Below are 144,179 nucleotides of genomic sequence, written 5' to 3'. Positions count from 1 at the left end.
CGAAGAGTGTCCTTATAAGAGACAGAAAAGGACACGCAGAGACACAGGAGAGAAGGTCACGTGAAAACAGGCAGTGATTGGAGCCATACTTCAACAGCCAAGGAAGCCTAGGGCCACCAGGAGCTGGAAGGGGCAGGCAGAAATTCACCCTAGAGCCTTGTTTCTGTTGATACCTCAATTTCAGACTTCTGGCCTCCAGGATGATTAACATTTCTGTTGTTTGAACCCACTGAGTTTGTGGTAATTTGTGGCAACAGTCCTAGGAAACTAATACATCATCCTTACCTCCCTGTGTCACAACCTACTAGCTGAGTCATTTGGCACAAATTGATAGCTCTGATCATCATTTTCTTCATCTTCAAAGTGAGGGAAGAATACCCACTCTATATCTCTAGGGTATTTTTGGGTCTTGAAAGGAAAAATGGACACAAAGGTGTCATTTAACTAAAGAGTTCATGGATGTGAACCCAGCTTCTAGGGTTGGGACCTGAAGGAGAGACAGGACATGAAATCAGAGGACACTGATGGTCATTCCTTCAAATGTTCATGTGTTCATTCAGTATATACTGTTCCAGGCACTGTTGCTGGCACTAGGATCCAGAAGTGAATGAAACATAGTAAATCCCTGCCCTTGTAGAAATTACATAGTCATTGAGGAAGTTAGACAATGAACACACAAGTAATCCATTTACTATCAGAGAGTGACGGAAGGTGTCTGGGTTCTGATGCAGCCTATAGCCCTCAATTCCAGGTCACCACTGATTTGGCACGCCTGATAGTTTCCCCCACAAAGATGGCAAGGGACAACATGTTTGATAATAGCAATATAGTGGTGGAATCAGCACGTCCCACACATGCTTTCCACCTGGAGAAGATTCTAAAAATAAATAATTTAGTGACATTGGAGACATTTATCTTTGACAACAACATAAGCAGATATCAAAAGCCGGGGTGACCCAGTAACTCCACTGCTAGGAATATATCCAAGCAATATGAAAACACACACCCATGCAGAACTGAAAAGAGGTCTTCAAACAAAACACACACAAATGTTCACAGTAGCATTATTCACAGCAGCCATTAGGGAGAAACTACCCAAGTGTCCATTGGCTGATGAATGGATAAACAAAATATGGTTATCCATATAATGGAATGTTATTCAGCCATGAAAAGGAATTGGAGTATTAATACATTCTACAATTTGGATGAACCTTGAAAACATTATACTAAGTTCAGAATAGAGAACCCAGAAATGGACCCACAAACGTATGGCCAACCTATCCTTGACAAAGCAGGAAAGAATATCCAATGGAAAAAAGAAAGTCTTTTCAGCAAATGATGCTGGGAAAACTGGAAAGTTTGCAGAAAAATGAACCTGGGCCACTTTCTTACACCATACACAAAAATAAACTCAAAATGGTGAAAGACCTAAACATAAGACCGGAAGGCATCAAAATCCTAGAGGAGAAAACAGGCAACAACTTCTTTGACCTCGGCCACAGCTACTTCTTACTTGACATGTCTCCAGAGGCAAAGGAAACAAAAGCGAAAATGAACTATTGGGACCTCATCAAGAAAAAGCTTCTGCACAGTGAAGGAAACAATCAGAAAAACTAAAAGGCAACCGACAAAATGGGAGAAGGTATTTTCAGACAACATATCAGATAAAAGACTGATATCCAAAATCTATAAAGAACTTACCAAACTCAACACCCAAAAAACAAATAATCCAGTGAAGAAATGGGCAAAAGACATGAATAGACACTTCTCCAAAGAAGACATCCAGATGGCCAACTGACACATGAAAAGATGCTCCACATCACTCATCATCAGGGAAATACAAATCAAAACCACATTGAGATACCACCTCACACCTATCAGAATGACTAAAATTAACAACTCGTTTAACAACAGATGTTGGCAAGGATGCAGAGAAAGAGGAACCCTTCTACACTGCTGGTAGAAATGCAAACTGGTGCAGCCACTCTGGAAAACAATATGGAGGGTCCTCAAAAAATTACAAATAGAACTACCCTATGACCCAGCAATTTCACAGTAGTATTTATCCAAAGGATATAAAAATGCTGATTTGAAGGGGCACATGCACCCCAATGTTTATGGTGGAACTATCGACAATAGCCAAATTATGGGAAGAGCCCAAATGTCCATCAACTGATGAAAAGATAAAGATGTGGTGTATATACACAATGGAATATTACTCGGCCAGCAAAAAGAATGAAACCTTGCCATTTGCAACAACACGGATGGAAACAGAATGCATTATGTTAAGCGAAATCAGTCAGAAAAAGAGATATATGATTTCACTCATCTGTGGAATTTAAGAAACAAAATAGATTAACATAGGGGAAGGAAAGGAAAAATAAGATAAGAACAGAGAGAGGGAGACTCTTAAATTAAGAGACTCTTAAATATAGAGAACAAACTGAGGGTTGCTGGAGGGGAGGTGGTTGGGGGGTGGGCTAAATGGGTGATGGACATTGAGGAGGGCGCTTGTTGGGATGAACACCGGGTGTTATGTGCAAGTGATGAATCACTAAATCTATTCCTGAGATCATTATTACACTGTATGTTCACTAACTTGGATTTAAATTTTTTAAAAAAATTCTATAAATAAATAAATAAATAAATAAATAAATAAATAAATAAATAAATAAAATTTTTGTGGTTAAAATAAGAAAACATTATGCTACGTCAAAAAAGACAAACACAAAAGGCCATATATTATATTATTTAATGTATATGAAACCTCCAGAATAAGTAAATCCATAGAGACCGAAAACAAATGGTGGTTGCCAGGGCCTGGAAGAAAGGGCAAATGGGGACTGACTATTTCATGGAACAGGGTCTCCTACTGGGGTGAAGAAAATGTTTTGGAACTAGATAGAGGTGATGGTTGCACAACAAGGTTAATGTACTAAAGTGCCATTAAATGATATACTTCAAAATGGTTAATTTTATGTTGTATGAATTTCACCTAAAAAAAAAAAAAAAAAAAGCCAGTGCAGCCCTTTCACGTTGCTGTCTGGAAGGGGTGGGAGGGGAAGGAACATTCCAAAGCTTCCGTCCCAAGTGCGGAATCCTCTGCTGCTCAAGTTCAAAGCCAGAGCCCTGCCAATAGGGATCTAGGAGAGGAGCTCTTACTTAAAGGTCACCTATTGTAGGATCTGGCAGGCAAGGGCTGGGGCAGGGGCGGACCATGAGGTATCCACGACCCAAAACAAAGGTGGAAAGTCTGGTCAGGAGTCGAGGAGGATCCACGGAGGGTGGGGTCACCCCCACTGAGAGCCCGGGTCGTGAAGCAGCTTTCCCTGTGGGTGCAACGGTGAGCTCATGTTAGCTCCACTCGTCTTCTTTCACTGTGACTCCTCTCTCTGAGCTTCCCTCCTACTTCGGGAAAGAGCTTCACGGGCACATTGCAACACAGCGCGTTGGGGAGAGGGTGTGATTTAGCTTCTCGTTGCTGCTGTAACAAATTACCGCCAACTTCACGACCTGCAATATAAACTTACCATTTACAGCTCTGTAGGAGACGAGTCGGATGTGGGTCTCGCTGGGCTGGAACCAAGCATTGGCGGGACTGTGCTCCCTCTAAAGGCTCCAGGGCAGAGTCCGTTCCTTGCCTTTTCCAGCTGTGGAAGCTGCCTGCACCCCTTGGCTCGTGATCTTCTTTGTCTTCCAAGCCAGCAGTCATATCACTCCAACACCTGTCTGTCATCTCGTTCTCTGACTCGCTGTCTTCTCCCATCTTTAAGGACCATTGTGATTACACTGGGCCCGCTTTGGTAATCCATGATAATCTCCCCATCGCGAGGTCCTTAACCTAATCACAGCTGCAAAATTCTTTTTGCCATGTAAGGTAGCACATTGACAGTCTCCAGGGATTGGGACAGGGACGTCTTCAGGGGCCATTATTCTGCCTACCACAACGTGGTGGGGAAAGGGACATCTGCTATACAGAATCACTGATGACCATCAGCAGAGAGACCCACAACCTGAGGGACACGAGACAAGAACTAAGTAAATAAGCTGAAATGCCTCGATTGGTCCCTAAATTAGCAAAAGCTACCCTATCAGAACAGAAAAGGAGGAGCCCCAAAAATATGTGATTCTAAGACTAAGAATCTACATGTCTGAAGCATTTGCTAGGTGCCGGCATCTCCCCCACACACACAAATATTGTACCTGGTATGTAAATTAAGCCACATTCTATAAATGAGGAAAGAGAGGCTATTAGGCAGGGAGATTGCGAGAAATTACCTGAAATCTCCATCTCGCGGCTGGGAAGTCCACCACATGGCATTCGAATCTAGTTCTATTTGATGTGAGAGCTGAGCTCTCAACCTAACGGTCGTATTACGGCAGGCATCAGGAGGCACGTTCTTGTACCCGGAGCTCAAGCTGAGAGTGGAGTCCTTGTGAACGTAACAGTCCCATGCGGACATTTGGTGGGCAGCTTTTCCTGGGGTGATTCTGATGCCCAAGCTCCTTCCATGTGTGTCTCTGCCACCTGCTAGGCCTCCGGGTCTCCAGCCTCTGGAGGCAGATAAGAAACCAGGGGATGAAGACAGCTTTTAACCACCTCCTCCCCGAAGGGACACGTCTCCTGTGTCCACATACCATTGGCAGAAGCTGGTCTTATGGACCCACCTCGATGCGGGAGGCTGAGACATCTAGCCTCCGGGAGGATGACCACTTTCTAGGAATAAGTGTCCCCTTTGGATAGGAAGTATAAATGCGGTGAACGGCTGATCAGGACAGTACCGATACGAGTGAACGAATGAATGAGTGAATGAAGAAGTCTTGCTTCTCACACGCCTACTGACAAAAGTGAAGGAGACCATCTCTATAAAGTTGCTCTCTAAGGCAAGAAAAGAATGACCTACCTCATCTAGATCCAGGTTTGCTAAGGTCTCTGGAGTTATCTGAACAGCATCAAAGCACTCCATCTTTTCTGAGGACGCGGTGTAGAGAGACATCGACTTGTCCATATGTATACAAAACAGGACCCCCGATATGTCACTAGATGCCCGAGTTAAAGACAGTATTCTAACCACATGAGTTGACGAGTAGTCAGTGCGCTCTGGACAATGGCATGCAAACAGAATTGTGACACGAGACCTCTGAGCAAGTGTCCTTAAAATAAGGGGGGTCCTTTCTTCCCCTCTTCCACTTCCCCCAGACTGGAGGTTAGGGAGCCATCCTGGGTCGTGGAGTAGGTTCCTAGGTTTGGTGGGTCCCTAGGTTTGCTGAGCACACAGTTGCCAAACCAACCCTGGATTGCTCAGCTCCAGCGTGGGTTTACGTGACAGGGAGCGATGTCTACGACGTTTAAACCACTGTTGTCCTCAATTTTCCATCACGTGCAGACAGACCTAATCCTGACTATTCCACACGGGACTCTTTCTCTCTTTAATCAAAGAGAATCATCATGCAAAACACACCACTAATGACCAGACCAGCCTCCAGCACAACTATTTTCTGTGAATCAAAGGATCTGCCCAGAAACCTCAATTTCGTCACCGGCATTGCTGCCTTCCCCGCCCTCCGTCACCCCAGCCGGTGTCCGTGATGGCAGGGCCTGCCGGGCAAGCTTTGAAACGACTTGACAACCGGGAGGAAATGAAGGGTTTTCTCACAGGCCTTGCCCACAAGCTGCCTCGCTGACAAGCCTGTTTTATGCTGAGTGACTCTGCTGGGTTGGGCTAAAAGTACAATGGTACAAATCCTTCCAGACAGCTGTCATCTGCCTGGAAATTGTAGCTTCCTGTTACCACTGTAAACCTCCAGGGACAGAAGCTCAAAAGTGATTCTCTTCCTACTGACACTGTTACAGGGAGATGTGCCTCACCTAAGCTTTCCCTGGCTGGGCCTGCTAACCCAGACAACCTGCCATCCCGGGCAGAGGCTGACGGAGCCAGGCCTCTGCTGATCCACAGTGATGACACTTCTCTGGAAAGTTCTGCGTGTCAGTGGGGAACTCAAACTCTTGGTTTTGACTCTACAGAATCTCAAAGCTCCTCAGTAGGACACTTTTCCAGTTCCTGGCTCCAAGCAAAGCCCCATTGAGACTGTTGCTGGCTTTTCCCTTTCACAGTGGGGGCTTACAATATTTCTTTGATCATGAGTGCTTAGAGAAAGTAATGGATCTTATGAAGTACCTCCTCCTAGACAAGAAGCACAGGTGCTCATGCAACATACAACTTTGCCCCACAATTTCCCAAGGTTCTAGGATCCCTGATGCCCATCCATGAGTGCAGAATCCCCAAGTTAAGAAGTCTTGCCTTGAGGGGTGCCGCGGTGGCTCAGTTGGTTAAGCATTCAACTTTAGCTCAAGTCATGAGCTCGGGGTTCATGAGTTCGAGCCCCACATTGGGCTCTGTGCTGACAGCTCAGAGCCTGGAGTCTGCTTGGGATTCTGGGTCTCCCTCTTCTGCTGTTCCTCCCCCACTCACACTCTGTCTCTGTCTCTCTCTCTCTCAAAGTTAATAAAGATTAAAAGAAGAAGAAGAAGAAGAAGAAGAAGAAGAAGAAGTCGTCGTCTTGCCTTGAACTCCAGAGCAGATTTAGAAACCAAAGTCACCTAGTTTCCCTCTTTGAGATAGTGCCCTCACTACCACTCCAAAACAGAGTAGTCCAAATTGATTCTAGAGGCTTCAGTTGCTTACAGGCTTTATTTTCCTTATGACCAACAGCGAGGGAAATGGTGCACACTCCCTCCCCCCTTCCTGCTCCAAGGTCCTTTATCTGCAATTTAAGTCCCAACTAACTCTCTGTTCCTGACTTGTCTCATACAAATAACCCACACCCAGCCACACTGGACTCTGTGTGCAGTTCCCCAAACATGTGGAGGTGTCTTCTGTGCCGTGCCTTTGCTCAGTCAGTTTCCTACCCCCGGATACCTCTTTGCCCATCACGATCTGTCAAAACACCACTTCTTCTCCAGTACCCTGGAAAAATAGACTTCTCCATGAAGCTTTTCCTAAACCTTCCTTTGTGCCTTCAGCCTGAGCTTGAATATCTGTTACGGGACACATCGCCTTCCATAGTAGATTATTTGAATTCTTGAGGTCTGGGATCAGACTGATTGGGTTTCGATTCTGGTTCTGTCTCCTTCTTGCTGTGTGACCTGCATGCATTTCTTAACCTTCCACTTCTCTCCATTTCCAAAACCCTATCCTAGTCCAGACCACTGTCATCTCTCACCAGCCCCCTAACTGGTTTACCCTGCATGTATTCTATCAGGTGGAACCATAGGAAATGGCCCGCTTCTAGGACAAAAAGAATGGAAGTGAAAATTTCATCGGATTCAACCTGATATGTCTTCCCATCTGGTTTCCACACTACAGAGTGAGTTGCCGTTTTCTAGAGCCCCCTGCTTAAGTCTTCAATGGCTTTACCACTGCTCTTAAGATAAAACTAAAGCCCCAAAGCATGGCCTACGTGCTATCTGATCCTCCTCTCTTCTCTAGCTACGTATCCCCACCATTCCTTATCCCCTCTGCACCAGACCCACCGGTTTCTCCTAGTGCCTCACCCTCTCCACGTTTCCTGCCCCATAGTACTTTTACACATGCTCTTTCCACTACTTAGAATATTCTCCTCACCCCCCTCAGTCACACAACTCCTTATCCTTCAGATCTTGAGAGTCTTGTCTGACCTTTCCGCCTTCACCAAAGGCCCCATTACATCATGTTCTCTGGATGTGAAGGTCATCTCCCTCACAGCAGCTGTCCCGGTGACCATTTTACATTTATCTGTATGATTAGTTGACACGTATCTGCCTCCCCCCATTGGCACTGTAAGTTTCTTGAGAATAGGGCTTGAGTCTATTCTCACTGACCGCCGAATCCCCAACCCAATGCCAGGCATACAGTGGGTGCTAACATGTTTTGGGGGCTAAATAAAACATTTAAAACTATGGGATGGAAAAGTGAAAAGACTGGATGCAAGGTGACCATGGTGGAAGCAGATGGTAAAATGAAGACCTGAGGCCTATTCTACATGCATGACCTTGGCTGTTCTTTAGAATGTCCATCTTTTGCTGTAGGCATTTTATAACCAAGGAAACTCGAGATATCAAATGACTTGCCGGCGGTCACATAATGGTAGATCTAAGATGACCCTCTAGGTTATCCCAATCTCATCTTCTTTTATTTAAAAAAAAATGTTTTTTTGAGATAAGCAGAGGAGAGAGCAAGGAGCCCTGGAATGGGAGCCAGGAACTCTAACGCCCACAGGAGCCAGGCAGGTAACGCAAAGACTGAGGTGCACCAGAGCTCAGATGAGAGAGAGTGCTGGGAACCACATCCAGCTGGAAGGTGCACTCCCATCTAATTCCACCTCTGAATTATTATTGGTGGATGGGAACTTAGGCCCAGGATTTTTAGGCTATCCTAATTTTTAAAAATTTTTTTAATGTTTATTTATTTTTGAGAGAGAGAGAGAGAGAAAGAGAGAGTAAGTGGAGAAGGCGCAGAGAGAGAGGGAGACACAGAATCCGAAGCAGGCTCCAGGCTCCCAGCTGTCAGCACAGAGTCTGACGCAGGGCTCAATCCCATGAGACTGTGAGATCATGAGCTGAAGTCAGACGCTTAACCAACTGAGCCAACTTAACAACTTAACCAACTTAACCAACTGTGCCCCAGGCTAGTCTAATTTTTAAGAGAAATTTAAACCTGGACTTTTATAAACCTGATTTTAAAACACTATGCAGATCATAGGGCACCTGGGTGGCTCGGTCGGTTGAGCGTCCAACTTCGGCTCAAGTCGTGATCTCGCGGCTCGTGGGTTCGAGCCCCGCATCGGGCTCTGTGCTGACAGCTGGGAGCCTGGAGCCTGGAGCCTGCTTCGGATTCTGTGTCTCCCTCTCTCTCTGCCCCTCCCCCGCTCATATTCTCTCTCTCTCTCTCTCAAAAATAAATATTTGAAAAAATTAATAAAAATAAATAAATAAATAAATAAATAAAACACTATGCAGATCAAACGGAACATGTCTGTAGGAGGATTGTGGGCTTCTGGTGCCCATTTGCAATTCCCACTCTAGCTGAATGGGAGAGCAGTAAGAAAGATGCTGTATTGCCATACAGACTTCTGCTTGTACCTCGCATGGAAAACATTTGGGTAGGGCTCTCATAAATAACCTTAGCAATAGTTTTCCAACTTGAACTTTGATGGTTCCATGAAACTGAGACGTCAGGATCAGTTAATCTATAACTGGTTTTATTGTTCCAAGATCACTATGTTCTGTGAAAGCAAAGAAACAAAGCCTGCAGAGGATAAACATCTTCATTCTCCCCAAGGAAGCCAACGGACAAGGAACTCAAATGGCCATTGTCAGAGAATGTATAGATTACAGACTAGGGTGTTCCCTTTCCAAACAAAATACAGTCCAAAGATAAGCTTTGGCCCTTAACTTAATTCAAAGAATGGCCCTTAACTTAATTCAAATCCCCACTGAGACATTGCAATCACTTTCAGTATCCCAGAGATCATGGGAAAGTTTATCTTTAAAGTCATTCTGAAGGAATAAATGAACGTCACACACTGCTCTTCCAAGAAAGAAGCTGTGATCGAATCAGTATCCGCTTTACTTTCAATTCCTCAAATTCTGGAGGGGCCGGGCACGTAGAAGAGCTTCACGGATTTTTCCACCTGACCTCCCCCACCTGACCACCCACTAAGTACATGCCTCAGAAATCACTGGGATCTTTTTTTTTCCTATGGTGTTTATTTACTCAATGCAATCAGTAGCTACTCAGCCACCATCATGTAAGTTATTTTGTGCCACATGCTGCTGATTTGAGATCCTAGGATGTCTCTCATCATACTCGCCTGTAACTTTTAAAAGGCATCAGAAGCCAGTAAGAGAACTCAGGAACAACCTTCCCACATTCCTGGGTCCTTTGAAGAGGAGTCATTTGATTGCTGTCTAGGATAGTTAGCATGTTTACACTGCTCTTACATTAGTGAGGCTAGGCAACTACTGGAACAGGCAACCCAGGAGTTTTGACCCATGAACAGAATAAAAATTTGTTTCTTGAGTCAATTCAGGCTGGTGGGGTGGGGGTGGGGGCTGAACAGTTCCGCTCCACATAGTCAAGCGGATTGGTCCACAGGGATTTAGGATCCTCCGATCATGTGGGACTATCACCCTCTTAGTCCAAGGGATGACCATGTTTTTCTGCAAAGGGCCATAGAGCAAATATTTTAGGTTTTGTTGGCCACATGGTCTCTGTCACAACTGTTCAACTCCACCGTTATAGCACCAAAGCAGCCATGGACAATATGTAAATGAATGGGCATGGTTCTGTGGCAATGAAACTCCATGTACAAAATCAGGCAGTGGGCTGTGGTTGGCTCATTTTACTCTACGACCTTCTCTCTCCCTCTTCTCTCTCTCTCTCTCCATTCAGATAGTGGATAGAGAAAGAGCAAGTTCCAGGAGAGAGGCACATGTAAAATTAATGTCGATCCCCATACAACTGTCATGAGGATTACATTAAACAATGTTTGCAAAATGCTTAGCGCAAAGGTCACTATCTAGGAATTGCTTGATAAATGGCACTGTCATCTTTTTTTAAACACAGGAATAAAGTACCTTTGATAGTTACAGGAGTAGGTGGTCATATTCAATTGAGGGGAATCAGGAAAGGTTACGGTTGATTCTCAACGGTAGGATAGGATTTTAACAAACAGCGCGGGAGCAGCTTGAGCAAATATATAGCAGTCAGAAAGCAATGCAGAGTAAGCGCATATGGCTCCAGTTGGCTTGTGAGATATCGGTATGGAAAGGTAAATGGGCTTTGAAGAGCAGGTTTAAAGATCAAATGTTCAGTGGCAATAGGGAGCTACCGAAAGTTGTCGAGAAGTATACACGTAACCATTGTGTTCCAAAAATCTGTTTGTAAATTTGTTTTTTGAAATAGACTGTTTCCTTCCTTCCTTCCTTTTCTTTCTTTCTCTTCTTTCTTTCTTTCTTTCCTTTCTTTCTTTCTTTCTTTCCTTCTTTCTTTCTTTCTTTCCTTTCTTTCTTTCTTTCTTGAGTATACACGAGCTGGGGAGAGAGGCAGAGGGAGAGAATCTTAAGCAGTCTCCATGCTGAGCATGGACACTGATGCGGGGCTCAACCTCATGACCCCGGGATCATGACCTGAGTGGGAATCAAGATCAGACACTCAACCGACTGAGCCACCTGGGCACCCCCAGACTGTTTTCTAACATAGTAAAGGCAATAGGAGTTAGAGTCCCAGATTGGTCTACAAAAGCTTACTTCTCAGGGTTTTATAACCTGAAAATATCTGCAAAGAAATGGTTTTACCCAACTAACATGCCCAGAAAACCAATTCAGCTATAGAGCTATATAAACGTTGCTCTGATTATCATGGTCTCAATCTAAAATAAACTTTCCTTGGAAAAGTTCCTCACTTAATGTGTACAAAGATTTATAGCTAACTATTGAAATTCCTGGAAGGGTATGTCATGATAAAATACAGACTTCATTTTGCCAACTCATTTGGATACTGAGAAATGATTTGCATAAAGGTAGAGCTGTGAAGTCAGAAGCCTTTAGCTGGGCCCTCATGTCCAGATCCCTACAAAGAACTACTTACACTCCTTGACTCAAACCTGTCGGTTTTGTCTGTTAGAAGCCATCTGAGTTGAAAGCATTGACTTCAGTCACCTTCGGAACAGGAATCCCTTCAGCCACCTGCTGCTGGAGAAATCTGTTCTGATATTCAAGGGAGGGTCTGCGCAAACTGCCATTGAGTGGAAGCCTCAAAACTGGGAGGACTCACGGCCACTGCCTCATTCTGACGTTTAATGTGAATAGTAATTTACGCATTCATTTATCCCATCTGCCGTGTGCCAGATGCTCTACTGGTGCCAGAGGTAGTAGAGACAGCCCGTAAGAGTCATCCCTGGAACAGGTGTTTACACTACAACACTGTAACTTATTTTCTGGGGGTATGTCCAGGTCAAAGCGGTACCTAGGAAAAGAGGCATCTAAGATGGTCTACGGGGTCATGGAACGCTTTTCCAAAGATGAGGGTATCTGAGGACAGATGTAAAGATAAACAGAAACTTTACAAAGAATGGAAGCCAATCTCAGAGGACACAAGCAAATACCAAAAGCATTTGATTACAGAGCACTGTGCATATTCAACGAATATTTGCTAAGGGGACGGAGGGATGGACATGAAGAGGTCTCCTGTGGCAGGCTTCTATGGTCCTCCACCCAGAGGTAAAGAAGCCCTTCTTCCTTCCAGATCTCCAGCGTGCCTGCAAGTTTCACTCCAACTCCCTTCAGCTCCACAGAAGACATCCTGGCTTTTCCCATTCTGTTAAGTTAAAAATTAAACATCTTGACAACGAGGGTGGCTCAGTCTGTCAAGTGTCCGATTCTGGCTCAGGTCATGATGTCATGGTTTGTGAGTTCGAGCCCTGCATTGGGTTGTCTGCTCTCAGCACAGAGCCTGCTGTGGATCCTCTGTCTCCCTCTCTGTCTGCCCTTCCCCCACTTGTTTTCTCTCTCTCTCTCTCTCTCAAAAATAAATAAACTTTTTTTTTTTTAATGTTGACAGGGGCACCTGGGGGGCTCAGTCGGTTGATCGTCTGACTTTGGCTCAGGTCACGATCTCATGGTTCTTGGGTTCAAGCCCCACATCGGGCTCTGTGCTGACGGCTCAGAGCCTGGAGCCTGCTTCGGATTCTGGGTCTTCCTGTCTCTCTGCACCCCCCCCACTCACACTCTCTCTCTGTCTCTCTGTCTCTCTGAAAATAAATAAACATTAAAAACAATTCTAAATGTTGACAATGAGGAGTTCTCATCCTAATGCACAGTTTAATGCTGCATTAGCCCCCCTCCCCACTGCGAGCCCAGGGCCGAGTTGTGTGCTGGGAAGAGACGCCAAAGCGTGTGCAGTCGGGGCCACCAGTCAGTTATAACGTCACCAGAGACTCAAAGATCTGAATTCAAGAAACACATCAGGACAGAGTCGGCACACTGTGTCCTACCAAACCGTCTGATTCGCACTCGACATGACACACGAGAACTGGGTTTGTTCACAACCATTAATACAGCTCACGCTCTGGATTCCATCTCTCACATGCAATTCTCTGAGGTGCTCCGTGGAAATAAGCCACTCTGGGCTGGTGGACAGGGTCTGGATAAGGCCGACCTAAAGAACTGTTGGAGTCTCCTCTTTTCCATCGTGGGGTGACGGGCCTGGCAGACACTTTCTTTGCTTATGTCTTTCATTCTTCTTTCCACACCCCATCATCTTCCCTCTCCCCATTGTCTGTTTCACACCCAGAACTACATCTGATAGGGTACCCTGAATGAGAGGATGGCGTTCAATGGCAGGGGGACTGGGCAAAATCCCAGAAGGACTCGTCAGAAGTTAGAGTTCCCAAGAGCTGACCGCATTCTCCGCTCTTCGCTTGGGACAGCAAGGCAAATGTCCCTCTGCCTTCTCTGGGTCTCCTGACCCTCAAACAGGATCCTCTTAAAAAAAGTCCTTTGATAATTAATTTAGATGATCCTGCATCTACCCAGTATTTAAAGACAGATTTAGGGGCAGATGGGTGGCTCAGTTGGTTAAGCATCTAAATTTAGCTCCGGTCATGATCTTGCAGTTTGTAAGTTCGAGCCCCGCGTTGGGTTCTGTGTTGACAGCTCAGAGCCTGGCACCTGCTTTGGATTCTGGGTCTCCCTCTCTCTCTGCCCCTCCCTCTCCCCCTCAAGAATAAATAAACTTTAAAAAAAAATTAAAAATAAATAGAAAAGCCCTGGGGTGACAACTGGGATATTGCCCATTAAGCCGCGCAGTCAGCAGACAGTCTGGTTCAGTTGCTGGTCAAACCTCGGAGCCTGTGCCCTCCTTCCTCCGAAATCATGCGTGTGCCAGGATGCACGGGGTCCAAGCATTCGTCGGTAGCAGTTGCCCCGCTCCCCGCCCCGCAATCTTTTATGAGACATCGAGTCCCATTCCAACACCTTCAAGTAACAATCGAGCGTCCAGTCCTCCAACTCTCATGAGACATTTTCAAGTCGCTGTTACCCAAGAGAGTGAAGCTCTTACTACCGCCTGCTTCCAGACCAAGCAAGCCTGTAACGCCAGCCCCACTCACCACTTACATTGTTTGTTCGTTTCTGAGACACAGGGATAGTCAGCTTGTGTTTTCAGTCCATTTCTATTTTACGATGAACCGTACAAAATTTCTAAAATTTGATGATTTTAATCTACAAGAACTGCAATCGCAGGAGCTTCCATTTAATGTTTTTAATTTCTTTTTTTTTTATTTTTTACATTTTATTTGTTGTGTCTGCATCTTGGAGCAGAGAAGGTAACAGAATATAAATTTACTTTTCCAAGCTGACCAGAAGTCTCTTCTCTCCTGTAAAAGGAAATTCCCATTCATGATTTCGAAGTTGACTACCAGAAAAAGAAACAATGGGGGTGGTGCCTGGGTGGCTCAGTTGGTTAAGCCTCCAACTCTTGATTTCGGTTCAGGTCGTGATCTCACGGTTTGTGAGTTCAAGCCCTCCATCAGGCTCTGCACTGACAGTGCAAAGTCTCCTTGGGAATCTCTCTCTTTCTCTCTGCCCCTACCCTGCTCACACACTCTCTGTCTCTCTCAAAATAAATAAACTTATTTTAAAAAAGAAAGAAACAAAGAATGAAGGTGCAGGGATCTTAAGGTCAGAGCAAGGGATCAAAAAAAAAGTGTCACCCAACTAAGGAGACTAAAATTGGGGGGATCAATGATGGAGAAGAAAATTACTAGGGTTGAAAAGGGAGATAAGATGGGATTAAAGGAATCAAGAGGACGCCATTAGAGAAAACACTTGTGAAACATGCTTCCGGAGACCAGTTCAGAAAGTGACAGTGAGGTCCAACAATAATACGCTTACATGTCAAGCGACCGCAAAGAAAGCAGATTTGACCTAAACTCTGGGTTGCCCTGGCAACTCTGTTAGGAAACTCCTTGTTTTTCCCAAGGAAAAGAAAATAGCTTAGCTGGGCTGGGTTCAAAGAGCTAGGCTCCGAGAAGACAAGACTATGTTATTCCAACTGAGACACTACAATATTGGCGTGTGCACCCCAGTCTGGGACCTGGTTGCAGAGTGGTTTGATCCCAAGCTTTTCCGCAGTAGAAACAAAGAGACGTGACTCCCAACAGCAGTATGAGGTACCAGTGAATGGCCACAGACGAGGAGCCCTGGGGAAGATTAAGGGATACGACTACTGCCAAAGGCAGAGAACTCTCTTGATCCGGTGCTTGACCACCGGAGTGATGAGCAGAAGTGGTGGGAGCTGATTGTTTGAGATGCAGTCTTGGGTTTTTCTCGTTCAGCTCAGAATCCCCTTTCCCCAGTCAGTATCTCAAACATACAAAGGCTTTTCTGCAAAATTATATACACTACTTAATTCCCAAGGGCATTATATTTAAAAAAAAAAAATTTTAATGTTTATTTATTTATTTTGAGAGAGAGAGAGAGAGAGAGAGAGAGAGAGAGAGAGAGAGAGAGAGAGAAAGCTGGGGAGGGGCAGAGAGAGAGGGAGAGAGAAATCCCAAGCAGGCTCCACACTGTCAGAGCTCACGAACTGTGAGATCATGACCTGAACTGAAATTGAGTCAGACGCTTAACCGACTGAGCCACCCAGAGACCCCACCAAGAGGATTATATTTATTATGCTTCACACACACAATAATAAAGACATCCCAGCAACGTTCCCCCATCAGAAGCTATACATAATCACATACTAAGTCTTCCCCTAGCCTTTCTGTCTGTGTTAGCATCATGATCTTAATTGTCTTCCAGTTTACACACTTCTCTTGAATGCATACGAATGATCAGCTCTTGGCTCTGGTCTGTCTGTCATATCAGAATCATTAAGCCAGACTCCTATTCATTCTATGTGTGGCAGTCTCTCCTTTCCAGCAACTTCACGTTCACCTGGATGAAGCAGAACATCTGGTTGCTGGACACGACTTCACAAGTGTGGCATTCCCATTACGTTGTGTGTTATCATGAGGACAGCAAGCCATTGCCTCCCTAGAAGTCCACCTTCCTCTCCCCTCAGAGGAACACAGATGAAGAGCCAAAGCCCCCGGCATATATGCAACCAGGGACATCCGTGTTCCCTGCAGGTATACCCTTTCATGCTAGTCCCAGCTTTCCTGAACCTTAGGATTGTAAATCGTTTTCAGACTTGATTACAAAATGGCTTCAAAGATTTTGTGCTTGAATAAATTATCTGAAAAGAAGTGAGTAAAAGCCTACTTGGGAGCTCAGTTTTTAGCTCCTTCTTCTGTGGGGTGCCAAAACATCTTACAAGAAACATGAAGTTTAAAAAAAAATTAGACAAGACTACTATTTTTTATCATATGGAAACTGTCCCATTGCATTGGAATTATATCTCATATATTTTATCTCATGCATGCTACTTGGTCGTATTTTGTCATTTTATTTGTTATGCAGCGACCCTGGGGAACATCAGAAAAGAGAAATTTAAGCACAGCATTACTGTATAGTGTAGCATGGGAGAAAGGGCACAGGATTAGTATCTTGGCCTCTCTGGACCTCAGTTCACACATCTCTTTAATCGAGAACACAGTATTTAACTCACAAGGGCTATTTAAAAAAAAGCGTATGGAATTTTTGCAAGCTGGACAATACTAGAGCATTTTTATCACTGTTTTAATGATATAAGAATCATAGAGTGATGGAGCAGGAAGGGACCTTGGAAGTTAACCAGTCTGGATTTAAGAAATTAAGAAACTGAGCACCAGAAGGATTAAATGACCTAAACTTGGTTATACACCATGGGGGGAAACTTCAACTCTAGATGCAGGTAACTGAGTCCCACTACAGATCCTCTCTCAACAACAGGGCCATGCGGATAAAGAGAGAGAGAGAGAGAGAGAGAGAGGAGCCAGATGCCATCTGAGGAACCAGTGGAGAGCACTGGGGACACCAATGAGCTCGAAACACATGTGCCCCATCCAGGGAGGAGAGCTATTATTTGTCTCCAGGTAATCTTCACCTATATCAGTGTATAGAGGCCCTGGATTGCCAGATCCTCTCATTTTTTTCAAGAGAGACCAGAAATCTAGATCTTTGGATACGTGAAGCCACCCAATTTTTAAATCCGCAAGCAGCAAAATCAAAAATAAAGTACGACTACATCAAACTAAAATGCTTCTGCACAGCAACAGAAACCGTCAACAAAGTGGAAATTTAAAAAAAATTTTAAAGCTATTTCAATTATTTTTTATTTTTATTTTTTAAATAAAAATTATTGTCAAGTTAGCTAACATACAGTGGATACAGTGTGCTTTGGCTTCAGGAGTAGATTCCCATGATTCATCGCTCACCGACAATGGTAAAATAATGTATCGGCCAAACAAAACACCTGAGGGTAAAAATTAGCCCATGGTTTACCAGTGTGTGACCTCTGATCTACAGGGAAATGTCCAAGTTCTTTCTCGTGGTATCAAAGGCCCTCCAAGATCCGTCCCCTGCTGCCTTCTCCAGCTCCGTCTCCCACCTGTCCTTGCCTTGGACTCAGGGTCCAGCCGCACTGAACAGCACGTGATTCAACAAACACACCTACTGATGGTCACTCTGCTGCCCCTGCCCCTTGCCCCCTGTCCCTTAAGCCTGCAATGAGCCTCTCTCCGCTAATTCGCATGTTTCTTTTATGATGGCTCGGCTCTTATTCCCACCAGGAAACTGTCCCTGAGCAGTCTCCCCTCAACACCACCATCAGCCAACATGCTCATCCATTATGTTCTTGCAATAACTTGCACATGTGATTGTATTGACCTCAGAGCACTAAATGCTCGTTTTATGTCCATTGTCCCAGCCAGAATCTCGATGTATGTGGAACTGAAATTAGACTCTTCTTTCTTACTCAGGTGTGACCACTGATCTCCCTTCTGGAACCTTACTCTGCTTCTACAGTGGTCTTTGACTCTAAGTACTACTGATCTATTGGAGGAGATGCTGAAATTTTCTTAGCAATGGGTTACTTCATGGAGGACACCTTTCTCAGGGACTCAGGTGACTCTACCTCTTTGGATGGGAGGTTGCTGAATGAAGTTAATCTTTTGAATCTCCTCAGCACCTGAGGCAAGCCCATCCAACATCTAGGTCCTTTTTTGTCTCCCTTTTGCATTGTTTTTCACTGTTTGTTTCTTTCCTATTCATGCTCCAAAGGAGCTGAGCTTTCCCTGACTGGTGCTTGTCACTAAAGCCAGCTCCTTAGAAAGTTCACATGACTCAGCCCCACCTGGAATCTTGTACAGACCTGCAATTTTTCACCGTAACAAAGTGGGCTAAATGGAGGTGGAGTGTGGAGGGTAAATTCGGCTCTACCTGAATTGTATGGACCGATACCAGATAACTGAGTGACCAAAAGAAAATCGCGGTGTTTAAGTGAAGAGTAGACGAACGTCAGAGAGACCAAAGCACAGATGAGCGTTGCACTACATCTCTTAATTCCCAGCCCAAGACATCTTCCACAGCTCTCAGCCACCCCAATCTGGGTGGCTACTTGAGTCTACGCCATCAGAATCTTGATGTTTAAACAGAATAAATTCTCATTGGGGGTGTTTATCACAATAAAGCCCTGAAGTACAGTTATAAAGATTTCACTTTAACTTGGCAGAACCGTGGACAGCGCCCAAGTTTGTGCCATAAATTCTTCCCCTATGAAGCGGGAAGAAATCTTGGCAACAACACATTAAAGCTCTCCAATTTTACAGATGAGAAAACAAGTACCCAAAAGGTTATATATATGACTTGTCTAATGTTACGCAGAGATGAAGGTCAAATTCAAGACTCAGAATCTATTCCAGGTCTCTTTGCCCTATACTCTGCTATTTCCCAACACATTATGACAACATGGGGGAAATGGCAAAAGAACAAATCCAGGGGAATTTAGGGGACACCTGTTATTTCTCATTTTTCAGCATGCATGTCTTCTCACTTCTGTCTTGGGGAACTAGAACTTCCCTACTGCAGGGAATGTATCCTGCTTTCCTCTGGTCAGTGGGTGTTATGTCAGACTGAGCCAATTTAGGTTCTCATTCCCATGATTTCAATATGAATAGGATTACTCAAAAAAAGAACATATAGTTGAAAGCTTGCTGGCATCCTGAGATGGGTCTTCCAGGTTTGAAGAAACTTCATCTCATATAACCTAGAATCATGCAAATATAAAGATATATATTTTAATTCTCCTAAATATTTGCTATAGCTCTTCCTTATTCTTATATCATTCATCTTTCTAAAACTATCAAGAATTAAGAAGCATTTAGTGTTTTCACAATTCATTAGGTAATTTATACTTTTTTCCAGACTGCAGGATAGTGCAAGGTAGAATTTAGCTCTAAGATAATAATCAGTATCTCATTCTAAAATAGAAATATAAAAAAAGTCTACTCATGGTGACCCTTAAACCTGCCTTTAGGACATAATCTAAAGTTATTATTCTTTCACATGGGTGAGTCCATAAATTGCTGAGTTTGGATTGATTTACATTTCATTCACAGCTTGTATGAGATTGCCTTCCATCTAACACTCTTTGGTTACCCTGAGTTCATTTAAAATGTGTCACCACACTCCCTGGAGACAACGAAGTAGCATGATCCACAATTTATTGATGGAGGGATAATAGAGTTTACACAGGTGTACATAACCTCAGAGAACAGGGTGGGGGTGAAAGGACAAAGGAAAAAGGAAAAATGAGGCATCTTGTGCAGTAAAAAGAGCCTGAGTTGAAAGTCAAACAGCCGTGTGATACTGGGGTTCTAGCTCTAGCTCTGTCACTAACCAAGTTATCTTGAATCGATCACAGCATTTCTCTAGATGGATGAAGTTGCCTCTAACATTTCTTCCGAAACAACATCATAGGATCTCTCCAGTCATTTATGCAAATAATTTTTTAAAACACTCGATTCTTAATATCACCATGAAGTGATCAATAATGGGACAGTCAACGATGATGTGTTGTTCTTTCTAGATCCTGAAAATATATGTTTACATAAGAAATTGATTGCACCCTCTGACAGGAGGAAAGCAGATATTTAGAAAGTTTAGCAGGACCTCATTCATCTTTGACACCTTCTGGGGCCTTGGTTCAAGTGGATTTGGGCACAAATATCTCTGGGCTGTGTAATTACATAAGGGCTTTAAACTGCAGAAACACCTAGTATGATGCTAGATTGAAAATCCAAGATCTGGGTTCCGGTCCTGCCCACAGCTCCTTCTGTGTATATGACTTTGGTGTACTCATTAGGACCCTGGCAGAACACAAGGCCACAAAGGTCCAGGGATGCCATGGGAGGACCAAGCAGCAGGTGATCCAAAATGCACCTGAACACATCAGAAACCATCAGGAAACTGAGCTCAACCAGTACTCACTCATCTTTCACCTGGTCTCTGCTCCCACCAGCATGCTGGCTTTGTTCTCTCTTATTTCACACTGGCTTTCTCTACTTGCTAAGAAACACAGTCTCCCACAGCTCTAGACTCAGGTTTGTTTATTCACTCAATCAGCTATTGCTTTAGAGACTGACTGTATGCCATGCACCATTCTGGCACTAGGAGCACAGTGGTGACAAGGAAAATGTCTGCCCTCAGGGATCTTCTATTCTAGTGGAACGGAGAAAGTTGCGCACTACACAAATGTACAAATAATATACCAGGTAGTGGTAACTGCTGTGGAAAAAAATAACCAGCAAAAGGGGCAGGGGAGTGCCAGGTGGTGGCGCATGTTATTTTATAAATGTGGCCAGGGAAAGTCTTCTCGTGTTGGGTATTGTTTGAACAAATAAAGGAGTTAGGAAGAAAGTAATAAGAATATTTGGTGGATGGGCAAACACGAAGGCTCTGAAGTGAGAACATGCTCTTGACATGTTTGAGGATAAACAAGAGGGCTAGCGTGGCAGCATAGACACAGGGGAAAGGAAAGAACTGAGAGACAAGATTGGAAAGGTAGCAATGGCCAGACCATATAGATCCAAGGTAACTGTAAGGATTTGGGCTGTTACTCTGGAAAGGAAAGTCATTGGAAAATACTGAGCTGAGAAAAATGACAGGATCTGATTCATGTTTTAGTAGAACCACTCTGGCTGTATGTAGAGATTAAGGGGTAGGAGGGCAAGATGGAGGAGGTGAAACTATTTCAACAACATAGTGAGAGAATGTGTGGCTGGGTAAGAAATCATGTGGTAGAGTTGGTGAGAAGTAGCCATACTGAATATATTTTGAAGGCAGTCAGCATTATGTGCTGAAATATTGGATTTGGAGGTAAAATTTAAAAAAAAAGGAGAGAATCAAAGATAGCCCAAGGCAGAGAATAAAAGAAATCTGAAGACTGAGCCCTGGAGCTCTCCAGCCTTTAAAGACCGGGAGCTGGGAACAAACCTGCATAGTAGACTGGGAAGGGATAGCCAGCAAGGTAGAAGGAGAAGCAAGAGAGTGGTGTCCAGAAGCCACCTGGAGATAATGGAGGAGGGAAAAGTGATCAGGATGCTACATGCTACTGAGCGATGGAGAAAAATGAGTCCTGAGAACTGGCCAAGGGATACAACCACAGAAGGTTCACAGATGACCTGGACAAGAGCTGTTTTTAGTAGAATGGTAGAGACAAATGCTCTAAAACCTTGTGCCACTGAAGAGGTGCTGAAGTCTCGGTTCTAGTTTTTAAAATCCCAGAGATAAGCCCTGCTTAACTTGTTTGGGTAAAGCACCTATCTTAAGGTGAATGAACTACGACCTTGGGGAAGGATAAATTCATGGATCAGTGGTGGACCAGTCAAAAGTGGATCTCAGCCTGCCGTGTGAGAACACGGGCACTCTGAGATATATGTGTGGATGGAGAAAGGAGAAAGGAGTCAGGAAGGGGGAGGAAAAGGAGGAGATCACCATGGATCTCCCAGACACTGGGTCTGTAACTTAATCTTCAATTATACAGTAGCATTGAAGTCCCAGTGTCACAGAACTGGTGTTAAAATCAGATCAAACAAGAGACTGTGGTGAGGGAACTCTGCACATATACTGCAACTTCTTTGCAAACTTGATGGATGACTGTTGCGTTGCCGAAGTGTGAGCACACACTCGTATGGCACTCCCTGGCCACACTAGCCCCGTGAAGAACCTGCAGCCATATATATTTAAAACAAGTGTATCTGGATGTTCTGACTAGAGCAACACCGTTCTTTTTCCCAGTTTTAAATACTGAGAGCTCTTAGGAACACATTCTCTTAATATCTCTCAGAACAGAAAGTAGGAGAAAACATACCAAGAGGAGCTTAAATTAGAAGTAGCATAAGAAAAATAAGAAATCATTAGCAAGGCAGGAAAGGAAAGAGGCAAATAAAGAAGGTTGCTTCCCCGCCCCCCCACATATCTGCATGCAGTGGGGATTTGTCCTTTTTCTTTCTTTCTAGTTCTGACAAGGCATTTCAGATCTGAAGTGTTTTAAAAATGAGAGATCTTGAAGAGCCTGAGCCCCAAATGAGCCTAATTACCCCGTGGTTCTATGTTAGGTCCTTAAGGAGGCTTGTTAATTCTTTGATATGAAATGAGCCCTATTTGACGAAAGATTTGAGGAAGTTTTGTTCCTATCCTCAGGGAATTAAGAATTTTTAAGAAGTGCTAAGACTTGTCAGACTTCCTCTCTGGGAATTGTAAATGTCCTAACTTCTTTTACCAAACCAGGAGTTTTCTCACAAGGCTCAGGACATGAATATGTGACCCTTTTTCTGCGTTATCCTCATCTTCTAAAATGAACCACAAAAATCAAGATAAAAGACACTGAAGTTCTGAGACCTCAGAAATTAGTTCAGCAAGCATCTTATTGCATTTCACCTTCTTTTGTGTTTCTTTATAATCATGTTGACTTATTAGTCCAAAGAAATGGATAAATTCCCATGTTTCTCTTTTTAACATAAAACATCTATAGTTCTTACATAGGGGATACATTTTCCACTTGTGACACTTAAAGAACTAATCTCGGGGCACCTGGGTGACTCAGTCGGCTAAATGTCTGACTTCGGCTCAGGTCATGATGTCGCAGTTCGTGAGTTCAAGTCCCACATGGGGCTCTCTGCTATCAGCACTGAGCCCACTTTGGGTCCCCTGTACCCCACTCCTCTGCCCCTCCTCTGCTCATGCACACACTCTCTGTCTCAAAAATAAATAACATTAAAAAAAGAACTAATCCCACAGAGACTTTAAGACAGAGTGGAAAGAAGAATTAAAATTGTTAAAATGTCCCATTCTACCCATAGTTATCTATACATTGAATGCAATTCCTATCAAGATTCCAATGGCATTTTTTTTACAGAAGTAGAAAAAAATGATCCTAAAATGCATGTGAAACCACAAGACTCGGAATAATCAAAGGAATCCTGAGGAGAACAAAGTTGGAGGCATCACTATATATTACATATTATATATTACATATTATATATTACATATTATATATTATATTACAAAACCATAGTAATCAAAACAGTATGGTACTGGCAGAACACACACACACACACACACACACACACACACAGATCAACAGAACAGAATTGAGAGCAGAGAAGTAAACCCACATGTATGCAGCCATCTAATACTTGACAAAATAGCCAAGAATATTAAATGTAGAAAAGACAGTTTCTTCAATAAATGGTAGTAGGAAAACCGAATATTCACATGCAAAAGAATGGAAGTGGAGCCCTATCTTATGCCACCACAGAAATTAACTTGAAGTATATTAAAGACTTAAATGTAAGACCTGAAACTGTAAAACCCTGTGAGAAAACGTAGGAGGAAAACTCCTTGACACTGGTTTTGGCAATGATTGTATGGATCTGACACCAAAAGCAGAGTTACAAAAGCAAAAATAAACAAGTGGGACTACAAAAAACCAAAAGAAACAACCAACAAAATGAAAAGGCAGCCTATAGAACAGGTGAAAATATTTACAAATCACATATCTGATAAGAGGTTGACACCCAAAATCATTTAAGTAGGTCTTCTCCAACCCATCTGATCTCTACAGGAGTTTTCCTGGGAGCTGTGGGTCCCCTCTTGCAGCTCACCATGTGGACCTTGTTGGCACCACATGTCCTTCCCTGTGTTCTCCTGTGGACCCCCGCCCTCCAACATGCCCTTGGCCAGAGTACATCCAAAGTGGTGCCACAGCCTAGCAATGTGCAGGCAGCCCCAATAGGGGCTGGCATCACTCCAAAGTGATTCCTGCCCCAGGGTGAGGAGAAGATCACCACACACATCACTCCAACTATAACCCCAGCAAGCAGGCTGACGGCATACACCTGGTCTGACTGAAGGCCCCACACACCAACGAAAGCTTCTTAGGGGACAAAACAGTAGAGCACACAGAACACACACATGCAATATTTCTGAAGTGTCAGGGTCTGGTGAACAGGGGACACTGCACTCCAGGACCTCTTCTTCCTAAAGCCACGACTTTCTTTTTTTCTTTTTTTTTTTTTTTTTTCATTTTTCCCCACCCCATCCCCAGTGGCCATGACTTTCAGAGCAGGAGACATACCTGACTTTCCTAACACATAGAAACAGAGTTAACAAAAGAAGGAGACAGAGGAATGTGTCCTAAAGGAAAGAACAAGACAAATCACAGCAAGAAACCTAAACTAAACAGAGATAAGTAACATGACTGATAGAGAATTTAAAGTAAAGGTCATAAATATAGTTACTGGACTTGAGAAAAGAGTAGAGGATATTAGTGAGACCCTCAACAAAGAGATAGAAAACATAGAACCAATCAGAGATGAAAAACGCAATGACCAAAATTAAAAATACAGTAGAGGGAATAAATAGTAGACTAGAGGAAGGAGGAGAACGGATCAGCAACCTGGAGGACAGAGAAATGGAAAGCAATCAGGCTGAACAGGAGAGAAAAAAAGAATAATAAAAAACGAAAATACATTAAGGGAACTCAGGGACACTATAAAACATAATAACATTCACATTACAGGGATCCCAGTAGGAGAAGAGAGTGAAAGGGGGCAGAAAATGTATTTGAATAAAGAATAGTTGAAAACTTGCCAAGTCTGGAGAAGGAAACAGATATCTGGATCCAGGAGGCACAGAGATCCCCCCAACAAAATCAACCCAAGGAGGTCCACACATAGTCATTAAAATTGCAAAAAGTAGTAATAAAGAGAGAATTTGTAAAGCAGCAAGAGAAAAGAAAACATTTATATAGAAGGGAAACCCCATAAGGCTATCAGTTGGTTTGTCAGCAGAAACTTTGCAGGCCAGAAGGGATTGCCATGATATATTAAAAGTGCTGAAAGAAAAAACACCCTGTACCCAAGAATACTCTATCCAGCAAGGCTATCATTTAGAATAGAAGAGAGATAAAGAGTTTTCTAGATAAACAAAAGTTAAAGGAATTCATAACCACTAGACCAGCCCTACCAGAAACATTAAAGAGGTCTCTATGAGTGGAAATGAAAGACCATAAACAGGAATAAAAAAAAAAATTAGGGAGTACAAAATCAATAAAATTAAATATATCTATTAAAATCAGCCACAGAATATGGGGCGCCTGGGTGGCGCAGTCGGTTAAGCGTCCGACTTCAGCCAGGTCACGATCTCGCGGTCCGTGAGTTCGAGCCCCGCGTCGGGCTCTGGGCTGATGGCTCAGAGCCTGGAGCCTGTTTCCGGTTCTGTGTCTCCCTCTCTCTCTGCCCCTCCCCCGTTCATGCTCTGTCTCTCTCTGTCCCAAAAATAAATAAATGTTGAAAAAAAAAAAAATTTAAAATCAGCCACAGAATAAATCCGTGACCCATGGGTCCACGAAATAAAGGGATGTAAAGTATGACACCATTTACCTAAAGTTTCAGGATAGGGTGGGGGGAGTAAAAATTTAGTGCTTTTAGAATGGGCTTAAACTTAAGTGACCATCAACTTAATAAAGACTGCTATATGCATAAATCTAATGGCACCCACAAATCACAAACTGGGAATAGATATGCAAAAAATAGAGAAAGGAATCCAAATATATCACCAAAGAATGCCAGCAAACCATAAGAGAAGAGGAGGAGGAACAGAGAAGAACTACAGAAACATCTCAACAAATTAAAAAAGATTGAAATTATATCATGCATCTTTTCCAGCCACAATGTTATGAAACTAGAAATCAACCACAAGAAAAAGTGTGGAAAGAGCACAAATACATAGAAATTAAATAACACGCCATTAAGCAATGAATGGGGTCAACTCAAAAAATACATGGAGGCAGGGCGGCGGTGGCGGCCGCCCAGAGCGCATGAGCGAGTGGCTCCTTCCGCTCTCCCGCGGGTCTCCGCCTTCTGTGGAGCCTCCGCCTCCTCCTCTGTTCCGCTTCCGGCTTCCTCCTCCTCAGGCTACTCTCAGCGCATGTGCCCATCGGCTCCGTTATGGCGACCCGCAGCCCCAGCGTCGTGGTTAGTGATGATGAACCAGGTTATGACCTAGATTTATTTTGTATACCTCATCATTACGCTGAGGATTTGGAAAAGGCGTTTATTCCTCATGGACTAATTATGGACAGGACCTAGCGTCTTGCCCGAGACGTGTTGAAGATGGGTGGCCATCACACGGTAGCCCTCTGTGTGCTCAAGGGGGGCTATAAATTCTTCGCGGACCTCCTGGATTACATCAAAGCACTAAACAGAAATAGTGATGGATCCATTCCTATGACTGTAGATTTCATCAGACTGAAGAGCTAATGTAATGACCAGTCAACAGGGGACATAAAAGAAATTGGTGGAGATGATCTCTCAACTTTAACTGGAAAGAATGTCTTGATTGTTGAGGATATAATTGACACTGGCAAAACAATGCAAACCTTGCTCTCCATGGTCAAGCAGCATAATCCAAAGACGGTCAAGGTTGCAAGGCTGCTGGTGAAGAGGACCCCTGGAAGTGTTGGCTATAAACCAGACTTCGTCGGGTTTGAAATCCCAGACAAGTTTGTCGTAGGATATGCCCTTGACTACAATGAATACTTCAGCGACTTGAATCATGTTTGTGTCATTAGTGAGACCGGAAACGTAAAATACAAAGCCTAAGATGAGATTTCAAGTTGAGTTTGGAAGCGCCTGGAGTCCCCTTGGAATCACCAGTCCCATGTTCTAGTTCTGTGGCCAGCTGCCTAGTAGAGCTTAGTGCCTGTATCTCCTAAGAATTTTATCTGTTTTGTATTTTAGAAATGTCAGTTGTTGAATTCCTGAAGTCTTTATTTGCACTATGAGCATACATACTATCAGTTCCCTTTGGGTGGATTGTTGTTTGACTTGTGAATGAAAAATCTCTTACACCACACCACTATTGAATGAAAATAATGAAATTGTATCTGTAAGAAACATTTGAAAAGAAGATATATTAGTTTTTAATTGGTATTTTAATTTTTATATATTCAGGAAAGAACAGAAGTGATTGAATATTGACAATTATACTACTGTGTATTTAGAAGAGGAAGAAACAGTTTTCATATCAGTGACAGCATCTAAGGTATTGTGTTGGATAAGCCATATGTCCTGGAATTATTTTACTGTTCCAGTAGTATCAACTGTATTTTCTCACTTGTTCAGATGATTTCCAGTGAATTTTTGTCAACAGTTCCTTTTAAATACAAATCAGCAAATTCCAGAAAACTTTACCACATTTTGAATTCTTCAGTGTAAAAATACTTACAATAAAGGCTGTCTCTTTAAAAAAAAAATACATGGAGACAAATGAAAGTGAAAACACAACAGTCCAAAAATCTTTGGGATGCAGCAAAAGCTGTATAGCAAAACAGGCCTACCTCAAGAAGAAAGAAAAATCTCAAATAAACAACCTGACTTTACATCTAAAGGAGCTAGAAAAAGAAGAACAAACAAAACCTAAAACCAGTAGAAGGAAATAATAAAGACTAGAGAAAAATAAATGAAAAAAAACCTCATACAACTCAACAGCAAAAAAAAACAAAACAAAACAAAATAAAACAAAAAAACACACACACAAAGAATCCAAATGATCCATTTACAATGGGCAAAGACCCTGAATAGACATTTTTCCAAAGAAGATACTCAAATGGCCAACAGGTGCATGAAAAACTCAATATCATGAATCATCAGGGAAATAAAAACCACCATGATATATAACCTCACACCTGTTTGAATGATTATTATCTAAAAGACAAGAGTTGACAAATGTTGGTGAGGATGTGGAGAAAAGAGAACCCTGTGCACTGTTAGTGAAAATGTAATTTGTGGGGCACTGGGGTGGCTCAGTCGGTTGAATGTCCAACTCTTGATTTCAGCTCAGGTCATAATCTCAGTTTGTGAGACTGAGCCTCCACGTTGGGCTCTGTGCTGATAGCAAGGAGCCTGCTTGGGATTCTCTCTCTCCCTCTCTCTCTCTCTGCCCCTCCCCAGCTTGTGTGTGCATGTGCTCTCTCTCTCTCTCTCAAAATAAATGGATAAACTTAAAAAGAAAGAAAGAAAATGTAATTTGGCACAGCCCTACTCTGGACAACAGTAGAGAGGTTCTTTTAAAAATTAAATCTAGAACCACCCTATAACCCAGCAATTCCTCTTCTGGGTAATACCTGAAGAAGAAGAAATCACTATCTGAAAGAGATAATGGAACCCCCATGTTCCTTGCAGCATTGTTCGCAATAGCCCAGACATGGAAAAAAATCTAAGTTTCTACTGACAGATGAACAAATAAAGAAAAAGTGAAGGAAATTCTGCCATTTGTAACAACATGGATGAACCTTGAGGGCATTATGCTAAGTAAAATAAGTCAGACAGAGAAAAGCAAATACTATATGACCTCATTTATATGTGGAATCTAAAAGAAAACAAAACTGAACTCATAGAAACAGCAGATGCATATAGGTGGTTGCTGGGAGGATGGGGGAAGTGGGTGAAGGTGGTCAAAGGGTACAGACTTCCAGTTTTAAGATAAACATGTTCTGGATGTAATGTACACCATGGGGACTGCAGTTAACAATATGATATCATGTATTTGAAAGTTGCCTGGAGAGTAGATCTTAAAAGCTCTCACCAGACACAAACAAATCAGAACTATGTAAGGTAATGGATGTGTTAACTAATCTTATTGTGGTAATCATTTTGCATTACATACATATGTGAAATCATCACGTTATACACCTTAAAGTTACACAGTGTGATATGTTAACTACATCTCAGTAAAGCCAGAGGGAAAAAGACAGTAAAATGTTTGCAAATTGGCATTGAAATTAGTACAAGTAATTTTATCTTTTCATTTATGGAATAGATTCCTTACACTTTGAAATGCCTCTCTCCTCTTCCCCCACCCCTTACTCAAATCTTAACAGAGAGTGTCTGTCGTAGGAGTTATTAGTGTTTGAATTCTTTGTCGCTCCTCCTTCCGGGCCCCTCCCTCTGGGAGGTTATCCATTCCTGACTCACTGATTCAGGTTTGGTCATATGACTTCACTTGGCCATTGAAATATCAGAGAAAGTAATGCGTCCACCTTTGGGTAGGGCTCTAAGAACCATCATGCAGCCTCCACCTTCTCCTCTCCTGACAAGATCAGATATGACACAATCGGAACTACTTTGTCAGCATGGGTCCTGAAGTTAATAAGTCGGAGCCAAGCTGAACCTGCCCATGACGGACACATAGCGTGAGCAAGAAATCAATGTTCATTGGTATAAAGCTCTGAGTTTCCGGAGATCATTTGTTATTGCAGCATAACTCAAACTGACAGAAAGTGCTAAATTATTTGATATATTATGTTTATATACTATAAATATTATGAGGTGCCTGGGTGGCTCAGTTGGTTAAGCGTCCAACTCTTGCTTTCAGCTCAGGTTGTAAGATAGACTCCCGAGATGGGCATGGAGCCTGCTTACGCTTCTCTCTCTCCCTCTCTTCTGCCTACGTGTGTGCGCGCGCTCTCTCTCTCACACATAAATAAATTAATTAAAATAAATTTTAAATATTAAAACATTATAATTATTTTTAAATTGCATAATAAGATCTCTAAATTTTCTAGGCTCTTAATTTTCTGGTAGAGTTCAAAAGAATGGAAATGACAACAGAGTATTCCAAGTGAGTCGGAAAATTCATGTCACAAACCAATAATTCCCAGATTACTTTTGTCTATGAACCACACCATCAGACTGCATTTATTGTAGATCAGTCAAAGGACTCTGCAGAGATAGAGGGGCTCTGTTATTTTATAAAAGGAACACTCAGAGAATACTTATTATTAGACTTGTCTACTCAAAGTGTGGGCTGTAAACTTTTTTTCATCGGTCTTCAGTGAGACAAGCCCAAAAATTTGGAGTAAGTGCTTAGAAGCTCTTACAGAAATTTGACATTGCCAGGACATCCAAGCTCGGGACTGGTCGAATTGTCTTGTTAAACAAGGTAACAGAAGAGTGTGTGTGCATGCTGCCAGATTAGTGTGGTGAGTCACATGTGGCATACTAGGATTGGTCCGCCACGTGTCAGAGATGAGTAATACATACACACACACACACACACACACACACATACATACACACATACATACATACATACACACATACATACATATAATCCTGGTCCTTCACCACAGATAGTTTGAAAAGCACAGCCCTAGAACCTGCTTGGAAATCATCACTTAAAGCAATGGGACCCCCTGGGGATACCTAGGTGGCTCAGTCGGTTAAGCATCTGACTCTTGATTTCGGCTCAAGTCATGATCTCATGATTCGTGGGATCGAGCCCCATGTTGGGCTCTGGGCAGACAGCATGGAGCCCCTCTCCTCTCTCTCTGCCCCTCCCCCGTTCATGTGTGCACACGTGTGCTCTCTCTCCTCTCTCTCTCTCTCTCTCTCTCTCTCTCTCAAAACTAAATAAATAAGCATTTAAAGTGATGGGACACCTAACACAGGACCTGAGAAGCACAGGAACATAATACGTAAAATTGAACGGTTTTCTTGGGAAAATGCACCTTCACACTAATAGTCTTCTTGACATTTTCAATCCCACTGCAGATTTACAAAGGTAGACGGAAGTAATGATATTTCTTAATTACCCACTGTCTGTGCAGCACTGTGTATACAGTTCTCAGGTTACCAAATGTGTGTCATCAAAAACACAAGAGAAGAGAAATCTTCCCTTAGGGGCAATTTTACTCATGGGCGGCCCGGGGGGGTGGGGGGGGAGAAGGGGAAATCTTTCTCGGCCTTTAGAGGTTGACTTGATCTAAGAAGTAGCTCAACTGTATAATATTCTATACAAATCTGACCTATGGGTCTCTAAAACAGAAATTAAGGTGACAGTAAGGAGGGGAAGGAGAGAAAAATGTTAACTATGCTCAACCTTCCTTTGAGATGCTCTGATCTTTCTTTACTTCCCTTCTACCTCTACATGCCTTCTTAGCCAACCTTCTTTCCTTCTATGCTCCCCTCGACTCCCAAAATAAACTACTCATCAAAATTACTTCATTCCCTCCCTTTCATTATAGGTAATCTCAGGTATGAAGGAAATAAACTGATCGGATTACTTTATACTCAAGTGTGGATGACTAATGACCTCTTAATCCTTCTGGAGACATCTGTTGTTTTTAGAGAATATACATATTTTAACTCATCAACTTCAGAGGGGGAAGCACAAGAAAATGAAAAGAAAATGTTTGGAAAAATAGGTGAAATTATACTAGATCAAGGAGGCAAGATGACTTCTGAGTCACCTTCTTCCAACCACTTCCTGATTTTCACCCCTTTTGCTATTTCTTACATAAAATTTTCAAGTTTTTTTCACAGTGACTCTCAACACTAAGAAGAATAGGGGTAGTCATTGGTAGGAATCCTTTGTACATGAGGTGTAGGTCAGGGAGAGTCTGCATGAATGAGAACTGAGGGAGATAATACACCAATGCTTAGAAGAGAAAACATTTGAAACACCATAGATATTGAAAGCTGAAGGACACCTTGCAGATGATCTAACTCAGTGTATCTCCAAGTGTGGGACACAAAATGCCTTCAGGTACTGCCTACTGGCTTGCAAATCATTAAATGAAATGGAATCACATAGTGAAGAAATCGGTCATTTTTCAATTACTTTTCAGGTTTTTATTTTATCAAAGATAACAACTCAGCTGAGGTAGCCCTTAACAGCCCTCTAACTATTGGTTATTTTAATCAAGAGAAGAGGCCTAGGGCTCAGAGTCTCCAATAGGCAATGGTCTCCTTGTAGCATTTAATAAAATTGTTTTGTTTTCACTATTTTTTCGTCTTTTACCAAGATCTTGGAAAGCAGTATTGATTTTCAATTTGTAATCGTAACATTAAGTTTCTTTTAAAATATATTCATTTAGAAAAAAGAAAATGAGTTCAAAGAACACCTTAGGTAAATAGTGTAAGTGGTACTTCGATGTGGAAAAGAATTATGAAAGTGGTATGCATAATCCTGAAGCTGGGAGAACACTAATCTAATTTGATGAACTTCACACTTGAATTTAAAACCAATGAGAAAGGAATGCCTCGGAGGCCCAGTCAGTTAAGCATCCAACTTCAGCTCAAGTCATGATCTCATGGTTTGTGAGTTCAAGCCCCACATCAAGCTCTGTGAGCCTTCCTGGGATTCTCTCTCTCCCTCTCTCTGCCCTTCTCCCATTTGGCGCTCTCAAAGCTCTCTCTCAAAATAAATAAACCTTAAAAAATAAACAAATAACAATTTTAAAAATGAAATAAAACGGATGAGAGAGATACGCATGCATGTGGGATGAACATACATGGTGTTAAGATAAAACATAAACCTGTCACTTGTAGGTAGTATAGGTAGTTAACTCCTCTGAACAGACAGACGCCTTTGCAGAAACTGTAAAAGGATGTGGCCATCAGGTTAGAGCTCATAAGCTTCAGTGACACATCTCTTAGGAACCTCTGTTTCTACCTGCATATTCAACCTACAGCGTTACCAGAATCAGGGCATTTTTCCACCACTTCCTCCTATAAGACAATCCTTGGGGATTTCCCACCATTTACAGATCTTTCATGCATTTTTTGGTTTGTGACCAGAAAGAGGATAATCCTATAAGACGAATATAGAAAATTTACATATAGCATTGTATACACTTATAGAATAAATAATGGTAATAAATGGCAATTTAGCATGATCTGGATTAATTCAGATGTTGCCAGGAACTACGGACATACAGTATGCATTTACTCTGAGTCAGCATGTGAGAACTGTAACCATAAATGCAAAATAGCTTTGGTTGAGCTCAACAAATGTTTATTAAACGCCAATAATGTTTAATAAACACCAGGAATTATGCTACGTGTTAAGGAATCATGATCAAAAAGATTCAGGCCCTGCCTTCAAGGCATCCACAGTTGTATAAATTAAGAATGAGCCACAGTATATTTATGAATTTTGTCATAATTTATACAAACAGTTTTACTTTGAATTACTTTATTTAATACTTATAGAAACATTTTGATGAAAGATTTTATTGTCATCTCCATTTTATAGACAAGGAAACTTATGCTTAATCAAGTTGAATTGCCCAAGATCATTATTTGCAGTATTAGTAAGCAACAGAGAAAAGCTTTCAACGCAGGAATCCTGCCTGCATATCAGTACTCTACTGGCAATATCAGCCACCCAAAATTATTCTTCTCAGATTTCTGCTTCTGGCTGTAATGAAGTAACATGTGCTCCTGCTGAGAACTTGAAAAGCCGGAAAAAATACAAAGACGAAATCTATTTGAAGGCATTAAATCTATTTGACATCATTAGAAAATTGCCTTAACAGCTAGGATTTGAGTACAAGATGACAGAGGTGAGGGAATCTGAAAAATGAGGCCTACCCAACAGAAAGACAATGCAGAAAATCAATGAACCCAAAAGCTTGTTCTATGGCGGGGCGGGAGGGGGGGATGTGATGCTAAAATTCACAAGTTCCTACCCAAAGTGATGAAGAAAAATATGAAGAGAAGATACAGGTCACCAATATCAGGACTGGAAGAGAAGACATCATTCTAGACCTGAAATACACTAAGGATAGAAGGATATATTGCTAACAACTTTATGCCAATAAATTTTGACTACTTAGATGAGATGGACACATTCATAGAAAGATACAGATTATCAAAAACTGCCACAACAAAAAATAGAAAACTTGAACAGCCTAGTATCAACTAAAGAAACTTAACTCACTGTTAACAACTTCCAAAAGAAACTCCAGGCCCAGAACACTTCACTGGTGAATTCCATCCAACATCTAAGGAAGAAATAATACCAAACCTACACATACTTTTTCAGAAAATAGACAAAGAAGAAACACCAAATCATTTTAGGAGGCCAGTTTTCTGATTCCAAAACCTGACAAATACATTAAAACCAAATAGAATTATAGAATATTCTCCCTCATAGCACAGATGTAAAGTTTAACAAAACATTAGCAAATTTAATCCAATAATGTATATCTAATATACTGGATAATATATACCCTATATTGACAATGGATCATGATCAATGATCTTGGGGATGCAGGTTGGTGTACCATTTAAGTCCCATTCAGAGTCCAGAGTGCTCAAGACCCAATCAGTAGAGAGAAATCACATAGTAACTAAAAGGGAGGAAGTTTGATAGAAAGAGCTACTGATTTCAACAAAGAAGTAACTACAGAGACACAAAGACAATGCTACAGAATGCACTAACCCTGAGGAAAAGTACCCAAGGAAAAACAAGCTTAGAAGAGAGCCTTCATCCCAAGGCTGGGATGCAGACCTAACTGGCAAAGATGTGGTTACAGACTGCGGGATGATGAAAAGGTTCTCTGGGTGGCCCAAGTAGTAACTGGTCCACAGGCATCAGACAAGCAAGGAACACGCTCCCAAGGTCCGGGTGGGCCAGAGCTGCTGTGTGGGCATGAAGTGTTTGCACTGGGCCACAGTAGGGGCTGAGACGAGAACAAATTAATTCTTTGAAAGTCTAAGTGAAACAAAGACATTTCCAGACCAAAAAAAAAAAAAAAAAAGGTAATTCATTGCCATAGACCAACCTTATAAGAACTATTAAAGGGAGTTCTTCAGGAAAAAGAAAAATGATCCTAAACAGACATACAGAATTTGGGAAGGGATTAAGAGCACCAGAAAAGGGAAACATGTAAGTAAACCTAAATGAATGTTGACTGTATGAAGAAAACACTAATATTATCACTACTAATTCTGTCTTGTATTTGCATCAAGTTAAAATGCGTAACAACATAAACATCAAAGGCAGAGGTTATATGTTCCAAGTTCCTGCCGTTATGTGAAAGCATCAATTTATATTAGGTACTAGCAATTCAAAAATAAATGTAGCAATAATTTCCAGAAATAAAGAAAGTATAAAGAACAAGTTGACTGGAATGATAAAAAAAAAAAATTTAAGCCAAAAAGTAACAAAGTAAGTAGTAAAATAAAAGCAAGTAATAAAAGAAGAAAAAGGAGCATAAAACAGGTATGACAAATATTAAGTTGATAGAATTCAAAATATATCAACAACTGAATTAAGCAGAAATAAATTACTCAATGTAAGAACCAAGATTTTCAAAGTGAAAATGAAATCAAAGCCAACTGTTTTCTACTTTCAAAAAGACACTTTAAACAATAAGGACACAGAAGTTTTAAACATATGGAAAATTATATATCATGAAGACACTAATTAAAACAAAGGTAGTATAACTACCCATATATTAGAAAAGAAGACTTTTATACAGAAAGCATTAGCAAAGATAAAGAGTGATATTTCATAAAATAAAAGTGTCCCCTTCACCTTTCTGTTAGAGTCTGTAAGTCTGAGTCTATTTAATGACTCTATAACCTGGTATCCTCTAATAATTTCTCAATCTCTGCAAACTCCTTTTACCAATGCTAAACTTGTCAACTCTCCAGAATGATTCCTAAATCTGTGCAGCCAGTTTTCTGTGAGCTGCTTTAAAATCATGTCTTACATAAAGTTGACTTCTAACAGATTGAACAAATCTGAATATAAGTAAGAAACTCACCAATATCAGATGACAGGCGGACACACCACTGTCTCTCACTGGAAGCTGTGGAAAGTAAATTGTAGACTCATGTCACTGAGAAGAAGTTCCACCAGCACCTCACCCAGCTTCCCAGGAATCAGCCTAAAGCCAAACTGTACACAGGCTCACAGTAGTCCCGCAACAGTGCTTATCTGCTCAGTGACCGTGGATCTATCAGATACCACAAAACCCAGGAAATACCTCAATATTCCACGTGGAGCTCAACTAGCAATGGGCAGTCTGGATTGGTCACTTATAGCAGTTATGGCAGGGGATGATTTGTAAATGAGATGTGCTTCTCTCAAAAAAAAAAAGTATTATAGTAAAGTATATATCATGAAAACATGAATTAAAATAAAGGTGGCATGACTCTACTAGTATTAGAAAAAAAGAAGACTTTTAGATAATAAGCATTACTATGGATTAAGAATGGTTTTTCATAAAAATAAAAGTGTCAGTACAACACAAAATTATCTATACTAAAATTGTATGCATCTAATAACACAGTTCAGAAATACATAGAGCAAAACCTGACAGCACTAAAAGAAGAAATAGACAAATCCACAGTTACAATAGATTTTAACTTCATCTCTTAGTAACTGAAAGAATAAACAAGACCTTTTGGGATGAGCACTGGGTGTTGTATGGAAACCAATTTGACAATAAACTTCATATATTGAAAAAAAAAAAGAATAAACAAGAAAAAAATCTGTAAGTATATAGAAGATCTAGATAACCTGATTAAGAAACTTCCTATAGTTAACATATACAAAACACAGAACCAAACAATGGCAGAATACTTATTATTTTCAAGGCATAGGGAACACTTATCAAAATTGACTATATGGTAAGCCATAAAATATGCATTAAAAATTTTCAAATATTAAAATAATTCAGAACGTTTTATGAATTCTGTGGAATTCAGCTAGAAAATAAATAAAAGGTTATCTAGTGAATTCTTCCAAACATTTAAAAGGAAAAAAGAACAAATATTATACAAATTCTTCCAGAGAAAGAAAACCAATGCAAATTTTTAACTAAGTCCTAAAGCCTGCAAAATCTTTATACCCTAATCTGACAAGGGCATTGTAGGACAATAAAGTAATATGCTAGTATATGGCTCATGAACCTAGAAGCAAAATTCATTTTTAAAGTTAACAAATTTAATCCAGAAAAAAAACATAAGAAGTATAATACATCATGACCAAGTTGGACTTATTCCAGGATTACAAGTGTTTAACATTCAATTATAATTACCATACTTCACCACATTGACAGAAAAAGAGGGAAAATCATATAATTATCACTATAGATGCAAAAAAAGCACAGTTGATATAATTCAGCACCCATTTATTTCTTATTTTTATTTTTTTAACATTTATTTATTTTTGAGACAGAGAGAGACAGAGTATGAATGGGGGAGGGTCCAAAAGAGAGGGAGACACAGAATCTGAAACAGGCTCCAGGCTCTGAGCTGTCAGCACAGAGCCCGATGCGGGGCTCAAACTCACGGACAGCAAGATCATGACCTGAGCCGAAGTCGGACGCCCAACCAACTGAGCCACCCAGGCGCCCCTCAGCACCCATTTATTAAGAAAACTCTTAGCTAACTAGAAGAAGCTCTCATAATCTGATAAGGAGGAGTTCACATCTTATTTAAGGTAAAATATTTAAAGCTTTCCTCCTAAGACTGGGAAGAAGACATGAATGTCTATGGTCACCACAACTACTCAATGTTTTAACCAGACAAGAAAAGAAATGGAACAGAAGGGATTTTAAAAAGGCCTAAAATTGTCATTATTTACAAATAACATATTTGTGTATCTAGAAAATCAAAAATAATATACACTTAGTAGAATGAATAAATGAATTTAGCAAGACTGCTGGAAAGAAGATTAATACAGCAAAAATCAATTGTGTTTTCTAGATATCATCAACAACCAATTAGAAAATTAAAAAAAATTAAAGACATCATTTACAATATGAAAAACCTAGTAAAAGATGTACAAGACTTCTACACAGAAAACTCCACTAACTTTTAAAAACTAAGGAAGACCCAAATAAATTAAGGAACATACCAAGGTCATGTAATTAAAGACTGAAAATCCATAAACTTGGTATATTTTAATGATGCCAAATCTCCCTAAAATTGATCTACAAAAAAAATCCCGGAAAGTTTTTCTGTGCATATTCACAAGCTATCTAAACTTTATATGAAAATCCAAAGGATCATTAATAGGTAGAATCATTCTCTTTCGTTTCTTAAAGAGAAATAGTAAGAAAGAGAAGTAGAGTATATCAAATATCCAAGCTGATGATAAAGCTACAATAATTTGGACAGAGTGGGGATTGGTGGAAAGATAAACAAATAGATACATGGAACAAAATAGAGATTCCAGGGGTGCCTGGGTGGCTCAGTCAGTTAAGTGTCCGACTTTGGCTCAGGTCATGATCTCACGGTTCATGAATTCAAGCCCCACATTGGGCTCTGTGCTGACAGCTCAGAGCCTGGAGCCTGCTTCAGATTCTGTGTCTCCCTTTCTCTCTGCCCCTCCCTGGCTCACCCTCTGTTGCTCTCTCTCTCTCCCAAAAATAAACATTAAAAAAAATAAAAAAATAAAAAAGAGAGAGAGTCCAGAAACAGATCCTCACATACACAGATACAAAAGTGACACTGACATGCCATGGACAAAGGATGATGTTTTCAATAAATGCTGCTGGATTAACTGGATATCCATATACAGAAAAATGGATCTTGACCTCTGCCCCACACCATTCAAAGTAATGAATTCCAGAAAGATTTTAGATCAAATGAGAGAAGACAACAAAGCTTTAAAAACAGAACATATAATATCTTCATGCTATTGGGGTGCACAAGGATTTCTTAAACAAAATGCATATTCACCAAATTTCACAATTTTGTTCAACTGGATTATGTTAACATTTTAAAATTCAGGAAAGCAGACGAAATCATTAAGAGAGTAAAAAGGCAAGCCATGGTCAGAAAAGAGGCTTGATGCACATCCATCCAGCAAACGGCTCATATCAACAAAAGAATACAATGGACCACCTGGAGGAAGAGTGAGTGAAGACTTGAACAGACACTTCAAGAAAGAGGAGATATCCAAATGCCCACTAATGATATGAAAAGGTGATGATTCTCATTAGCCATTGGAGAAATGGACAGCAAAGCCACAATTACATGCTCACCAGAGTGCCCAAAATTAACATTTTTAAAAATCTGACAATACTGTCATAGATTAGTTTCCCAGGGAAACATATTCTGGCACTTTCAAATTTGTATGCAAGGAGGTTTACTAGGGACTGCTCTTGAAAATATCTATAAATTGTGAGGGAAGTAGGATTGGGCAAAGGGGAGAATCGTGCAGTACAGCCCTTAGTTAATCTTGCAAGAAACTTTCAAGTTGGGATGGCCCTTGGAAATTGCCTCTACCCCAACACCATCACCACAGCACCATCACAAACACCACAGATCATTGTACGTGCTACTCCCGGCGGAAGGTGCGTGACCTTGGATGTGGAAACACTCTTTGCCTAAGGGAAATTCACAGATGCACCACCACCATCACCAACAGTTAAGCGAATGAGCACTTTGGTCCCAAAGAAAGGTCTAGGTGGAATACCACAGAATTCCCTATAAACATCAAGTATTGGTAAAGATAGAGAACAACTCATCTCTCACACAGTGCGGATGAGAGTATAGTTTGGTACAGACACATTGGAAACCACCTGGAAATATCTAAGAAAGCTGAACATGCATACTCTATGACCAAACACATACATATTGTACCAAAGACAGGTACCACAATGTGCCAAGCAGCATTATTTATAATGGTCAAAAATTGGAAACAACCCAAATGCCTGTCCACAATACAATGGGTAAATAATTGTGGCACAGTCATACAAAGAACACTATTGCTGTCCAAAACAGCACGGATGAATTTCACAAATGTAATGTGGATTGAAAGAAGCCAGACCCAATAAAGTGTGAGGTGTGATTTTATAATTGCAAAGTTCGAAGACAGAAAATATATGTTAATAGTAGGTAGGATAATAGGTATGTAAAGAGGCATTCTCGTGATATGCCCAGCACAGAGGAAGTCGGACCCAATACAAGTCGATGTCTCCAACTCCAGGTCCTGAAAGATACCAGTAATGTGTATGTGGCATTTCCCCCAGCCAGGATAAAATTTTTACATTCCATCTTCCCTAGGCTTCCCTTTATATTTAAAAACAAAAATTTTTTTAATGTTTTATTTATTTTTGAGACAGAGAGAGACAGAGCCATGAGCCGGGGAGGGGCAGAGAGAGAGGGAGACACAGAATCCGAAGCAGGCTCCAGGCTCTGAGCTGTCACCACAGAGCCCAACGCGGGGCTTGAACCCACAAACCACGATATCATGACCCGAGCCGAAGTTGGATGCTCAACCGACTGAGCCACCCAGGTGCCCTGGCTTCCCTTTATATTTAACCAGAGGAAGGAAGAAATAATAGAAAAGAGAAAAGAGGAAGACACTAGAGTTTTTAGTTTGTCATATGTATTGTTTCTTTACTTCCTCCAATAAAACTGTAAATATCACTGACGTCATTTTACACCTTACAAACTATTTTTAAGAGAAATAAAAAAGAAATGTAAATATAGACAATCCCTATATGAATTTATAATTGTATATAAGCATTAGTGGATTAGGAAGTGGGAGGCTGACGAACACGTAAAACACCAAAACGATAATATCAGAAAGCATGTGATATTGCACTCAAAATGATCCATAGGCGGAGGTGGAGACACGACATTGTAAGATGCAGTTTTTTGAAGGGGCTGAGCTTAAGAGATTTAGTTGGAGGGGGTGCAGACTGCTAGTTGCTCACCCAATAGTCATTTTTTATTTCTTATTTAGTAAAAGAGAAAAACCTGATTTTATTTGAGGCCACAATCTGCACAGTCGTCCCCATTTTCCAGCTTTTCTTACAGCTAGATATGACCAGGTAGCGAAGCACCGTATGGCACATCTAAGCAGAGCATGGGCTGGAGAGTCCGGGAATATCCTAAAAGGTAACTGAGTCAGGGCGCCTGGCGGGGCTCCATCAGTTAAGCGTCCGGCTTCGGCTCTGATCGTGATCTCATGGTTTGCGGGTTCGAGCCCCACGTCGGGCTCTGTGCTGCCAGCTCAGAGCCTGGAGTCTGCTTTGGATTCTGTGTCTGCCTCTCTTTCTGCCCTTCCCCCACTCACCTGCTGCCTCTCTCTTTCTCTTAAAAATAAACATTTAAAAAAAATTTTTTAAGTTAAATGACTCAATAGAGCAGTGTAACTACTCTGCTTTTCCTCACTTCCTCCTGCTGTCTGGCTTATGATAGCTGGCACTCCAGCAGTCACTTTGGACCATGAGGCTAAGAGAGCAGAACAGAGAGGAAGAAGGAGTGTGGGATCCCAATGACCATGGAGCTCCAACACAAGCACCAGGCTGCCTACCTTTGAACTCCTCCTGAGAGAAAAACAGATGATCTCTAGCTCAGGTGTATAGAACTTTCTATTCAGGTATTAAAATAAGGTGTGGACTTAATGGCATGATGGGTCATACTGGCTCCCAAGAGCCAATTGTTTAATTTTCAGAAACACCTGTGAGTCGGCTATTAAACACTTCCATTTTAAAAAACAAAGCTATATAGATGTAAAGATAAATAAATACCCTATTCAAAGGCAATAAATACTCAAAAGCTCACTATGTCCTAATTATTTTTATGGCCTTTTACCATTTTCCATGCCCTTGACGTTATTGACATGTGTCTATGTGTATGGTAGAAATACTTCATAAGGTGTCACTGTACATCTCTTCCTAACTCCAAATTCCACGATTTCATGTTGGTAGCTTAAAACTGGCCATGATGGAAGTCTTTGCTCATGGAACCCAGCAAGTGTTAAAAATCAGGGCTGCTTCTTTTTTTCTTTTTCTCTCCCTTTTGTTTTTTGTCTGGAGAACTTGTTGGGAGACACTTGCCAGCATACTACGAGTGAGGTCAATGCTATCCCTTGTGATATTGTTTGTAATAGTAAAATCCTGGGGGCGCCTGGGTGGCTCAGTCGGTTAAGCATCCGACTTCAACTCAGGTCACGATCTCGCGGTCCGTGAGTTCGAGCCCTGTGTCGGGCTCTGGGCTGATGGCTCAGAGCCTGGAGCCTGCTTCCGATTCTGTGTCTCCCTCTCTCTCTGCCCCTCCCCCATTCATGCTCTGTCTCTCTCTGACCCAAAAATAAATAAACGTTAAAAAAAAATAGTAAAATCCTGGAAACGAACCAAAGGTCTGTCAGCAGGAAGCCTGTTAAAAATCTATGGGTATATCCACACAGTATGGTATTCTGTAGCAGTTCAAAGGAATGAGGAAGACTTCTTTATACCAACAACTACACAAAGGACTATTGAACAGAAAAAGGAATGAACAAGATCTCTGTATCATAATATTGAGTGGGCAACAGAATAAATGGAGAGGAAGCGAGGCTTAGAAAATGTTACCTTTGTGTAACAAAGGGCAGGAGAATAGAAATATATATATTTGTGTATGTTTTCTAAAAAGAAGCAACTGAAGGATAAACCAAGTATCAGTAGATGTCTACAAAGTGTTCCATAGGTTGAGAGGGAGAGGGGACCGAGAGTAAAATGAGAATTCTCTGATTATGCTGATTTATAGTTTTGACTGAACTATGTAAATGTTTTACAGACTTTACAATGTATTAGATTTTTGGGGGTACCTGGGTGGCTCAGTCAGTTAAGTGTCCAGCTTCAGCTCAGGTCATGATCTCGTGGTTCATGGGTTCGAGCCTCATGTCGGGCTCTGTGCTGACAGCTCGGAGCCTGGAGCCTGCTTCAGATTCTGTGTCTCCCTCTCTCTGCCCCTTCCCTGCTCATGCTCTGTCTCTTTGTCTCTCTCAAAAATAAATAAAAATGTTAAACATTTTTAGGACAATTTTTTAAAAAATAAAATTTATTAGATTTTTAAAAAAACAACTCCTAAAATTTCAGAACAAATGGAAACCCATGGTCCTAACTGCATATCGAATTGATGTCATAACCACACAGGGAAGATAATTTCTTCAAGTGACTATTACACACAGTAATTTGGTTGCATATATCTCAAGGGATATGTTCTAGGGACAAAAAGAACCAGAAGAAATCTTAAGCTGCATTCAGTGGTCTTATTATTAGAAGTAATGTTTATACATATATATATTTTACTATTACATGCACATTATAGGATTGGGAAATCAACACTTGAATTAATGTCTTTAAGAACCAAGATTTTCAAAATAATGAAAAAAGTGATATGAGTAAATTGAAGAAGTTTAATCAAAACTCTGTAGTGTTAATTTTGAGTTGGCTCACACACATTAGGATGGCTACTATGAAAACAAACAGAGAGAAACTAACAAGTGTTGGTGAGGATGTGGAGAAACCGGAACCCTTGTACATTGCTGGCAGGAACGTAAAATGGTCCAGCCAATATCGGAAACACTATGGCAGTTCCTCAAAATATGAGACATAGAACTACCACATAGAATTCCACTTCTGATACGGACACAGAAGAATCAAAAATGGGGACTGGAATAGATATTGACACACCCATGTTCACACCAGCATTATTCACAACCCAAGTGTTTATCAGTGGATGAATGGATAAACAAATACAACGGAATATCATTCAGCTGTAAAAAGGAAAGAATTCGGACACATGCCAACACAGATGACCCTTGAGGATGTTATGCTAAGTGAAACCGGTCACAAGAGCACAAAGAGCCATAGATACAGAATGTAGAAAGGGGGTTGCCAGGAGCTGGAGGAAAAAGGAGTGGGGAGTTAGTATTTAATGGGTAGAGTTTCAGTTTAGGAAAGATGGACAGTGGTAATGGTTGCAGAACAGTGTGAATGCATTTGATGCCACAAAACTGCAAATTTAAGAACATACATTTAATTCATTATGAATAGTTTATGATAATAAAAAAATTGGATAGGGAATATCAGTATGAACTCATGATTTGTCTCTTTCTATGAACTATGTATTCCTGAGTGCTGCCCACTAGAAGGCCTAGAAACACTGAGAACCCGGTAGCAATGAGCGACCCCCATCACCAAGACTGTAATTTCTAAATTCTATTCTCCACAAAAAGGAGCCCGGAACCTTTGGAGAAATGGCTGATTCCAGTTCCAGGGCAGGAGATGTATGAGAGGGTCTTGGGACATTTTGCTGATCCGGAAAATAAGAACATAGGTTCTTGCTAAAGACACAGGAGCCAAAATGAAGGGCTCCCGTTAGCCAACGATGGGACAATGTCAGCAAGGACAAGAATCATGACTGTAACCGCCTGAAACCTATAAATCCACCCAAAAACACAAATTCATGTTTTCTTGGGGATGCCGGGGCGGCTCAAGGGGTTAAAGCGTCTGACTCTTGATCTCAGCTCAGGTCATTATCTCACAATTCATGACACTGAGCCCCGTGTCAGGCTCTGCCCTAACAGCACAGAGTCTGCTTGGGATTCTCTCTCTCTCTCTCTCTCTCTCTCTCTCTCTCTCCCTCCCTCCCTCTCTCTGCTTCTTCCCCGCTCGCACATGCGTGCACTCTCTCTCTCAAAAATAAACAAACATTACAAATAAATAAATAAATCTATCTATCTATCTATCTATCTGTGTGTTCATAATATCACTGATTAAAAAAACAAGGAAACAAAACATCACCAGTCGCCCTTGGAGGCTGCTAGCATACCAATGCATGATCGAGAAAAACCAATAAAGGGAAAAAATTAACCACAGATCCTGCTTTTTCTGTGCAAACTCTATTTCAGGGTAACCAAGTAGTCGATGAGGTAAAAATTCTTTTTATAGAAGAATTCCAGCAAATGTATTCAGAGGAATGATAGAATTAGAACAAATTAAATAAAATGGTAAGCAACCATCACTAACAGATGCCAAAGCTATATTCAAAAGGTTGATGGTGAATTTATCTCAGATGAATCAGGCTGACATCAGAACCCACTGTTCGTTCGATTTTAGCATTGCCAACTATCAACTCTCTACATCTAACCATTCTCCTAGAGGAAAACAGTGGACACAGAGAAACATGAATTTGCCACCATGAAGAAGCAAACAGCCAAATCCAGAATGTGGGGAATTTTGTAGGACAAATGCCCTAGTCCCTTTGACAAACAAATGAGATGGGAGGAGGGAATCTGTTGTAGAAAAGAGACTTTAAAACATTAACAACCCAATGTAATGTGTGGATGCATTTGGATCCTGGTGTCCAGAGTATTGTCCCTGGTTCCAATTTGCCCTGGGGGCCTTCATGGTTGAAATCTGCAGTTGGGAAGACGTATTCTGCCCTTTCTCTTGGCCTCATTAGAGCTGAGGGACGTGTACCACAGCCTCAGTCTCTCCTCAGCTGCTGCTAGAAATAAGGAAGCGAGTCTCTGCATCGGGCCGGTTCACATGGGACCTCCCTTCCTCCCTGCCCAAGACTCTGTGGGTCACCTTACACTGTGATGACCAGTCATGGCTCGCAGTTCAGCAGCCCAGCCACCAGGAACCCAGGGTGGCTGGGAACTGAAGCCTCAGATCCTCTCCCTGCCTGACTACACTTCCTCCCACATTTGTGTTGATGTGGCTGCACCCCAGACTGGTAAGGGATAGCCTGGGAGGCAGCCCCCTAATGGGCGGTAAGGGACAGAACTGCCACCCTGTATTCTCTAACATATACCCCCTTCTTGGACAAAGCCTGGAGAGAGAAAACAGCACCAGCACCTCTCTTACTCCCCTTTGCCCCCGCCCATTCCCTTGACCAAAAAGGGGTGAGAGCTTCTTCTAATGCTCCTATGTATTCACTTCCTGCTGCAACAGAGTGGCAGCTGCTGTAGGGAACAGGGTGTCTCTATTTCCCACACTATAGGAGAATTCTATGAAGTGGATCTTCCATGCTGGGGTTTTGGTATTCTTAACGTGGAGATGAAAGAATACGAAACATTCTTTCCCATGATAACAGTCTTTCCTGCTACGTAATCCCACACTTCCGGCAGAAATGGAATGTTAGCACACTTTTTTCTTTAAATTGCTATTGTAACAAATCCTAATCTCCCAAGCATAGCAACACCTTGGCCTAGCAGGGCAAAGAACCTGTGCTCGCACATTAATAACATTGATATTACTACTCTTACACACACACACACACACACACACACACACACACACACAGATTTAAGTGGAATTAAAATACGCATATTTTAAGTTTCATATTTTTAGGTACACAAATAATAAGTGACTATAGCTTTGTTATAAAAAAAACAACTCGCCCAGAGTTTTACAACTTACTTTTGCCATTTCAAAACCACTGCATGTTTACCATTTTCCCATGTAACTCAGTGTTTTCCTGAAATATGCTTTTCAATACCTGAATGGTGTTCCATTGCTAAGGTATCAAATTGATATTAAGTGTATCTGTGCATACTTAACCAATCTTTAGCCAATTCACTTTACTATCACGTAGTTTAATTGTTTCCCACCGAGCTGGAATGAACAGCCCTTTTTTGGGTGGGGGGAATTTGTAGAGGTAGAATGATTAAGCTAAAGAATATAAACACTCTTGATGGAAGATGTTAAAAACTGCCTAATTATCCTCAGAAAAGTCATAGCATTTTTTAGGTCTACCAGCACCATGGGACACTGTCCATTTCTGCAAACTTTCCCTAAGTTTCCAATTTATAATATTAAAATTACACATTTTAAGATATTTTCTGTTAAAACACCCTTGTTTAGCTGACAAACAAATACTGATTTAAATTTTCGTTTCCTCGAGTGCTAATGAGATTGAAAATTTGTTCATGTTTCAAATACGTATTGGCCATTTGTATTTGTTACTTCAAATGTTATCTTCAGATGAGGAAATCGAGGTTCGGGGAGGTTAAATGACTTGTTCAAGGACACACAGTTTCTATGTAGCAGATACATTTTTCATATGTAGATATAGAGACACAGAGACAGAGATAGATAGATACAGATAAATATAGATTCTAAAGTGAAATAGAATTGTTCTCCCGTTTGCCAGAGTAGGCAATAAAGCCCATGGGCAAAGTTCTGTTGAATTCGGATCTCAAGGACATCTAAATAATATATAAGTCCCTTCAGGCCAGATCATCTTTATAAAATATTTCTTAGAGAATTGCTGTGACCGTTTAATGAATTACAGTTGTTTTATCTTTTAATTTATAATTGCGAGATGAATTCAATAAGGAAGAGATTGCTAAAAAGGGCATCTGAATATGCTGACAGCATCCTTCTTACTATCCATCAGTCATGAATGGCCGCACAACCGTAGATGCTGAAAGAGACTCTGGTCCCCATGACCTCCTTCTCCCCATTAGCACAGCATGAGGACAAACCAGCCAACTGCATATGTTTTATGACGGTAGAATGCAACCAGCATACTATTTCTAGAGTCGATCAGATGCTGGTGCCTTACTTTTTGTCTCTGAATGCTTTTCATTTCCTTCCTGAGTAATATATAAGTCCGTGCTGTCACCTGATGATGTAACCTTGTATGGAAAAGTCAAAGTCTCTTTTCTGTAATAACTAACAAGAGAGTCCACGAGTCAACAAGGGGAGAAATAAAGAAAGGAACAATAACAATAAAGGAAATGCCCGCGTTACTTAAATGTTAAAAAAAAAAAAAAGAAAAGCACACTGGCAAAATGTCACGTATTAAGAAACGGCCAAAGGATTCTATCAGCAGGGTGTAGGGATCTGGGGGGAGGGGAGAGATGTTAATACCTATTGGAGGGGGAAAATCCGAACAATTCTTTCTACGTGGCTCTAAGGTCTTACCCCAGGAGAGTGAAGATTTTGTTCCAAGACCTGAGTGGGTCAAGTTCCCCTGGAGGGGAGGACTTACAAGAAAAATGTCTCCTAACTCTTGTCCAATTTGAGATTATTTGTGTCCATGACTATCACAGGCAACGCAAATAAAGAAATAAAACTTATGCCTTAGGGGTCTCCGATCTCCCCCCTCCCCAAAGTGATGCTTCCTATACCTACAAGTGATGATCTTATCTTTGCCTAAAAGAAGGCAAATAAATCACATTAGGAGCCACCAGCAGCAACGGAGAGTGACCTGAAGAGCTTGACCCCCGCCCCATAAAATGTAGGTAGCTTCCACGTGAGCACAACACTTCAGGACAGCCTGGTGGCTCCCGGACGTGGACGGATGGATTCCTGAAGATCTTGTAGAAAGTAACGCAAGCGATGTCGCTGTAACAATTCTGTATTTGTTCCTCATCTAAGAGATGATGGTTTCATGCACAGAGTTGGTGTATTCAGCTTGCGCCAGACCACCTCGTCCACCTTGATTGTCCTCTGACTAAAAGAGAGAACTGAAGGAAGTCACCGAACCTTCTTTCTGCCCCAGATTCCTCAGCTGTAAAACGAAGTCGATGACGACACACGGTATTTCATGTGGCTCTTCCTACAGTCCCATGAAGGAACATGTAGTAGTCCCTGCTACATCCAGGTGTTGGGAGGATCAAAGGAGTTAATCTGTGCAAAGTGGCTGGAAAGGTGCCTGGTACATGCTAAGTGCATTGTGTCTGCTTACTAATTATTTTTTATTGCCAGCTAAAGTGGAATTTCCATGGAACAATAGCATAAACACAGTTTATAATTCACCCGCTTTGAACTTTTGAGACTCTTGACTTTTATTCTTAATGTAGGAGATTTTTATTATTTCAAAATGAGTGTATATACTTTGGTTTTATTCATCTTTCAACATTTAACTACCTTATTCTAAAAAAATTTTTTTTCTAATGTTTATTCATTTTTGAGAGAGAGACAGAGCAGAGACAGAGCACGAGCAGGGAAGGGGCAGAGAGCGAGGGAGACGCAGAATCTGAAACAGGCTCCAGGCTCTGAGCGGTCAGCACAGAGCCTGACGCGGGGCTCGAACTCATGGACCGCGAGATCATGACCTGAGCCGAAGTCGGATGCTTAACCGACTGAGCCACCCAGGCACCCCAATATTGCACTACTTTAAAACTGCGTAACGTACATAAGCATATGTGGCACCTGGGTGGCTCAGTCGGTTAAGCATCTGAGTCTTGAGCTCAGGGCACGATTTCACAGTTGTGAGATCGAGCCCTGTGTGCACTGGGCTCCACACTGAGCACGGCACCTGCTTGGGCCTCTCCTCTCTCTCCCTCTCTCTCTCTCTCTCTGCCCCTCGCCTGCTCATGTTCTCTCTTTCTCTCAAAATAAATAAATACACATTAAAAAATAAGCATAAAGCAAGTATGCGCTGTATAGGCGTTAGGTGTGAAAATGTAGTAGATTGAGAGTCCCTTGCAACTTTAATGGGCGACGACTATTTATAAATACGCAAGGATTCTCGTGGGTCCGAAGCAGTTCAGGTGTGGTGCTGACAGGCAGGCCACAAAAGAGAGGGAGTGACAGATGCCTGCTCAGGTGGGCTCCAAGCAAAACTAGCGAAGGTACTTGTGCACCAGGCACTAAAGTCTTTCACACACATTGTCTTCAACTCTTACAAGACCCCCACGAGATACAGAGTATTAATGCCTCCATTTTGCAGATGTAGAAACTGAGACCAAAAAAACTCAAGCAACTTGCCCAGAGTTCCCCAGCTGGTAAGTGGTAGTGCTGGGATTTAAACCTAGCTGTTCTCCAATACACCTCAAAAAGTCGTGATGTCCAAGAACATCTTTGGTTCTTCCACTGTTTTCTCTCTTGAGGTTCTGTTTATCTCTTAAATACAGCCCTACCCACAACTGTAACGGGCGAGAGTGTGCTCATGGGAGACGCTTTGGGAAACGCAGAAAGAAAGCAAAAAGATTCGAACAAGGTATTATTCCCACCCGAAGATGACCAGCGTTAAAACTTTGGCATATTTCCTCCTAGACTCTTTTTCTAAGCATTTGATTTTATTTTATAGGTTTGTTATAGCTCTGACCAAATTGTATACACAATTTAATCTTCCTTTTGTCCCCCTCTTATTATTGTAACCTGGGCTATCTTGGGCAATTAGACATTGCATAAACTTCCTTTCTAGAGGCTGCATAAGGCACGAGAGCAGGACAGTCCTGTAATATATTTGCCGTTCCTTTCATGTTGGACATCTGAGTATTTCTAGCTTTTTTATTGTGGGATGAATATCGCTGTCCCCTCTTGCTTGACAGTTTCCCTCCTGACGTTTCCTCAGATCCTCCTCAGGCTCACAATGACCTTGATCTCCCTCTATCCTTCCTTGTCTCAAAATGTACTTTCTGGAAAGGAGCTGACAAAGTCATTCATACTAAAGTGTATGTGGCTCATAAAGCTGAATTAGTATCTCTTCAAGAATGCTTGCATCAATTTCAGCCAAAGGAATGAAGCTCTAATTGTGGGTTTTTAGTCATCAGATCACCTAGTCGAGGAGCTCCCCCCCCCCCCCCATTCAGCGAGTAGACTCCAGAATAACAAAAATGTGCAGGGCTTACTTTATGTTAGGAAAGCTGGCGAGAAGGCAGCCTGCAGCTGCGGAGGTGCTGATGTGGGAAAGGAGAGAAAAAAGAGTTTGTATGAGTGAGGGTGAAATAATGGGGTAGAAGAAGGAAAGAGAACTCGAAAATGCACTTAGCCTCGCAGAAGACATTTGGCACCACTTACCTGGCTTCTCCATCTCCCCTGTTGGCCTTTCCAGCGCATTTGGCCTTAGGGACGGGCCCGCCCACCGTCTCCCAGCAGGCCGGGCGCTCAGACCTAGTCACTCTGCCGAGGCTCACAGTTCGGGGGCCTTCGACGGCCACAGAGCCAGTCAAGTTGTAAGAGGGCCCACTCCGAGCCCTGTGTCCACAGACACTCCAATGGGTGCCTCACCGCCCGCTACTCAGAAAGGAGAGCTCATGACACCGGCGGGAGCTGGAGGGGGGGGGCGGGGGCGGGTAGAGGTGAGCGTTCCCCACGTCCTGTTCTGCACCCCCACTCCACCCCCAGCACCCCCCCTGCCCCTCCCGCTAGGGGCTTCAAGCTCTCCAGGCTGGGGGCAGATCCTTGGCTCCGGCGGGGAGCAGAGGGGCCCCACTGCGGGCCTCAGTTTCCCTCAACTCTCCCCACTGGTCAAGGGGGTCGCGGCGCCCAGGGGTCGGCGTGGAGGCATGGGGGGGCGGGGCTGGGCGGGCGGAGGGGCAAACCACAGTGGCTCCGCCCCTCTGGGCCAGGAGGGGAGGAACCCTTGAATCCGAAAAGCTGGTCTGGCGGGACCGAAAAAGAGAGACAGGGAGGGAGGGAGGGAGAGCGGGAGCGAGAGTCCAGGTGCAGCCTGGGCGGGCGTGGCGCTGCGGGCTCCCCGGGACCCCGGGCGCGCGGCGCACGCCCCCACGCGCCGCCGGCCCGCCGCCCCTCCCTCCTCCCTCCTCCCTCCTCCCTCGCTGGTTGGCCCGCGCGCCGCAGAGCGCGGCGGCGGCAGGAGGAGCCGGGCGCGCCCGACGCGCACGGCCGGCGCGGTGGCCGGGGCTGCGGGCGCGGCGCGCGAGCTCAGGTGGCGGCGACGGTGACAGCGACAGCAACAGCGGCGGCTGCAGCAGCCGGCGCGCACCCGCTCCCCGGCGCGCCCGCGTCCCGCCCCCGCCGCGCCTCCGCCGGTTCCCCGCGCACAATAGCGGCCGCCGCGGCGGCGGCTCCCGGCCCGGGCGCCCGCCATGGGGAAACCGGCGAGGAAGGGATGCGACTGCAGGCGCTTCCTGAGGAACAACTGGCTGCTGCTGTCCACCGTGGCCGCCGTGGTGCTAGGTGAGCGGCGGGGCGGGTGGGCGGCGCGCGCGCACCCTCCCGCGCCCCCGGCGTGCGGGGCCCCACCGGGGCGAGGGTGGCGGGCGAGGCGCCCCCCCGGGCCTCGGAGCCGCGCCGGGGCTCCCCCGCGTGCGAGCCGCAGAGCTCCTCGGGGACTCCCGTTTGGGGGCTCCCCGAGCCGCGGGTGCCCGCTTTACCCAAAACGGTCCGAGGGGCTTGGAAGGGGAAGGGGGGCAAGTCGCTCTCGGTTCTTCCCGTTTGGAAGCAAACGTGGTTTATTATGGTTTTAATCCTCTGTGCTTTCCGCGCCCCCCGCGCCCCCCCCCCATTTTTTCCTGAACCATGCTGCCGGGACGGGGTTGGAGGGTGGATTACGGTTCTCGGTGGGACTGGAGGAGGCACCTTAACCTCAGGGATGGCCAGGGCCCCGAGGGGAGGGAGGGAGGGCTCACCCTGGGCCACATTCTTGCCGGAACTCAGGGGGGTGCGGTTATGGCCCCCAGGAGGTCGTTGGGGGAAGAAAGACCCGAGAGCCCAGATTCCTTCGTTTCCCACCCTGATATAGCCAGAATAGCCTCCCGGAGCCTCCTTGCTCTCCACATTGCTTTTCTATTGAAAAGAATTTTCAAGTCCTATTTGCTTGTTTTTAAACAAGGGGGTATTAAAATGATTCACTCCTGACAGATTACTGGACTGAGTTGATGTCTGAGCCATTGCTCAGAGGTATGAGTTGTTCCTATTTAGATGATGAATTTGTGCCCATTTGTCTGTCTTACAACTTGGGCTCTGGGCTGCTCCCCATCGGGGATGGAGTCTCCTTTCCACTCTGAGCTCACACAGGTGCAGACACCCAGCAGGTGAGATTCCTTGGAAGTCCCCATCTTCCCTTTGGAAACAGCTGGGTTTGCTGAAGGGGGGGGGGGCGGGGAACGGCGGCTTCTTCCCCAGGGATGCTTCTGGATATTAGAATATTTGGCACTGTGTCCTCCCACTCTTGATGCCCCTCCCCCAGAAACCTGTGGAAGTTATAGAAACCTCAGAGTCAGATTTGCTCCTCCAGAGCCTTGTGCAAAATCAAGTCAGATTTCTAGTAAAGAAGTAACATCCTGGAATTGCCTTAGCAGAGGCCATTTGTGGGAGGAAAGAAGGAGAGAAGCAAGTCTTTCTTACCTGCTTAATTCTGTTTCCCCCAAGGGCCAAGTGGCTTAGGGGTTTTTAGGGAAGGTTTTTAGGGGCAGGATACTGCCCCCCCCCACATTTAAATAAGAAACTAAAGAGAGAGGGATTTGATTTCCATGCATCCAGATAGATGCAATATCCTTGTGTGTTTTCCTAGTAATAAGAGTCCAGAATTAATTGTTAAACCCTTTTTAAGGATGGTTACTGGATAACCCAAGGCTGGCATTTCCCTCCCAATTCCTTGGGAGAGTGGAATAATCCTGCCTCTTTAGCCGTAGGATTCTCATCTGGTGAAGAAGTGTTGCACATCGCTGTTCAGTGTACCAATTCACTAGAGGGTGGTTTGGAAAGGATTTTGAGCAGTTGTTCCCTGGCCTTCGGAACCCGTTGCATAAATACATCTTCAGTGTCAAGAGGGATCACGTGCCCATTTTGCAGTTGTGGCCTTTGGCGTCAGGGCACTTTCCAACAGTTTTTAATCTGGGTGAGCCCCGGGAGCTTGATTCAGACACTCTTCTGGAGAAAGGGAAACCACCATATAAAAATTTTAAGTGCTCCACTGAAGTCTTTCTGGACTTACTCCTCCAGGAGCAGCACAGGACGATCCAGAGGGTTTCTGCTCCTGGTCTGAGAAGTGCCAAGCCTAGGGCCACCCCCAGTGTGGCCATTCCTGGAACCCCACCCCCACCCCCCGTCCTGGGATCTTCCTTTTCTTTCTCCAGAGCACTGGGTCTGAGTGCGAATCATACCTCTGTTGGTGTAGTCTGCACTAGCTCAGTTTAACCAGAAAGAAATTCCAGCTAACTTACGACAGTGAGGCTGAGTCCACATATAAACTGAGAGTAAGTTTATTTTTAAAACAGTCTTAATTGATACAGAAAATCACAAGCATGGTCATGCAGCCTCCTTTCTGGACCTTTTTTAAGAAGAAGAAACTGTTAGGGGCGCCTGGGTGGCTCAGTCGGTTAAGTGCCCGACTTGGGCTCAGGTCGTGATCTCACGGTTCGTGGGTTTGAGCCCCGCGTCCGGCTCTGTGCTGAAAGCTCAGAGCCTAGAGCCTGCTTCGAAATCTGTGTGTGTGTGTATGTCTCTCTCTTTGCCCTCCCCCACTTGCACTCAGTCTCTCTCTCAAAAATAAACATTAAAAATTTTTTTTAAAAAAAAGAAGAAGAAACTGTTAAATGTATTAACTACCTTGACAGAATTTCCTCTTCTGATTATAGCCATCCAAATGTTTGGTCCCTGCTGTAATTCAGCAGACCTGACACGTTAAGATATTTTGACTATTGAAATGAGGGACGAAGGTTTTTATGAGCTAGCTTAAAGCCTCTGGTTTTTCAAGACCTAGGGTGTGAGGGGAAATGCAGTTAAAGAGCATTCATTTTTTAAAAAACGAGATGGAAAGGATAAACCATTTTGTTTTGTGCCCCATAGCCTGATTCTCAATTCACTTAAACAGACAGAGATTCTGAGGGTAGAATTTTTGTGCTCCAAGTGGGAATTCTGTCCAGGCAGAATCACTGTGTGTAAAAAACTCTGGGTCAGAGCATTCTGATTCAGGTGATCCAATAATGATCATATCGTGTACTGATCTTCCTCGACTTATGATAGGATTAGGTCCCAAATAAGCACATTGTAAGTTGAAGATATTAAGTATCATAATTCAAAAATGCATTTAATAGACCTAACCTACCAAGCGAGCACCGTGGATTAGGCTAGCCTAGCTTAAATGTGCTGACAACGTTTACCTTAGCCTGCAGTTGGGCAAAATCACCTCACACAAAGCCTATTTTATAATGTAATTTGTTGAACACGGTACTGAAAGTGAAAAACAGTGGTTGTTGGGTACAGAATGGTCGTGAGCGTATCAGTTGTTTATCTCCGTGAAGGCCTCGCCGTCAGAACTGCAGCTTGGCTCCCACTGCCCAGCCCCACGGGGGAGAGAGGATTGTACCACATCTCTCTAGCCCACGAAAAGATCACAGTTCAAAATTTGAAGTCCGATCTCTGCTGAAGAGGCATCACTTCCACACCCATGTAAAGTTGAAAAACCACAAGTGGAATCATCATGAGTCAGGGACCGTGTGTGTAATGTTTTAGATTAAAGCACTCGTGAATTGTTCACCCCACTCACAGCATAGAGCTTGATCTTTCTGTCCAGGATGTGCTTTATGTCAGTCATTTGAAACACCTGATTTCCACCTTATGGATTTTCAGGAAAGGAAGTAGATGTTATTTACATGAAAGAGCTGGCGAGCGGATTCATGCAGAATAATTTTCTTCAGCGTGCTCAGGAAGCAATCATTTATAGATTCAGATTCCATTGTCTGAAAGGGAGAACAATTCTTTCACGTTATTACTGATACCCTTGCTCCTTGTCTCCTGCACTAAGCCTCTGGTAGCATACATTTGGCAAATGCTAAGTTGAGTCCTGGTAAATGCTCTCTTCCTGCTTCTGTGTGTCTGTGACAGGGCTGCTGCTCAGGCTGTACCTCACCTGCACAGAGCCTTGTGTGTGGCGATATTCCAGAATGCATATTGTCGTTGATAAAGCTCTTTTGGTCTGGTAGCTACCATGCCTGACGCTGCTGGGCCTTTAATCAGCTCAGCCTGGAATATACCTGCAGCAGCGAACACTTAAACCATTTGTTCATTCAACAGGGACTGTTCTAGGGCCTGGGGCACACAGCACTGAGCAAAACAATAGAAACCCCTTTCCTGGTGGAACTTACATTCAAGTGGAGGGAGGTAAATCGAATAAATAGGTTAACTACAACATGGAGTATATTAGATGGTGAGAGCACTCTGCAGTAACATAGAGCTGGGAGGGGGTTGCAGTTTTAAATAGGGACACCCCTCCCCCCCACCCGTGAAGGTAACAACTGACTGCAGACTAAGAAGAGGTGAAGGAACGTGTGCTCCGGTGTCTGGGGAGCATCCTGGCTTGTTTGAAAAAGAGCAAGGGGTGGAGTGAGGGAGGGGAGATGGGGAGGCAGGAGGCTAGGAGGGGACAGAGCACTGGGAGACTGTAGGCTCCTCTAAGGACTTTGACTTTTACTGGGAGCTGGGAAGCCATCGCAAGGTTTTGAGCAGAGCTGTGACAGGGTCTGGTTGTATTTTAATCAGCTCGCCCTGGCTGCTGTTTTGACCACAGACTGCAGAGGCAAGGGTGGAAACAGAAGCTGGTCGAGAAGGCTAGTGTGCCTAACCTACTGTGTATTTGACTTATTATACCTCTCTAATCTCATTTCCATCATGGCTGATGAAATCTTAGGAAATACTTGTGAAAAAAGTCAATGACATGGGAATGCACGCTGGTGCAGCCACTCTGGAAGACAGTATGGAAGTTTCTCAAAAAACTAGAAATAGAATTACCCTATGACCTACCAATTGCACTACTAAGCATTTATCCACGGGATACAGGTGAGCTGTTTCAAAGGGGCACATGCACCCCCATGTTTATAGCATCAGTATCAACAATAGCCAAAGTAAGGAAAGAGCCCAAATGTCCTTCGATGAATGAGTGGATGAATGAGTGGATAAAGAAGATGTGGTGTGTATATATATATATGCATACATACACACACAATGGAGTATTACTCGGCAATCAAAAAGAATGAAATCTTGCCATTTGCAACTGTGTGGATAGAACCGGAGGGTATTATGCTAAGTGAAATTAGAGAAAGACAAATATCGTATGACTTCACTCATATGAGGACTTTAAGAGACAAAACAGATGAACATAAGGGAAGGGAAGCAAACATAATATAAAAACAGGGAGGGGGACAAAACATAAGAGACTCTTAAATATGGAGAACAAACAGAGGGTTAGTGGAGGGGTTGTGGGAGGGGGGGATGCGCTAAATGGGTAAGGGGCATTAAGGAATCTACTCCTGAAATCATTGTTGCACTATATGCTAACTAATTTGGATGTAGATTTTAAAAAATTAAAATTAAAAAAGTCAATGACTTTGCAAAAATTGCAACTGTAAAGTAGGTATTGCTTGTATATACAGGCTTACGTAGATATAGTTAGAGGTATAGGTAGAGCTAGAGATGAGGAAACTATAAAGATCCCTACATGCAGGTGAGGAAACTGAGACTCAACAGTGGAGGACTTAGTCCTGGTCACCTCTGGCTTGCTCCCCGTCTCCCTGTCATACCTGGTCCTTGCCGGCTCTCCTGGGAATCCGAAGTGTGGCTGAGTGACGTATCAGGTGGAAAATAACCTGCACCGTGCACTTGGGTCTGTATTGTCCTTCTCTCCCCCTGAGACTGGGAAGGGGCAGAAACATGCCTCCAGGACTCCGGGAAGGGCGGGTTGTGCCCTTGGAGGAACACGTGCTCCAGAGGATCTTGCCGGACTCATCAGCTGGGCTGGTGTCTGCTCTGGGCTCAGACCTACCCTCATGCCTCTGTTCACGAGGCTGCCCGGCTATTCCTCCCACTGCAAAGTCTGCCTCTCCTGCCTTTTAACAGAGAGGCCCGGCATGACTGTAGCAGAGGGTGTGACGGAGGAACACGTTCAACAAAAAGAGCAAGCCTGCTGAGGAGGCAGAGCCAGACCCTGGAGGACCTAGAATGCCACGCCAATGAGTTTGGACACGGTCTGAGGGTTAGGTCGGCAAAGACACGATCAGAGCCGTGCTTGAAGAAGATCATTGAGGCAGATGGATGTGCACAATGGATCCCGGGAAGGTAGCCTTGCAGGTGGGCACACTACCCAGGGGATTAATGTCCGTGTCCGGCAGGGAGAGAGGGGGGCCTGGGCTGCGCGGCAACAATGGGAGTGGAAAAGAAATGACGCTGAACTCTAGATGCTCAGCAGGTTATCCTGATGGAGTATGGCTGAATCTGGTCCTCTAGGGGAAGAAAGCGGCAATCTCTAGCAGGAGAGGGAGTCCTACGAGTGCCACAGGCTTGTTAAGGAACTATTGTGCTCTCCTCCTGTGCAGAAGGAATATCTGCTGGAGGTGCCTGGGCGGCTCAGTCGGTTGGGCGTCCAACTCTTGATTTTGGCTCGTCGTGATCCCAGGGTCATGGGATCGAGCGTGCATCGGGCTCTGTGCTCAGCATGGAACCTGCTTAGAATTCCCTCTGTCCCTCCCCTGCTTTCTCTCTCTCTCTCTCTCTAAAATAAAAAACTAAAAAAACAAAAAAAAAACAAAAAAGGAAGGAATATCTACTTGTATGTATTATTCTGCAGTTAGAATATATTCTCTCTCTCTCTCTCTCTCTCTCTCTCTCTTTTTTTTTTTTTTGCCTCCTCCACTAATCTGTGAACTTCCTGAACCCATAGCACCTGTGACAATGTCTGGTAGATGCAATACATTTGTTGATTTATTGAACCATTTATGGCCCAGAGAGTAAGACATTGTCCTTGTTTATGGAGTGAATAAATGAGTCCCAAACTTGGTTTGACCCCCATTTCCTCCATAAATTCTCTTAAGCCCACTTTAACATCCTCTGATCTGCATCAGTGACCCAGATTAACACTTAGTCTACGTATGTATCAAGCATGTTAATCTTTTCTTCCTCAAAACTAGGTTTATAGGGGCCCCTGGGTGGCTCAGTTGGTTGAGCATCCACATGTGGTTCAGGTCATGATCTCCAGTTGTGAGTTCAGGCCCCACATCAGGCCCGCTGCTGTCAGTGTGGGGGCCGTTTCAGATCCTCTGTCTCCCCCCCTTTCTGTCCCTCCCCACTCTCTCTCCCTCAAAAATAAACATTAAAAAAAACCAAACACTAGATTATAGACCCCTTGAGGGCAGAATCACTCCTACCACCCCTAACAGACACTGGAAAATGAAATGAGACAGTGAAGTAATGAAACTCACGTTTAAGAGCTATGTAAGAAAGTGTACCTAATACTTAAACTCTCTGGGCCTTTTTTTTTTTTTTTTTTTTAATTTTTTTTTAACGTTTACTTATTTTTGAGACAGAGAGAGACAGAGCATGAACGGGGGAGTGGCAGAGAGAGAGGGAGACACAGAATTGGAAGCAGGCTCCAGGCTCTGAGCTATCAGCCCAGAGCCCGACGCGGGGCTCGAACTCACAGACTGCAAGATCATGACCCAAGCTGAAGTCGGATGCCCAACCGACTGAGCCACCCAGGCGCCCCATGGGCCTTTGTTTCTTATCAGAAAGAAGAGGGGTTCAGATGAGGCAGAGGAGAAAGGATTTCATGCACATGCCAGCTCCCCTTTATAGATAGTAGACTGCCGTGTGTGATATGAGTGTTGAGAAAGAATTGGAAACAAGTTCTGCAGTTGATTGCTGATGTCTGCCAAGGGCTTAGGAGCAGAGAGTAGGGGCATGTGTGCCACATGCTTGTCGACCTTGGGTTAGAAAATCTCTGAGGTTCCTTCTAGCTCTGATCCTGTAGCTCAGATTATACCATCATTCCTCAGTGTATTGCTGGGAGCCATAGGACCTCTTCCATAGGGCACAGGGTGTGAAAAGTCATTAGGGGAGGAGGAAATGACCTTGATGTTGAGTCACATATAAACCTCTGTGAATTGGGTCTAATAACGTAAACTGGGGGTGCCCAGCTTGTTCAATCAGTAGAGGATGCAACTCTTAATCTCAGGGTCCTTGGTTCAAGCCCCACATTGGGCATTGGAGACTACTGTAAAAAAAAAATAATAATAATAATAACGTAAGTTGTATGTGGGACTATTACCTGGGCGGTGTTCCAGGTCAGCATTAGATTACTCAGGAATATGAGGTCTCATAAACTTGTGTTGTTGCTGTATATGCATACATGTCTTACATGCATCTGCTTAGTTAAGAACCTTAGGAGGCCCTTTAGCTGGCTAGAGTTCCACATATTAAAGAATTAAGAGAAGAATTTTGGGCTTTGAATGTCTATGCCTGATACTTTCATTTTTTAAACCAAATCAGAACCAAAACAAATTTGGGACTCCCTGAACAGATTCTGATTTTTGGTTGTTCTCTGCATGGTGTATACCTCAAGTCTATAAGACCAAAACCCCACCCGAAGTTATGCGAGCCCGGTATTACAAAATGAATCTTTAAAAAGTTATCACAAGCCTAAGACTCCGCACACCTTGTGTTGTAGACACATTCTATCTGTTGGGAGGACTTTGAAGGTACATTGCTAACGTCCAGCGAAGGGAAAGATGGTGTGTGTGCTTGTGTGTGTGTGTGTGTGTCTATTCAGTTTAATAGAAAAGATTGTCTGTATTCAGTATCTTGTTAGATACTGGTTAACGTGAGATATGTTGGGTTTTTTAGTACAAAAAAGTTCTGTAGAATCAAAGTTCCCCACCTGTCAAACATTTGAGCAGCAAGCAGAAGAAATAAAGGAAACTTTAGGGGCGCCTGGGTGGCTCGGTCGGTTGAGTGTCTGACTTCAGCTCAGGTCATGATCTCATGGTTTGCGAGCGCGAGCCCCACATCGGGCTCTCTGCTGTCAGCACAGAGCCCACTTCAGATCCTCTGTCTCCCTCTCTCTCTGCCCCTCCTCCTCTCTCTGTCTCAAAAATAAATAAACATAAAAAAATTTAAAAAAAAGAAAGGAAACTTCGCACGAAGACAAGCGATGGGGAAAACTACCATGTGCCAGATCAGAATACGGTAGCTCGGACGGCTAAAAGCCCTGGATGGGTCAGACAAGGTGTAAATAACTGGGATTAGGAATCAGCTATCGGAGAGCATATGCGTGCTCCCGTGAGCACTTGCTCGTGAAGAAAGGAAACTTTCCACATTAATTACTCGCGAGAACTTGTGATTACCTTTACCAGAGCCGAGCCTCAGTGTAACTGTCCCGTGGGGAGTCCGACCCACTGGCCTCGTGTTCGCCTGGGGACCTGCACATCTCCCCTGTGTGCGTGTCGCTGGAGACCCAGAGTCACGTATACTGTGGGGACTCCAGCACTCTCGAAGAAAACGAATTCATTTTCGATGACATCAGGTGGCCCATTTAAACACCCCGGCAGCGGTGTCTGTTGAAGTAGCAAGTGTTTTCAATGGTCTTCCCTATTGAGAATGTTAAACATACCTCTAATAGCAGAGAATATTGGAGACAGTTACCGTTAAGCCAATAGCTCACTTTGGAGCTATAGTTTAGCTCAGTGGATAGATTTAGAAGGAGCCAATTCATTATACTTGCTGAGGAAACAGCCCGAACTACAACAAAGAGTGCTCTGTTGCCATTAGTACACCCCACAGTAACACCTCTGTTGATGGAAAGGAAGTGTTTCGGTGACTCACTCGTTGCCAGAAATGTTACTACCCTACGTTTGAAAAACATCTGCCAACTGCCTGTTCCATTACCAGAGGTAGAATATATCCTTTCCAGCGAATGCTCCTGCACTTTCCGGGATGGATGGACCTTGTCCCAGCCCACAGACGCTTCATGCTGTGCGTCCTGTGTTGTTGCAGTCCCAGCCCCGGGCCCGGTTGTGTGAGTTCTGGGCATACGCTCAGCCGGAACAAGACCCGGGGCCACCTCCTCCACACCCAGGCTGAGGTCTCCGTTCCCCCAGCCCTTCTTGGTCTCGGGGTCCCTAACTGTGTCCACAGATAGGACGGCACATCTTCATGTGCCCAGGAAGGATCCTGACATGAGCATCATGTGACTCTGTGAGGTCCGCATGTTGATGCAAAGTGGTGGCCTCTGGGGCTGGAACTTCCATTCAGAAATGACATAAGCGAGCATCCACGCTATGTGCTTATTCTTATAACTGTTCTGAGACGATTACCCGGGTTCAGTGCTCTCGGGTTTTTAAAACTTCATCTATTTAACTAAGGAGGAAACCCTTCGAGAAGAGCGCTTAAGTGAGATTATACAATCAGATTATCTTTCAACCGCTGTTCGGTTGCTTGAGAGTTACCAGGTTACTTATAATTCAGTAAAGAATGAAGTCAACAACAAAAAAATGCATCGTCACCAGAAATATCTAACCATGGAAAGCCCAATCTCCAAACCTCTTCCCATTCCTAGAAGATAAACTGATTTTGCTCAATTTCTCTGGGTATTTCCTAGACTTAGTTGTTTTCTGATTCCCTTAACCACTTTACGGGTTTCATACAAGATTGCCCAAATTATGAGACAATGAGGGAGACACATTTTCTCCTTTGAAAAGTTACTTCTCTTGTGGTTAACCAAGCCTGCTATTTGCTAATATTTGTCAGAGGGTTACTATGAGTTTTATGCATATTTATTTCTCATTTGACCCTTGATACAACGAGGCAGGAAGTTTACCCTTTTACAGATGAGGAGAAGGAAACTTAAAAGCTTTAAGTCCCGTGGCTGAGGTCGTAGTCAAAGCTGGGATTTGCACCCAGGACTGTCCAACTCCCAGTCTAAGGTTCTTTCACCGTTAAGCAGGCTCCTTCCTTCCTAGCAAATCTTGATACACCTAACAGGTAGTTCAAATTATTCTTACAGATTTCACTCTTGTTCAGTATCTAAATAGAGCCTTTCCTCCCATTTCTTCCTCCATGCCTTGCCTGTTTCATGTCTCCTCTTTATCCTGGCCTTAACTTGGGGCAGTCTACAGTGGTTAGCCTTTCCCCCATTCTTCTCCACAAAGCCTTCTATTTGAACTTGTATGCTAGTTGAGCTTGTCTACTGATTGCTTTCCCTGGGTGTGTTGTACTTTGCTGCTCTGATGCCTTTTTCTTTTTGCTTTTCAAATTTTTATTTAAAGTATAGTTAACATGTAGTGTAATATTGATTTCACGACTAGAATTTAGTGATTCCTCACTACATACAACACCCACTGCTCATCCCAAAAAGTGCCCTCCTTAATGCCCATCCCCCATTTAGCCCATCCCCCACACCCACCTCCCTTCTAGCCACCCTCAGTTTGCTCTGTCTATTTAGGATTCTCTTATGGTTTGCCTCCCTCTCTGTTTTTATCTTATTTTTCCTTCCCTTCCCCTATGTTCATCTGTTTTGTTTCTTAAATAACACATATGCATGAAATCATATGGTGTTTGTCTTTCCCTGCCTGACTTGTTTCACTTGGCAGAATACTCTCTAGCTTCATCAATGTCAATGCAAATGGCAAGATTTCATTCTTTTTGATGGCTGAGTAATATTCCATTGTGTACATATACTACATCTTCTTTATTCAGTCATCAGTTGGTGGGCATTTGGGCTCTTTCCATCATTTGGCTATTGTTGAGAGTGCTGTAAGCACTGGTGTGCATGTGCCCCTTGGAAACTGTATTTTTGTATCCTTTGGGTAAATTCCTAGCTGTGCTCTTGCTGGGTCATAGGGTAGTTCCATTTTTAATTTTTTGAGGAACCTCCACACTGTCTTCCAGAGCGGCTGCACCAGTTTGCATTCCCACCAGCAGTGCAAGAGGGTTCCCCTTTCCCCACATCCTCACCGTCACTTGTTATTTCTAGTGTTGTTACTTTTAGCCGTTCTGACAGGTGTGAGGTGGTATCTCATCGTGGTTTTGATCTGTATTTTCCTGATGATGGCTGCTCTAATGCTTTTGCTCATGTGTTTCACCTACTGTTATCCTACCCATCCTTGAAGATGGATCATCTAATTCCCACTTTTCCTGTGTAGACCTCTCTAGCCACCCAGCTGGAGCTACTCTGCCTTCTCTGTGCTCTGGTAACCTTTAATTTATATCCCCACGTCACACTGCGTTTGCACCCCCTCCCCCCAAACTCTGCCCTGTGGCAGACATCACCAACTACTTACAGCACTCTTTACCACGAAGCTCAGTTATGGCCCCAGAAGCCCCAAAACTATCCTCTAGGCAACCACTGTCAATCTAAGGAATTTGGCATGTGAGATGAAAAGCGTTGTCTATGATTGGGAAGATCTGTTCGTTTAGCCATCAATTAGGAGCTCAATTTAAATGGAGCAAGTGTTGATGTTACTGGGGTTCAAGTCTGTGTTTTGTCCCAGAGTGTCAGGCAGTGTGCATGCAGATACAATAGCAGTAGCCCAAGTGGTAAATGCTGCAAGAAAGCTACGTCTCGCCTTGGGCCTTAATAGAAAAGAGGCAGAATTGAGAAGGAATTCTGGAGAAGGCTGGGAATGGCCTAGAGCAGGTGTAGTAGGATTCCTGGGCTGGAAGATTGGAAATATTACAAGCCCAGGTAGAGATAACCATGTGAGTACAAAGGCCCATCTCCAGTCTTACGTCCATTCTCAGTATCGTGTGCAACTACTATATGAGAAATGTATTGTTGTGTTTTTACAACTTCTCTTATCTCAGTTTCCTAAGAATAGAAAAAAGTGCTGTCTCATTTGGGTCTGTCACCCTGACAGCATCTAGCTTTGCACCTACTTCATAGAAGATGCCCCCACATCTTTTCTTCACTGAGTTTCTTTAAAGCAGAGGTAAATCCTTGGTGAGCCTATCTCATTGATCCCCTAGTTAACTGCTTCGTTTTATGGGTTCTTGAGTGAAGACCCTTGGGAACTCCTATCACACACGTGTCACCCCAAATATACTTTACTTCTAGTTTGGGGATCCCAGAATAAGAGGAAACCTGGCCACTGACAGTGTTGAAGCCATTTTTGTGTGAGCTCCGCATGGCCTCAAAGCTCCCAGACTGGAGGGCATCTCCTCACCTTGAAGAAGGTCTGACCTTTTCAGGAAACCAGCACCAGAACCAGCCTGATCTCCAGGGAGTTCTTTTTTTTTTTTTTTTTAAATCTTTTTTTTTTAAGGTTTATTTTTGAGAGAGAGACAGAATGTGAGCAAGGAAGGAGCAGAGAAAGAGAAGGAGACAGAATCTGAAGCAGGCTCCAGGCTCCAAGCTGTCAGCAGAGAGCCTGATGCAGGGCTAGAACTCCCGAACCGTGAGATCATGACCTGGTCCAAATTTGGCTGAGCCACCCAGGTGCCCCTCCAGGAAGTCCTTTGGACTGATTACAGAAGATCCATCAGATCTCACAGAGTTGGTCATGGCATAAAGCTGAATCAGCCTTGAATGATAGAGCTTTTTTGAAAGTGCTGTTTAGCGATTCCTGTCTTTTTGTGCATTTATTTCCAACACACACATCTTTTTACATCCTTGTCCAGATTCTGCCCGTTTCTCTCCCTGTCTGGAGATGATTTTCTTTGATAAGGAATTAACTAGCCTGTCTGTGCTGCCTGTTCCAGTAGACCTTGAGCTTGAGCTGCTTGGATAAACACTAGATTTGGTCATTAAAGAGTCTGAAGATGGGTTTTTACTTTTTTTATTGGCAAAAGTTAATTGTCAACCAGGAGACGTAAGAGGTTGGCTCCATTTCTGCTTCCTCTTCATTGATTCCTTTCTTACAACTGGAAAATTTCCTGAGCTTTCATCACATGGAGGACCTTCTGAGTTCCACGGAGGGATGAATGGCAATGTGACCAGTTCAGAAGTCACACACCCTGAGAAACATGCCCAGGTCTCCTCTGCAACTGGTTTGCCACCTGCGCTGAACATTTGTATTTTCCAGTAATTTCCAACCGGCTTGCTTATTTTGGGGGGAGAAAAAAGTTTGCATCTACTGTTGTGTAAGCAGAAACGATTAAATTGGTTGAATGCTTTTTTAACCTCAAGTAGAATAACCACAGAAGACAGGACTTAGTGACTCTAAGATCTAGAACGCTCAAGTTCCCTACTGTAGGGCTGGGCCCCGAGCTTTCTTAGACGTTTGCGAATGCTGCTCAGTGCTCTGGGCTCTGGAGAAAAGGGCTGGTGGATCACAGCAGGTGGGTTTGCAGCTGTGGCTATTTACTTAGCTTTCCTCTTTCTCCGCCTTGACGGGCTTCCCCCATCCCACAGGCACCGTCTGTTGTCCGTGAGAGCAATACGGAGAAAGGGGGCTAAAGAACTTCACAAACATAACATCTTCTGAGATCCCCAAAGTAAACAAAACCCTTAAAGTACTACTGTGAAAAGATGATACTCCCCATGTTTGATTTGGGGGGGGGGTCTCGGGTGGTCATATTAAATGCATTTATAGGTCTTTCTAGACTGTCAGTCTAACCCGTTGTTCTCAAATAAGCTAACACGTGATACTTTATAAACCTGTCAAATGCTTTATAAATGTTTGTTATTGTCTCTTACTGTCAAAGGGAGGGGTGCAAAAGGTGAAATTTGGATCCTGGGTGCAACATTATTTGTTGAAGACACAATATCATCTTTGTGTGTTTTCTGGGGCCCTGCTCTCATCCTGTGTGAAAAGGCATCTGGGCTCCTTTTAGTGGCTATCTCGCATGTTTAACATTCTAAACATGACTGTTCTTTCCTTTCACAAATAATAATCAAACAAGTTGGCTGTCTTTGCCTTCTTTCTTCCAGTGAAGATTGAGAGAAATATCCAAGGTATTTATAGACAGATTCCTGACCCAACCTTTTCACGCAGGGAACCACTTTCATTTTGAATTAAGAAATACCATAAAATTCTTCAAATGCGTCTTAACTCACTTGAAAATAAAAGTGAGTATTTCTGTGGTCCTTGTGGGGGTGGGGAAAGATGGTTCAGAATAACAGCTCCATGGAAGTTAGGGCAGATAGGTAAACAGCAGCGAGGCAGCATGGGGGGGGGGGAATCATTAGAGACCGAAGTTCAAGGTGACACATTGTCCAAGCAGAGGTGAGGAACCACTGAGGAACGTCGGGGAGTCCCAGTGACTTAGACTGAGCCTTCTGAGTGCAAGGTTCCTCAAACTGGAAAATCCAGGCTTGGGGCAAGTCTAGAAAATCCAGGCTGGCTGGCTGCCTTCCTTCTGCCAGAGGTCCTTCTCTTTCTCTACTCTCCAATTGCTCATAACTAAAACCAGCAGTGGGGAAGACGGTTGGATTTCATTTACTCATGGGGAGCAGGCTTTCTGAGATTGTGTAATGAGCCGAGAAGGTGTTTACAGGAGTTGTAAAACTGGTTATGATAGAGAGGTAGTGCCCAGACATCTAGTGTTAAACCTGAGGAAAAGGTGTGTCCCCCAACCAAAGGATCCCATGGCCTCTCCACACCATACGAGTCCGGGTGAGAGAACTTACGATTCCTTCAGTGACTTGGAGGCCAAGTATCTGCACAGGTACCAAAGAGGAGAGAGAATAGAGTGTAATCACAAGGTGGATGAAGGTCTTCCATAGACATGGCACAAAACCAGCCAAGAGGTGACATCTTCCATGAGATTATCAGATATGGTAGAAAATGGGAGATTTTAGAACCCATAAGTCAAGTCATGGATGTCTATCTCAGAAATACCCTGAGCTTACAACTGACACATCTTTGAGGGAGAGAGAGTCTGCTTGTTCCCAGATTGAAAGGTTCACCCACAACTGGCCTCTCAGCCAATCATGCTCACTATAGAGACTACATTCCTGGTGGGCTGGTCCTACAATGACCTCATCCTCATTTGAACCCAAGGGGCTCTTTGGACTCCTGGGACCCCAAAACCTCGGAGAAGTCCAGAGGCGTAGGAACCAGGCACCCCACTTTACATGGGTGCATTACCATAGCCATTGTCAAAGGAAGACAATCCTACAGGTCACGAGTTCCTAGAGATGCCATATTTATGATGCCCATCTGGGTTGGATGGCCCTGGACAATGTGGCAGAATTTGTATCCACATTCCTGTGGCCCAGTTGTCACGCCCAGCCAGTCGCGTCCCCTCTGCTATTTTCTCCTGCCTTTTGTAAGTAGGTTTGTTGGGTAAGGAGTACAAAATGCAATGGCCTCCTGGGCACGTGCAGTGGACATCAGTTACGCATCCCTGGTTCTGCTCAAGGCAGCAGGTTTGATCAAGTAGCTGTGGAGGGTCAGGCTCGGTGCTGGGGCAGTGGGAGCACAGAAGTGAGCCTGCAATGGTTATGCGTCAAGAGCTTCAGATGAGGGGATGGGCCGAGACTGAGGTCTGTTAGAGGGGATACTGGATGCAGAGGTAGCTCAGCAGGGCCAAAGAATAGACTCATTCCTCCTGGGGAGACAGCCCAGGAAAGGCTTTCTGGAGGAGTTAACATCTTAACTAGGTTTTGAGGGGTGAATAGGAGTTCACTAGGCAAAGATAGTAACAAAAGTTTTTTCTTAGAGGGGAATCTCTGCAAAAAAGGGCACAAAAAATGGGGCACCTGGGTGGCTCATGGTCATGAGATTGAGATAGGGAGAGAGTCCCAAGCAGGCTTAAACTCATGAACCACAAGATCATAACCTTGAACTGAAACCAAGAGTTGGATGCTTAACCAACTGAGCCACCCAGACACCCCTCAGTATTCAACTGAACAGAACTTAATCGGGGGACACTTACTGAGTTGAGTAGGGTAGGGCACCCAGGGCTAATTCCTGTGGAAAGCTCTTTGCTCCTCTGAGCCTGAACAGGCAAGAGGAGGGGACAGTATAACCACAGCCCAGTGAGGGTTGGGGCTGTGGCAGAGGGGCCACACGACAGGACCCATGTGGCCACAGGAACTCAGCCACTGCTAGAGCCATGGCAAGGCAGGCAGTAAATAACTCTGACCTCCCCCCTCTCTGAGATCTATAGCTAGTGCCTCTCCTTGGCTAAACTCAGCCAAAACCAGAGGACAAGGAACCCTGAGCACGCACTTGGTAGAGATCAGCCTCCTGGGACGTGAGGCAGAGCAAGGAAGCATAGAAGTTAAATCTGAGAGGCAAGTAGAGAATAAGCAGCACAGAGCCATATGGCATTGAGTGCTAAAAGGTTTTCTTCGGACACGCTTATCTAAAAAAAAGTGTTGAAAAGATACCAGGTCTGTGAATGATGGCCGAGAAGTAAGTTTGTTAGTATACAGCTGCGTGACCATTGTCCTGCCTTGCCCTGCCCCTCAGGCCCATCCTCTTCGCCTCCATGTCCAGAGAGCCTTGCCCCCACATCAACCAGCCTTTTTTTTTTGCATGCAGATGGGCAGCTGTGGTTGACGGTGGAGACACCCAGAATACCAGTGACACCTTCTCCCCCACCTGTAATTTAGGACTCATCTAACTGGAAGTGACAGAAAATCCAGGTCAAACATGCTTAAGCCAGGAGGGTGGGGAGGGAGTGGAGGGGAGGGTGAAGCATAGAATTTATGGCTCAGATAATTTAAGAGCTCAGAAATAGTAATTGGCTTCAGGTACAGCTGGATACAGGGGTTCAAACAGTACCATCCTGGCCTGTTCTGTCTTCACACACGGTTTCTGCACACCTGTATTCTCACCCTCCCGCAAGGCTCCCGTTGGTGGCAAGATAGTTGTGAGCACAGCTAAGGGTTTCTATTTCCCTCTTCTCTGCCCAGCAGAAGAGAGAAAGTTTCTGATCCTGTAGTTCAAACAAGACTCCCTTGCCCAGGCCTGAGCCTCAGGCGGCCCTAATTGGGTCACATACCCATTCCTCAATCAGTCTTGGGATGAAGGGAATGTGATTGGTTGGCAGGGGGCACGGTCACTCCTTATCCCACGCCGTTTCACCCACTCTGAACTGGTTACAGGTTCAGCTGCACCTAAGACAGACTGAGAGACACAAGGTGTGCTGTCAACAGCAGGGACAATGGATGTCAGGTGGCAGTTACCAGAAATGCCCTGCCTTTTATCTTTTGTGTTCCTAAGCTATTTCCTGAGTAAAGTTAGGACATAATCATAGGTCAAGTTTTATTGAATTCATAGTGCTACAGACACGTTTGAAGTTGTTTAGATATTCACCATACACCTTGAAATTGATGAATTTGGGACAGAAACCACTTTATTTTTTTGATGTTATTTAATTTTTAATTTTTCTTTGATGTTTATTTTTGAGAGAATGTGAGCAGGGGAGGGGCAGAGAGAGAGGAGACACAGAATCTGAAACGGGCTCCAGGCTCTGAGCTGTCAGCACAGAGCTTGACGCGGGACTCGAACTCACAAACTGTGAGATCATGACCTGAGCTAAAGTCAGACGCTTAACCGACTGAGCCAACCGGGTGACCGTCTTATTTGTTTTTTGAGAGAGAGAGAAAGGGCGAGCAGGGGAGGTTTTACAGAGGGAGAGACAGAATCCCAAGCTGTCTTCAGGCTCCAAGCTGTCAGCACAGAGCCCGATGTGGGGTTCAAACTCACGAACCATCATGAGATCATGACCTGAGCTGAAGTTGGATACGTAACTGAGTGAGCCACCCAGGCAACCCCCGAAACCCCTTTAGAATCTGAGAGAGGGGGAAAAAAATTAAGCAAGGATGACAGTTGAATTTTTGCTTTAAACTCTTAAAAATTCTATTTTATAAAAGCTTACAGTTAATATCATATTTAATGGTGAAAGTCTGAATACTTACCCCCTAAAATCAGGAATAAGGCAAGGATATTCACTCTTACAGCTCGTATTCAATAACTCACTGGGTGCAGAACCAGTGCTATAGGGCAAGAAAAAGAAATAAAAGGCACAGATTGAAAAGAAAGAAAACTGCCCCTGTTCACAGGTGACATGATTTTCTGCATAGGAAGTCCCAGGGAATCTATAAAATAACTCCTAAAACTAATAAATGATTTAGCACATTTGCAGAATACAGAGTTAATGCACAAAAATAATTTTTTTATTAAGAAAATTTTTTTAATGTTTATTTACTTTTGAGAGAGAGAGAGAGTGCAAGTGGGGAAGAGGCAGAGAGAGAGAAGGAGACAGAAGATCCAATGCGGGCTCTGTGCTGAGAGCAGAGAGCCTGACACGTTGCTCGAACTCATGAACTGGGAGATCAAGACCTGAGCCAACGTCGGACGCTTCACTGACTGAAGCACCCAGGCCCCCCAAAAGTCGTTTGTTTGATACACTAACAATGTAAAGTTGGAAATAGAAATTATTAAAATGCTATTTATAATAGCTCCAAAAATAAAAGATTATATATTTGACAAAGTATATGTGGAATCTGTAGGCTGAAAATTATAAAACACTAATGAAGGAATTAAAGACCTAAGTAAGTGCAGAGACACACCTGTTAGTGGAATAGAAGATTCACCACAATAATGATTGAACTCCCCCCACAGTAATGTGAATTATAGATTTAATGCAATTCTGATCAAAATCCCAGCAGTATTTTTTTTTTTTTTTTTTTTTGCTACATCAGACAAGAGGATTCTAAACTTTATGTGAAAAAGCAAAGTAGCGGGGCACCTGGGTGGCTCAGTCAGTTAAGCATCCGACTTCGGCTCAGGTCATGATCTCACAGTCTGTGGGTTCGAGCCCCGCATCGGGCTCTGTGCTGATGGCTCAGAGCCTGGAGCCTGCTTCCGATTCTGTGTCTCCCTCTCTCTCTGACCCTCCCCCCATTCATGCTCTGTCTCTCTCTCTCTAAAAAATAAATAAACGTTCAAAAATTAAAAAAAAAAAAAAAAGCAAAGTAGCTAGAACTACTAAAAACAGTTTTGGAAGTTTTTGTTTTTGTTTTTGTTTTTTGTGAGAGAGAGAGAGAAAGTACAAGTAGGGGACAGGGGCAGAGGGAGAGGGAAAGACTCTTAGGCAGGCTCCATGCCGAGTGCGGAGCCCGACATGAGGCTCGATCCCAGTACCCTGGGATTATGACCTGAGCCCAAATCAAGAGTTGGATGTTCAACTGACCGAGCCACCCAGGTGCCCCAGAACAATTTTGAAAATAAGAAGAAAGTTTAAAGAATTACACTTTACTATTCTAAGTCAGTGATCAAGACACTGTAGTATTGGTGAAGGGAGGAGAGATGCATAGATCAATGAAACAGAATAGAGATCCTGTAAATAGACCCATGCAAAAATGCCCGATTAGTTTTTGAAAGAAGTGCAAAAGCTATTCCAAGAAGAAATGATCGTCTTGTAAGCAGACGGTACTAGAACGACTGGACACCTGTCTGGCAAAAAAAAAAAAAAACCCTCCATATAAATGGCACATTTTATGCAAACATTGGCTCAGAGCGGATCACAGATCTAGAAGAAAAGGGTAGGGGTGCCTGGGTGGCTCAGTCGGTTGAGTGTCTGACTTCGGCTCGGGTCATCATCTCACGGTTCGTGGGTTTGAGCCCCACTTTGGGCTCTGTGCTGACAGCTCGGAGCCTGGAGCCTGCTTCTGATTCCGTGTGTCTGTCTCTCTGCCCCTCCCCCACTAGCACTGTGTGTGTGTCTCTCTCTCAAAAATAAACAAACATTAAAAAGAAAAGAAAAGGGTAAAATATAAAACTTTTAAGGAAAAAAAACAGAAAAATCTTCATGACCTAGAGTTAGATAAGAGTCCTCAGATATCCAGAGCACAAGTCATAAGAAAAAAAAAGTGGTAAGTTGGACTTTATAAAAATAAAAACTTGTTTTATGAACGATATTAAGAGAATGGACACATATGAAATCTTCAACTTATACATCTTAAATATATGCAATTTTTAATTTCAGTTATACTTCTACAAAGCTGGAAAATAAAAGATAACAATCAACAGACTAGGAGGAAATAATAGATCTGAACTTGTATCCAGAACATATAAAGAATTTTCAGGGGCACCTGAGTGGCTCAGTCGGTTCAACATCTGACTCTTGATTTTGGCTCAGGTGATGATCTCACAGTTTGTGGGATCGAGCCCTATATGGGACTCTGCACTGACAGTGCGGAGCCTGCTTGGGATTCTCTCTCTCCCTCTCTCTATGCCCCTCCCCTGCTTTTATGTTCTCTCTGTCTCTCAAAATAAATAAACTTTAAAAAGAGAGTTTTCAAAATTCAAAATGATAAGAAAACAGCCCAGCTTTAGAAATGGGCAAAAGATTTGAATGGACACTTCACCAGAGAGGATACACCGATGGCAAACACACAAAAAGATGTTCAGCGTTATTAGCCATTAGGGAAATGCAAATTAACTCCGTGTGAGATGGCACTCCATACATACTAAATAGCTAAAATAAAAACACAATAGCAAGTGAGGAGGAGAATGTGGAGTCACTGGTACTCTTACACATTGCTTCTGGGAATGTGAAATGATACAGCCTCTCAAAAAGACAATTTGGCAGTCTCTTATATAGAGTTCTACATACTCTTACCATATGACCCAGCAGTCCCACTTCTGGGTATATGCCTAGAAGACAAACTTGGATTCACACAAAAAGTAGTACCCACAATGTTTACAGCAACTCTAATCATAATCACTCAAAACAGGAGACAACTTAGATATCCTTCGATGAGTGAGTGGATACATACACTACAGTACTTTCATAAGATGTGATCTATTTGGCAAGAAAAAGGAACATCCTATTGACATGGACGAAACTTAGATGAATCTGAACGGTATTATGCTCAGTGAAGGAAGTCAGTGTCAGAAGGCTGCATAAAGTATATTCTATTCACATGGCATTCTCGCAACAAAACCATAAGTGATGTTGAACAGATAAGTGCTTGCCAGACATTAGGATGTGTGCGTGTGTGTGTGTGTCTGTCTATAAAGCTATATGGTATGAGGGAATTCTGTGGGGTGATGGAGCTATTCTACAATCATCCTAATTTTGGTGGTGGTGGTGGTAAGAATTGTGTTACATGTTAAAAGTCATAGGACTATATGCTAAAAAAAATGATAAACACTGACATACACAAGCCTCAGGGGTCAGGTTGGTGCACACAGGTGCATCGTTTGCAAAAGGAGGTCTGTGTTTAATGCTGAGGAATTTCTGCTTTCTGGTATGCCATTCCTGTGAAGAGCAAAGCCTCCTGGGGCCTGATGCTGCCCACATTCCCACCAAGGATGCTAATCTCTTGGTTCTGATCACTGTGGGGCGTGGACAGAAAGGGAACTTCTCAGCTCTGTATCTGCCAGGCAAGCCAGGACCTGCTGCTTATCTGGCCCCGGGGGCATACATGTCACAGGGCTGGTGGAGGAGGTTAGGCTTTGCAAACACCCTTGAGGTGTGTTTTGAAAAATGGCAATGTTTGCTAAAATGGCAAATGGGTAAGGAGGGAAAGCAGACGTGGCAGAGACCACGGCACAGGACGGAACTGAAACACGGCTGGGCTGGGGCTGGACCACGGAGCTTGGGAGCCACTCGTGGTGCGAAAGCATTGAAAAGGCTTTACCCAGGAGAGTGACCAGATTTGCTTCTTGCAAAGAGCACTCTGGCTTTGGTTCTGAGCATGAATTGGAGGAGAGAAGATGGGAGGCAGGAAGGTGTCAGGAAGCTGAGGAATTAGTCTTGGTGAGAACTGAGGCGGTCCTGAACCAAGGCGGGGTCAGTGAGGTTGGGAGGGAGGGAGAAGGATCACAGAGCATTTTAGCCAGTAGAATCAGAACCTGGAGGCTCCTGAGTGCTCTGGACCCATAATGGGACACCAGGTCATCTAGAATGTCCCCCAAGTAGGCCACTTTGGACCCACACTGCTTCAGGATCTCACATGTGTCACTTGTCCTGTGGGGTCTCAGGCATGGTATCTTACTTCCTGTGCCTCAGTTTTTCACCTGAAAATGTACCGCATGGAGTTGTAAAGATCCATCAGTAGTTAAACTCAGACCAGCCTTCAGTAAATGTTTGCAGTGACAACACAATTTAGGGAGGTAAGGAAGGAATTCTTCCAGGCACCTATGTCTATGTAACTAATCACTCCCAAACTTAGTAGCTTAAAAAACAATCATATTACCGTCTCTTGTGGTTGAGAGTCAGCAAGGCTCAGCAAAGCAATTTTCTCTTGGGGTCTCTCTTTGTGACAGCAGAGAGATGGTGGCTGGAGCTAGAGTCAAGTGAGGGTCCATCACTTGTCTGCTGCCTGGGGCTCTTCTGGTGTCTCTCCTCTCCTCTTCTTTCTCCTCAACCCAAGCTCCGAAATGAACCACCTTACCATCTTGCGAGACCTTCCCCCTCCGCCCCGCCACCCAAACCATGCATGTGGGATTCTCACTCTTGTCCTGCCTTTGCTGTCTCCCCCTTCTTGACGGAGCTCCTTTTCCAGCCTCCGGCCCAGGAAGAGCCTGCTGACTGCCTTATCTCCCTGCTCTAATCTGTCCTGCACACCTCAGGTTTATCTCCAGCCTGGGCCGCCTGGGCCGCCTGGGCCTGCCTGTGCTTTGTGCCTGCTCATTATCTCTCCTAATAGCTCGTAGTATCTTACTTTATAGGTTAACAGTGGTTCATCCCATATAATCCTGGCAATGAGCTTGTTGATAAGGAAGAGACTTAAGGGTCAGAGAAGTATGCTCTCCTCCCCAGCATTCTGGGCATTTCATGATATGCGATTTTAGTTTCTGTAGTTCTCTACACCACCCCACTGTGGACTGAATGCACTCTTCAGGAAGCACTGTGGGGTCAGACAGACCTGGGTCTCCAGGCTGGCCATGTGACCTTGAGCAGGTTTCCTGACCTTTCTTGTATTACTTTATCTGTAAATTATCTGTGTCTTTATCTGTAAATTAAAGGCTTGTTAGGGGGGCCAGGGTGGCTCAGTCAGTTGAGCGTCTGACTTCGGCTCAGGTCATGATCCCGCAGTTCATGGGTTCAAGCCCCACATTGGGCTCTGTACTGACAGCTCAGAGCCTGGAGCCTGCTTCAAATTCTGTGTCTCCCTCTTCTCTGCTCATCCCCTACTCTCACTCTGTCTCTCAAAAATAAACTTAAAAAAAAATTGTTTTTACTAAAAAAATAAAAAATTTAAAAAAAGTGTTGTTAGATTTGAAGATTACAGAAAATAATGGACTATAAAAGTGCTTAGGAAAGACTATACTTTCAGGGGTTATTTTTACAGTTTGTTAAAAGTGCTTAGGACAGAGGCATTTGAATGTTTCTTCCCCCTTTTCCTTGGTTTTGGGGTGTTTCCCCCACTCTCCTTCGTCCTCAGAAGCAATCCCTGCCTGTTGAATTGTATTCTCACCTCAAAGGCTCATCCGAACTTCAGCCTTTCTTAATCCCGGCTAATGGTTATCTCAGGGCGGCCTTGAATTCTTACAACTTTGGGGCAGCTCTCCTGCAGGCCAGCAAGGTCTCTTGTCTGTGATCTCTGTGCCCGCCCCCTCCTGCTTACCCGAATGTGTGGTCTCAGGGGCAGGAGCGCCACCTTCTCGCTAGCTTCACCCCGCCTCACTGCCCCTGGTGCTGCACAAAGATGACACTCACAGAACACGTGTAGGACTCAGGGCCACCAGACGCTTCTCGAGGTCATGGTGATGGTGATCGTTTCCCAGTCATGCAGTATTTGCTGTCCTCTGAGCAAGGTGGCTCTCCCTTGTCTGATTTGTCATGTTCCTATACCATCTTCAGTGAGAAAACAGGAATGAGAGACAGCTTGGGGGGGGGGGGGCGGTGCCTGGGTGGCCCAGTCAGTTAAGCGTTGGACTCCTGATTGCAGCTTAGGGCATGATCTCAACGGTTTGTGAGATCGAGCCCTGCACGGGCAGAGCCTGCTTTGGGATTCTCTCTTTCCCTCTCTGTCTACCCCTACACCCCTCACTCTTTCTTCCCCTCCCCTGCTTGCACTGACATGCTCATACTGTCTAAATAAATAAATAAATTTTTTTAAAGAGGAAATTGGCTTGTATTTGATGTGACCTCACGGAGTTTAACAATTGTTTTTAAGCTTATTTATTTGTTTATTTTGAGAGAGAGAGAGAGAGAGAGGATCCTAAGCAGGCTCCACCCCCAGCCCAGACCCCAACCCAGGGCTTCATCTCACGGCCCTGGGATTGGGACTTGAGTCGGACGCTCAACCTACCGAACCATCCAGGTGCCCCTAAGCTTCACATTTAAAAATTGAGTGGTTTCACACCAAGACTCAGATTCTTAGTTTCTCTCCCAAAAACTGAGGAGACGAGGCCACCAAAGACCCTCATTTCCACATGCCAGCGCTGGGCAAGAGCGGTCGGGCCCCCAAAGACCCTGAGTCATGCCTAGGTCACTGCTGTTCTGACCCCCTAACCTTGGATGTTGGCGATCTTGGATGTAAACTGAAAAATCATTAAAATGTATTTAAACTCTACACTTAACAACGGATCAGTTCCTCATATTGATTTTAGGGCAGGTGACTAAGAATCTACAGTGACGGAGGTCCCAAGCCCTGTGCCACCGCCGACCATTTGTCACTGCCGTGGCTGTGGTTTCTTCGACATCGAGGAGCCATCAGTCCCATTCTGTCCATTGGGGAAGAGGGACAAATGTCAGGTCACTCCTTCCACAGTCCTCTTTCAACAGTAGTCTCTCCCCTCCCCAACGAGAAAGGTAGAAGTGACTGGGAAGGCCCACCCTCCCTGAAGGGAGAAGGAAGAAGAGGAAAGGTGGGGGGAGAGGGGGGTTCTGGGTGGCTCATTTGGTTGTGTGACCCACTCTTGGTTTCGGTTTAGGTCATGATCTCAAAACTTGTGGGTTGGAGCCCCACGTCAGGCTCTGCATTGGTAGCTCAGGGCCTGCTTGGGATTCTCTGTCTCTCTGTCCCTCCCCTACTCAAGCTCTCTCTTTGTCTCCGTCTCTTTCTCTCTCAAAAATAAACATTAAAAAAAAAAAAAGAAGAGAATCTTGTTCACTTTATAGTTCGTCACATTTAACGCCTCCCCCCCACCCCCCAGCCCCCACCCCCCACCGAGACTCAGGTCAGGTATCCTTCCTTCTTGACTGATGACAACACTAAGACACCAAGAGGCTACTGTTTGCACTCTGTCCCAGAGCAAGGACTTAAGTAGTGAGCAGAGTTTGGGTCACTTGTATCTAACTTATGTCACGTTCCCCCTATTCTGTCTGCCCCTTCCTACCATATTTCTGAGACTGGTGTCGGTGGGTATTTACTGGTTTGAAGACAATTAAAAGCTAAACTTAAACTAAAACTTGAGTTTCTGCCGGCTCTAAAGAGAAGTTTCTGTTCAGCCCTGCCCTGGGATTGGGTCCTCCAGGCCTCAGAATTTTCCACCAAAATATCTCTAATTGGATAGTCTTCAAAGAAATAGGACCAAGTGAGAATACGATAAACACACTGCAAAATAAAAACTTCTTCCTCGAAGTTTTTAGATGAAGCAACCAAAAAGCTAAGTGATGGCAGCTACGTGTGTGGTAGAAATGGAAAGAGATTCCAGATTCCTGAGTCTTCTTTCCCTTATGCTTCTTTGCGTTTGGTTCTTACTTGCACCAGAGTAGAAGTTAATTTGGAAAGCTCTGTTCTGTCTACTTTTGCTCCTGTTTTAACCTGTTGCTCACTTCCTGAGCCTTCCAGCCGAGGGCCAGGCTAAATCCTCTGCATTCCTTACCCCACTTAACCCTCACCTGCAGTCTTGGGAAATCTTACTGTCAATCCCTCTCTGGCTGATAAGGATACTGTGTCTTAACAGGTTTAAGTAGCTTACGCAGGTCACACAGCTGGTAACTCTCAGAGCAGACTCAGCTCCAGATCTGGGTGACATACTCACATGTCCTTTTAATTTTTAATTTTTTTTAATGTTTATTTATTTTTGAGAGAGAGAGAAACAGAACATGAGCAGGGGAGGGGCAGAGAGGGAGACAGAGAATCCAAAGCAGGCTCCAGGCTCTGAGCTGTCAGCGCACAGCCCGACACGGGCTCGAACCCACAAGCGGTGAGATCATGACCTGAGCCGAAGTCAGACGCTTAGCCCATTTTTTTTTTTAAGTTTGTTTATTTATTTTGAGAGTGCATGTGAGTGAGCGGGGAGGGGCAGGCAGAGAAGAGAGAGAATCCCAAGCAGGTTCAGCACTGTCAGTACAGAGCCCAACATGGAGCTTGCAGTCAAGAACTGTGAGATCATGACCTGAGCCAAAACCGACAGTTGGATACTTACCCAACTGACCCACCCAGGTGCCCCAACATACTCACATATCTGAAATGACCTGTGTCTTCACCTAGACTCTAAACTGCATGAGGACCAGGACCATGATTGTATCGTCCAAAGAACTTAGGGAAGTATTTGGATGCAGCTGGTTGTGAGTCATTAATTAATGACCGCTGATTTTTTTCTTGGCCATTAGTTTGATTTTTCCTTTCCTGCAGGGATTTTCAGGTCACGCTGTTCTCAGAATGATCCCGGTTTTCTGTTGATTGTTTTGATTGATTTTTCTACCCTGTAATTGAAAATTAAGCTCCCATACATCTCCTTCGTGGGCTATGATCTGCAATCTGTAATCACAACTTTTCTTTAAATTGATCATCTTCTTTTGAGCTGTTAATAAACATGTCTGGTTTCATTGGAGGTTTCAAATAGTTATTTCCAGATGGCGAGGCCTTCAGATCTTAGAAGCTCATGCATAGCCTACTAAGTGGAGGTTTGAACAAAATACCACATTTTTGGCAATCTTTGTGCTATTAGTATGATTAAAAGAAAAAAACAAGTTTCCCTATATTTTTCTCTCTCTTCCACCCCATGAAAAGCCACCAAATTGTCAGCCAATCAAAATGGAAATGAATCACAGTTAATATTATTATCTGTCTTTCTCTTTTTCTGTTTCTTTTTAAAATCAGTTTAGCTTTTGCATGTGTATGTGGGGTTTTTTTTAGTGTTTATTTTTGAGAGAGAGAGAGAGAGAGTAGGGGAGGGGCAGAGAGTGAGGGAGACACAGAATCTGAAACAGGCTCCAGGTTCAGAGCTGTCAGCACAGAGCCTGACACGGGGATCAAACCCGTGAACTGCGAGATCGTGACCTGAGCTGAAGTCGGATGCTCAACCCAGGCACCTCTGTGTATGTGTTTTATTAATTGAGATATACTCCACATAATGTAAAATTTAAAAGCAATTCTATGGTTGTTAGTATATTCACTGTGTTGTACAGCCATCACCACTAAAGTAATTTCAGGGCATTTCCAGACACGCCCCCCAAAAAGAAACCCCGTACCTATCCCTCACCCCCATCCTATGGCAGCCACTAATCTGTTTTCTGTCTCTATGGATGTGCCTGTCCTGGATATTTCATATAAATGGGATCATATATAAGATGCAGACTTGCATGTCTGCCTTGCTTCACTGAGCATTAAGTTTTCCAGGTTCATCCAAGCCCTAGTGGGTGTGAGTACTTCAGTTCATAGCTGAGTAATGTCTCATTACCTAGAGATCCCACAGTTTCTCTAGTCATAAGTTGATTGACATTTATTATTTCTCACTTTGGGGCTCTTATGAATAAGGCTGCCATCAACATTTAGGTACAAGTTTTTGTGTAAAGGTATGTTTTAAATTTCCTTGAGTCTGTACTTAGTGAAATTGTTGGGTCATAGAGTAACGAGGTTTAACTTTTCAAGGAACTACAGTTTTCTGGGGGCGGGTGGGGGGGTGGTCAGTGCACTGTTCTACATACCTGCCAACAGTGTAGGAGCATTCCAATCTCTCCACATCTTCGTCAGCCCATCATTTTCTGTTGTGTTCATTTGCTTTTTGAAGAGCCCCCCCCCCATCTCGTTGTAATTTCCATTTGACATTTCTCTGACAACTAACGATATTGAACCTCTTTCTATGGGATTAGCAGCCATTTGTGTATCTTCTTTGGAAAAATGTCTATTCAAATCCTTTGCCCATTTTTCAGTTGTTGAGTTTTAAGAGTTGTATGTATACATTCTGGGTACTAGACCCTTATCAGATACATGATTTGTATATCTACGTTTCTTGAATCAATTGCAAAGCAAAATTTTCCAAGAAGATCTGCATTTTGCTGCCGTGTTGCGGTCTCTATGAAGCCCTACCTCATATTTGATTATTAGTATCTGGAGCATCACCAGAACTTACATTAAGGTTGGGGGAGATGCCTAGGTGGCTCAGTCTGTTGGGCGGCCAACTTCGGCTCAGGTCATGATCTCAGAGTCTTTGAGTTCGAGCCCCGCGTCAGGCTCTGTGCTGACAGCTCGGAGCCTGGAGCCTGCTTCAGATTCGGGGTCTCCCTCTCTCTCTCTCTCTGCCCCTCCCCTGCTCATGTTCTGTCTCTCTCTCTAAACTAAATAAACATTTTAAAAAATTAACAAATTAATTAAATAAATAAATAAAAATGCTTTTTCTTCTGGTGCCGAGATCCTGAGACTTTTATTGCAGGAATATCCAGAAGAATCAAGAGGAACATACTTTACTTACATTTCGTGCATCTCCTGGGGGCTTTGTATGTCATTGCTTTAACCCTGAAATTTTTTGATAGAATAAAAGGAAGTAATTTTCTACTGAAATAAATATCATAGTCTAAGGGAATAACTTTGTAAATTTATCACACTTCACATATTTTATGTGAATTTCTCCCCTCCACCCCTGACCCCAGTGCTTTCGAGCTCGGCGACCATGACTCCCCTGTGAGAGCCATAACTGTTTTCAGGATTTCACGAGAAAACCTACGACGCATATATGGCCTCTAGGAATAGCTCACATCGCCTGAGTACTTACTATGTACTGTTTATTCTAAGCACTTTACAGATAGTCTCATTTTTTAATCTGTCAGTGGCTTTATGGGGTTGGTATTTTATTACACCTGTTGTTACAGATGAGAAAATAGAGGCACCGGGGGCGAGATAAGTATTTGGCCCGAGAGCACACAGCTAATTGGTGAGGCCAGTGTTTGAACACAGATCATCTGACAACAGCCTGCCTCCTAGAGTTGGTGCTGAATTAGTTTCTTCCTTCAAGATGTCTCACATGATTTAACATGCCTCATTTCATCATGTAGATTAAAGGCCCTTTGATTATGCATTACTCTCATCTCTGTTTCCCTCTCGGCCAATGTGTTTCAGGAATTAGGTGGTCTGTAAATGATTGTTGGCTAATTGATCCCATGAGGTTTCACGGCAGTACTTGGAACAGCAGTGAATGTTTTAATATAGCAAGGCTTTCATATAGCAAGATCTTTCCTGTATTCTGTGGGACTCTCAGCTTTAATCTTCATGAGCTCTCTTATCCATCTTAAAGTGGACATATTGGAAAGAAAAGGAATAAATAATTGGAGATACTGTAACATCTAATAGTATGGTGGTTGAGCTAATATGAATTAATCCCTACCATCTCAGACCCAGAAATAGAACACCCTTCTCCATTTCAATATATAGCCAAACCTAAACTCAAAAGAAATAAAGGAAAATCCTCATGTAACAGCAATTAAAAGGAAACATTTCAAAGCCATAAGTGTAAAAAAACAAAACAAAACAGTGACGTAGTGATGTCAAGGCCTAGACCCAATTATAGGCCTTAATGATGGGAGACAGGGATTTTTATATCCATATGGGAAAAAGAGCTATGATCTTGGACCATATGAGTGAAGGAGCTAGAATCTTATCAGACCCGCGTGTAAAGCCTGGATTCTCAAAATTTGGCCCTATGCTTTAGCCTTGTGTCGGGCTCCGTATTGGCAGCTCAGCTCCTGGAGCCTGCTTCAGATTCTGTCTCCCTCTCTCTGCCCCTCTTGTGCTAGCATGCGTTCTCTCTCTCTCTCTCTCTCTCTCTCTCTCTCTCTCTCTCTCAAATATAAAGAAAAATTTTAATAAAAATAAAAATTAGTCCTATGCTTGAAAAGAATACCAGGAAAATTCTACCCAGTGGTTTAGGAAAACCTCAGGAAAGCTTGCCATCTGGCCGTGGCTGTGAGTAACCAGGAAAGAGGGGCACCTATGAAAAATTAAAATGCACACTTAACTGGGTGTGTGATCTGAATTTACACCACCACAGAATGCCGCTTCCTAAACTGAAAAGCTAATAGGAGAACTGTCCCAGTGGTCTTCAAACTCCAAATCCCCAAGAGAAGTAGGTATCCTACTCCAAGAAAGCCAACCCCCCTCCCCAAAAGAGAAATCTACAGTCAAAAATTATAAATTGCACAAGGAAATGACACAAGTTAATATACACACTACATGCAAGAGAATGTATATTCCAAATATTGGAGATAATACAGCAATCTGAAATAATACTAAGTGTGTTTAAAATGATTAATGAGAGTGGCTCCTGGGTGACTCAGTTAAGCATCCAACTTCGGCTCGGGTCATGATCTTGCGGTTCATAAGTTTGAGCCCCAGTTCGGGCTCTGTGCTGACGGCCTGGAACCTGCTTCAGATTCTATGTCTCCCTCTCTAGCCCTCTTCTGCGCTCGCTCTCTCTCTCGCTCGCTCAAAGAACAAACATTTTTTTAAAAGTTTTTAAATAATTAAAAAGAAACAGATGAAGACAAACCATAAAAGGCTCTTAAATACAGAGAACAAACGGAGAGTTGCTGGCAGGGTGTTGGGTAGGGGGATGGGCTAAATGGATGATGGGCATTAAGGAGGGTACTTGTTGGGATGAGCACTGGGTGTTATATGTAAGTGATGAATCACTAAATTCTACTCCTGAAGCCATTATTACACTATGTTAACTAACTTGGATTTAAATTAAACAAAGATAACAAAAAATCAAAACAAGCAAAAAGAAATAGCTGAGTAAAAACTTGGAAATAGAAGGATACTCTGAAGAGGATACAGTAAGTTCCAGAAATTAGAAACTTGGCAGATGAGTGAAATACCAAGTAAGTGCGACCCATGTCAAGATGGATAAGCTGGAAAGCAGGTACGAGAAAATCAGTCAGAATGAATGCATCACAGAGATAAGAAGGAATATTAAAAAGCCCCCAAATCCTCATATATTTGGATACTTGCGAGCATATTTTTAGATAATTTACAGTTCTAAGAAGAAATCACAATAGCGATTGGAAGACATTTAGAACTAACAAGTTATTACTATATAATAACTTAGAGAACACAAACAGAATTTAGAAGAAAATGTAAATTCTTACATGCATATATAGAAAACAGACATGCTAATGTGCTAAGCAGTCACCTCACCAACCTATTCTAAAACAAAAATTCTAAAAAAATTTCTAAAAAAAAATTCTAAAAAACATGGAACAAAATCATTGGGTGAGAGCAGAGTTTAATGGTACAGAAAACAAGCAAAATTGTGTGGTATGGGGTACTAAACAGCACGTAGTTAGGATAGATGTACCTGTGTTAATATGAATAGGTCTCAAACATAGAGTGAAAACATCTCAAAAGGAAAAGGCAGGCTTCAAAAGACTGTATCCAGACTCATACTGCAGAAGTCAAATTTTCAAACACGTAACAAATGATATTACATATTTTAATGGATAGAGACATACAGAGAAAGCTGTTATGGACCCTCAACAAAATCAGCTTTCTCCCTGAGCCAGACTGAATTCTTAATGGTAGGTGGTGGACAAATAGGGAGATATGATTCAGCGTAAACTATCATCATTATTGACAAAGCAGCACAGACCACATTTCCTGTTGACAGGGGACAGATCCATCCATGAAGGAAACTGTTTATCATTTGCATTAATAACAACGTTGTATTCTTTTCTTAACTCCTCCCCCTCAGGTCCTCTGCACTCAGTACTTGGCATATAATTAGATATTAATAACTGCATACTTGTTTTTGCTTTTTCTTGAACTTAGATAGTACAAAGAATGCAATTAATGTACTTTCCTCCCTTGAGCCTGAAAATGTGCAGTAACCCAAGCCTTTGTGTCACAATTTCTGCTTGTCCCCTTTGGTTGTCGGGAAAAGCCACTAACATTCAACAAAATTGTCTGCAATGGAAACGTGTAACAGTTGGGCAGTGGTCAAGAAGCGTGTGCCTCCAAAGTGGTATTATCCAGCGCTTAAGACAGATGGTGTGTAGCGTGAGAAATTGCCTATGATACAATGTTAAAGGAGAGATACCAAACACAAAACAAAACTGCTTGTGTGCTGTATAATACAGATGAACTTTGAAAACGTACTAAGTGAAAGAATGTAGGCACACATGCCATGGTATCAGTCAGGATTCTCCTGAGACACAGGATCTCCTGCATATACCTCCATGAGACTTCTTTTAAGGAATAGGCTCGCGTAACCGTGGGTTCCATTCAAGTCTGGAATCCAGAGGGCCGGCCAGCAGCTGGGGCAGGGCGTCGGACCTGCTGTCTTGAGGCAGAATTCCTTCTCCTTGTTTTTGCTCGGCAGCCTCAGTTGATGGGATGAGACCACCTAGATTATCAAGGGTGATCTTTAATTAAAGTGAACTAATTGTAGGTGTTCAGCCACATCTGCAAAGTACCTTCCCAGCCACACCTAGATCGGTGTTTTACTGAGTGACTAGTTCTACAGCCTGGCCAAGATAACACGTAAGACTAACCATCACAGCCTCATGTTACAGGATTCCATTGATAGGGAATGTCCAGAAACGGCAGATCACAGAAAGAGGTTAGTGGTTGCCAGGGGCTGGGAGAAGGGGGTGTTGGAGAGTGGCCGCTAGTGGGTAAGCCTCATGGAAATATTCTCGAATGAGATAGTGGTGATGGTTGCCCAACATTGTGAGTATACTAAAAACCCCTGAGTTGTACATTTTAAAGATGATAAATTTTATGTTATATGAATTTTCTCTCAATGAAAAATTGCCCCCAAGCCCTGTAATTATACAGCCATTAGGTCATGATCTCACAGTTCGTGAGTTCGAGCCCCACGTCAGGCTCTGTGCTGACAGCTCAGAGCCTGGAGCCTGCTTCAGTTTCTGTCTCCCTCTCTCTGCCCCTCTCCCACTCACGCGTGTTCTCTCTCTCTCAAAAATAAAGATTAAAAAAAATTTTTTTTTTAATTACAAGATATAGGGGCGCCTGAGTGGCTCAGTTGGCTAAGTGTCCAAATCTTGGTTTCGACTTAGGTCGGGGATTTGAACCCCACATCGCTCTCTGTGCTGGTAGCACAGGGCCTGCTTGGGACTTTGTCTCTCCCTCTCTCTCTGCCCCTCCCCGGCTCACTGACTTTCTCTCTCAAATAAATAAACTTAAAAAAATTACATGAGAATTCACTTGAAGGGCTTAGCACAGAGTCTGACATAAAGCATGAACTCGGAAATTGTTAACCATTATGTTGCGATTAACCTTAATTGTATACCAAGAAATGAAAACAGCTTCACTTTGCATATATTTGAGTTGGTGAGATTGGGAGTGAATTTCCGAACTCACTATTTCCAGTAGAACTGTGATAATATGGCTTGTGCAGTAAATATATTTTTCTAAGGGTTTAAAAATAAAGTCTTACAGAGGCATCTCTGTGGAGCCAAAGTTCACATAAAGAGCTCGCCACTGATGGAACGCCCCAGCTTCAAAGAAGATGAGAAAGAGGTACAGATACATTTCAGTGGAAGGACGGACAGAGAAACCATCCTTGCATCTATTCAGTGTGTGCACATAGTCATTTGCTAATAACTGTACTCATTCTGTACTTTTTCTTTTCTGGTTGTTAGCGTTCATCTTAGATTAGCTCCCAAAGGGCAAGAAGGCGTATTGCGAATTTCCCTAATAGGGTGCGTAGTGTGATGGCATGGCTGATAACTGTTTCAGTGATAATTAAAAATATTTTTTCCTCTGCCAGTATTTCTTATTTAATCAAGCCAAAATCAGTCTGTGTACCAGAGAACTATTCTGGGGCTTTGATTAAAAAGCCACAGAAGATTTTAATCTCTTCTCTCTGAAAATACCCTAAAAACAGGAACAATGCTGTTTTCATAAATCTGACTCAAATGCCATTCAGCTGCTATCCCTGAATTAATTTTCATACCTACAGAAAAACCCACATGTGCAGAAAAATGAAGGCTGGATAAAACCTGGAAAATGGGGGCCAGGGGCAGGATAGGTTGGTATAAGTTGTTATGCGTGACTTTTATTTTGATTTCTAGAATTATTTCTTTCTAAAAAAAATTTTTTTTTTTTTTTAAATTTTTTTTTCAACGTTTTTTTATTTATTTTGGGGACAGAGAGAGACAGAGCATGAACGGGGGAGGGGCAGAGAGAGAGGGAGACACAGAATTGGAAACAGGCTCCAGGCTCCGAGCCATCAGCCCAGAGCCCGACGCGGGGCTCGAACTCACGGACCGCGAGATCGTGACCTGGCTGAAGTCGGACGCTTAACCGACTGCGCCACCCAGGCGCCCCAAAAAAATTTTTTTTAATGTTTGTTTATTTTTGAGACAGAGAGAGACAGAGCATGAATGGGGGAGGGTCAGAGAGAGGGAGACACAGAATCCGAAACAGGCTCCAGGCTCCGAGCTGTCAGCACAGAGCCTGACGCGGGGCTCGAACTCACGGGCCGCGAGATCATGACCCGAGCCGAAGTCGGCCGCTTAACTGACTGAGCCACCCAGGCGCCCCTAAAAAAAATTTTTTAATGTTTATTTTTTGAGAGAGAGGGAGAGAGACAGAGTGTGAATGAGGGAGGGGCAGAGAGAGGGAGACCCAGAATCCGAAGCAGGCTCCAGGCTCCGAGCTGTCAGCACAGAGCCTGACGCGGGGCTCGAACCCACAAACCGTGAGAACATGACCCGAGCCGAAGTCGGCCGCTTAACTGACTGAGCCACCCAGGCGCCCCTAAAAAAAATTTTTTAATGTTTATTTTTTGAGAGAGAGGGAGAGAGACAGAGTGTGAATGAGGGAGGGGCAGAGAGAGGGAGACCCAGAATCCGAAGCAGGCTCCAGGCTCCGAGCTGTCAGCACAGAGCCTGACGCGGGGCTCGAACCCACAAACCGTGAGAACATGACCCGAGCCGAAGTCGGACGCTTAACTGACTGAGCCACCCAGGCGCCCCTCTAGAATTCTTTCGTGAACAATAATTTCGTATAAGCTTAGAGTGAAAAGAATCACCCCATTTCTTCCACGGTAGGCTACTGGACTGGCAGCTCTTTGAGACACCATGAACTTGAAAAAGAAACCAGTAGCCGAGGTCTTAATTGTCTTCCCCCCTAGTTTCTTCCATCCCTGTTTTACGGATGCACTTAGCATAAAAAGTGGGGAAGGCCCGGCCAGCTGTGGGAGCTAATGTAATGGTCGTATGAGCCCATTTTAAAGCTGAGGATACCAAGGCTCAGAGATTATCACAGCATCTTGAGCATTAGAAGGGACCTCGAAGGCATCTCATCCAAGCCTTTTGCCCTGAGGGGAGAGGTTAAAATTGTGGCCCAAGTTACACAGCTTGTAAGTTGGTGGAGCCAGAACTCGAACCTTTTGTTCTAACATGGTGTTCCTCCCCAGCTGCCTCACTACTTGCTTGGGATCTTCTCGCCTTTGTGAGGGGAAGCTGCCCAAGAATGAGTTCCGGGTAATTTCTGGGGCTGCAGAGGTCCTGATGACAGTTCTACCCTTGGGCTCCGTTGTCGGCCCTGCCGAAGGCCTTCATAGAGCTATACCTACCATTCAAGGACATTCTTGACCTTCCCCTTCCGTAGTTCGGGAGTTGCCCAGCCAGGTGGGTCTGACCTACCTCCAGGTGGGCTCTTATTCTCAGCAGACTTTGACCTCGGAGACCTCTCTGCGCTCTTGAATCCAGTCCAAGATTCTGGCTCTGGATAAGGGTAGAGAAGGATTGTGCCCTGTGATATCCTGACCTCATCTTGGATCCTGGAAATTGACAGTGATTTTTCTTACCAGGCATCCGGTTTTTCCAGATTGCTTTGAGACCAACATAAAACACACCCATTTACAAGGTGTAGCTCCTGGCTGAGGTTCTTCACCAGCTGCTTCTTACCCCTGAGGGTCCCGGGGTGACATCTCTGGCCCAGGGTTCATCTCTCAACTGCTTCTCCAGGTCTTGAGTGGTATTTATAATCCCCTCCTTTTTCAGGAAAGAAAGAAAAAGGAAGGAAGGAAAGGAGGGGGGAAGGAAGGAAGGAAGGATGGAAGGAAGGAAGGATGGAAGGAAGGAAGGAAGGAAGGAAGGAAGGAAGGAAGGAAGGAAGGAAGGAAGGAGAGGGGAAGGAGGAAAGAAGGAGAGAGGGAAGGAAGGAAGGGAAGGGAGAGAGGGAGGAAGGAAGAAATTAGAATTTGTGATACTCAACTTTAAGAACATACTTGACAGAAAGTTTTCGTTACTAAATATAGTAACCTTTTCGTGGTGATCATCACCTCTGATAGCTTTGAAATGGCTTTTTGTGGACTCTTATCTCTCCCATAAAAACCCACATCTGGATAAAGGCTGAAAAACAGCAAGCGTATTCCTTTCTAATTTCCCCGCATTTATTTGAGGTGGAGATGATTAGAGGCACAGTTAATCACTAGTAATATAAACCCTAAAATTGGAGCTCATGGGGTTCTTTTGCTATTCAACAGAGTGCTTCTGTGGCTGTTTTTTGAGCACAAGACACATCTCCTTTCTTTTTACATACAGAGCCTTCTTTGACATACAAGCCAAACATTTACTGGAGACAGCCTGAATAGTATGAGAGAGAATGTCTGTTTGTTTTTGGTTTTTTTGTTTTTTAAAACACTGGATCCTACAGGGTATCCTTACAGCGTAAAAGAGGTATGTTTCATATAGAACAGTGGAACATAGGCAATTTGTGAAGTAGGAAGTGAGCACAACAGGTTTTTTTCAATTTACTTAAAATATTTTGAATCCTTGGCATTCTTAACCATTCAGGAGTCTCTAGCCCTGGGTTTTGAAATATGAACCAAGGAGGGTTGATACTGGAGTTGTGTGTGTGTGTGTATGTGTGTGTGTCTGGGCAGTAATAATGAGAAATGTTTGTGTATGTTTGTTCCAAAAATATTTTAAAATGGCTGATCAGAAATACATTCAGAAATGCTTGCACAAAATAAAGAGATCAGGACAGAGGTGGAATTTGTAGGAAAATAAAATTAAACCAGCGATAAGGTTGCTATGCAGATATTCCGTGTGGGGTTATTTTATTTGGCCTGCTAACCGCTGCGGGAAGTACAGCAGAATTTAAATGAAGACTCTAGTATTGATTATAATTCACATCTCTTTTCATTGACCTAGAGTTCTTAACTGTGCCCACGCAACTATAAACTTTCACAGACTAATGATCTGAGTTTGTAAAGGAGCATATCCAGTGATCTCCTCCTTGACTCTTTCTGCCCTTTGTCATTTTATTTCCAATTAACATATCACCCTTGAAGGTGGATGGAGGAAAAGAGATGTACAAATCATCCCAGCCCATCTTATCTCTTGGTTTAAAAAAGAGAGGGGTGGAGGGGAATGGGGCTCCTAGCTGGTGACTCTTGATCTCAGGGTTGTGAGTTCGAGCCCCATGTTGGGCATAGAAATTGCTAAAAAATAATAATAATAAATGTAAAAAAAAAAAATGAGGGATTGGGAAAGGGCAAAGTGTGGGAGTGGGAAAGAGGCAGTTAGATGTTAGGACCGTTTGAAATTTGTGATTCACAGTTACCAAAGCTAGCACAAGAAAAGAATTCATATAGACACCTATGAAGGCAAGCTTTCAGAGAAGGTGCACTTAACCCTTGAACAACACAGGTTTGAACTGTGCAGGTACATTTACACACATTGTTTTGTGGGGTTTTTTGTTTTTTGTTTTTTTCAGTAAATACAGTCCAACACTGTAAATGTATTTTCTCTTCCTTACAACTTTTTTTTTTTTAATTTTTATATTTGAGAGAGAGAGATAGCCAGATCACATGCAAGCAGGGGAGGGGCAGAGAGAGAGGGAGACACAGAATCCGAAGCAGGCTCCAGGCTCCGAGCTGTCAGCACAGAGCCCGACGCGGGGCTTGAACTCACAAGCAGTGAGATCATGACCTGAACCGAAGTTGGACACTTAACCGACTGAACCACCCAGGCACCCCATGACTTTCTTAATAACGTATTTCTCTAACTCACTTTATGATAACAATACAGTATACAATACACATAACATACAAAATATGTGTTAATTGACTGTTTTTGTTTACCAGTAAGGCTTCCAGTCAACAGCAGGCTGTTAGTAGTTACATTTTTTTGTGGAGACAGAAGTTATACGTGCATTTTCAAATGTGTGGGGGTTGGCGCCCCAGACCCCAGCATTGTTCAGGTGTCCACTGAATAACGTTTCTTGATTTTGAACATTTTCCTACACTCACATAATTATAAGCCTCAGTGTCCACAATACTCAGATTCCGTAGCCTCTCGATCAGACCAATTTGGACACATCATTATCTAGAAATTACTAAAAAGGATTGGGGTGCCTAGGTGGCTCAGTTGGTTAAGCGTCCAACTTAGGCTCAGGTCGTGATCTCACGGTTTGTGGGTTCGAGCCCCGCGTTGGGCTCTGTGCTAACAGATCAGAGCCTGGAGCCTGCTTCAGATTCTGTGTCTCCCTCTCTCTGCCCTCCCCCACTCATGCTCTGTCTCTCTCTGTCTCTTAGAAATGAATAAATATTAAAAAAAAATGTAGGGGCGCCTGGGTGGCGCAGTCGGTTAAGCGTCCGACTTCAGCCAGGTCACGATCTCGCGGTCCGTGAGTTCGAGCCCCGCGTCGGGCTCTGGGCTGATGGCTCAGAGCCTGGAGCATGTTTCCGATTCTGTGTCTCCCTCTCTCTCTGCCCCTCCCCCGTTCATGCTCTGTCTCTCTCTGTCCCAAAAAATAAATAAACGTTGAAAAAAAAATTAAAAAAAAAAAATGTAGACATAACTAAAAGGGATTCAGAGAGCCTTAGACAACACATTTGTTCAACAATGTGTGAATATATCAAACCAAGAGAACATTATGCTATTACAGAAGATGCATAAACAAGGAGTATCATAAAAACTACCATGAGAAGAGTATATATGAGGAAATGAGAAAAATGAACACTGGTATGTAAACTATAAAACCTAGGACACCTAAGCTGCCTCGCTGGCTGAGTTAGTAGAGCATGTGTGTCTTGATCTCAGGGTCGTGAGTTTGAGCCCCTGGTTGGCAGAAGAGATTACTTTACAAAACAAATAAATAAAATGTAAAATACCTAAGGTGGACCAAGAATAAGGGGAGTGTGTAAAAACAAAATAATCATATTGGGTTGAGTAAAATGATGAATTTCGTTTCCTGCCCAGAAGGATTTGGGACGTTTTGTCATTATAATAAATATAATTGAAGGAGGAAAGAGAGAAAACCAAAAGCTTTCAAGTGAAGAATATATTTTACAGAATTGCGGAATAAATGTGTACTTTTTATTCATTAAAATGTTTGTTTTTTGAGACTCAAATTTCCAGACTCATGGAAGATCATCTAAACTATTTTTCATGCCATTAAAATGTGGGGGTCTTTGGTGGGTATTTTTCCATAGAAATGCATACAGGAGAACTCAATGCTATTCCTCTTTTCTTTTTCCTGATCTTGTTTCTCTTAGGGATTGCCATCGGCGTCTTGGTTCGAGAATACAGCAAGCTGTCTAGTCTGGAGAAGTTCTACTTTGCTTTTCCCGGGGAAATTCTAATGAGGATGCTGAAACTCATCATTTTGCCGTTAATTATATCCAGCATGATTACAGGTACCTTGAGACAACTGATGGTTCTCTGTGATTATTTAAGGAGCTGTCTCTTAAGTTGTGCTTTTCTAATTATGAAAAAAATTGAAATGCATTTGATGTATCTCACACATCACACACACACACTCTCTCTCTCTCTCTCTCTCTCTCTCCCTCTCTCTCTGCTTACTTGGAAAGTATATATTGGCTTGAGTGGGAATATTTCATTACTCACAAAGTGCCACTGCTCTACCTAGGGCACTGTCCACCATAGCTCACAGCTTCATTTGGGCAGCCATGTGATGTCTTGTGAGGAAGATGCCATTGTCTTTTTTCTTTTCTTTTTTTTTTTTTTTTATTATTATTATTTTTTTTTTTTAATTTTTTTTTTTCAACGTTTATTTATTTTTGGGACAGAGAGAGACAGAGCGTGAACGGGGGAGGGGCAGAGAGAGAGGGAGACGCAGAATCGGAAACAGGCTCCAGGCTCCGAGCCGTCAGCCCAGAGCCCGACGCGGGGCTCGAACTCACGGACCGCGAGATCGTGACCTGGCTGAAGTCGGACGCTTAACCGACTGCGCCACCCAGGCGCCCCTTCTTTTTTTTTTTAATGTTTATTCATTATTTTTGAGAGAGAGGGTGAGCAGGGGAGGGGCAGGGAGAGAGAGGGAGACAGAGGATACAAAACGGGCTCTGGCCCAACAGCAGAGAGCCCATTGTGGGGCTTGAACTCAACGAACTGTGAGATCATGATCTGAGCCGAAGTCAGACGCTCAACCGCCTAAGCCACCCAGGTGCCCCGCAAGATGCCATTTTCAAACATACTATAAATAACACTCTATCCAGGACACAGGAGTAAAACAAAAACAAAACAAAACAAAACAAAACACCATATTTGGCCACTGAAATGTCAACCATTGTCCCCAGGCGAAATGTGGTTGTCAGTTTTGAAATTGTTTTCGGTAGTTCACTCATCTGTTTCCCACCTGCAGCCGTCCTAGCCCCCCCACCCACCCTGGGCAGCTGCCCTTGGAGTCTCTCTGCCTTCCCTGCTGGGCTTCTACTCCTCCGCATACCTGCCCTTGAAAACTCACAGCCGCGTGCTGCGGAAAACGTTTCATTATGGGTTTGCACCGCATTTTAACAGCCTGGCATTTTCACATCTGAACTTGTGACACAGTTGGCTTTGGAAATGCTTTCTCCCTTAGTGGCCATTCTCTTGCAAGGTCCCTCTAAAGAGCAGGCTTCCTGCTGGAGGTGGAGAGTAATTTGGCTTACAGAAATGTCATTTGTGTGGGTGCGGTGAGCTTCTCAGTGCATTCCAGAGTCTCTCGTACTTACCTTCGTTCTGGCAATAGGTAAAATGTGGCCCGCCCCTCACTAGTATTGTCTGCTTGAAAAAAACTCAGGTTTTATGTAACCGCGCAGTTAGGAATCTTGACGTGTCCTTTTCCAGAACATTTTTCCCCACTGCTACTACGACGACCTGGGGCTTATCTGTGGGGAGCCCTGGATGTTAGCCTTGGGTGGGGGCAGGGGGCAGGATCTGCTGTGCCCAGCTATAGATCTGGCTGTTGAACTTTTCAAGTGCCAAACTCCAGTCACATTAGAATCTCCTGGTCTGGGTGTTCTTGGCTTATTACCAGCCTAAAAAGAGCGTTTAATTATTTGTATGTATGTGTTTAATTGTGTTTTGAAACGCCCGGCTTCTTTTAGGCCCTGCAGCCTGAGGGCCAAATCAGCAGGCCAGTGTGTTGTACCATGTATTGTTCATCTGTTCAACTTTAAGTCAGTGTGAGCATCTGAAACTTGCAAGATTTCATGTAGGCATCTGGATTTCTGGCTTCTTCTGAAAAGAATTAAGATCACAAAACACCGGACCCATGTACCCCCCCCCCCCCCCGCCCCAAGACCAACAGTGATCTGGAGCCAAGAGACAGCTACTCTATTTAGTTTGAAGCTAATACGTTCGAGGATACCGCAGCCCCCCTACCCTATCATCTGACACCTTGTCCATGGCGCTCATTTACCTGCTGGCCCAGTAGATGTTGCCTTTATCACCCCTTAGAATTTTCTCAGCATCAAAATTCTAAATCTCTTCTGAGGCTCCTTTGAAAAGATGATGAGAGCTTTGGACTCTCTCCCAAGAAAAACATTCACGGTTAAACATATAATACTATACTTGGCATGCACTTGCACAAGGTACATAAATCACTTGATGATCAATACCACTTAAAACTTGGGTCTGTGGAGGAATGTATGGGAAGTTGATCCAAATTCGGCAGTAAATCCAAAACTCGTGCGTTAAACCGGGTTTCAGAAGAAGAGGTAAAAATACATGTGTGAATATACTAGTATAATATGCGATGTTTGAAATATGTATCAGTTTTGGCAGTCAACATCTAGTGGTATTTTTGCAGTCGGGCTGTTTTGTGTGCTAGCTCAGCTTTGCAGATAATCTAGGAAAATAATTTGCAACCCTCAGCACTTTGCTCACCACGTAGCCCAGCTGCTTTTTCAAGCTGTATCACAGGTCTGGACATTAAAAAAAAAAAAAAATGTTTTTAAATGTTTGTCTATTTTTGAGAGAGCACAAGCAGGGAGGGACAGAGAGAGAGGGAGACATAGAATCTGAAGCAGGCTCCAGGCTCTGAGCTGTCAGCACAGAGCCCAAAGCAGGGCTTGAACTCAGGAACCTTGAGATCATGACCTGAGCCAAAGTCGGACATTTAACCAACTGAGCCACCCAGGCGCCCCCTTAACATTTCTACATTTTTCCTTTACCAAACGCTGGCAATTAAGAGCAAAAGAGCGCAGAACCACTACCCCATTCTGTTGTCCTGAGCAACAAAATAGTCAAAAGATTCAAGGGACATGAACAAAGCAGGATGGGAACAGTGATCTCATATTCATGTTTTAAATTGTCAGATTAAGGTAATATGACTAGCGCGGGCAAGGTTGTGGGAAAACAGGCTCATTCATACATTTTCAGTTTGGAACAAATTTGGTGGGGGGCAACTTGGAACATGTTCTGATCTCTCTACTTTGTAATTCTGCTTCTCAGAATTTCTTGTAAATAATCAGATATGTTCAAAGATTTAGGTACAAGGATGTTCATAAAAGCATTACTTTTATAATGGTGGTAAATTATAAGTAGTCTCACTGGAAGTTATACACCTAAGCTATGAGTCTACAACTATTAAAAACCTTGTCTTGGAAACATTTAATGACATGTGGATATGTTCTAACACGGTGTAAAATAGGAAAATAAAACAAATTACACAATAGGATGTTGTATACAATCCAAATTTTATTAAAATTTATGTGCATTTTTAAAAGTTGGGATGAAAACCAAATAGTTAATAGCAGTTAGATATGGATAGTAAGAAAACATGACTCATTGCCCTTCCTTTACATTTTCAAGGTGAATACGTGTTTGTTTTCTTAAAAACTTTTTTTTTGTTGTTTTATTTCTTATATTTGAGAGACAGAACATGAGCGGGGGAGGGTCAGAGAGAGAGAGGGAGACACAGAATGTGAAGCAGGCTCCAGGCTCCGAGCTGTCAGCACAGAGCCTGAGGCGGGGCTTGAACTCAAGAACTTGGAGATCGTGACCTGAGCCAAAGTCAGATGCTTAACCAGCTGAGCCACCCAGGCACCCTTTTGTTTGTTATTTTTGTTTGGTTGGTTTTGCATTTTCTTTCACTCTTCCTCCCTCTCTCTCTCCCTCTCCTTCTCTCCTTTTCTCCTTTTCTCCTTTTCCCCCTCTCCCACTGTCTCCCAGAGTGGAATGGGTTCTGCTCTGTGTCCCACAGCTCTGTTCCCAGCACCTGTAGCTCTGCACCACCTTTTCCGTGGTGCGTGGTCCTTCCTCCAAACCCTGCGGTGGTCCTCTGCCTCCCCAGTTCAGCAAAGAGCCAGGAGTGGAGGATGGCTGTGGAAATGCACAGGAAGAGCAGTTTTCACATTTCAGAAGCCTCTATAAATGCAGCAGACCAATAGCTTATTTTATGCACTTATCGGGACAAAGAAAGATGCTTGTTGGAAGCTGGGGAGAGTTAAATGGATGTCCTAAGGACACACACATTAGAGGGAGAAACAAAATTGAGACCTACGATTAGTAATCTGTGCTTCTGCATAAGGGAAACTCTCTTGATGGATTAACATGTAGGAAAATTAAAAAAAAAAAAAAAAACCCTCTGCCATGAAAGCCTCCGCTGACATAAAAATAGTTCATAGCTATTTCTTTTTAAACAGAAGCATCCTTTTTCATGTGATGAATGAGGGTAACATGTCACATTAATCGGGGAAATTTGAATATAGGCTTAGATGGTACCGAGAAATTATTGATAATTTTGTTAGTGGTGATAAAGGCATTTTAGTTATGTAAGAAAATGTCCTTTTTAATGCATATGGAATTATGCAGGGATAGAATGACAGAATGTCTAGAATTTAGTTAAAACAGGAAAAAAAGAGAAAAGGCACAGTAGATGTAATCTCAAGGCATTTTTAGAGACAGGCAGTGTAGGCACTAACAGAATCCTTTCTGTAATTGACATTCTGAGGATCATGCTCCTCCTGGTGTGCAGAATATCTGTTTGGGCCCCCTTAACGTTTAGGTTTCTAAGCTGTGCTTGTATCAAACCACTGGGGAATTAGCAAGAGAATTGTGGTTCTGGAAAGTCCTGGTCCAGGTCTCACCACCAGTGAGTTTAAATTCAGGGCACATTTTCTTGAATACACAGATGATGATGACCTAGGCCTCCCATGACCAGCACAGGAAAGGGAACGGCCCCTCAACCCGTCTCCCAGGGGTTCCCTGAGCATCATTCCAAGATGGCACCTTAGCTGTGCTCAGGATGAGACCCCCATCCTTTCCACTGCAGCCTCTTGGCCGCCACCACTGGGCCAGAAGTGCTCTGCCGGTCACAGCTGCCTCCTCTGGTGTCTCCAGTGACTGCGGCCACGCCTCTGACCCTGAGGAACTCTCCTTTTGCTCCTCTCTCCTAAGATAGGAGTGAGAATTCTTCACAGGCTGTTCCTTGGGACAAAGCTTTATGGAAGTTTGGGGAATGAAAGTAGGTGAAACACCAACAGTGCCATCCGGCCTCTCCCTTAAGAGGGAGGCCTGAAGAGGTCCCCCTTTGCTCAGCTGCCAGCCCGTCCCTCCACATGATGTTCCAGGCATTGCCATCCCCCGACACGAGGCTTTGAGAAGGAAAAATTTCACCATCACATAGGTCTTCCTGCCCCAGCCCGGAAGCAAACCAAGTGGAAACCCTCGTTGTGGGTGCAAAGCGGTGATTTGCCTTGTGGACCCCATCAGGACACTCCCTCCAGAATGGATAGCATCTGCACCTGCTGGGTTGGGGCTTACCCACCCAACCTGCAGGACGTGGGAGTCTGTCCGAGTTGGGCTGTGTTGAGTCCATGCCACTGCCGGTGCAGTCTGTCCTGAGAGCAAGATGCTTATTCCTCCCTGTTCCTGTGGCACCTTACTCTGGATTTCCTCCAAATGTTGGCTCCTCGGAAGCACCCACACTGTACTTTGTCCTGTGGGGTTGCAGTCCAGTACATTGCAAATTTATACCACGCCAAGAAAACTCCCTCCTTTCCCTCCATCCCAAACCACTGAGTCTCTGGGTCTTAGCACTGATTTCACCTCCTGGACAAATTATGTACCAAACGTGAGACTTTGGTAGAGAGCACCTGCATTCTCTATGTCGACGAACCTTCCCCTTTTGACAAGAGTGCTGGTTGAGGATTGGATTTACATCTGTGGGAAGCTTCTTCAAGGATAAATGGAAGACTCCACCCTTCAGTGATTAAAAAAAGAAAAAAGAAAAAAACCAAAACTTGTTTCAAACTTTAAATGGTTGTCACTCCAGCAGCCCCTATACGTCAGGACTTCAAATTTTTAGGGCTTGATCTCCGCTCTAAGGCCTAAAGTTTTCCACTACTTTTTAACCAAGAAAAAAAAAAAAACCTTATAGAAGTTTAGATATAAACAATATTTATTAAACAGCAGTCAGATGTAAAATACGCAGCAAGTAGGGATCTGCACACTTTTTTTGGTAAAAGGCCAGATAATGAATATTTTAAGCTTTTCGAGCCACATATTCTCTGTCCAGCTTCCCAAGTGGCTGCCACGGAAAATCACCCCTCAACAATATGTAAGTGATGGGCATGGCTGTGTGCCAAAAACGCATTTATTTGCAATAACAGGAGGCCAGCCAGCAGCTGGCCAAGATAAAGGATAAGGCGAGATTCTAACTCTCAAGGTACAGTGCAGTTGAGGTGGAATCCTGGTGGCAAAATAAACCAGCATGGCAAGCAAATACTACTATCAATCAGTGAGTGAAATTCCCTGAAGAGGCAGTGAGGCATGGAGCCAGGAGCAGGGCAAGTGAAGTCGGTCAAGGTTGTTGGAGATGACTGTTTAAAAAAATTATTTTAAATGTTTGTTCATTTTTGAGGGAGAGAGACGGAGCGCAAGTGAATTAGGGGCAGAGAGAGAGAGAGACCGTGAGACACAGAATCTGAAACAGACTCCAGGCTGTAAGCCGTCAGCACAGAGCCCGGTGGGGTCTCGAACTCAAAAGCTGTGAGATCCAGACCTGAGCCGAAGCCGAAGTCGGACGCTCAACCGACTGAGCCACCCAGGTTCCCCAGAGGTGCCTATTTTTGAAATTCAGGCTTTGCAGGAGAGAACACGTTGGATCGGGTGGGCTGGGGAAGGCATTTTTTTTTTTTTTTTAAGCGATGTATTCATTTACTCGTAAGCAGCTGTGAATCTGGGTACTATCCTATGTCCTCCGGTGGAAAGAACCAGGCCATGTCCCCCCCTCCCTGAAACGGGGTTTGATTAAATTCAACATTTGTTAACCCCGCCTGCGTGAAAACAGATAAACAGAAAACCACACCCGTGAGAGGGTGGGGTTTCTGCCACTCACCCTTTCATGCATCCTGGGACTTCTGGCCAGGTCTGTGAGTCCCCTTGTGGCCAAGAAGGTGGAGGAGTGGAAAATGCACATGTCACTTGGTTGTACAGCTTGCCGTTGGGGACCTAAGAGCATTTAATGTCAGCTTCTGCTGGTGGGAGTGCAGGGAGTATGGGTGCTCTTTTGGAACCATTGGTGGCTTCTTAGTTTCATCTCTAGAAAATTGCCATTTCAGGGTGCCCTTTAAACTTACAGTTCCATGCTGGGGAAGGCAAGGTCGTAGCCCCAAACCATACAGGCCACGAATGAACTTCTTGCCTCATTTGCAACATCTGTAACCACTGGATTCTGCCTGAATTTAAGTGCTTTTTTTTTTAACCTTCCCAAGCCTTGTTAGGGAACCGAGAAAATGAGATGAACTAAGCAGGTTTGCACACACGAATTAAGCATTTTCCTAAGATCATCAGGAAATTCATGTTGAGTTAGAGCACAGCTACTGAAGCCAGAGGACTTACTATATTAATTTGATGTCTCCATTGCCTTTTCTGCAAAGAAGAAAGGGGCACCTGATGTATAAGGAATGGAGTCCCCACAGTGAGCATGCCATTTGCCACAATAATGAAACGTGCAAGCTGTGTCAGTCTAATTCTGAGCTAGTGAAGCTGGAGAATCAACCCCAAATGAGCTTGACTTCTGCCTCTGCTGTTCCTACACTGGCTCACAGCTCCGCTCAACTCTAAGTTAACCTGTTGTGTTGGTTTTTTTTTTTTTTAATTTTTTTTACGTTTATTTATTATTGAGAGACAGAGCATGAGCATGGGAGGGGCAGAGAGAGGAGGAGACACAGAATTTGAAGCAAGCTCCAGGCTCTGAGCTGTCAGCACAGAGCCCGACGTGGGGCTCAAACCCACAAACTGTGAGATCATGACCTAAGCCAAAGTCGGACACTTAACCAACGGAGCCACCCAGGCGCCCCAACCTGATTTTGTTTCTTAAAAAAAGGAGTGAAAAACCATGCAGGGATTCTAAGAAGCCTCCTATATGTTGAATGCGTGGACCTGGGATTCCACCCCTTCCTTCCTTCCTTCCTTCCTTCCTTCCATCCATCCATCCATCCATCCGTCCTTCGTCAATGTCCAAGGCTCTGTGCTAGGCACACATGATACAGATAAGTCCTGTTCCAGCAAGGGAGAGTGAATACATTGTAATCTGGTATGCTAAGTGCTTTGGGAGAATGAGGACACTGGGGTGGAGTTTTGAAGAAAAGATAAGAATCCAATGAAGGGGGTAGGGGCTCCAGGCAGAAGAAAACAGCAGCTTACATGGCACGTTGCCAGGACAGTGAGGCTTTGAGCAGAATGCTGGGCACATGAGGAAGAGGAGTGGATTGGCAAGGTGAGCAGGTGCTTTGTCAGGGGTCTGTCTAGGCACGGGGAAGGAAGTGACAGCAGTGACAGCCAGAAGTGCTGTTCTCTGCAAAAGAACACCCTGATCAAGCATCAGGTGGGGTAGTATTAAAAAACAAAACAAAACAAAACACAGTGACACGTGTTAAAGGTAGTAAGGCAGACTTTATTCGGGACCATCATGATAGGTGGGGACCCTGCGTGGTCCGATTTCGCAGTGGGGGAGAGAGATGGGGCTCAACTCTAACAGCAAGTGAGAATTGATAGCCAAGTAGCAGGGTAGGGGGATCAGCGGATGGAAATTTATGAGGAGGAAACATCAGGAGTAAGGGGGATTCTAGCTAAACCAACCTGGTAGGATTCTTGCTGAAGGCAGGCCAGGGTGACCAGACAGGCCGGGGGGGCGGAGCCTGATCAGGTATGGAGAGTGATCAGATATGAGGATTCTGGTTAAACCGACTTAGCACAGTTCTTATGAAAACTAGATTTTGCAGGAAAATACACAGATGGGCGTAGAGGTTCAGGAGCCTGACAAAGTGTGGTCAAACAAAGAAGTCTGTGAGTACCGATCTTAGAGGGGCAGGAGAGTCTAGTGGTTAAGCATACCAGACTGCCTCGATGTGATCCTGGCTCTCCCATTTGCTAGCTGTGCAACCTGGACACTCAGCTGTAAAACAGGGAAATAGTAGTACTGTATCATGGCATGCCTGTTACCGTCAGAAGTTTCTAGAAGGTCCCGGCATTGGCATGACAAGCTATTAGAGTTGAGACGCACAGATGAAAGTACACGTGATGGATTTCATTCTGGAAAGGAAAACACATAAAAAGACTTACCCTTTGTAAGACACTAGGGTGTAACGTTCACCAGCATGCAAGTGGCTTCTACCCAGAATCCTGAGCTACCAATTTTATAAGGAGGAGAAGCAAAAAGCTCAATAATAGGGGCGCCTGGGCGGCTTAGTCGGTTAAGCGTCCGACTTCGGCTCAGGTCACGATCTCGCGGTCTGTGGGTTTGAGCCCCGCGTCGGGCTCTGGGCTGACAGCTCGGGGCCTGGAGCCTGTTTCCGATTCTGTGTCTCCCTCTCTCTCTGCCCCTCCCCCGTTCATGCTCTGTCTCTCTCTGTCTCAAAAAAAATAAATAAACGTTAAAAAAAAATTATTAAAAAAAAGCTCAATAATAATTAGGTTGTAGTTAAAAAAAAAAAAAAAAAAAACGAGACTTTTCACAGAGCTGTTAGCCGTCCCGATGTCAAAGCATTCGTATGGACTTTGAGGAGAATAGCTGAGTCCCTCAGATCCTCCGAAATGTGTTTAATGCCCTTCCTGAACCATAAGCCTCCTATAAACGCTCGTGAGGTCTTCTGGAAAACTGGTCCCACCTACAAACAGCACCAAGGTCTGTGGTATAAAAAATGTTGGAAACAGCCCCCTGGATGGCTGAAGACCAGGAGACCAGCATGCTGCTTCGTGACATATTTTAAACATCAAATGTGGACCTCCTGACGGAGGCTGCAAAAGAGACCTTTAGTTGGTTCTGACCGAGGGCCAGTTTACCTTGTTAACTTCACGGAGTAGTCTAGGGTGGTGATGTAACCTATCTTCAGGGAGTTCTTTGTATTGATGCCTCTTAGAAAAATAGATGTCATGGGCAAGGCGTGCACAGAAATATATTTTGTATGCCCCCTCTGCCTCTTCTCTGCCCCTGTCACAGCCCAGGAGGATTAATCCAGGCTGCAGAGATGGTCCTGTGTCCTGGAATAACAGAGCGAGATCATAGCCTGCCTTGTTTACCCTGGGGAATGAATTTGTTGATTCAATCCTCGTAGCAACCCAAAGAAATAGGAAGGGAGGTGGGACCTTATGTCCATTTTCAGAGATGAGAGCAGTTCCAAGGACTGTTCCAAGATCACACAGATCATAAGGGCAGCACCAGGGACTGGTACAGCGTTCCATTCTGGGACATTCTGCTGTCCAGGGACCAGGGAGAGGGGTCTGGGGCAGGCAACCATACCTAACTAGGTTACTCATTCAACCAACACGTTTATCGAGCTCCTCCTACGTGCTGGGCACTGGCTATGCTTTGGTGAACACGCAGCTCTCTGGGTCTCCTGCCCTCCATGGAGCTCACTCTAGTGCAAAAGACGGTGTGTAAATAAATAACGAGCCCAGTGACAAAAATTGTGAAAGGTGATGTGAGCAGGGTGTCAGATGAGGAAAACAGAGGAGGCTGGTTTAGCCTGATAACTCAGGGAAGGACCCCAAGGAAAAGACTTGAAAGTAGACAAGTGAGGAGTAGGGGACGGCAGTCAGGCAGAGGGAGGCGCCCACCAAGCGTGGCAGGGAGCTCAGTCTGCTCCCGGGGGATGGGGCTGGAGCGCTACTAAGCAGGAAGGTAGCCTCGGCTGGGCTGGGCAGGTGGGCTCCCTGGGGACAGGGTCTCTTCAGCCAGGGTGAAGATCTTCCAGTTGATCATCAGTGTCCTTGGAGGTTATACCAGAGTGTGAAATGGCCTGGTGGGTGCTCTTTTGCACCCGTGTGATGAAGGAATACAGAAGGATTCTGGAGAAAGTGAGGGAACGCGTGAGCTAACTCTTGCTAAGTGCCTTCCATTTGATTAGCCCCGCCCCTCAGATTGATCATTTTTCATTTAGCAACAGTGGAGGCTGTCTACTGAGTGCAGGTTAAGTTCTAGGCACTGTACCAGGTAGGTTATACGTACTGTTTCTAATCTTCACGGCAGCCGTGCAAGATGAGGTTGTCCACTTTGCTCTTCGCAATTACCCTGTAGGAGGTAGAGGCATTGAAAAGCTGCATTTTTATAGATGGAGAAACGGGAGTCTGGGAGGAAAAGGCTGGGCTGCGATTGGAGCCTGTGCTGTTGTTCTCCATGCTGGTGATAGAGGGGTAGGAGTCCTCGGCACAAGAGGGTTTTAACTCCCATGCAGCAGTGAGTTTCTTGGATGTTGTGTCCATTCCCAATTGTGAAGTGCCCACAAATGCCAGACCAAAAACACCTTCCAATAATGGAGTTAATTTTGACACCTTAATGACAAGGTGGGGAGAGATTGTCACGAAAACTTTGTTCTCCAGTGGGTGGTAGCTTAATTAGTGAGCCCTCGCAGGAGTCTTTTGCCTTTGGGTGTTTATTTTTAAAACATGCTATTGTTTAGCCCTCTGCGACTGCTTCCTTTATAGTGTTTTTATAAAAGGTTCTAAAAGATTATTACAGCTCTGGCCAGGAGCCAGTATCCCCAGCTCATCAGAGCCTCCTCCCAAGGTAAAAAAAAAAAAAAAAAAAAAAAAAAAAAAAAAAAAAGCAAGTGTGCTGTCTCAAAATAAAGAGCTAGCAGGTCCCCCTAACTTCCAAGGACAACTCGGGATAGTATCCCTGTTTCTAGGTCATAGTACAGCCTCAGAACGGTCGCTGGTTTGAAAGGACAGTGGTGGGCTCACTGGAAACCGGACTTGTTAAGGAAATAAAAATGCAGTGTTAAAAATGCAAAACGAAATTGATGTTTAACTTATTAAAGTTAAACCGCTTGTTAAAGGTGGTAGGGTGGACTTTATTCGGGACCACTGCAGTGGGATTTTGCATCGGTAGGAGAGATGGGGCTCAACTCTGAATATAGCATCGCGAGAGGGAATTGGTCGCCAAGGGGGTCAGTGGGTGGAAAGTCACTAAGAAGGAACATCAGGGGTACTGGGGCATTCTAGCCAACTGAGCTAACAGGATTCTTGCTGGGAGGCAGGCCAAGGGTGCCCAGGCGCCACCTGGGAGACGGTGGAGGATGGGGAAGCTACCAGAGGTGGAAGGTGGGGGTTCTGGCAAAACTAACTTAGCAAAGTTCTTGCTAAACCTGGCTTTTGCAAGAAGTACACAGATGGGCCCAGGAGAAGGTTCGGGAGCCCGACTAAAGTGCGGTCAAGCAAAGAATCTTTGTCCGAATCCTGCTCATCTTTTTCTGCCCAGTTCAGATGCTGTCTGCCATATCACCTCAGCCCGGGGACACCTCTGACTCCTCTAGAAGCCCGTGGTGCCCATCCCCTGTGCCAGCACTCTGCAAACATCCCGTGTCTTTTTTTCTTTTTTTCTTTTTGTAATCCAAGTTACTTAGCACGTAGTGTAATAATGATTTCAGGAGTGGAATTTAGTGATCCATCACTTACAGAATAACACCCAGTGCTCATCCCAACAAGGGCCCTCCTCAGTGCCCATCTCCCAGTTAGCCCAGCCCCCCACCCACCTCCCCTCCAGCAACCCTCAGTTTGTTCTCTGTATTTAAGAGTCTCTTAGGCTTTGCCTCCCCGTTTTTGTCTTATTTTTCCTTCCCTTCCCTTAAGTTCATCTGTTTTGTTTCTTAAGTTCCACATATGAGTGAAATCATATGATATCTGTCTTTCTGTAACTGACTAATTTCGCTTAGCATAATACCCTCTAGTTCCATCCACATTGTTGCAAATGGCAAGATTTCATTCTTTCTGGTCACCGAGTGATATTCCACTGTGTATATACACCACATCGTCTTTATCCATTCATCAGTCGATCGACGTTTGGACTCTTTCCATACTTTGGCTATTGTCAGTAGTTCTATAAACATTGGGGTGCATGTGCCCCTGGAATCAGCATTTTTGTATCCTTTGTATAAATACCTAGTAGTGCAATTGCTGGGTCAGAGGGTAGTTCTATTTTTAATTTTTCGAGGAACCTCCATACTGTGTTCCAGAGTGCCTGCACCAGTTTGCATTCCCACCAGCAGTGCAGAAGAGATCCTCTCTCTCTGCATCCTTGCCAACATCTGTTGTTGCCTGAGTTGTTAATGTTAGCCATTCTGACAGGGGTGAGGTAGTATCTCATTGTGGTTTTGATTTGTGTTTCCCTGATGATGAGTGATGTCGAGCATCTTTTCATGCAAAGCATCCAGTCTCTTAAATGGATGGGAGAGATCCAGTTTTTTAAAATTTCCAGTCTGTCACAGATCAGTAACCTTTGTAGACTATAATAAAAATGAATTATGAGGGAAAGATATAAAAACATAAAATGCTAGCCCTACTTTTGTGATTATATTTCACAAACTTGAAGTCCGTGTTCAATTACTGTTAACATCTTTAAACCCTTACCTCTGGCTTCTGTACAGACCCCATCACACCTGCCTTGTGATGTGTTAGTGTGCAGGCCCCTCTCACCTGTCAGTTCCCAGAGGTGGGTGGCCGCTCCCAGAAGAAACAAGATCTGGGAATGAACCACAAAGAGAGGCAACCAGGCTTTGCCAGGCATGAGGCATGGCCTGAAAGGGATCAAGGTGGCTATTGAGATTTGAGAGTAAAGCCCCGGGATAAAGTACGGTGATATCCCACCTGTTTGGGAGGAAAGTGGCCATGCCATTTGACCTTTTCCCCGGTAAGTGACGGGACTGTTTTCTTAACCGCTATGTCATGCTGCCTCTTATCCACATGCTACAAAATTCTAGACCAGTGCTGCCTCCCAGAATGTTCTCTGTGTGCGCCATCCATTGCAGTAGGCACGAGCTTCGTGTGGCCAGGGAGCACTTGAAATGTGGCAGGTGTGACCGAGGAGTGATGGAGAGGTGCTGTCTCGAGAGTCTAACATCTGGAGTAAGGTATCATTCTGTGACATCCGTTGAGCCAGACCACATGTTCTCAGCAGGAGCAAAATTGCTCCCAAGGCAGCAAAGGCCGAGTTTTTGGGATAAGGGGGAGCAATGTACTCTTTTTATGCAAAGAGCACATGTATACATTTAGTACCTAAACAGTGTCCTGTAGTATTAAAAAATCATGGGACAGGTGTCTAAAAGGCTGGGGGAGGGGCAGGGAGAGCACACAATGATGAGGGGACATGAGAGGCAGGGAAACACTAAGATACTAGGTGCGTTCTCATGTGGAGGTAGGTCACGCATGAAAAGTGTTTCTGTTGGTCTCCCTGGGAACTGAACCAAACTGCCCCGTACAAGTGGTTTCTTTTTTTTTTTTTTTTTTTAATTTTAACGTTTATTCATTTTTGAGAGAGAGAGAGAGACAGAGCATGAATGGGGGAAGGTCAGAGAGAGAAGGAGACACAGAATCTGAAACAGGCTCCAGGCTCTGAGCTGTCAGCACAGAGCCGGACGCGGGGCTCGAACTCACGGACCCCGAGATCATGAAGGTGGCTTCTAAGGAGACTACCTGCCGAGCTCCTAATCACTGCCACAGGGTGAATCTCTGAAGTGGGCTCACTCTGTAAGGAAGGAACTACCTGTACAAAGATGCAGTTCTTTCTGAGGGAAAGCATCAAATACAAAATTCTTTTTTTCTTTTTAGGTTTTATTGATTTGTTTTGAGAGAGAAAAGCATGAGCAGGGGAGGGACAGACAGAGGGACAAAGAGAATCCCAAGCAGGCTGCACAGTGTCCGTGCAGAGCCTGACGCGGGGCTCGAACTCACAAACCGTGAGATCGTGACCTAAGCCGCAATCATGCGTCGGACACTTAACGACCGAGCTACCCAGGTGCCCCCACACTAGCCAGATCCCAAGCACACCTGCCGCAGGTAGCTTGTGGTCACTACAACAGAAGCACGAAGAGGAAGCACTTCGCCATGACGGCTCCGTGAGGCAGCACTGGTCTAGAATTTCACAGCACGTGGATAGAGCCACTGTGAGAGAGTGGTTAAGAATATGGCCTGTGGGGTCGAGTCTGGATTGGGGTCCCAGCGTCCCCACCAAATGGCGAGGGATAAAGGAGGTGACGCATTCCACATGTACCCATTGTGCAGGACACAGTGTGTATGGTCACTGTCATTTTGACTAGAATTAAGCCTCAGCATCATTGCTATTATTAGCAGGTGGGGTGTATAGACTATCCAGACAAGCTTTCCATGTTCAAGTTAAGTTCAGGAATGTTCCGGTGACTTGTGGAGGTTTTCAAAACAGGCTGTTGCCCTGCGTATGTTCCCAGCCTCTGTGGTGGCCCATCACCTCTACCCCTGGCACCACATGATAAATAGTCCAAGGGCCTGGAATTGGGGGGCCAGCCCTGCCCCTCATCAGTGATGGCTGGAGAGGTAGAAGGGTAACTCTAGAGGTAAAATGTACAGAAGTACAGTTGTTGGTTCAAATACATTTCTGGTTTTTTTTTTTTTTAATGTGTGGTTTTTTGTTTTTTGTTTTGAGAGAGAGTATGAGTGGGGGAGGGACAGAGAGAGAGGGAGGCATAGAATCCAAAGCAGGCTCCAGGCTCCGAGCTGTCAGCACAGAGCCTGACTTGGGGCTCGAAACTGCAAACCGCAAGATCGTGACCTGAGCCCGAGTCGGACGCTTAGCCCACTGAGCCCCCCAGGCGCCCCTTGAGTTACATCTCTGATCTGTCCAGGAGAATTATAGGACTAAGGTAGATTTGAGGAACGGGAAGTAAAGCCCTTCCCAAAGTAACTACAATACAATCGCTGTCCTCCAGCAGAAGGGAGCTGGCAGACTGCTTTAGGGGATGTATTTGTTTAAGATACTTCCCACCAAGAATCTCATTATTATGAAGCCTTTTATTGCCAGCTGGGTCCTGGAATAGAAGCAGAGGCAGCAGCCCATGGCCAAATCATTAAGACAAATTAAGACATATTAGCATATGCTGGAAACAATTACCTACATAGATTTAATTTGTTTCACTGCTGGAAGAAAACCCCGAGAGGGCACAAAACACATACCCAAGAACAGTTCTGCAGCTACCCTCTGAGCCTGTCACTTGTCCGTACCTTCGGGGCTGGGAGCTGCTGAATTTAGACATCGACTCGAGGACGAGACATCTGAAAATACATCCTCGCTTGGACCAGGATTCCATGGGCTTGTACAGGTTATGTGGAGTTTTGTGGAACTGGTGATTTTGTTTTTTAAAATCAACCATTGGTATAAATAATTATTTTGATTGTCTATGAAAATAATGCACAGAGCTCTAAAACGGAATATTCAAGCACAGTTTTATATTCATAGAATATACTTAGCAAACTTACATATTTTGCATTATTGTTTGCTCTTTTTTTTAATTTTTTTAATGTTTTTTTATTTTTGAGAGAGAGAGGGAGACAGAGTGCAAGCAGGGGAGGGGCCGAGAGAGAGGGAGACACAGAATCCTAAGCAGGCTTCAGGCTCTGAGCTGTCAGCACAGAGCCCAACGCGGGGCTCTAACCCACGCAAGAATGGTGAGATCATGACCTGAGCCGAAGTTGGCCGCTTAACTGCCTGAACCACCTGGACGCCCCTTTTGCCCTTTTTTTTAAGAGACTGAAGCTCTAAATAGGAAATCGTTCATTCGTTAATGAATTGTGGCCTTTGGTGTCTCCTGATTGTTGTTGTTGTTGCTACTATTTCTTGAAGAGTCGTTATTTTTAATCGTCTTACCACAAAGAGAAGAAAGTCTTCTCGGCACACCAGAGTGCATTTTTCCCAGAGAGAGAGAATAGAATCCAGCATCGGGCTTTTTCTAGAATGTGTCTGTTGCGATATGCCCCTCACGTGGGAATGACAGTCTTGTCCCAGGGGCTGGTGAATGGGCCCTTCCAACATCCTGGGGTGCTCGCTAAGTTGGCCAGAACCCCTTCTCTCAAAATATTAGCTTCCAGAGGAGCAACCAGCAGCCAGAGGAATGGCGTGTTTGCAGTGGGAGCCCATTTGTCCTGTCATCGTGGCGATGACCAGCTTCCTTCCGGATTGGTCCTGCACATCGATTATGTACAATTATATGTGAGAAGCACAAGCCCCACTTGAGAAAAATAGGCGAGGCTTTTAGAGTGTGAGGAGTGAAAACAAAAGCCACCTGTGCCTGCCATAACCCCCCCAGTTTACTGCCTTCTCCTTGGGGTCGCCTCACGACAACTCATCTTTCCCGCCACCCTGCACTTCAGGCTTTGCTAACAGTTAAGGCACAAGTCACACGTGTTGAAGATTCAGGAAGTCATTTTCTGTGATGATTGTTGGATTCATAATGTGGTTCTTGTTTTGGAAACAGGGCAGGGTAGAGCCTGAAACGTTCCCCTTTTCTTTTTTTTATAATTTTTTTTAATGTTTATTATTTTTGAGAGAGAGAGGGAGAGGGAGAGTGAGCGGGGGAGGGGGAGAGAGAGAGGGAGACACAGAATCCGAAGCAGGTTCCTGGCTCTGAGCGCAGAGCCTAGAGCCAGATGTGGGCTTAAACTCACGGACCGCGAGATCATGACCTGAGCCGAAGTTGGACGCTCAACCGACTGAGCCACCCAGGCGCCCCTGAAACCTTCCAATGACAGCGTGCTGAAAGATGGTCTGGTTGCTTCACCACTTACCCTGTCGTCCACATAGTAGCTATCCAGTCAATCGCGTCATTTGTCTCCATTTATAGGGGCATCTTCAATGGAAGGCAAGGGTTTCTAGCAAGAAGGGATGTGTGCCTCCTCCTCTAGGGCTATGGTTGGCATTCTAGACAGCCTTTTCCCTTCCGGACTACATCCAGTCATTTTATAGACCACCCAACACCATTTGAGACTACAGCTAACAGTGTGGCCCTAGGTCTCTTCAATTAGAAATTTAAAAATTGGAAAAATTTTTTTATATCCTACCTCTTTAAAATGGATATTTTAAGTTGTCTCACAATCAGAGCCATACACAATAAGGTTGTTAACATAGAAGCAATTTGGAAATCATGAAAAGAAGGAGAAAATGTGCTGGTCAGGATAAATAATGAAAGTACTGTGATTTAGTATTGAAGTTGGCCCTGAGACTATCTTAAAGCTCCAACAGTAAGTGGATGATTAAATACATTATGGTACAGTCACAGGACAGAAGATTATGTGGCCATTAAAATTCCTCCTGAAGAATTTGTAATAAGAAAATGCTTATAATACAGTATTAAGAAGAGAGGATCAAAAACTATAGAATTCACTCAGCTATGTTTACAAAAAAGAAAAAATATTGACAGGAAATTTGTCAGAATATCAACTATGATGGAATGGAGTGATTTTTATTTTTCTTTTTTCAGACTACTATATCAAACATACATTATTACTTTCATAGTCACCCATAAAAGTTATCTTGGGTGCCTGCGTGGTTTAGTTGGTTAAGTGTCCAACCGTGGCTCAGGTCCTGACCTCGTGGTTTATGAGTTCAAGTCCCACATCGGGCTCTCAGCTGTCAGCACAGAGCCCACTTCAGATCCTCTGTCTTCCTCTCTCTCTATCCCTTCCTCGCTCTCTTCAAAACTAAATAAACATTTCTTTTAAAAAGTTAACCTTTTTGGCCGACTCTGAGCTTCCTAGCAGAAAAGGCAGAAAGGGAAACAATCACGAGTTTTACAATATTCATTACGTGATGAAAGAACTCTCCGTTCTTCAAGATAAAGTTTTTTTCTGGATACTGAATTCCAGAAGGGGTTTATCCTGAAGGCTGTGGAGTGATGTGATGTACAATCCTCGAGATTCTCTGAGCGGATGCGGAAGGGGAGCTCCTGTCTCGTGACCGGCCCCACGAGGCACTGGCCACGGGCTGAGGTGGCGGGATTATGGGGAAGGGGCACCTGCACCTCACCCCTCTTCCATCTCCATTCTGTGTTGGCAGTCTTGAAGCCCTTCCTTTGCCCATTGCGTCTCATGCGAGATGGGCCTAGCAGATGGCAGAGGACAGCCCTCAGCCCTTCATTTCACACCTTGAGGATTGAATGACCACCAGGCCTGGAAATCCGTCTTTTAAAAATCAGCATAATTTGGGGCTTCTGGGTGGCTCAGTCAGTTGAGCGTCTGACTCTTGATTTCAGCTGAGAGCTTGATCCCAGGGTTGTGGGATCAAGCCCCATGTCAGGCTCTGTGCTAGGCCTGGAGCCTGCTTAAGATTCTGTCTCCCTCTCTCCTTCTCTGTCTCCCTCTGCCCCTCTCCCATTCACTCTCTCTCTCTCTCTCTCTCTCACTCTGAAATGAAATTAAAAATGGACAAAAATGTCATTTGACTTCTCCCCCCTCGCAGGTGTTGCTGCCCTGGATTCCAGCGTATCTGGGAAAATTGGTCTACGTGCCGTCGTCTATTATTTCTGTACCACGATCATTGCTGTGATTCTAGGTAAAACCTATTTCTGATTGCTTATTCCTCTGTAGAATTGTGACTCTTCCTTTAAAAGTAGTTGGGCTTTTTTTTTAATGTACTTTTTTGTAATTCAGAAAGTAATATTGTCAAATTACCATGAACCTTTTGGGCTTCAGGTCTACACAACACCTTTTCCATGAAGAAAATATAATACTGACTCAAGTTCAGCCATGGTGCTGCTCATTAATGTCCCTAGTAAGAAACAGGGTGACAGTTCTGTGCCTTTATTAGAAGGAAGTGAAGCCAAGAGCTTCTGTCATAGTGGAGTAGAGTCTAATGATGAAGTATTTCCAAAAAGATAACATTTCAGTGCATCTCAAATGGGACATGGTAGTGAGAGCTCACAGCAACTTGCCAAGTATAAATTCCACTTGAAAAAGGGAGAACGTTCTGATAAGGGAATATAGCTGCTCTCGGACCTCTGGCATTCTTTTACGAAGAGAGTGCGGCCCATCCTTTGTGACCTGACGTTTTAAGGATGCCCCGCGTGGGAAGAGAGGACTGGATTGTACTCAGATGTTGCAGCCGCGTGACCTTGCCACTCTGCATTAAGAGACTGTTGGGATGAGGTGAGGCAGTGGGGCTGGTAGGCAGGGCACCTGGGAGGGCCTGAACCTTGCCTTAAACCAAAGCCGCGCCTCCTCAGAAGGTTCATGAGGGAAGCGCACATGAAGGAAAAAGCGGGTGTGTGTCTCTCCTGCCAGGTTGAGTGGAAAGAGGGGACCACACCCACCTTGTCTTTGTATTGCCCACCGACTCCTCCCACCTGCGAAACCTACCTGCTCTGGTCCTGATGCCCTGCCCACTGTGGATCGGCTTTGCCCTTGGGAGGAGTGATAAAGGACACGGAGACTTTCTTCTTCACCCCCTCCAGTCAGGCAGCCTCTAATGACTTGGGGTGTACTCCAGCCTCCCACCTCTGCTTGGACACCTCGGAGGATAAGAACCCATTACCTCCAGGGGCCAAAATGGTGCCCTCAGATACCCCCCCGTTGAGACAGTGCCTTACAGCAAGAACTGTCTCCCCCTGTAACACCTGTTTGTCCTCCTTCCACCCCCCCGAGAGTCACAGGGAACACTATTTTTCTTAACCCTAACCCTTTTTTGGATTACACAACAGCCTTCCAGATATCTGAAGGCTTGTAGTATGAAAGGAGGTTAAGGCTTGTTTTGTATGAGCCTCTGGAAAATAACCAGCATCTGTGGATAAAAGTTACATAAAGATATTGAATGGCTTGAAAATGAACTGAGTTGGAAAATGAATCACCCTCACCCCAACCCCTGCCTAGGCTGATCTCATAAGCTAAAGAAAAGAAAATAGAATGTTCTCATCAGCAAGGGTTTCCAGAAGCAATTCTGGAATGCAGCCTCTTCATTTACATTAAAAAAAAAAGTGGGAAGAGTTCCTTCTTCATTTAAATGGAAAAGTAATCAAGGCTGCTTGGAGGTCCCAGCTGAGGCTCAGCATCTTGGCCGGACCGTGGAGTCCTCCTGGTTTTGCCTGGTGCCACTATGCCTACTGGTTCTAAGAAGGCTACACCAGGGGTGCCAGGTGTTCTGGAAGGTTCTTAATGCTCTGTGGTGCTCTCTTGGGCCGCAGGCATCGTGCTGGTGGTGAGCATCAAGCCTGGTGTGACCCAGAAAGTGGATGAGATTGACAGGACAGGAAGCAGCCCTGAAGTCAGTACGGTGGATGCCATGTTGGATCTGATCAGGTGAGTGTTTTGCCAGTGGGGCAGCCCCCTAGGCATGCCGCCTGTGATACTGTGGCCACAGAGGACCACAGCTTGCTTTAGTGCACTGCTGTAGCTGTCTTGAAATGGCCGATAGTTTTTGAATCATTGCGTGTTTTCATTTTGCCCTGGACCTCAAAATTGCATAGCCAGTCCTGCTCGCCAAGCCATGGTTCCAAGAGTGGGAAGAGAGTCTCCTCTGTCAGGATTTAGGATGGACAGAGAAGCAGAAAATACACTTATTGCACTAAGATGCTGGGCTGCGTTGGGGGGTCAGCTCTGAAGCACACTTGAAGAAATACCTTCTTTTTTAATTTTTTTTTTAACATTTATTTTCAAGAGAGAGCGACAGAGTGTGAGCAGGGGAGGGGCAGAGAGAGAGGGAGACACAGAATCCAAAGCAGGCTCCTGGCTCTGAGCTGTCAGCACAGAGCCCAACAAGGGTCTCAAACCCATGAACCGCAAGATCATGACCTGAGCTGAAGTCGGACGCTTAACCGACTGAGCCATCCAGGCGCCCCAAGAAATACATTTTTAATTGCACCGGAGAAGCCCTCTTCTCAGAAGCAATCAGGGCTGGGAATTGGTCAGTTACTTTTAAGATAGCAGAGCAGAGGATCATTAAAAAATGACACAGGTACACATTACATATTTTGTGGACACAAAATTTAAATGTGTTTATTTGCCAGTTTTTGACGTAGGGCCAAAATCTTTTCTTTGAGCGTGTCAGTTGATTGTGATTCTGTATCAATTTTCTTGCACCTGTTGTGCTTGTAAAGGCATGGTGTACAATTTCCAGGTTCAGTTTTCACGAAGTAAACAACAAAATCCTTAGAAACTATAAAGAAAGCTGAGTACCACATCCTGCCAGTTTTTCTTTCCGTTTCTGTGGACGCCCCTTACCTAATTTACCCACAGAAATTTTAGTCACTGGCTTCGGTTGAGTTTCCAAGCACTGAGTTTAGTTTTGATGAGAAACAACACCGTCCATCTCACTGCCATTTCACTGACTCACATCATTTTTAATTCAGTCATTATGCTGATATTCTCATTTGGCATAAAGAATTTGGGAACAGATGCCACGGACTCTCGGTAGGCATACTTTCTCGTCAATGAAAACAGAAGCGTACAGAATATTAAAGGAGTCTCTTGACTGGGAGTGTCCACCTGCCAATGCATTGTTTCACCGAGGACAGCGAGCGTACCAATTACTCAGTGACTCAGCTGAGTGATGGTTGTGTGAGAGAACTTTCTAGACTCGGTTGAAGCTCAGCGGGGGAAAAAATCTTAACAAGGAAGTATTTTGCAAAGGAGAAACCAGAAGAGGAACCAGAGTACTGATTCTATATTCTGCTCACCTTCACCCGTGCGTTGGGTGTGACAATAACAAAACACTTGTACTGTAACGTGACACTGTTTTTCATGTCTCCAACAGGAATATGTTTCCGGAGAACCTTGTCCAAGCCTGTTTTCAGCAGGTAAGAATAACGACTTTTGCCTTCAGATTGCTGTACTCTTTGTTTTACTGATTAGAATCGTTGTTCCCTGCTGTGACCCAGGAAGTGGAATGAGCACATCAAAAATGGCAGGAAACCCACCCTCGAGTGTGAATGTGGAGCAAATCGCAGGTGCCTCTGGGCTTCGGATCCCAGAGAAGTCCCTGTTGTTACTGACCCCGCTGCTCCCTTTCCGTGACACATTCTTGTCTCCAAGAGAGCTCAGATGAAGCCATCAGGAACCTGTCGAACAAAGAGTGTTTAAAAACGTGGGCTCTTGTGCCTGTGTTTTTGAGAACCACGTGATATTTGTGGAGACGCTTAGACTGTCTCCAGATGCAGGCACTAAAAAACCCTCCGACTCCCTGTTCCTTTCTCCCTCATGTTGGGAGAGCGGTATCTAACCCACACGTGTTCAATCTTTTGGGTGAACACTGGGTGTTCCCGGTGTTCAGTCTTTTCCTTAATCACTACGCACCCATTGCTGACCCTCCGGCTCCTGGCGATGTAACAAAGCCGTGATTTTTTTTCTCTAGGAAAGTTGAACAATCTCTTCACTCCCATTTCCTTACAGCCCTTTTCTCTTGTTTATCTGTGCACTTAAGACAGCTGAGTCTATCACAAACTGCCGAATTCATTTACATAAATTACATGAACAGAGACCTCTGTGTGTACCAACAAAAATGGCAATGAAGTTGCCCCCTGCCGACCTCCAAGAGGCACAGAACCACCTCTATTTCAAGGGTGCCTTTGCGGCTCAGCCACAGTGGTCATTTGTAAGGTTCTTGATGTTGGCAGTGCCTCGAATGAGTGACATTTATGCCTGGTGTTGTGGTATACTAGCTCTTTCTTAAACCTCTCTGCTGAAGCCTTGCAGGACCAAACAGAGCCGAAGGAAGGGAATTCAACAGAAATCTCACTCATGGACTGGCCCTAAAGGGACTGTTGCTGCTGGAACAACCATCTACTTCTTGACGTTTATTAAAGTCAGGGTGACTACAGTTACCCAAGTAATGAGGTGTTCCTCCCAGATTAAAAATGAGAAATGAATAAACAAATAGAAAGAAAATGATTGATAAGATCGCTGTAAGAGTCTGTCTGTCAAAGCACCTCCAAATAAAACCTGTACTTTCGGGGCACCTGGGTGGCTGAGTCAGTTAAGCTTCCCGCTTTGGCTCAGGTCATGATCTCTCTGTTTGTATGCTCCAGCCCCTGCATCGGGCTCTGTGCTGACAGCTCAGAGCCTGGAACCTGCTTCACATTGTGTCTCCCTCTCTCTCTGCCCCTCCCCTGCTCATGCTCTGTCTCTCTCAAAAATAAATAAACATTTAAGAAAACAACAACCCAAACTTTCCCATCGTCGCCCTGTTAATCTTTTACTATGAAAGACAATATTCTGACATCACTGAATGGTGGCCATGGGAATCAAGGTTTGGATTTTATGGTCTCATTTTGGCTTGCCAAGCCTCATGGGAGGTACTATCAAAATCTGCAACCGAGAGAGGTGACAGAGACAGAAGGCTTCAGTGGCACTCAGTTAGCCAGAGTCATATATTCCCATCGTTTAGACTCAGGTGCTTGAAAAACTCTTACTTTGTTTGTTTCTTTGGTCTTTTTTCCCCCTCCAATGTGCAGTATAAAACCAAGCGTGAAGAAGTGAATATTCCCAGTGAGCCCGGGATGAACATCACCCAAGCATCTGTCACAGCCATCATGACAACTGCCATTTCCAAGGTACCTTGTTGCCCGTGCCCCTTCCCCCCCCCCCCCAGGCAGGCGCTGAGTCATGGAGCAAGCAGGAGACGGAGATACAGTCTGTCCTCATTACTTGCGAATTCGTCTTCTCACTAAAATGTGTTTGCCACCCCAGAATCAACACAACGCTCTCACGTCATTTGCGGACAAAGAGCGGTGAAAAGTTTAAGTCGCCCAATGCACACATGGCCCTCTGAGGCTAAACAAGGCTAAGCCCTTTTTTTTTTTTTTTTTAATAGGCTCCACACCCAATGTGGGGCTTGAACTCACAACCCTGAAATCAAGAGTCACATGCTCCACCAACGGAGCCATCCAGGCACCCCAAGCTCTGCGTTCTTGTTTCAGCTCTCATTGTAAACAAGTGTCCTTTGAGTAGCATGTTTATGCCACATTTTTCATGTCTCTGTGCTTTTTCATGGTGATTTTACTGTTTAAAACATCCCCCAAGCATAATGTTGCAGTGTTGTCGGTGGTTCTGAGGGCGAGAAGGCTGTAGTGTCCCGTATGGAAAATTATATGTGTGTTAGATCAGCTTCATTCAGGCCGAGGGTATCGGTTGTGACTTCAGTGTTAATGACTCAGTAATACACATTACATATTCATGTGTTTCTGAACAGAAACACACCTACAGCAAGGTTATATGCTGATTATCTGATGAAAATGTTGTGAACCCTGGTTCCCCAGAACCTGACCTTGTATTTCCCCTGGGAGCAAGGATTCAGTATTTGCTAACTCAATGTTGGTGGGTGGCACTTTGTAAAACATAACCACCAGGCATTACGAGAAGCATCTGAACCACCCAGAGAAGAGGGTGAGCCCCATTGCGTCTACACCCTCCACTACTCCATTGAGTTGAGTTGGGCACCTCTTGCTTTAGAGTTGCAAGACCACCTAAATATGGAATACAAGGCCACGTTGCTTCTCCAAAACTCTCCGCCCAGATGTGATTCGGGGTTCGGAGTTTTCCACTCTCGACGGGCCATGCAGCGCAGGCACTGTGTGTCATGCAACTCAATTCAGTGGGGTTGGGAAGCACCCTCTCCAGGACAGAGGACGTCAGTATGCCTGCAGCAGAATGCCCTACCAGGTAAAGAGGAATAAACCACAAGCAGCCTCACCTCAGTTCTGCCACCAGGAGTTTGCCATCCAATTATGAATAAAATCCATTAGGTTTTGAGAGCGGTCGGCATTTCAGCTTTGGAGATGAGACTGTGTGGGCCCGAAGCAGTAAATCTGTAGTCCTAAAGAAGGTCTCTGCTGAGCGTTCTCTGCCCCCACCCAGAAGGGAACGATTTAGGGAAGAAAGAAATGTTTGGTAGACTTGGTTCAAATCAGAGAGACCACGGTTGGCTCCAGCTTCCTGCTGCAGGAAACATTAAGTCCTCCGACTGGCTCTGTGGCCCTCCATGGCCGGGCTCCTCCCTGGTTTCCCGGCTCCCTTCCCAGTGGCCTTTTCTCTTTCCCATCCAGACCCACCTCCTCAGTTACTCCTTATTCCTGCCTTTCCACGTGGTTCCGAAAAGATTTTTTTGAGCACTCCCTGTGAGCCAGGCCCTGCTGGGCATTGGGATGACAGTGGTACAAAGACAGACATGGCTTGTGCCCTCATGTGACGAGTGATGAGTATTGCAATAGGGAAGGACAGGGTGCTTGCTTACTCCAGGGCTTTCAACAGAGAGGCTTAAATTAGTTTGGGGGCCATAAAGGATGAGTGGAATTCTCCAGGCAGGGTGCAGCGGCCTGGGGATGACTTTGGCCTCTGCTTATGCCGTGTTTCTGGTGTTGGCCTTCATCTCTTGGCTGCCCCTACTGCTCAGGCTTAGCTTTCCCTAACCTCCGGTGCCCCCAGTCAGTCTCCACCCAAGGCCTGTAACTTGACCGGGCAATTACACACCCTCCCGATACCATTGGTTTGTTTTTCTCACGGTTAATCTTATCTGTCTAGCTGTATTTTAAGACTTCTAAGTCACCAATGCAGTCAGCACACTCTAGCTGCTCGATAAATATGAGTTTGAGCATATCAGATGATAAGTAAAAAATGGCACCCCAGTAACTTATGAACCATATATGATACATTATAAACCTGGCTTGCGGCACTCAGATCATGTTATCTCCCTGTGAAATCTCTCAGTGAAATCTCATGCTGCACCACTCAGATGAGGTTGTGTCTCAGCATATCTCATGCTGTTCTTACTCAGGATAAGATAACGAAATGGCTTATAGTAGCTGGTATTTGGTTAATATTTATATCTCTACAATCCCGTTGGTCATCCAGGATCAGAGGCGGTAAAGAATGCGCCTGTGTTTTACTATCATGATACAACAGATAGTAAAATGTCCTAAAAATGTTCACCCTGTTAAATATTTTGCAGTTCCTGCATTACTAATTCCTCTCTTTTTCACACAGACTCCAAATGTAGCTAGTAGTTAGAATAACCCTGAAAAGCACCTCAAATCTACAGTTCTTATTAAAAATGTAAGATATCCCAGTTGGTTCGAGCCCCACATGAGGCTCCATGCTGACAGCTCAGAGCCTGGAGCCTGCTTCAGATTCTGTCTCCCTCTCTCTCTGCCCCTCCCCCGGTTGTGCTCTGTTTGCCTCTCTCTCTCTAAAAAATGAATAAACATTAAAAAAAATTTTTTTAATATAAGACATCCCAGAATAAGACATCTTAAAAAGAAATCTTAAAGTTTGGATTTTTTGAGAGAGAAAGAGAAAAAAAAATCACTTTAAAGTTCAGCGGCAGATGGTGGGGGCAGTAAAAACTTGGGTTGTTTTTTTTTTTCTTTTTGTCCCCAAGTATGGTGGCCTTTGACTGGTGGATCACTAGTTTAGTAGGTATGGCCGTGGTATCTTTCCATTTCGGGGCCTCTGCTTTCCAACAGCATTCTAATCACGCATCCATATATTCTCTTGGTTTTGACCCACAGAACAAAACAAAGGAATACAAAGTCGTAGGCATGTATTCAGACGGCATAAACGTCCTGGGCTTGATTGTCTTTTGCCTCGTCTTTGGACTTGTCATTGGAAAAATGGGAGAGAAAGGACAGATTCTGGTGGATTTCTTCACTGCTCTGAGTGATGCAACCATGAAAATCGTCCAGATCATTATGTGGTGAGCAGATGCCTGTTAATGCCATCCTGCTTCTCCTGACAGTTGCCCCCTCAAAATTGGAGTAAAGATGCCTAGGAAGGGTGAACACAGAATATCAAGACACTAGAGCATTCAGTAACTATGCGTATTACATAGGAGTTAGTTCACTAACAAGAATCTAGGTTTTAGCTATTGTCTTTTCTGGCAAAGCCCTTGATCGTCTTACACCCAACCAGCATTCACCTAAGAAAATAACTCTTCTTTAATTAATTTATTTTCAGAGAGAGAGAGTGAGGGTGGGGAAGAGAGGGAGAGAGGGAATCCCAAGCAGGCTCCATGCTGTCAGCACAGGGCCCCACATGGGGCTCGAACTCACAAACCGTGAGATCATGACCTGAGCTGAAATCAACAGTCAGATGCTTAACCAATTGAGCCACCCAGGCGTCCCTCTAAGAAATAACTCTTAAATTAAGGATTTGAGGGGCGCCTGGATGGCTCAGTTAAGTGTCCAGCTTCAGCTCAGGTCATGATCTCATAGTTTGTGGGTTAGAGCCCCGCATCAGGCTCTGTGCTGACAGCCTGCTTTGGATTCTGTGTTTCCCTCTCTCCCTGACCCTCTCCCACTCACACTCTGTCTCTCTCTCTCTCTCTCTCTCTCAAGAATAAATATTTTTAAAATTTTTCTTTAATTAAAGATTTGAAAGGGTTCTTTGCACATCACAACACAAGGTGCTTTCCTTGTTAGGCCCCGTGCATAAGTGATGTTCAAAATTCTTGCTACTGGTACAGCACAGGCCCTAATCCATCCAGATGAAAACTACCATTTGGGTCAGCATACCAGTGGCATCACCCTGTCCCTGGAGATGCCAAACTCCAACTTTTCTAGGTGATCCCTGCCCCACTTATATTGAGTTGTTTCAACATTATGTACTCTGAAGTGTAGACAGTGACAGTGACTCAGAGGGTTTCGTGATTTCAGCCACTTACTCCCGCTGAACCTCACCTTCATCATCTGCAAAAAAGGATAATAGAAATCTGCCCCTCGATTTGGGAGAAGTGCATCAAGGGAAATGATGCACGTCAAATACTTAACCCAATACAAGGCACGTAATGAGAGCTCTGCAAACAGGGCTGTTCTGACCACTTCTACTACTAATCATACTGCTCTGTGGCTGACACTACCTCCTGGGGAACAAGATGACTGAGGCCAGGAAGAGCATGGGGGCCATATATGGGGGATCAGGCAAAAACGAGATCTGCCGTTGTGACTGTTAGCAGGACGTATGTGTACCGGGAGTGAGGCATGGGCTATGCACTCATTTAACCACACGTTCTTGCCGAGTCTGCTCATCTAGGGTGGCTGAGGTGGGTAGGATTTAAGACACATGTGCGGGTGCCGAAACCTGGCGCCAGGGGTCCACCAGGGCCTGAGGCCGAAACCTTGGCTTTATCGTGTAGCAGGTGTGCTTCCCAGATGAGCACACGTGCCAGGCCAGGGTGCGTGCCCTGGCCCGTTTCCTCCCCAGCGATCCCACCTTGAAAAGACACCAGATGACAGAAGTGTCTTTGCTATGCTTGCTTTCTAGTTACATGCCACTTGGCATTTTGTTCCTGATTGCCGGGAAGATCATAGAGGTTGAAGACTGGGAAATATTCCGCAAGCTGGGCCTTTACATGGCCACCGTCCTGAGTGGGTACGTCCGACTCCAGGGAGGAAGCAGCCAACTTCTTTTGGGCCAACGGACTGGTGCCGAGAAGCTGCCTTTTTGTTAAAATTGGCTTCTCCCCTGTGCAGGGAAAGATGGTTGAGAGATAAGAGAGCAGGGGGAGGAGGGCTGCCCTTTAACAGCTGTACTGGAGGAGGATCCCACTGTGCTACTTGCCAGATCTCGGCAGAACAGCCTGGACCATGGTTTGTTGCTGCCTTTATTAGTTGTGTTAAAATCATTTTTTAAAATGAGCAAGACCCACTGGTAGTCTCTCTTGGCGTTCACTTCTTCAAGGATGGAAACTCACCAAACTAGTAGGAATGGCCCACAGGTACCCCAACCCCAAGAAAGACATTAGGCAGGGCCTAGGTGGAAGGAGACTTGAGCCAGTCGGAATGGATGGCTGGTTGGTCCCAGCCCTGCAGGTGGGGCCGGGCACCACTGCCACACCATGCATCATCCAAGTGTCAGGGAGCATTCTGGGAAACTCTTCCAGCTGGGAGGAACTGTGTAAAAGCTGGAAGGCAGCAGGGGACAGGTCGTTTGCATATTTATTGCAGCCCAGTCATTGGCTCCTTAAGGGCAGGTATGGTGGTTAAGTTAGGAATGCTGGCCCCAGATATGTAGCAGGGACAGGATTCGTCACAGGTGTTAAGAAACCCGGACCAAGGGAATGAATAAGTATCATCAGTTTGACTCGCACAGGTCAGTAGCCCCCAGACGCCCAACTTGAGCAATGAGCTCACCCGCTGGAAGGCAGGTGCACTGGGGAGCTTATCTGTCTTTACCAAAAGCACCGCCCTGTCAGCCAGCAAGAAGAAGTCTGGGTTCCTCCAGTGTGAGGGCCATTGTCAAATCTCAGGGCCCCAGTGGTAAGGCAGCAGGGCCATCTACCCTTCTCGAGGACAGGGCCTGGGTCCAGGCAGTCATTTGGCCGAGTTTTATTATACTGAGCCATTTTCTAACACAGTTCTGGTTTCTGTTCTCTTGCCCTACCTTGGTTTTTAACAGAAAACTCAGCTTCTCATAGTTCTTAGCCACAAGCTCTATGTGAAGACCCTCAAGATGGACCTTCAGGATCTGTATTAACAATGATCATTTCTTATTGTTTCAGCTTTGAATAACTGATCTGTAAACCCTTTACGTGGACACTATATGGCATCTGCTGGATTGGTCTCATTTTTTTAAGCCCCCTGTTTTGTGTGACCTATCTATCTCAGTGTGAAATAAGGAATAGTTTTGGAAGGCAAGAATAACAAAGAAAAGAGGGTCAGTCCTGAAGTAGGTGGAAGGAGACTCCACCAGGATGACTGGAGGAGAGCAGGGACTTCCTCCTCACCACAGCCTGCCTGGCCTACTAGATGGTGGGCACCATCCGGCAGGACAGCAGTGGTCCAGGGAACAGGCGGGCTGAGTGCTATGATAAGGGCGTATGGTAGAGGTTTGTGCAGAGCCACAGACCTACAACAGAGGAGAGGGTCTGCCCAACCTGGGAAGGTAAAGGAAGGCTTCCTGGAGGAGGGGGACCTTTTGCTGAATCTTAGAGGAGGGATAAGAATTCAGCAGCAGCAGCAGGTGAAAGCATTTTAGCACCTGTTGGCAGAAATAGCGTGTACAAAGCTTGGCGGCATGATGTAAGTGTTGTGTGAGCTCTGAAATGTGGGTTCAGCTACTGGCTTCACCGCCGACTTTGACAAGATACTTCGTTTGCTGAGTGAATGTCCTCACCCTCACTGCCGGAATGGAGACCTGCCCTACCTCTGATTTTCTTTTGGGTCATAATGAAAATCAAATGACAGATCATGAGTAAAAAAGCTGTTTGAAAAAAAGGATGAATATGAGGAGGTGGTGTCATCTAAGAACCTGCTTCTTTGACTTGTTTCCAGGCTGGCAATCCACTCCATCGTCATTCTCCCGCTGATCTATTTCATAGTCGTTCGGAAGAACCCTTTCCGGTTCGCCATGGGAATGGCCCAGGCTCTTCTGACGGCTCTCATGATCTCTTCCAGGTAAATGTACGAGGAGTGTCTGGAGGAAGTCTCTGGGCTGCAGAGACTAATCAGCTCTTACTGGCTGCGGCTGAGAGCTGTACGGGCCACTTGTGAAGCTGACCAAGCACCGGCCACAGCTTGTGCTTCTGTAGCTAGCTTTAACTCCAGGAAGGACGTCTGTCTTCTCCCCCTGCGCATCCTGGAGCATATTGCTTCACGCTACTGCATATTCCCTGCCTTCGTGGCATGGCCTGCAGCCCAGAAGGGGGTTATGGTGTAACTCCGAGAATGGCGGACACAGCACGTTCCCACTCGTGGACCTGCCCAGAGTGCCAGCATGCCTTGGGCTCTTGGTTTAGTTTCGGGAATAGAAGCGTCTCTTCAGGCAGGGATTGAGCACCAGCATTCCTAGACCATACGTTCCTTTCTCTCTTTTTTTAATTTTTTTTAATGTTTGTTTATTTTTGAGAGAGAGAGAGTGTGAACAGGGCAGGAGTAGAGAGAGAGGCAGACACAGAATCCAAAGCAGGCTCCAGGCTCTGAGCTGTCAGCACAGAGCCCAACACGGGACTCAAACTCACAAACCGTGAGACCGTGAGATCGTGACCTGAGCCGAAGTCGGACGCTCAACCGACTAAGCCACCCAGGCGCCCCGACCCCTTTCTCTTTTTATCACACAGTTCGGCCACACTGCCTGTCACTTTCCGCTGTGCCGAAGAAAAGAACCAGGTGGACAAGAGGATCACTAGGTTTGTGCTGCCCGTCGGGGCTACCATCAACATGGATGGGACTGCGCTCTACGAAGCGGTGGCGGCTGTGTTTATCGCACAGTTGAATGACCTGGACTTGGGCATCGGGCAGATCATCACTATCAGGTAGGGCGCGAGGCCACACTTACTTTCATTTCTGTTACTGGAATTGTGGCAGGTGAAAGTCATCTGAAGGGAGCTCACGAATGGTCCACTGGTGGATTGATTTTCTTGGTCTAAAGTCCCTTCCCAAGATTAAACACGTTACCAGAAGTGGAATCGTGGTGTGGAAGGTTTCTGCTTCAGGGTCTGAATACCCAAAGGTATCACTGTTCTCAGTTCAGTGCACCCACTAGGTGCTAGGCACACAGTAGGTGCCAAGGATTCAAGATTGAATAAGGGCCAGGCCCTGCTTTCAGGGGGTCCCCAGTAGGTAAGGGAGATAGATATCTAAATAAATGCTGAGTGGTGTGATAAGGGCTCTAGTGGAGGTCTGAGGGGACACAGAAGGCACCAAAGAAGGAAGGGAAGGTGAGGAGAGGCTTCCTGGAAGAGGAAAAAGCTTAGCTAAGTCTTAGAAGAGGAGTAAGAATTTAGTAGAAGGAACCTAAGAGCACTTGGGATAAAAGGACTAGCATGTACAGGGGTTCGTGATGTAACCATGGCCTAGTTACAGAGTTCAGACTATTGGATGTGGCTACATAAAGAGAACAATGTGGAGAACACAGAGAAACGAGTGGACAGGGATCATCTCATGAAAGGCTTTGTGAGAGGCGCTCATGGAGGGGCTCAGTCATTCATAATATGGGCAGATTTGCATTTTTAAAAGCTAACTTTGTGATATGGTGGGTAGACTGGGTGGATGGACAGGAGTTAGCTGGAGGACTAGCTAGGAGACCACCACAGGAGTCCAAGTAAGGAATTAAAAGGCCTCCATCCAGGCACTGGCCCTGGGGATGGAGAAGGGCTTCCAAATTCAAGGAGCATCAGTGGATTCAGAGTGAGGGACGGGGGAAGGTTAGGATGACCTCCAGGGTTGGTGGATGCTTCTGGACTGACGAATGGCGCTCACCAGAACAAGCACTAGTGGAAGAGAAGTGTCGGTGGGAAGATAAAGAGCTTATGCTGTTTGTCACGTTGAATTTGAAATGCCTTTAAGACATCCAGGTAGAACTCTGCAGTGAGAAATGTGGTCTTGACTTCAGATAAGGAAGTTGGACTCATCAGCTGGAGGGTGGTCACCAAGCACATGGGTCACGAGTGAGTCAGTCATCCGTGTTCGAGTCTCAGCTTCACCATGATTAGCTGTGACCTTGGCCAAGTTACTTGAATTCTCTAAGCTTCTATTTCCTCACCTATAAAATGAGGATAATAAGAGTACCTACATTTTATGCAAGTGGTGGTAATTAAGTCAGTGCATACAAAATGCTTAGAATGGTGTATATGTAGTGAGCCCTCAGGAGATGTTGAGACGGTTAGGAGGGCATTACATAGGGAAGGTTTGTGCAGAAAAGAGAAGGACTAAGGACCGAGCCCTAGAAAATCCTCATATTAGAGGCAGGCAGAGAGGGCAGAACCAAGAGGGAGACCAAGAAGGAACAGAAAGGGAGGAGGAGAGGGGCACCTGGGTGGCTCAGTTGGTTAAACTTCTGACTTCTGCTCAGGTCATGTCTCGCAGTTCATGAGTTCAAGCCCCGCATCGGGCTCTGTGCTGACAGCTCAGAGCCTGGAGCCTGCTTTGGATTCTGTGTCTCCCTCTATCTCTGCCCCTCCCCTGCTCACACTCTGTCTCTCCCTCCCTTTCTCCCTCCCTCGGAGATAAATGAACATTTAAAAAAAAAAGAAAAAATTTTAAAAAAGAATAAAGGTAGGAGAGCCACAAATCTTGCCCCGAAACCTAGAGAGGAGAGATTTCCAAGCAGAGAATTCTACTCAGGTGAAGACCGATATTGTCTGCTCAAGTAGATACTGCAAATGCCACTTGTGAATTTTTCCATAGTTGATTCTCTGAGACAACACCATTCAAGATGGTAGCCACTAGCCACACACACACAGGTTGGACGGAACAGACACAGAAGGTTCCATCAGTATAGAAATAAGTTCCGCCATTATGGAAAATTTTGCCGGACTGCGCTGCTTGGAAGGGGTGGATTGGGTTGAAAGTTAATCTAGAGACTTTTATGAAGTGTACAGTGGGAGTTTCCAACTAAACCGGGTCCCTACGCGAGGTGGACTCTGACCTTGCCGAGTTAACTCACTGCTGCAACCCCAGCACTTGGCACAGGCATAAACTCCAGGCATAAAATAAGTTCCGAGAATGTTCTTATACGGTATTTTTTTTTAATGTTTATTTATTTTTGAGAGAGACAGAGTGTGAGCTGGGGAAGGGCAGAGACAGAGGGAGACACAGAATCCAAAGCAGGCTCCAGGCTCTGAGCTGTCAGCACAGAGCCTGATGCGGGGCTCGAACCCACGAACCGCGAGATCATGACCTGAGCCGAAGTGGACGCTTAACTGACTGAGCCACCCAGGTGCCCCTAATACAGTATATTTTTAAATTTTCCCCAGCCCTAAAGCATAGAGTATTTATTGCCATTTGCTCGACGTTAACTGAAGACCAGTACAAAGTGGACCATTTGGCACATCAGCTGGAGGCAATACCGATGCTGCCTGGCCTGTAAAAAGTGTCCGAGGCTTAAGAAGCTTGAGCCCAAGAGCTAGAGTGAAGTCCTGTGGTTGGAACAGCAATGAGTGCGATAAAATTGAAACCTTGAGTCACGTCTGAGAAAGCTCCGCAGCCACCCGTGGTCCAGTGGTTGTGACTTTGGCCATTCCCAGCAGACTTTCCCAACTCCCTCGTCCTGGCCTGTGGCACCCAGTCTGCATTGGACTGATTTCCAAGCAGTGGTCGCAAGAGGCGCCCGTTCTTTTGGGCATTTGCCACTTTGTGATGAAGTCCACACACCCCCTCAGTCTTAACATTTCCTAGATATTTCTAACCTTGTTTTTTTTTTTTTTAAATTGACTGCTAGAGAAGTAAACTTTGGGCCTAGAGGCTAAATAATTCACATCAAAACCTCTTGCCCTGCTCTAGTGTTGTGTGTGGGTTTTTTTGAGATTTCATTTGTAAATAATCTCCATATCCAACATGGGGCTTGAACTCACGACCCCCCAGATCAAGAGTCACACGCTCCACTGACTGAGCCAGCCATGTGTCCCTTGTATTCTTCAGACAGAATTGCTGATAAGTAACTACCGGCCCATAGCCAACAACCACAACTGTGAAGCCTAGAGTAATCATTGACCTAAAATTTAAAATCCTCTCTGGCTCTGCCTGGGACAGAATGAAATAAGAAACATGATTTTTCCCTTGACAAGTTACAGTTGTGGCTCATGTGGCTGACGGTTAAAGAGATCCCGTAATTCATCTCTTTTCTGTGGTCCTTTTGGGCTGAACATCGAGGAAACATAGGCACCATCCGCCCAAGACAAACCCTTTTGTGGTTTTATCATAATATTCACTAATCAAAGGTTATAGCTGATTGAAGATGGGGCAAATATTCTTGTAACAGAAGAGAATTACTGGATTTGGGGCCTTCAAAGAGCTCAGAGGGGAAAAGGAGCCATAGGGGCAATAATAGTGATTGTTTTGTGTTAGCAGTAATAGGAATACTGATGGCAGCTAAACAGCAGAAATGGCATTGGTTTTTTTTTTTATCTTAGAGTGTGTGTGAGCAAGGGCGGGGGGGCGGGGGGCGTGCAGAGAGAGAGGGCTCCAGGCAGGCTCCACACTCAGCTCGATCCCAGTCCCACAAACCTGGGATCATGACCTGAGCTGAAATCAAGAGTCTGACACACAACCGAGCCACCCAGGGGCCCCAGAGATGCCTTCAGTTTTTAAGCATCTGCTACATCCTGGTGCTCATACTGGATGCCCTTCCTATATTACCTCATTTAATCTTCTTGGAGCCCTGCAAGGGAGACAGTCTCCCCATCCTCCGGGCAAGAACTGATATCCGGAGGGAACTTGCCTAAGGACATGCTGTGAGTGAAAACAGCTGAGGCGGGTCTTGTTGTTTTTTAATGTTTATTTATTTTTGAGGGGTGTGGGGGAGGGCCAGAGAGAGAGGGAGAATCCGAAGCAGGCTCTGGGCTGTCAGCACAGAGCCCAGAGCAGAGCTCAAACCCATGAACCGTGAGATCATGACCTGAGCTGAAGTCAGACGCTCAACCGACTGAGCCACCAGGCCCCCCAGAGCCAGGTCTTCTTGACGCTAAAACGCGTGCTGGCTTCAGTTCACACCCCAGACCCCGCCTGTCTGGAGACCTAAGTGCCGGTCCAAAAACTAGATCAATGCTAGGAAAGTACTTTCTACTGATGGTTATTGTGTGTTCTTCTGTGAAAACCCTTTAAAGTCAAAGTAGAATATATTCAAGCCGAAGGAATACGTTTTTATATTTTTTACCCCATCTGAAGATTTATAATTCCCAGTCTCAGACCAAAGCCAAGTCAAATGGCCAAAGTTTAGGAAGCAAGGTCAAGGCTCAAGGGCAGAGTTTTCTTTGACCAGGCGGGTTTTGAGCCCACCGATATATTCACTTTAAATATTTTCAACCAGCGTTGACATAAACTTGGGTTTTCCAAAGAGTACTTAAGTCAGAAAAGATCTAAAGGATTATGTAGACCTGAAACTTTTAGAGGAATTGGGACAGCCCCAGAAATCTCTAATTTACTGTAAATTGGTGGCCACAGCCCCTGGAGGAAAACACACCTGTCAAAGAATGCTGGCCTGTGTTTGACCTTACCCTCGAACTGAGCCGTCAGCACAGAGCCTGACGCGGGGCTCGAACTCACGAACCGCAAGATCATGACCTGAACTGAAGTCGGACACTCAACCGACTGAGCCACCCAGGTGCCCCGTACTGTTTGTTTTTTTTTTTTTTTTTTTTGAGAGAGAGAGAGAGAGAGCGTGAACAGGGGAGGGGCAGAGAGAGGGAGATCCAGAATCCAAAGCAGGCTCCAGGCTCTGAGCTGTCAGCATGGAGCCTGACTCGGGGCTCGAACTCACAGACCACGAGGTCATGACCTGAGCCGAAGTCGGCCGCTTAACCAACTGAGCCACCCAGGCACCCCAGGGAGTCTTCTAGTTTAAATGGACTGTTTCTACATCTTCCCCCTTTCAACCCAGTGGCTTCCTTGGACTAAGGATGAGAACATGTGTCCAGAAAGTACAGTGGGTGTCCCGTCAAGCTCATTCAAATTCAGCGACTTTTCAGGGCATGGTTTCCTCCAAAATGACCAGACTTAAATAAGGATGATACTGTTGACAAAAAACGGCACATTCCAAAGAGAGGAATCCCTAGCACCACATTTTACCTGCCCAAGTGGGATCTTTTTAGAATATTTGTTTTTTTTTTTTTTAATTTTAGAGAGAGAGAGAGAGCACATGAGCAAGGAAGAGGGGCAGAGTGGGGGAGAAGGAGAGAATCTTAAGCAGGCTCCATGGGCCGCACAGAGCCTGACACAGGGCTTGATCCCCTGACCCTGGGATCATGACCTGAACTGAAATCAAGTCAGACACTCAACCAACTGAGCCATCCAGGCTCCCCACAAGAGGGGTCTTTTTAAATATGTCATAAGGAAGTTCACTTGGCTGCCTCCCCTCGTTCCAGACCCCTCTTCCTTTTGCAGCAAGTGCATCCACTGGCCAAAGGAGCAGTCAAGAATAAACGCTTGTATCTTGCACAGGAATCATGGCTGGTTCTCAGTTCAGTGCCCTATTGGGCAGCTCCCAGAAGCCAAGAGTCTCATGATGTCAAGAAAGTGCATAAAACGTGCTTGACCACAGCCTCATTCCTTTGTCTTCCCTGGAAATACCCTTGCCATCCACCCGGACCACCCTCCCTTTGACCATCCTTCAAGGCAACGTAAATTCCTGGCACATATGAGATGCCAGTTGATGACTGGCTGGGTGAACAGATGGACAAAGGGAGAAAGGCAGGCAGGCAGCGAGGTAATTGGCGCTTATGGAAGGGGATGGACGCACGGATAGGTAGCTGATGCCTTCCACAAACACCCCAGGTGGTAAAACTCTCGCCTTCCTCTTGAATAGCCCTCTTGCTCATTTTCTGAGCGCGCTCAGGCAGCTCGTCTCCTTTTCCTTCTGTTAGAGAGACTTGCCATGTCTCCCCGCGGAAGGAGATGGACTTCTCTCGGTCTCCCACTGCTCCCTAACGAGGCAGAGCTGATGCTCAGCAGAGAACAGATCCTGACCGGCCAATGTGGGGGGAACAGGGCGGTAACAGCCATCGGGACTAAAGGTTCCAGGCCAGGGGCCCTGAAGGGAGACACAGGTGTCTAACTCCTCTTCGGCTCGTGTGTTTTGGCTGCAGTGTCACGGCCACGGCCGCCAGCATCGGAGCCGCGGGGGTGCCGCAGGCCGGCCTGGTGACCATGGTGATCGTGCTGAGTGCCGTGGGCCTGCCCGCCGAGGACGTCACCCTCATCATTGCTGTCGACTGGCTCCTGTGAGTTGGAATAAACGCGCTGCCTCTGCCGGCTGGGGAGGCGGGCTTCCCCGCCCTGCAGACTGTCATCATTCTGTCCTCAGACTGCCACTGCCTCATGATTCATCCGTTGCTGCTTCAGTTTCCCTCTGGCCAGGCCATCTGATAAAACGCGCTTAAAAATTAACTCCTCATAACTTGCGGCAGTGATTTTAAAAGGCCAGTGATCTCCATTAGCTTGTTTTACCTGGTAATGCTGGAGGATGGGTGGTGGGAGGAAATCAACAGAATGATAAGGTGAAGACAGAGTCACAAGCATTCCAAACCCCATAGGCCACCCTCGCCTATACCCGGCCCGGGGTCAGCGTCATAGGTGTAGAAGCGCCTGGTTTGAAGTCAGCCCGTCTTCCCGAGATCTTCAGCATCATCAGGGACCATGGTAGGAGCTGTGGGGAAAGACCAGCTGGATGAAAGACCAGCTGGATGAAAGACCTTTTTGACCTCGAGGATGTCCCTTAGCTTCTCAGAGGCCCAGTTGCGTTATCTGTGAGATGGGACAGATTCTGTGCATTTCATTAGGTTGTGCAGGGTCTGAGTGGGTTCATGTGACCAGCGTGTCTAGAACAGTGTCTGGTGGGCAGCATTTGCCCAATAAATGGCAGGTTTTCTTATGATTAGAATGATTTGGAACATTTGCATCGTAACTCTCTCGCACACGTGCGTGCATGGACACACGCACAGAGGGCTGACGAACACAGCAGAAATTCTGGGCAAGGTCGTGCCTTGTGTGACCCCCCCCCCCATGGTTCAGGTTGGAACGAGCCTGGCCCCCAGCTTTATCTTGGTACCCGCTTTGTGCATTGGTCTCGCTCTGTCCCCTGGCCCTCAGGGGCAAGTGTAGCTGCATATTGAGCCATTACTCAGAACCAGCCCAGGGTTACCAGGGAGTCCGGCACTGTGTGGTTTGCAAACAGCAGCTGAGATGGTGAAGACAGTCACGCCCCCGAAGGCCCGGGCTCCTGCCCCAGGAAGGCGTGCCATGGGGGCCCGCTCAGCAGCTGGCTGTGTCCCCAAGCCCCAGCGGAGGTGGCCCCTTTCTTGCCAAGATACACCACCCCTGAGGCAAGTACTTCTAGTTTTCCTTCTAGTGACCATGGTGGGTTTGTAGTTCTCTCCTTTGCTCGATTCTTCTGGAACCAGTGACCTTCACTTCCAAGACACCCAGAGAAGCCAAAGGTCCAGTCTGATCCATGGGATAAAAAGACACTAGTTGGTTCATACCAGGGTCTGGTTCATTCCATGGCCTCATTTCTGAATCGCAGGAGGGCGCCCAGATGCGGAGGTCTGTCCCGCAAGTGTAGTTCTCACAGAAGTATTCACGTGCACAGTTCCCACCAGCAGTGCTCCGGTGTTCTGTCACCAGGGCGCCTTCCTGCCACAGGGTCCTCTCCAAGCTCGGGGTTATGGCCGGCTGGGGGTGTCATAAGGAGAAAGCTGCTCCCCGGCTGACTTCTGTTTTCTGACCCTGTGTCCCTGCTGGCTTGCTTCTAGAGGGACCCGGTGGCGCAGAAAAACGACTACACCAGGGACACACAAACGCACAGGAACACTTGGAGGCACACACACACACACACACACACACACACACACACACACTCCCCCTTTGGCAGAAACACCACCCCCAGGGGCCTCTCACCTTAGCTGAGACAGATCCGGGAAATGCCCCAAGACGGAGGTTAGGAGTCAGAGGCTCACTCAATTCTGAGCTTCCCTTGGCTCCCCCAAAATATTTGTAAAGACTCTCTTCACGTTTCTTGGGGAGGAGAGGAGGGAATTTGGGGAAACTGGTGCTGGGCTTACGAGGGTCCATTGTGACTTACTGGGGGCACACGCCCAGGGAACCTGGTTACTCATTCTGTACTTTCATGAGCCACCTTCTGCCCTGAACCTGTGAGGAGAGAAGCCTCCCCCATCCCGCCACGAGGATGGCACTCTCTGCATCTGCTTAATTCGTACCTGAACGCTCCAGATCCCTTTCTGTCTCCGGTGGCAAATGGAAATGAAATCTGGGCCTCCTGTCTGACTCCCCCTCTCTCTTCCCCAGGGATCGATTCAGGACCATGGTGAACGTCCTCGGCGATGCGTTCGGGACAGGCATTGTGGAGAAGCTCTCCAAGAAGGAACTGGAGCAAATGGATGTTTCATCTGAAGTCAACATCGTGAACCCCTTTGCCTTGGAATCCGCAATACTGGATAACGAAAACTCAGACACCAAGAAGTCCTACGTCAACGGAGGCTTTGCGGTAGACAAGTCCGACAGCATCTCATTCACCCAGACCTCACAGTTCTAGAACCCCTGGCTTCATAGGACCAGGAACGGTGAAGGACAGCTCCCTGAGGGTCATCTCTTAGCAAATTCAAACATTCAATAAGGAGAAGAAACACACTGATGGCCAATTGTACATTTGATTTGATACACAGACCTCCAGATTATTTTCTATATTTGGATTCACCGCTTTTGCTCTCCAGGTGGGGTACCATAAAAGAAAACAGATTAAAAGGAAAGCTGTATTGTCTGCAATGTAAAAATTCTATGAGAAAGTTTGGAAGTAGGTAGAGTAGTAACTATTGGATTAGGTAATGGGTGTGGAAGAAAACTTGCTTTCTCATACGCAGTCCAGTGTTTGGGTTTTTTTTAAAAAGACTCCTTAATTACAAATTTTTACTCAAGCTTTCTATTGGCATGGATTTCCTTTGACTTCTCACATTTTTATAGATTATAATGCATATAAATACTACCACCGCTGCCCCCCCCCCATTTAATGTGCCAAATTGTCCGTTTTTAACTCATCTCCAGCCAATGTCAAAGAAACTATTTTGAAGGAAAACAGACCAGCACAGTTCTGCAATAACAGTTTCAAGACGGGTGAGGGGTGTTGCAGGAAGGGAGAAGGGTTCTTTTTTCAATGTACTGTATTGGAACACTGGTAACTAGTAACCCAGTGTTCAGTATAGAGCTAGATATATATATATAGATATGTATATATTTATTATTTTCATATAAGTTGCCAGACAGAGATCAGAATTGAACTGTCAATGGGAAATAAAGAGCTCTCCTTGTACTTGAATAATAACTACAATTTCAATCCAGATCTGCTTTGGGGCTTATCCCAACTCCTCTCTCAGGAGCACGAGAATGAAAAATTGTGTTGTCTGTTCCACGTCTGTGTACCAGCCTCATAGCAGACATGTATTATGGTGATACGGTAAGGTGGCCGTTCATGTACAACTTCTAGACTCTACTGCTGGGAAGGAATCCATATCGGCTCTATATAAGATAGTATGAAGATGTGTCACTCACCTAAGGCTGGATGTGTTTTTATCCAACTGGAAGACTTCATTCTTCCAAGGTCAGTTACACCCACTCAAAAAATGACGGTTCTTTGCCATTTCGTACCCATCAGGGCCCAAACAACAGTGGCAAACTACCAGCTAAATTGTACTTTAATATGGTTTTGGTGGATGGAACAAGTCACCCTGGCCGGAAAAGCACTGTCCTTACCCTGGATTCTTGCAGAGTAAGTCCACGAGTTGATCCCCACAACACGAGATGTTGGTATCTGTGGTTCAGAGAAATTCTTCCATTGTATCAAACTTGTCTCCTCCTGAAGGGACGATTGTCCTAACTGGTTAATCTAGTCACCTTGGCCCTGCTTAATTAAAATCCATGTCCTGTCATTCTTCTAATTTATGAAGATAGCTTATTAAAAAGTCTATGCTTCAGCACTCATCTTGTAAATAACGCTGAACAGAAAAACTTGTATTTACAATGAGATCCAGAATAATCCTGTTTCTGCAGTATTGAGTAGCCAGTTTAAGCCTGCGCTTTTCTATCGAAGAAACCAGAAACTGTCCCAAAGGTACAGGAAAAGTAAATAAATGCTCAGTGTTGACCACCTGTCCCTGAAATCTACAAGAGAATGATACTGGATTGTCATGTAAACACCGCAAATAGGGACCAGCGACTGATTGCACATGCGTTTTAAATTGCAAATACCTGGGGTGTTCACTGGAGGTAAATCTAACTATCAACACAACTGTATTCATAACTTATCTCAGGCCCGAGAGGTCCTACCCCCTTGGCCGTTTGTCTCCGACTGGAGGCACTCAAGTTGGCAGAGCTGTTCGTGAACTGTAGGTCATCCTAATTTTGGAGTGAGTTTGTAACCAGCCTCTTAACACACTGTGCTGTTAACTCATAAAAAGAAACCAATGTTCCATTTCAGTCTCAATAAATACTTCCGTCATTCTTTCTTCCCCTGCCTTGTTCTTCCTTTATCTTTTATCTCACTCAGGTGGGGCGTGGGAAGGTGGAGACAGATTGTAAACAGATTATTGTTTTCAAAACCCTTTATGCTCAAGAATGAAAAAGCCGGGCTTGAGGAAAAGTAATCTGATTCTTCATGTGAATCAGTGGGGATGATAAGGCTGAAATGCAGTGCCATAAATTATAAATAGTTCGTCCATATTTTATGGCTGAGATGGAGAAGGTGTGATTTGGCCAGAAATTACTATACTGGGAGGTAGTCTTATCTCAATATGATGGCGACCTGGTTTCACTGAAGGACCATTCCTGCCCTCAGAAATGGGACTATAGACTACAAATGTTGTATTCAGGGAGGTCCTGCCCGGAACCTGAGTCACGACAGGGTTCTGCTGGTGCCTTTGCTAGTAGTCTATGATAGACAGCAAATAAATGGACAACCCCCTAGGCCCTACTGAGGGAGTGCAGTGTCTCACAGAAATGTTTGTCACTGCAAACATTAGTCTGTGGCCAGACTCATTCAGAGTAGTTTCCTTCTTTTTTTTTTTTTTTTCCAACGTTTATTTATTTTTGGGACAGAGAGAGAGCATGAACGGGGGAGGGGCAGAGAGAGAGGGAGACACAGAATCGGAAACAGGCTCCAGGCTCTGAGCCATCAGCCCAGAGCCTGACGCGGGGCTCGAACTCACGGACTGCGAGACCGTGACCTGGCTGAAGTCGGACGCTTAACCAACTGCGCCACCCAGGCGCCCCAGAGTAGTTTCCTTCTTGAGGCAACATTAGATAAAAACACCCAACACATTACTTAGAGATTTGCTTGGAAGATTAAGTGTACTTGAGCAAGACCCCCAATGACTTGGTTCTTGCCCAAAGTCTACTCCTATACAGAGGGATGGTGTTATCAGCTCTAATAAACGACTATTTCTCAACAAACCATTGGACGAGGCCCTCTATTAAAAACACACCCCATTCTTAGAATAGCTTGAGAAAACTGTGTTTGGCTTATAATCAGGCAGTGGGCCGGCAATGGTGTTGGCTCTGCAGATGTTAAGAATCTTCCCGTCTGGAACGGAAAGAGGAAACGGTCATGCAGAGCCTTGACATGATGCCAAGCAGACACAATTTGCCAAGCAACTATTCTGTATTTTCTAACTGCCCAGCAAGCGATCACAGAGCCCAGTGAGACTGCTTTAAGCATTAGATGAGAAAATAGACGTAATGCACGTAGCACATGAAACGTTTCATAAAAGCTAGTGCCTCCTGCCAAAAAGTCCTGTACACCCTCGTCCCCCACTTACATGGGTCACCCACAGACATCCAACTGACATGACCGAAAATTATAGTTTTCACCACTTGGCCTTACCTGGGTTATTAGAACAAACAGTAAATCCAACCTAGTGAAACTTAATAAGCAACCCCCATTCTATAAAGGGAAAGCTCTTTCTGAAAATGGGACATTTTCACTTAAACAGTATAAGACCTAGAATATTGCCTCTTTCCTAAAAGATCATGTGGCGGGAGGGGGGTGGCTCAGTCAAACGTCCAACTCTTGATTTCTGCTCAGATCATGATCTCACTGTTGGTAGGTTCGAGACCCCTGTCTGGCTGTGCACTGACAGCATGGAACCTGCTTGGGATTCTCTCTTTCCCTCCCTCCCTGTCTGCGCCTCTCCCCTCAAAATAAGTAAACTTAATTTTTTTTATGTTTATTTATTTTTGAGAGACAGAGCATGAATGGGGGAGGGGTAGAGAGAAAGGGAGACACAGAATCTGAAGCAGGCTCCGGGCTCTGAGCTGTCAGCCCAGAGCCTGACGTGGGGCTTGAACTCACGAACCGCGAGATCGTGACCTGAGCTGAAGTCGGGCGCTTAACCGACTAAGCCACCCAGGAGCCCCAAAATAACTTAAAAAAAAAAAAAATCACGTGGGGCTTAAGCAAAAACGATGGTTGGCAATCTTTTCTCTGTGGGACACACAGAGCACACTTTGAAGTGCTCGGGCTTCGTGTGTGAGGCTAAGAAGCACATTCACAGAGCACACCCCTTCACGTGTTCTGAAATCAAAGTACAACGTGAAGTTCACTTTTGCCATCTTGGTCCATAAATCTCATGTAACTGTCCCCACCTGCCGGAAGTAGACTTTGTTCCGGGCCCCACACGGGGCTTAACATCCCCTCCTGTGCTGGCAGGTACGCCTCCCTCCCTGCAATCTTAGATCTTTTAAGTGAAAGCCATAGAATATAAGCCAGAAGGAGGCCTTGTGAAATTAGCTTTGGGAACAACATGTGGATCTGTATACATTGAATTAGGTGCTGCATTTCAGCGTATGAAGTTACTGACCACGGGTGGGAGATGCCTGGGGACACTGCTCTACGTGAGGCCACAACTCTTAAGCGCTAAGATCTAACCACACCCCTGATGCACCATTTCTTCTCTCACTGGGAAAATCCAGGGCCGCGCGTGATTTGGAGGACGTCTCTGGGATTACTGAGACACTCCAGGTTTCGTCTACAAATCTCCACTTTGCCAATTGTATCACGAGGTTCCGCACAGGTATCAGTAAACCCCCAAAGCCCAGATGAAATCAATATCCCTTTTGTTATTCTCGCTGGAGGAAAGGGGAAGGAAAAGCGTCGACCTCCTCTAGACACGGTTCCCTGATCTCCAGGGGGCCTCGCTAGCCTGGAGCTCCAAGCCCTGGCCTCGGGGAGTGCAATCAGGTGTTACTACCTCGGGAGAAAAGTGCCCTTTATCAAAAGATGGAGGCAAAGAAGTCCTGAAAGTAATATACAGAATCAACCAAACTCCTGGGCGGTAGTGTCTGGGTCCCAGCCCCCGCCCCACGACGCACGCCCCCCACCCCCACCCCCACCCCATTTTCCCTCAAGCAGCTGACTTTTCCTGACACATTAGTGGCTCTGGTAGCTGCCGTGCCTCTGAGACTCAGGACGGCTATCAGCCAGGTTATGAGGACGTCGCATCCTCCTCCCTCATTTCAGGGCATTTAGAGAATTGCAAGTTGCCTCCTCTGGGAATTTCACAGTCAGAGGTCTGGCCGCCAGGGGAAGAAATGAGGGTCTGAGGTCCTGCCTCATCTCCTCCCGGCCCTGCAGAGAAAGGCCTGTTTTCCAGGGTGAGGATAAGACCCACTGAAAGGAATGGAGTGCTTGGTCCCAGCGGGGGCGCAGGAGAAAAGGCACCATTGCTTCATTGCAAACAGGCTTTGTTTCATTTTAGGGGCACCGCCTTCTTCACAAAGTGCTGAAGGCACGTGCATTTGAAACATGACTTTGATCTTCCACCAAGCATACAAACGTAATTTTCATTTAAGGAGTGTTTGTGTTTCCGAGGTCCTCCGATTAGCTCGGCAAGAATAATGAGAGCCCAGCAGCAAGGCTTGTCTGAGCCGAAGACTCCCGGGAGGGGAAAATGTTTCTCCAGAATGAACCGGTGGATACTGAAACGTCCAGGTCCTAGGAACCTGGGTGGGCCTGTCGCATGTCAGAAAAGTGCTACTATGTAACTCATACCTAAGTTATTAATAAAGCAGCACCAGGAGCAAGAGGAACGCCAGTTTGATCTTCCCCCAACACCTGGCTTTTTGTCTTCCCAGCACGGCAAATTGGCTTTAATTCCCCGGGTTTAGACGCTAGCCCCGCCATTTCCTAATTTCGCCAGAAAGGTTAAGACGGACAAGAATGTGTCAACTTCACATTAAGCACACACAAACTCAAAGCTCTTTCACCAGGTCAGGAGGGGCCAGTGCGAAAAACATGCCACCTGTAGTCCATGAGAAAACCAGAAAAGCAAACAAGGCTGACCCAGGCTGCAAGGATACGGAGTCTGCCTTTCTGGCAAGAAGGAAAACTTTGCTCGAATACCATTCCAGGAATACCATTCCAGGCAGCCAGCCACCTACCTGATTCTTTTTTTTTTTTTTTATGCTTATTTATTATTTAGAGACAGAGACGGTGAGAGAGAGAGCAGGGGAGGGGCGGGGGGGGGGGGGGCAAGGGGGGCAGAGGATCCGAAGCAGGTTCTGCGCTAACAGCAGAGAGCCTGATGCAGGGCTTGAACTCAAACTGTGAGATCTCAACCTGAGCCGAAGTCGGATGCTAAAGCGGCTGAGCCACGCAGGTGCCCCTGCCACATACTCTGTTCTTGGGTGTCATCACCTTCCATAAAGATGACATTCAAAGTCAAGTAACAGTGCAGTTTCTTTCAAGATGTTGGCCCAGCTGCTACAGACACCAAGGGAGTTTTCTCCCGCCAGGATGAGTGCAGCTAGGATGGCTGTTGGGGCTCCAGGAGAACAGCACACGGGAAGCTCGCTTTTGTTTACTGGACAGATGTTTGCACAGCAGTTACTGCGTGGCAAGCCCCGTTCTTAGCACCTGACATATGTTGACTCATTTAACCTCAACAACATCATGAAGTAGGTAGTGTTGTTACCCCCTTTCTAAAGACGAGGAAACTGCTACAAGATGTTCGCTTGCCTGGGACCACAACTGAGCTCACACAGCAATCTGGCTCCAGTATAGACATTCTTTTTTGTTTTTAACTTCTGTTTGTTTTTGAGAGAAAGAGAGAGTGTGAGCAGGGGAGGGGCAGAGAGAGAGGGAGGCAGAATCCAAAGCAGGCTCCAGGCTCCAAGCTGTCAGCACAGAGCCCGATGCGGGGCTCGAACCCACAAGCCGTGAGATCATGACCCGAGCTGGAGTCAGATGCTTAACCAACTGAGGTGCCCCAAAGTGTCAACATTCTTGACCAGACACTGACAGCCAGAGAAGGCCAGGAAGCTAGAGTATTAATTCTAACTCAACTTTGGAGTGGCCTAAAATTTTCAAGACAACTTACAGTCATTGTTTACCCTTACCAAGTGTGAACTGTGTGCCTGGCACGCTCCTAAATGTTTTACACGCTTAATGGCATTTATCCTTCTCAACACTCCTATCAAGCAGGTATTATTTTCCTACTTTTCCATTTTCCAGATAAGGGAACTGTGGCTCAGAGAGATGAAGTGATCTGCCCAAGTTCACACAGCTGGAACTCAAACCAGATTCCAGAGCCTGTGTTCCTAACCATTGAGGGGGTGCCTCAAAGTGTCTAAAAAAAAATCCATGCAAATGGAAAGCAAGGGTAATCAAAAACCTCCCAGCAAGGGCAAGTCCAGATCTAGATGGCTTCACTAGTGAATTCTACCAAACATGTAAAGAATACCAATCCTATCCAAAGGATACAAAAACACTGATTCGAAGGGACACGTGCACCCTGATGTTTATAGCAGCACTATCAGTCACAGCAAAAATATGTAAAGAGCCCACATGTCCATCAATTGATGAATGGATGAGGAAGATGTGAGGTATATATATACAATGGAGTATTACTCAGGCATGAAAAGAATAAAACTTGGGGCACCTGTGGGGCTCAGTCGGTTGAGCGTCCGACTCTCGATTTTGGCTCAGGCTATGACCCCAGGGTCGTGGGATTGAGCCCCGCGGCTCCTTCATGCTGCTTAAGATTCTCTCTCTCTCCCTCTGCCCTTCTCCCCTGCTCACACACATTCTCTCAAAAAATAAATAGATTTTAAAAAGAATGATATCTTGCCATTTGCGACAATGTGGATGGAGCTAGTGTATTATGCTAAGTGAAATAAGTCAGGCAGAGAAAGATATATATGATTTCACTCATATGTGGAACTTAAGAACCAAAACAGATGAACATACAAGGGGAAAAAAAGAAAGGCAAACCATAAAACAGACTCTGAACTATAGAGAACAAACTGAGAATTGCAGGAGGGGAGGTTGTGGGGAGATGGGCTAAATGGGTGACGGACATTGAGGAGGGCACTTGTTGGGATGAGCACTGGGTGTCATATGTAAGTGATGAATCTCTAAATTCGACACCTGAAACTAATATTACACTATATGTAAACTAACTCAAATTTAAATAAAAACTTGAAACAATTAAAAAAATTTTTTTTAAGATTACAAATCCTTGGGGCGCCTGGGTGGCGCAGTTGGTTAAGCGTCGGACTTCAGCCAGGTCACGATCTCGCGGTCCGTGAGTTCGAGCCCGGCGTCGGGCTCTGGGCTGATGGCTCGGAGCCTGGAGCCTGTTTCCGATTCTGTGTCTCCCTCTCTCTCTGCCCCTCCCCCGTTCATGCTCTGTCTCTCTCTGTCCCAGAAATAAATAAACGTTGAAAAAAAAAAAGATTACAAATCCTTCTCAAACTCTTCCAAAGAATAGAAGAGATAACACTTTCAAACTCGTTTTCCAAGGCCAGCATGACCCAGAAATCAGAGGCAGACAAGAACATTGCAAGAAAAGTATAGGCCAGTATTTCTGATGAACACAGATGGAAAAATCCTCAAACAGAATGTAGCAAACTGAATTCAACGACACATTAAAAGGTTCATACTCCACGATCAAGTGGGATTTATTCCTGGGCTACAAGGATGGTTTGACATTTGCAAATTAATAAGTGTGATACACCACAGTAACAACATGAGGGATAAACATCATAGGATCGTCTCAATAGATGCAGAAAAAATATTCGACAAAATTCAACATCCTTTCATGATTAACTCTCAACATATACAGAAGGAACATCTGTGTTCCTTATACAGAAAGAACACATACAGCTTCCATATACAGAAGCCCACAGCTAACATCATACTCAATGGTGAAAACCTCAGTTTCTCTTGTAAGATCAGGAATAAGATAAGGATGCCCACTATCCCCACTTTTTTTCAACACAGTATAAAAAATCTTAGAGCAATGAGGCAAGGAAAAGAAATAAAAGGCATCCAAATCAGAAAGGAAGAAGTTAAACTGTCTTTCTTTGCAAATGACATATTATGTATAGAAAACCCAAAAGACACTGCCAAAAACTGTTAGAATAAACAGATTCAGCAAAGCTTCAGGACATAAAATCAATACACAAAAATCAGTTGAGTTTCTACAGACTAACAAAAAATTATTAGAAAAAGAAATTAAGAAAATTCTATTTATGCTAGCATCAAAAAGAATAAAACAAAAAAAAACAAACAAAAAAAAACCCAAAAAACAAAGCAAACAAACAAAAGAATAAAACACTTAGGAATAAATTTAACCAAGAAAGTATAAGACCGGGACTCTGAAAACTAAAACACTGATGAAACAGGGCGCCTGGGTGGCTCAATTGGTTGAGCGTCTGACTTTGGCTCAGGTCATGATCTCACGGTTCATGGGTTCGAGCCCAGTGTCAGGCTCTGTGCTGACAGCTCAGAGTCTGCTTCAGATTCTGTGTGTCTCTCTCTCTGCCCCTCCCCCACTTGTGCTCTCTCTCTCAAAAATAAACAAACATTTAAAAAAATAAATGAATGAAAAAAGAAAACACTGATGAAAGAAATTGCAAGAGACATAAATACATGGAAAGATACTCCAGGCTCACAGATTGGAAAAATTAGGATTTTAAAATGTCCATACAACCCAAAGCTTTCTATAGATTTAACCCAATTCCTATCAAAATTCCAATGTATTTTTTTTAGAAATAGAAATCACAATCTTTCATTTCTGTATGGAAACAACAAAAAAACAAACAAATAAAGCAATCTTGAAAAAGGAAAAGAAAGACGGAGTCCTCACACTTCTTGATTTCAAATAATATTACAAAGCCATAGTAATCAAAAAAGTATGTTATTGGCATAAAAATAAACACAGGGATCAATGAAACCAAAGAGGGGGCCCAGAAGTGACCCCATACATATATGTTCAATTAATTGTTGACAAAGGAGCAAAGAATATACAATGAAGAAAAAATAGTCTCCTCAATAAATGGTGCTGGGAAACCCGGACGTTCACACGCAACGGAATGAAGCTGGAACCCTAACGTACACCCCACACAAAAATCAGCTCAAGATGGATGAGAGACTTGGATGTAAGGCCTGAAACTGTCAAACTGCTAGGAGCAACCGTAGGGGAAAAGCTATGCCCATCCTGGCAATGAGTTTTTCGGAGTTGACACCAAAAGTGAAGGTTAAAGCAAAAATAAACAAGCGGGACAACATCAAACTAAAAATCTTCAGAGCAAAAGAAACCATCCATGAAATGAAAAGGCAATGTATGCATGGGAGGAGACATGCCGTCTGTCCATAAGGGGTTCATAATCACAGTACACAAGACTTCCCACAACTCAACAGCCAAAAAGAACCCAACTTAAGAATGGGCAAAGGAACTACCAGGTATTTATCCAAAGGATACAAAAATGCTGATTCCAAGGGGCACATGCACCCCAAGGTTTATAGCAGGCATTATCAACAACAGCCAAATCACGGAAAGAGCCCAAATGTCCACTGATGAATGGATAAAGAAGTGTGTGTGTGTGTGTGTGTGTGTGTGTGTGTGTGTGATGGAATACTACTCAGCAATCAAAAAGAATGAAATCTTGTCATTTGCAACAACATGGATGGAACTAGAGTGTATTATGCTAAACAAAATAAGTCAATCAGAGGAAGATAAATATCATATGATTTCACTCATATGTGGAATTTATGAAACAAAATAGATGAATATAGGGGAAGGGAAGGAAAAATAAGATAAAAAGAGAGAGGGAGGCAAATCATAAGAGACTCTTTTTAAAAAAAATTTTTTTTAACGTTTATTTGTTTTTGAGACAGAGAGAGACAGAGCATGAACAGGGGAGGAGCAGAGAGAGAGGGAGACACAGAATCTGAAACAGGCTCTGGGCTCTGAGCGGTCAGCACAGAGCCCGACGCGGGGCTCGAACTCACGGATCGTGAGATCGTGACCTGAGCAGAAGTCGGACGCTTAACCGACTGAGCCACTCAGGCGCCCCATAAGAGACTCTTAAAAGAGAACAAACTGAGGGTTGCTGGAGGGGTGTTGGGTGGGGGTGGGGGCTAAATGGGTGATGGGCATTAAGGAGGGCACCTGTTGGGATGAGCACTGGGTGTTATCTGTAGGTGATGAATCACTAAATTCTACTCCTGAAATCATTACTATACCATATGTTAACTAACTTGGATTTAAATAAAATTAAAAAAAAATGGGCAAAGGATCTGAGTAGACATTTTCCAAAAAAGAAGCTATTCAAACGGTCAGTTGGTACATGAAAAGGTGCTCAACATCACTACTCATCGGAGAAATGAAAATCAAAACCACAAAGAGATGTCACTTCATATCCACTAGTATGT

At 44.5% G+C, this 144,179-nt stretch overlaps 1 protein-coding gene and 1 pseudogene across 2 annotated transcripts; both read left to right on the top strand.

The window, feature by feature from the left end:
* The first annotated feature begins 26,478 nt into the window (after positions 1 to 26,478).
* LOC124524934 (hypoxanthine-guanine phosphoribosyltransferase-like) lies at positions 26,479 to 27,132 on the top strand (annotated as a pseudogene). The gene has a single exon (XR_006965354.1). The product of XR_006965354.1 is annotated as a hypoxanthine-guanine phosphoribosyltransferase-like (transcript).
* A 24,715-nt stretch (positions 27,133 to 51,847) lies between these two features.
* On the top strand, positions 51,848 to 133,203 carry SLC1A1 (solute carrier family 1 member 1). Its single transcript, XM_047097373.1, has 12 exons — positions 51,848 to 51,938; positions 92,075 to 92,215; positions 111,508 to 111,600; positions 113,225 to 113,339; positions 114,793 to 114,835; positions 116,489 to 116,587; positions 119,540 to 119,724; positions 121,290 to 121,397; positions 123,299 to 123,421; positions 124,084 to 124,278; positions 130,546 to 130,680; positions 132,764 to 133,203. Exons 1-12 carry the CDS (start codon positions 51,848 to 51,850, stop codon positions 133,008 to 133,010), a joined length of 1,575 nt encoding a protein of 524 aa, XP_046953329.1. The 3' UTR covers positions 133,011 to 133,203.
* The last annotated feature ends 10,976 nt before the right edge of the window (positions 133,204 to 144,179 follow it).

The sequence above is a fragment of the Lynx rufus genome, unplaced genomic scaffold (assembly GCF_022079265.1).
Source record: "Lynx rufus isolate CCGP_SWC_20201006 ecotype Redwood Valley unplaced genomic scaffold, mLynRuf1.p SCAF_10, whole genome shotgun sequence".
In the NCBI taxonomy this organism is placed as follows: Eukaryota; Metazoa; Chordata; class Mammalia; order Carnivora; family Felidae; genus Lynx; species Lynx rufus.
The sequence above is the reverse complement of the archived record's forward strand: the minus strand, read 5'-3'. Positions and strand labels throughout refer to the sequence as shown.

Bases quoted from the DNA above. Each gene is read 5' to 3' on its own strand.
- SLC1A1 (XM_047097373.1), top strand. From the start codon at position 51,848: ATGGGGAAACCGGCGAGGAAGGGATGCGACTGCAGGCGCTTCCTGAGG. The intron at 116,588-119,539 runs GTACCTTGTTGC...TTTGACCCACAG, and splicing joins TGACAACTGCCATTTCCAAG to AACAAAACAAAGGAATACAA. The intron at 130,681-132,763 runs GTGAGTTGGAAT...TCTCTTCCCCAG, and splicing joins ATTGCTGTCGACTGGCTCCT to GGATCGATTCAGGACCATGG.